The sequence below is a fragment of the Camellia sinensis genome, chromosome 6 (assembly GCF_055761805.1).
Source record: "Camellia sinensis isolate YWXY chromosome 6, ASM5576180v1, whole genome shotgun sequence".
NCBI classification, from domain to species: Eukaryota; Viridiplantae; Streptophyta; class Magnoliopsida; order Ericales; family Theaceae; genus Camellia; species Camellia sinensis.
In genome coordinates, this window is record NC_138966.1 from 126,926,322 (window position 1) to 127,070,500 (window position 144,179).

Consider the following 144,179-nt stretch of genomic DNA (forward strand, 5'->3'; position numbering starts at 1 on the left):
TGTGTATAGTGCCAGATTATTCTTGTACTTTGTACACATTTTTTGTGTGTTAAAATTGTACTCAAAAAAAAATTCATTTATAATGTAATTATTTTGTGACAGGCCGATTTATTTGAAATTGTAAACACAAGTAATGTGATCTAAATTGTTAAAATACTAGTGAAACTGATTAATATCTCCCTCTTGCTTCCACTATTTGTAACAAATGAATGGTCTATTTACCACATTGAGAGCTTAGAGCATCTTTAATGGTTGAGTCAAAAGGCTTACTAAAGCCCAAGGGCCAAAGGTTGTTGTGCCTTGGGGCACAATTTTTGCCAAGATTGTTTTTATAATTTGAATCGTTCATATTGTAAGATTTGTTAAGCATATCATTTATGGAAAAAAAATCAAGTTAATCGGATATATATAGTCTCATGATTAGGTCTTAAATGTTTTTAAAAAATTATTAAAATTGTATTAACCATTTATTTTTAAAAAAAATAAATATGCTCTTGTTACGAGGTTGCAAATGTCTAATTAACTTAATTTTTTACCTCAATAATCTTCTCAACAAATTTTACAATATGAACAATTCAAATTATTACAAAATACTTAGAACAAACCCTCATGAAGCCTCACAATAACCTGTTATAACTTATTACATAATCCCCATACCCAAAAGGTGGACATCAATTTCTGCTGCACGAATTCCTGTTTGAAAATCCTAAGTGATTCGTGATTAGATCAAGATTAAAATATTTCAATTCCCAATCATTCAAAACACACAATCTAAATCATCAAGTACTTACGAGAGTGATTTAGATTTTTTGTTTTCGAAATAAATAATAAATCGACACAAACGATTTTTACGTGGAAAAAACCACAATTGAAGAACCTTCAATTGTAATCAAAAATCATGGGCGATATGCCACTAATCAATCCACTACTGAAGAAAGAAAGATTACAAAGATATATACAAATTACCCAACTCAATCAATTTGTCTTCAAACCTTCTGTAACTCTTTCACCAAGCCTTCATCTCGGAACTTATTAATCTGAAGTTGAATCCACAACTCCACTTGTCGAATCAACGACTACGTACAGAATCAACTCCTTTGAAACTCTACGTTTAGATCTTCGGAATCCACCGAAGAATAACTCTCTTAATTATGAAGAACCAAACTCCTTGATATATGTATCTTAGATCATAGGTTACAAACCCTCTCGAAAATATCAAGGAAAACTCACCAAAAACTTCAGATAAACACCTCAAACAAAACCCTAAAAACCTTTAACAAATCTAGGAGAAGTAATCCTAAAATTGACCCAACACGCGAATATATAGCATGTGAGATCGCGTGGTCCGCTCGAGCATGGGAATTCCCGCTTGAGCAGAGACTGCATATTCCGTGATTCATACAAGGTTCACGCTCGAGCGGAAGTTTCCATGCTCGAGCGTAGAATCATAACATCCAGTATTTTTTCAAGCGTAGTAGAGATGTTGTGAGAGTGCACACCCCGCTCGAGTGTCACTTTCCCCGCTCGAGCGGGAAGACCAAAACTGGAAAACTATAAATTGTTGCAAACTTGGTTTTCTTCCATGGAATTTGACAACAAAGGGTCCTAACAATCTCCCTTTTTGTCAAATCCCGGACAAAACCATTCTAAAACAATTTTCCTAACAAAATCATTTAAACAATACTAACAACACCAACAACATACTAACAACACCAACAACTATGAGCCAACACTAACAACCATGAAAATCTTAAATCCATGCTTTTGAGCAATCACCCTGAAAGAAAAACAACCACACAAGCCAACCAAAATCTGTGGAACTGTATTAAACAACAAAATATATCCATAAAAAAAATACTATCCAAATATACTATCACCCTATACCATCATATCTACCAAACAGCTATGCAACTGAACCAAGGAAGGATATAAACAAAAGTACTGTACTACTATCATATCTACCAAACAGCTATCCAACTGTACCAAGGAAGGATATAAACAAAAGTACTGTACTGTACCATCAATGTAAACCAAAACAACTACCATCCACTCCCCCTTTTTGTCCGGGAGACAGCAAAAAACAAAAGAAAAAATTGAACATCAGGACGGGACAGTCAAGGAGCTGGTGGCTAAAACTGCATCTGAAGCATAGACAAAATCTGATCTAGCTAAGAAGACAACTGAGCCACAGACGCCTCAACGCGCTGTGAAGAAGCCTCCAATGCACTGAATCGAGCATCAGCCATGGTCTCCAGATCCGTGAGCCGGGCCTCAAATATATCCATCTGTCCCTCGAGTCGGTCAAACCAGGAGGTAACAGATCGCTCGAAAGACTGAATCTGACCACGAACCATACGAATCGGAGGAGGCTGCTCCCCCTCACCAATATCACCACCAGTAGCCGCGGCATCATACTCAACCTTTTCTACCATGGCTGCAACATCGCTAGTACCTACACCAGATCGACCTGAACCAGAAGAAACCCCCCGAATGTGAGACTGACTCTGGGAGACAGTCTTTTTGGTAAAAGGCCGGAAAGGGGAAGCAAACTCATCCTCATCAAAAACAGGGACCTCAAACTTGGCGAGAAGCCGGTTTATAAGGCACCCATAGGGTAAACCAAGATTGTTGTGCTCAAAAGCAGCAATCATTTCTTGAATGATCAATGTGGCAAGATCTATGGAACGATTTTGAGCGAGGCACTGAAGGACAAACCCTTGGTCCTGGTTAATTTCGGAGCTATAGGTGGTAACAATGACATTGGCACACACAATAAGATTGAGCAACCTAAACTGTAGGAGAAGTTCATTCTGTTTAATCAAGGAACTGGAAGGCCAAGAACGAGGAAAACCACAGAAGGCATGGGCTACCTCATTGAAGTCACAAGTAGGGCGCACTGGAAAAGGATAGAAGATGGGAAATCTTTTACTAATCCCTAACAACTCTCGAATAAGGTCGGTGGTAACAGTAATGGATTTAGACATAACCCAAGTCTTGAAGGATGGCCCAATATTGTCAAGACTATCCATGTTACAATAGAATTCTCGCACCCAAGATAGGTTTTAAGAACCAAAAAAGAGAAGAACATTATCCCCACCCAAGGGATCAAATAGTGAAAGGATAGGGATAGACTCGAATGCGGAGGGTTGAACATTACGTTCAAGATGAAAGGAGCGGGCTGGAAAAGACTCGCGATACAACTTGGCTTTTTCAGCCGAGGGAAAGCGGTCAGTGTTATAGGTAGGGTGAGGGGCAGTAGACTTGCATCTTTTGAAAGTGGACATGACTAAACCAAGACAAAAAGACAAAACAACACAGACAACCCCCAACCCAAGACCAACAAAAACCAAAAAGGACAACACAAAAAACATTAGTAGCACAGTTTTATATAGCAACACAAGGCAAATAAATAAAACTCTGATGAACCAATGTAGTCACAAAACAACCAAATAGGGCAAGTAAGAGTCATGGTAAACAAGGCAGCCATGAAAACATCAATAACCTAAGCATAAGATAAATGAAATGTGAACCAGAGCGAAGGAAACATAAAGCAAGCACACATTAAGCCAACATGATTAAGGACTTAATCAGCAAGGCAATGAAAATAGATCACATTATCACAGGGCAATATATGTAGACAAAAATTCCCAATTCAAACCAGAGAAAGAAATCTAGCAAAATGCCCAAATCACGAACCCTAGATACAAGAGAGAGATACAAAACCATTGTATAATAAGCAAAACCAACAATGGAGAACCCTAGACATGAGGAACAAAAACAAAATAGACCCATCTACACACTGTAACAAACGACTGACCCAAAAAAAAACAAATGCAACTACAAAAAAAACAAAGGAAAACAGAGTGGAATAAGAAAATGGGTATACCTGAGGTGGGAGAGAAGAACATATCACAACAATGCTCAGACCAAGGCAGTCACAGCAACGAATCGCCAAAACCCTAGAAGAGAAGGAGATGTGGGGCAAAATGAACTAAAGAGACGAGGGGGAAGAATTTAAACCAAACTAGTCCGCTCGAGCGTGAGCCAAAACACGTAGAGACTCGCTCGAGCGTGAAAAAGGACGCTCGAGCGCCAATTCACCTCTCGCAAAACTGTAAAGCGAAGTACAAAATGCTGCAAGGCTCAAAACCACGCTCGAGCGTGGGAATGTCCGCTCGAGCGAGGACAAAAAAATTTTTTTTTTTTTTTTTTTGGTAAAACAAAAAACATCTAAGATGACCTGTAACCAGCAGGGAGTCCAAGTGAACAACTATATCACTAGGATAAAAGAATCCATCAATCATGAGTCCTAAAAACTTGTAGAAAAAAAATGAAACACCAGATCATGAACAGAACAGATAGACTTTAATCAATGACATAAGCAACATACGAATGCATAACTCAAAAACACACATGAGAGCTCACAAATAGAATGTGTGTGTGTGCAATCCTTGAGAACCACAAGGCTAGAGTTAATCCTCGTAGTGATTAGATGGCTGGACCTCCGACAAGAGTAACTGAACATCACAGAGAAAAGTCAAACCACTAGAAATCATAGGGTATTTGTTGAGTAAATGCGGAGGCTCCCCTTGAATCAATGATTCCCCTTTTTTTTTTTTTTTTTTTTGAACTTTTCTTTCTTGTGGGCACTCACTGGTGGCATGCACGCACAAGAGTATGGACACCAAACCAGAGAAGAATGAAATCAAAAATGATGGCCTGGTTGGTGCCTCTGAGGTAGCCTTTTCCTAATGCCCGGATTTCAATGAATTGAGGGAGAAACCATGGAAGTGAAAAAAAGATGGTAGATGGTTAAGAGACTCAAAATCACCCATGATGTACTAGTATAGGTCAATTCCTCTGAAAAAGTACAAGAAACACTATTAGTGGTCCATAGAGAACTTTGATCACTTGTATGGAAACCCCTGCACCAGTTTATCTCAAGGATGTGTACAGAATGAGATCATGAAGTAAATGAGTATGGGCATTCAGAATGAGCTATGAACAAGGAAGAATGAGATCTTGTAAGCAACATGAGCAGTGTTCATATAAATTCTTTATGCAAAGATATCAGGCCTCAATGACAATGAGATTATCACATCCAAGTACAATAAGCCAACCACTCATACTCACTTTAAAAAGCAGGAAACAGCCTACTTACTAAGCACTACACCCAAGGTCTTTCTAAGAAACTCAAATCGAAGAAGATCAAGGGGTTTTGTAAAAATATCAGCTTTTTAATGCTCAGTAGGTACATGTTCCAGAACAACAAGGCCTTCTTCTACTAACTCTCAAATAAAATGATGACGGATGTCAATATGTTTGGTGCGAGAGTGTTGGACAGGATTTTTTGAAATGTTTATGGCACTTGTGTTATCACAGAAAAGAGTGAGAGTGTTCTGTTCTATCCCATAATCATGAAGCATTTGCTTCATCCACAGCATTTGTGGACAACAACTCCCTGCAGCAATGTACTCAGCCTCAGTAGTCGAAAGGGAGATGGCATTTTGCTTTTTACTATGCCAGGAAACCAAATTATTACCAAGGTAAAAACATCCCCCGGATGTACTCTTCCTATCATCAACACACCCTGCCCAGTCTGCATCAGAAAAATCAGTAATTTCAGCTGTAGTATCAGTAGAAAACCAAACCCCATACCCCAAAGTCCCATTAACATATTTAATTATGCGTTTGAAAGTAAGAAGATGAGACTCTTTAGGACTGGCTTGGTAACGGGCACAAACACCTACACTGAAGGCAATATCAGGACGACTAGCTGTGAGGTAAAGAAGACTCCCTATCATACTCCTATACAGGGTAAGATCAACATCAGTACCAGAGGAATCTTTGTAAATGTGAAGACTGGTGCTCATGGGAGCGCGTGCATATTTGGCAGACTCAAGAGCAAACTTTGACACAAGATTTTTGGCATACTTAGATTGAGAAACAAACATACCTGAAGGAGACTATTTAATTTGAAGACCCAAAAAATAAGACAATTCTCCCATCATGCTCATCTCAAACTCATGTGTCATGTAATTCGAAAAATATTTCACAAGATGATCAACAGTGGATCTAAACACAATATCATCAACATAAATCTGAGCAACAAGAATATGAGACTTAGTATGTTTCACAAATAAAGTCTTATCCATACTACCCCTTTGAAAATCATTATCAAGAAGAAAGGTAGTAAGTCTATCATACCAAGCCCGAGGGGCTTGTTTCAACCCATACAAAGCCTTATCTAACTTGTAGACATGATTTGGACATTTAGGGTCCTCAAACCCTTTTGGTTGCTCAACATATGCTTCTTCTTTCAAGTACCCATTCAGAAAGGCACCTTTCACATCCATTTGAAACAATTTGAAACCAAGATAACAGGCAACACTAAGTAAAATACGAATAGATTCGAGACGTGTAACTGGGGCAAACGTCTCATCATAGTCAACACCCTCTACTTGTGTGTACCCTTGAGCAACCAACCTGGCTTTATTCCTAATCACAGTACCATTCTCATCAGATTTATTTTTAAAGATCCACTTGGTACCTATCACATTCATGTCTCTAGGTCTGGGAACTAGAGTCCAAACATTGTTACGTTCAAATTGACCTAATTCTTCATGCATAGCATTGACCCAGCTATCATCTAGCAAGGCCTCTTTAAAATTCTTAGGTTCAATCAATGAAACATAACACATATGTGATACCTCATCCCGAATCTGTCTTCAGGTTTTCGTTCGATCCGATACACTTCCAATCACCTGTTGAGCTGGATGATTCAGTTTCACCCTTGCTGATGGTTTGAACTCAGGACTTGCGGTGACAGAAGCATCAGGAGTGATGTTTCTTTGTGCACTCTTTGGACTTAAACTTACTTGTGAGGATGGTGCTGTCACAACTTCTTGAGATTGGACCTCAATTTCTCTTTGACTTTGTGGTTCAGTATCCAAGATTGGAGACTCACCATTGTCATCCTGATTTGTTGCTGGAGTAGGTGAACTTGTGTCATCTATAACCACATTGATTGATTCCATTAATGAAGAAGCTCGCATGTTATAGACTCGAAAAGCCCTACTAGTGGTTGAATACCCTAGAAAAATACCTTCATCACTTCGGGAGTCAAATTTACCCAAAGACTCTCTATCTTTAAAAATGTGACACTTACTCCTAAAAGTTTTGAAGTATTTTACATTAGGTTTCAATCCCTTCCACAATTCATATGAAGTTTGTAAAGTGCCAGGCCTTAAATACAAGCGATTTATGACATAAACAGCAGTATTTAGGGCTTCAACCCAAAACTTTGGAGGAAGTTTCTTACTAAAGAGCATGACCCTGGCCATTTCTCGAACAACCCTGTTCTTCCACTCAGCCACTCGATTTTGTTGTGGAGTAATAGGTGAAGAAAATTCATGCTTAATTCCATGCAGATCACAAAAATCTGAAAATGAACTATTTTCAAACTCACGACCATGATCAATTCGGATTCTTATGATACGCCCAATGGAAACACCTTGTTCATTTTGGATTTTAAGGACTAAGGCCTGGAAAGCATCAAATGTATCAGATTTTTCCCTTAAAGAATTTACCTACGAAAAACGAGTAAAATCATCATCAGTTAAAAAATGTATCTTTTACCTCCGATGCTTTCAGTGCGAGTAGGTCCCATTAAGTCCATGTGAACCAATTCAAGAGGACGTTTGGTTGTAAAGTTGTTCACCTTTTTATGAGGGGCACGGGTTTGTTTCCCAAGTTGACATGGTCCACACACATGATTCAGATTCTTACCCAATTTAGGTGCTCCTCTCACAAGCTCTTTGTTGGCTATCTTAGTTAGGTCTTTGAAATTCATGTGACCTAATCTTTGATGCCACAAATCAATGTTACTTATAATGGCTGAGTGACAAGTGAGATCATTAGTAGTAACAATCCCATAGCAGTTATCAGATATGTGAACTCCATGCAAGACAGTATTTCCCTTTTTACCCAAAATTTCACATTTATTTTTTGAAAGCAATACTTCATGATGGGAATCACACATTTGACTAATGCTCAAAAAATTTACTTTAAGACCATCAACAAGTAAGGCATTATCAAGCTTGGGAAGACCAACAACACTTATAGAGCCCTTACCAATGACTCTAGAAGTGCCGCCATCTCCAAAGGTAACAATTCCTCCTTCATATTTTTCAAGGAAGGTGAAGTAGGATTTGTTACCGGACATATGACGAGAGCACCCACTATCAAGATACCACATGTGTGAGTCACGTGCTTTTAGGGCAGTGTGAACAACAAAATAAGTCAAATCATCTTTTCTCACCCAAATCTTTTTGGTCTTGGTAAATGTCTTGGCGTTGTGAACACCCTGATGAATCTTAGTATTCTGCTTAGACATGTAAGGTTGTCTCCTAACCCAAAAAGTATTCGAATTTCTACTCTTTTAAGACGCCTTACCAAACAGTTCAAAACAATAAGGACGAATGTGGCCATACCTACCACAGTGATGACAAATAAAAACAAGTTTTACCTCCCTTTTGTTGATCTTACCCCCTTTAGGTAGATGAAGAGAGGGATCACCCTGGTCTACCTTCAACTTTTCCTTTGCTTGAGTCTTCAGGTCATGTGAAGTAGAGGCATGTCCCTTGTGAGCTGTTGCACCATAGCCTAGCCCACTTTTGTCACAACCCATTTGTTGAGACCCGATGATGTCTTCTAAAGATTTGGAACCTTTGTTCCACATGGCAATTGTGGCTTTAGCAATACGGAGTTCTTCATCTTTCTGACAGACTATCTCTTCCAATGTAGCTTGTGACATCTCAAGACTTTCAAGCTTCTCTTCATATGTGGAATACACTTTCAGAAGTTCATTCCTATCAGTTTCACAGGATAGAAGTTTTCCACATAGGTCTTGCCTGTCACTTGAGATCTTGATGATATTCTGCTTTGCTGCTACAAGTACTCCTTTTAGTTTGACATTCTCACTTTCAGATGCTTTGAGCTTGAGAAAGAGTTTGTCATTGATTTTGGACAAATTCAGAGATTTCTCGTAAAGCTTTTCGTAAGCTTGTTGTAATTCAGCACCATTAATCTCATCATTGTCTTCTGATGTTTCATCATCCTCTTTTTGTTCTTCACTCTCCTTGTCCTCATCCAATCTAGCAACTAAGGTAGCAAAGTTGCTGGATGGTGGTAAAGGTGAATCTCCTCTTTTATGAAATTGGCTCAGAATTTCCCATGCATCTTTAGCCTTTGTACAGTGAGCAATCCGTTGCTGTTCTTCATCAGAAATTGCTCCACGAATAGTAATCAGGGCTCTCTGATTGCTCGGATTGTCTGCACTTTCTGTATCTTCTTCAATGGCTTGCCACCCTTCTGGGTCAAAAGCTCCAAGAAACGCCCTCATTCTGATTTTCCAATACAAGTAGTTACTCCCATCAAAGGTGGGAGCATGATGTAGGTTCTGACCACGAGCTAATTCTGCTGGCTTTGGAAGAGGTTGAGTCACTACAAGAAAAAACACTTTCCGTGACCAACATTTTGGTCGCGAAAAGTACCATATTTGGTCGCTAAAACCTTTTCGCGACCAAAATATGTTGGTCGCGAGTTAGTCGCTAAAGCCTCGTCACAGATAGTTTTCTGCGACCAAAAAAGCCTTTGGTCGCCAAAAATGACCATTCGCGACCAACTTTTTTGGTCGCAGAAAGTCCAATTCATATTAGCCAAAAGTAAACTTTTAGTGACCAAAGATAAGTTGGTCGCCAAAAGTCAGCAGCTTGACCCAAAAAAAAATAATTTTTTTGTGCTGCTTGGGATTTGAACTCCTGACCAAGGAGTCACCATGCACCCAATCCACTCTGCCAATAACATGCTTCTTGTTCATATTTGGCAAAAAAATATATATAACCCATAAAAATTGTGTTATATATTATTTTATAAAACTTTTAATGCCTAAACAGAAAAATAGCATGTAATTATAGTAGTAGCATATTTTTTTTAAATTTATCCCACCATAACTTTTCGCGACCAACTTTTTTTTTTGGTCGCCAAAGGGTAATCTTCCGCGACCAAAAAAGCCTTTGGTCGCCAATAGTATACTTTCCGCAACCAACTTTTTTTTTTTGTCGCCAAAAGGTGATCTTCTGGGACCAAAAAAGCCTTTGGTCGCCAATAGTATACTTTCCGTGACCAACTTTTTTTTTTGGCCGCCAAAGAGTAATCTTCCGCGACTAAAAAAGCCTTTGGTCGCCAATAGTATACTTTCCGCGACCAACTTTTTTTTTGGTCGCCAAAGGGTATACTTTCTGTGACCAACTTTTTTTTTGGTCGCCAAAAGGTGATCTTCCACGACCAAAAAAGCCTTTGGTCGCCAAAAGGTGATCTTCCACGACCAAAAATGCCTTTGGTCGCCAATAGGTATACTTTTCGCTACCAACTTTTTTTTTGGTCGCCAAAAGGTGATTTTCCGCGACCAAAAAATTGTGGTCACCAAAAGTTAAATTTTAGTCGCAGAAAATTGACTATTTGCGACAAAAAAAATAGGTGGTCGCCAAAAGGATTTTTTCTTGTAGTGAGTGAAAGTGGACCAAAATGCCATGAAAGCACTATCCCCATCATCACCAGATTCAGGTTCTTCGGGTTCTTGCTCCGACCCGCTGTCATCATCCCAAGTCACCGTATAGACTTTCTTTCGATTCTTTTTCGAAGGACATTCAAGGGCAATATGGCCAAACCCTTGACATTCATAGCACTTGACCCCTTGCCCCTTTACAATCTTCTTTTCAGTTTTTTGAGCAAGTTTTGGTGGAAAGGTTTTGGGTTTTTCATTACTCTTGTCTTTTGAAATAGGGTCTCTGAAATTAGGCTTCTTTTTCTTTAAAATTTTTTTAAGCTGTTTGGTAAACATAGCTGTCATCTCAGACTCTAAATCAAACTCAGTCTCCGGAGTTTTTGCAGTCTCGTGAGCACTAGTGAAAGCCACACTATCTTTTTGTTTTTTCTTAGAAATCTGGTGGGCTTCATAAGTCTGCAAATTTCCAACCACCTAATCAAGTTTAAGGGTATCAACATTCTGAGCCTCCTCAATGGCTGTCACTTTTGATTGGAATCTTTCCAGTAAAGACCTCAAAATTTTTCCAACAACTTTAGCTTCAGGGATTTTCTCACCGAGTGTAAAATAGGAATTCACAATATCCCTAAGTTTTGCATAGAAATCATCAAACGTCTCATCATCACGCATAAAAAGGGTTTCAAAGGCAGAGGTGAGACGTTGAAGTTTTGACCTTTGGACAGAAATAGTACCTTCGTGAATTGTTTCAAGAATGTCCCAGGCCTCTTTTGCTGCCTCACACGTGCAGATACGACGAAACTCTTCAGGTGTGACGGAGCAAAAAGGGGAATTGAGAGCCTTGTTGTTCCAACTCGAGTTTTGATAATCGGTTGTGTCCCATTTATCAAGGGGTTTGGGAAACTCCACACCATCAATGGTGATAGTAGGTTCACTCCACCCATAGATTACGCAGTGCCAAACTTTCTCATCGATGGATTTTAAAAACGCTCTCATACGAGCTTTCCAATAAGAATAGTTTGTACCATCGAGTAAGGGAGGTCTATGGGTCTAGTTACCTTCACGAATAGAATCCATATCACTAATCACACAAAATCACACTCTTATAGTTTTGATAAAAACAAAGAGTGACTTGCTCTGATACCAATTGAAAATCCTAAGTGATTCGTGATTAGATCAAGATTAAAATATTTCAATTCCCAATCATTCAAAACACACAATCTAAATCATCAAGCACTTACGAGAGTGATTTAGATTGTTTGTTTTTGAAATAAATAATAAATCGACACAAACGATTTTTACGTGGAAAAAATCACAATTAAAGAACCTTCAATTGTAATCAAAAACCACGGGCGAAACGCCACTAATCAATCCACTACTGAAAAAAGAAAGATTACAAAGATATATACAAATTACCCAACTCAGTCAATTTGTCTTCAAACCTTCTTTAACTCTTTCACCAAGCCTTCGTCTCAGAACTTATTAATCTGAAGTTGAATCCACAACTCTACTTGTCGAATCAATGACTACGTATAGAATCAACTCCTTTGAAACTCTACGTTTAGATCTTCGGAATCCACCGAAGAATAACTCTCTTAATTATGAAGAGCCAAACTCCTTGATATATGTATCTTAGATCATAGGTTACAAACCCTCTCGAAAATATCAAGGAAAACTCACCAAAAACTTCAGATAAACACCTCAAACAAAACCCTAAAAACCTTAAACAAGATCTAGGAGAAGTAATCCTAAAATTGACCCAACACGCGAATATATAGAATCTGAGATCGCATGGTCCACTCAAGCGTCCCGCTCGAGCGAAGACTGCATATTTCGTGATTCATACAAGGTTCACGCTCGAGCGGAAGTTTCCACGCTCAAGCGTAGAATCATAACATCCAATATTTTTTCAGGTGTAGCAGAGATGTTGTGAGAGTGCACACCCCGCTCGAGCGTCACTTTCCCCGCTCAAGTGGAAAGACCAAAATTGGAAAACTATAAATTGTTACAACCTTGGTTTTGTTCCATGGAATTTGACAACAAAGGGTCCTAACACTGTTAACTCACAAAAGATCAAATTTCAAAAAACAATCAAACATTTAAAAAAATAATAATAATAAAAAAAACTCAGTTATGTAAACCAATTTGTTTGTACAACAATTAACTGCTAATAGTTGACCTGCACACACATCTATCCAAAACAAAATTTCACATACCCACATGTGCCATCTACGCACCCTGGCACTGCCCTATGCATAGAAAATCTCATTTAGGTAGCAAATAGCTACAAAACCAAAGATTGCCTCCACATACAGACATAAAATACTTCACCATTTAAGGGATAAAAAAAAAAAAAGAAAAGTAATATCACCTCTGGCTCCGGATTCAATATAACTTAGCATTTTCCCCAAAAAAATTCAAAATTTTGAAAATAAAATAAGAATTAGAAGGACAAATCCTTAATTGGGTACAAATCCCCTGTCTTGGACCCAAATTTCACTTTGAAACTGTTTTCCAATTACGCGAGAGCCATGTTGAAACTTGAAGCCCTTTACCATAGATAATTCATGACTCGAAAGTAAAGTTTGGCCGGTCCATTTGCTAGATGTGTTTTCTAAGAGTATCTCTATTTATACATCATATTTGGTCTCAAGACACACTATTAATTAATTATTTTTTATTACAATAATGACCTTACTTAAAATAACCAAAATGACCACAACTGAATACACACCTTAGTTGAATGCACATCCAAACCCTAACCCTAGCCACCACTATTGGGGAAAACAGAGCAAATGCTATGAAGATTGACCCATATTAAAAAAATATTCACAACTATATATTTGATACACAAAATTTAATCTTTTAACTTTTTTTGTATGTGGAATAATCTAAATTTCAAACGCGGCGATACAATCAAAGACCTAATTCGAATCATGTGTGATTATACAACTTATATATATATATATATATAGTACTTCGAATATAAATTTGTCGAGAAAGAAACGAACATATGGGAAGAACAAAGCAAACAATGGAAGAACTACGAAATCTTCATATTCTGGGTATGATTCTTGTTGCCAATCAATGGATTGGATGAATTGAGACAAACCCATTAAAGTTTTCTGAGTAACCAAACAAATCTGTGTAGAAAAATCAAAGCTTATGGATCGAATATGGAAGCGACGACATCTGTTTTTCTCTTTCTCTAGTTTCTCTCTATAGTTTCAGGCCAGTGGTCAGTGAAGAAAAGAGTCTTCGTGGGCTCAGAGGGGGAGGAGGGCTGGGGCAAAAATTGTCTAATAGTTAAATTTTTTTTTTTTTTTAATTTGAGGTGTGTACTAAGTGATGTGGGACTAATGGCAAAAATGGAACGTTGTGATGTGTGTTGAGAAAAATTATGTTTTTTCAAATTATTAAAGGTGTGAACTGAGTAGTAGTATGCCTTCAGACCAAATGTAGTGTGTAAATAAAGGCACCTGTTTTCTGAGTTACAGTCTAACCACTATGAATGCAATTTCTCTTGTCCTATATATTTTTTAAAAATTATTAAAAACAAAATAAAATTATAAATATTTTTTTTAAAAAAAAAAACACCCAATTTTAGGAAATATGAAAAAATTATTTTGGCACCCAAAAAAAAACAAGCATAAACAACTAAACAAGGCAACATTTTCAAAACTTTTTTTTGCATTTTATTTTTCATATATATATTTGGGTTTAGGAACTAAACCCTTTTTTTTTTTCTATTTAACAATTCAAAGTTCTTAAAAACTCATTTAAAATCCCCTATATATAACAACAAAACAAGGCAATATAGCCCTTGGATTAAACACATACAACTCATCCAAATTGGAATAAACTCCGGCAGCTCCGGCCACCGAATCATACTCCTCTACCACCTCCCCACCACCACCACCACCACCACCGCCATCCTCCCCATTCTTCCTCACCGTTCCCGCAATCACCCTGCAAACCAACATCGCCCTCCTATCACCACCACCACCACCGTCCTCCTCTGCCGCTGCCGCTGCCGCTGCACTATCATGCGCCTTCCCGCTCGTGGCCGTCGTGAGAATCCCTTTTCCGGCGTCATTGGGAAGCTTGAACCCATTTGTGATGATGCTGCAGACACTGCAATTGGGGATGGAATTGCAGAGATTGGAAGAGGAGTTGAGGCCGAGAGAGCAGACGAAGGTGGTGGAGTGGAAGCGGAGGAGCTCGTTGCCGTCGGCGATGCAGCATGGGTGCTTTTTGGGGAGCTTGGTGGATTTTGATTTGATGGTGTCTCTGTATTGTTCGAAGTTCGATAGGGTTTTGGGGGTGTTTCGGACATTGAGAATTCGATCGATTTTGCAGATTGGGGATGATGATGATGAGAAGGATTGTTTTCGGAGCCAGCTTGATTGGAATCTTATCTCTACTATGTTCTTGCTTGTGTCTTCTGGACCCAATTCGGACACTGTCGTCATGTGAGTTTTGGTATATAATAAAAGAGGTGGAGAGAAAAATGGAATTAGAATGATAATGCATAAAAATGTTAAATATATTAACAAATTTCATAAAACTTAATTACGAAATAAAAAATGCTACCAATCCCACTCGAATTTACTTAAGAGTTGTGTAGTCAAAATTAAATTTGTGTAATATGAAACTCATGTGTAAAATAAATTTAAGTATGAGTTTGTAAAGACAGGACAGTTGACCTAATGATTCATATAACTGTCTCTTGAGACTTTGAGAAGGTCAGAGATTCAAGATTTGAGTCGATTTGTAGCCCTTTTGTTGTAATTTAATTTATTAATCCCTTAACATCTTATCATATGGTTAAAAAAAATAAAAAAAAATTGATTTTATAGTATTAGTGTTACAAAATTAGATACAATCCACTTATAGGGGTTGCGTCTGATAGAGAGCTTGTGTGAGAAAGTTGGGTTATATTTTGTTACTAAAAAAATTTTGAAATAAGAAATAAAATCCACTTTAATAATGTATTGTCACATAATGAGTAAATAAAGGGCATGGCTTCTCTCCAGTCCTTAATCGGACTGGATCGTGCTGTTGGCCCCGTAGGGGCCCATCACGGGTTCCGTTTTGATAATCTGAACCGTTGAATATATAGAACTCGTCACACTAATCGGATATCGATAACTATGTGATCAATTCAGTTTTGTATAAAAAAAAAATAGATGGTGAATAAATTAACGGTTGACAAAAATCTATTTTGATCACATAACTATCGATATCCGATCAACGTGATTTTTTACAGGCATATAGTACTCGACGGGTTCTACACATTGGACGGTTCAGATTATCAAAACGAGACCCGTGGTGGGCCTCCATGAGCCTAACAGCACGGTCCAGTCCGATTAAGGACTGGACAGAAGCCATTCCCTAAATAAATATATGTTACAAAAATATGTGAAAGTAGAAATTATCTAGCCTTTCTAAAATTGCATGTAACTATGTACTCGACTAATAATATTTTTTTGTAATTTTTCTAAATTATTCTTAATTTTTTAAGCCATATAAATAGATAATCTTTTGTATTGGGCAAGCACACCATAGAGGAAAGCCTCATTAATGGGTGTTGGGTGATGGCATTGAAATGAGATGGAGAGTTATACTTGGGCCAGGGGCACTGCAACCAGACACAGGTGGGGGAGAGTCCACTGTCCCATGGCCTAGATCTGTTTTCAAATTTTTATATAATTTTGTCTTTAAACATTTATAATTATCAAATATAAAAAAATTTAATGGTGAAAATCTCAATATGTAGTTTGATAATTGTTAATATTTTAGAATAAGAAAACAGAAATTTGGGATGGAGAATTAAATGCCTTAATACAATTTCTCCTTTAAAACCCCATTTCCTTATTAGCACTGGATCCTCAACTCTAATTTTCTCTATTTCTGTATTCCAATTTAATTTCATTTGTACATTTATGGTCAGTAGCATTTATGGTACATTTTAACATTATTCTATTTAATGAAATAAAAAGGCAGCTAGATTGAGAGTTTTGTTAATATATTAGTCAACCGAATGATGGGCAAGAGCTCGAGCACTGGTGGGCAGTATGTTTCCATCCACCTTCGATTATCTTCTGAGAACATTTTGATTAAAGTAGTGTTTGGTTGGTTAGGATTTACAATCTTATAAGAGTCAATTAGTTATTGATCTTCAACTTGTAGGACATGGTGGCCTTTCCATGCTGCAAGTATTATGGAGGGAAGAGAGAAAATTTTGAAATGGACTCAGTAAGGGAAAATGGTTGGGGAGAGAAGTTCAAACGTACCGACCGTGTCATTGCACCTGGCCTTAATCGAATCAACGGAAAATGCCCTATGACCCCTTTGGAGGTTGGTTTTTAGTACTCTAATATTGCTTTCCTTCTTGGTTTCAGTTTCTTCCTTATAGTAAAAGGTATTTGGAGATGATTATGTGAGGTTAGTCTTTGTAACCACGTTGCCTCATGTTCAGTTTGTTTTTTCTCTTTTAAATATGAAAATTAAATAGCTTATTGAAGGGGGTAACTATCAAATGGATCGGATTCAAGTCTTAGGCCAGTCCAATCTTCTTAGCCCAAATCCAAATGGGTAAACATGAGGGGAAGCCAACTAAGCCCAACTCCATTACGAATAGTACACCCAAGTCCTCAAGCACTTGGGCCCAACTCTTAGTGGAAAGGCTAGTCCAACCATGATACTGGGCTGGGCCGAGCTACAGGACTCAATCTATGAGCTGAACTGATGGGCCGAACCCATCACAGAACCGAAGTGGGCCAAATTCATACAAAAATATCCGAATGGGCCAGCCCATCTCTACAGTAGTCTCACAAAGAGCCGAGCCGAGCCGAGGCACAAGGGTGCCGAGCTGAGGGAACCTTTCAGAGAAACATGGAAGCTGTGAATACATGCATGTGCAAGTCGCCACCTCAGCTGGTCCCCTACGCCTAGAATCAAGGAAATAGTTAAACTAGAGGAATGTGGTTTGTTATCAGCATGACTACAATGAGTATATACACCCCTTGACAACTACCAGATGGTCCCCCACCTTGGGCAATGCTAAAAGGAAACTTGGCAGCACCAGAGCTCCATGAAACCATCTTGGGAAACAAGTAAGGAGTTCTATATAAACTACATGAACTTCACATTGAAGGTAACGAATCTAAGCTGAACCCTACTTACTAAAACTCAACCCTCTACACTTAAAGGGCACCTTACTTCTTCTCCAATCACTCATTCCCACACCGGAGGGGTTATCCGGCCAACCCCGGCCGGGCAACTCTTACGGTGTTTCTTGTTGCAGGACCTCAATTCCTGGATAGTCCAGTCGATTGCGGAGCTCCGATCCACTTTCATCTAGTGCGGTATCCAGTACGCACAATTGGTGCGGTGAGCATGGACGCTTCGTCTCTGAGCTCTGTACTCGATTCCGGTGATGGGGATTGAGGACGTCCCACCTTCGGCACATACTCCACAAACGGAGAAGACAAAGGACAAAGGCTTGGCACTCCCAATAGTCTTAGAAGAACAAACTAGAAACAATAACCGGACTCCCGAATCTGTTGAGCATCGATTGCCCTTCACTGGAGGTTTCTCTCATCACTTTCTTCTGGAAAAGGATTACAGAGATCGAATCATAGACTCTATGGGGATGGAGATATAGGAGCTGAAAGCGCAACTCAAAAGGGCGCTGGGCGATCCGACGGAGAAGAAGACTGACGCAGAGCCCTCGCTTGCGACAGAGAAGCTCGTCCAGAGAACCACCAGTGAAGAAGATCCCCAAAAACGAATCTGGGCAGCAAAGCCAACCAATCCCAGTACAAAGTGAGGCGGCGAGCAACCACACCCGTGGCTCACGCTGGAGAAGGGCTAAGAGGCAGAAGACGGTAAGCCAACAGACTGAGTACCCTCATCAGGACCTTCGTACTTGGCTGATTGGCAACAAGCAAAATGAGCAACGTCGGGATCATCTAGACCGTACCATCCACCAGAGAGAGCACCGAGCGTTGGATAGGCTTGTCTCTTCCCCATTCTCCCCGAAAATCGAGGCCATGAGACCTCCCGAGAAATTCACCCCGCCAAAGTTCATGTCATACGATGGGAAGTCAGACCCATTAACGCACATCAGCCATTATAGACAGATGATGTCCCTATGGAGCCCAGACAAAGCACTGATGTGCAAAGTCTTCCCGTCCAGCTTGGGACAATCCGGGCTTCGATGGTTCGATAGACTCCCCGCTGGATCAATTTACGACTGGAAACAGCTCTTCGAAGAGTTCCTAGCCAGGTTCGTCTCCAACACTAAGATCCCGAAATAGCTGGATACACTGTTCGGCCTCCGAAAGGAACAGGAAGAAACGATGTGCAATTATGCTAGGAGGTATTGGGAAGAGTACAATGACTTAGATGAAAATGTTTGCAGTGAGCAGATGGCTGTTATGTCCTTCAAACATGGTTTGCGCCCAGAAAGTAAGTTGAGACAATCACTTACCAAGCGCCCGGCCACAACACTAAAAGATTTGCATTCCAAGATTGGGCAATACGCTCGCCTCGAAGACGACCAGTTCTCCATCGAGGTAGCGTCAGCAGAACAAACAGCTCGGCACAAGAAGAGAACGGACCGAGGGGAACACCAGGGACTCACAGTGAATGAGGTGGATAAGTCCAAATCTCACGAAGCAGTCGTGACCGTATTCAAAGAACCAATCTATCGTATCTTGGAAAAGATCAAGAGGGAGCCCTTCTTTATTTGGCTGCTGAAAATGTTGGGAGATCCTGCTCGGCGTAATTAGAAGCTCAGATGCACTTATCACCAAGACAGGGGGCATATGACTCAGAATTGCAGAGCACTGAAGCAACACCTGGAAGATCTAGTAGTAGCTGGACACCTCCGAGACTACATTGATCAGGATAAAGCAGTGGCCGAACCGGGGAACCCACCACCAAAACCGAACATCGAGCACCCGCCTCGTCTGATAATAAATGTGATCCATGGAACAACAACCTGAGAGCGCGAAGAGGCACTAAAAGAAGAAATTTCTAAGGCTGTACAAATTCAGCAGGTCATGTTAGTAGAGCCCGCATCGAAAAAGGTACGTGTAGTACCCAAGTCCCCCTTGTGCACTATTTTGTTTACTAGAAAGGATTTAGAAGGCATACAACACCCACATACTGATGCACTCATTATAACTGTGGGAATTGCGAAACGATTTGACATAAAACGAGTCCTGGTAGATCAAGGCAGTGCAACAAACATATTGTATTATAACTTGTTCAGAAAGCTCGGTCTCTCTGAGCAGCACCTCACCCCAGCGGCAACTCCGTTAGTCGGTTTTAATTCATAGCCAGAATGGCCACTTGGCAAGATAGTGTTGCCGGTTGTGGCAGGAACGAAGACCCTCCAGATAGAGTTTTTAGTTATTAATACACCTTCTCCTTACAACGCCATACTCGGCCGTCCATGGATTCACCAAATGGAGGGGGTCCCTTCAACCTACCACCAGCTCATCCGTTTTCCAATGGAACACAGAGTAGAGTAGATCTCAGGGGACCAAGTTGCGTCCAAACATTGCTTCATGGTAACAATGAAAGCTAAACAACTTTACAACCGGGTACAGACAGTGGACGTGGCCGAACAGCCAGTCTTGGAAGATATAGGGGGAGCCCTAGAGGAAAAGATGGTAGGGGATTTGGAGAAAGTTCTGGTAAAAGAGGATGATCCAGAAAAGTACTTCCTTATCAATACCTCGCTAGGCGCTGATAAGAAACTTCAGATGCTGGAATTGCTGAGGGAAAATATAGAGGTATTCGCATGGTCAGCATATGATACACCAGGGTTAAACCCAAAATTTGCTTGCTACAAACTCAGCATTAACCCCTCCGCTCGGCCTGTCGTGCAGAAAAGTCGAAGATCCTCAGTTGAGCACACTGAAGCGGTAATTGCCGAAGTCGAAAAGCTTCTAGCATCAGGAGCGATCAAAGAAGTTCAGTACCCACAATGGTTGTCCAACACAGTTGTAGTAAAAAAGAAGAACGAAAAATGAAGAGTCTGTGTTGACTTCTCCTGCTTGAATAGAGCTTGTCCCAATGACAGTTTTCCTCTACCTCGCATCGATCAGCTAGTGGATTCAACAGCAGGGCATGAGCGTATGAGCTTTCTGGACGCTTATAGCAATTATCACCAGATACCACTGTTCGGCCCAGATCAAGAGAAAACAGCGTTTATCACCCCAAGGGGCACTTATTGCTATAAAGTAATGTCGTTCGGCCTCAAGAACACCGAGGTAACCTACCAGCGAATGATCACTCGAATGTTCAAGGACTAACTTGGAAAAACCATAGAAGCTTATATAGATGATATGGTAGTAAAAAGCAAGCTCGTTATAAACCACCTTGCAGACTTAAAAGAGGTTTTTGACATCATGAAAAACTATCAGCTTCGCCTTAATGCCTCGAAATGCGCTTTCGGGGTAGGAACAGGGAAGTTCTTGGGGTACATGGTCACTCACAGAGGAATCGAGGCAAATTCAGACCAAATCAAAGCAATACAAGAGCTTGAAGTACCAAGAACGGCTAAAGAGCTACAAAAGTTGGCCGGAATGGCGGCAGCCCTGAATCGGTTCATCAGCAAGTCTTCAAATTGGATGAAGTCCTTCTTCCAGCTATTGAAAAAGAGGGCAACGTTTGAATGGAGTCCTAAGTGTATCGAAGCATTGCAAAGTCTCAAAAGATACCTCAGTACACCACATCTTCTGTCCACTCCAAAACTAGGGAAGAAGTTGTACTTATATCTAGCCGTCTCAGATCACGCTGTAAGCATGGTATTGATTCGAGAAGTTAACAAAGAACAGAGGCCAGTATACTATGTTAGCAAGACTCTATTAAATGCCGAGACACGGTATCTACCCTTGGAAAAGTTAGCTTACGCATTGCTCATCGCCTCGAGAAAGTTGCAACATTATTTCCAGGGGCATACTATCAATGTCCTCACTGAATTCCCCCTCAGATCTGTCTTCAGCCGAGCTAATTTCTCTGGCCGAACAGCGAAATGGACGGTAGAACTTGGTGAGTTTGACATTCAATATCAACCCAGGACAGCAATCAAGGCCCAGGTCTTGGCAGATTTCGTCGCAGAGTTCGCTCCTACCCAGAGTACCGAGCCAGAGAACTCCAGTTCGGCACAGGCACCATACACTACCGAACTGGGAAAGCAATGCGCTTCAGAAGCATGGAAACTCTTTTTTGGAAACATTTGGCAGCTCTATGTCGACAGATCATCCAATAACCAAGGTTCGGGAGCAGGCGTAGTACTTATGTCACCAGAAGGGTTTATTTGGGAGCAAGCTCTTAGGCTCGGCTAGAAGGCTTCTAACAATGAGGCGGAATACGAAGCACTGTTGGTTGGTTTACGCAGTGCCGAACATTTCAGTGCAGAGTAACTTCTTGTTTTCAACGATTCACAATTGGTGGTAAACCAGCTTTCTGGGGTTTATGAAGCATGAGACGAAAGAATGGCTATGTATGCAGGCAAGGCCAAGGATCTACTAAAAAAATTTTGATCCATACGAGTAGAACGAATCAGTTGGGACATGTAGACGCGCCCGCGGAGGGGGGCCTTATGCTACTACAGTTCGGACTCGTGATTTTGTTGTCAAACATGGACTGCTTTTCCAGATACAGAGTCGCCACCTAAATATTTTTAATGGGGAAATTTAGGAAACCCTTACTCGGTGCCGAAGGCCACATGTCCGTCATCACCGGAGTTGTCTCGGCTCGGGAGCTTGGGTACGATCGAGGAAGGTCAGCTATGAGCACCCCCTTTCGCCCGGTCCGAAGACCGGCCTCTACTAACCATGATATCCGATTTTGAAAACATTACGTCTTCTTATTCCATTTATTAGTCTAGAATTACTATGTTATGCGCGCAGCAAACAAGTATAGACTAGATTGCCTAATTTGGAAATAAGCATTGCATATCCGTTCGGTTTTGAAAAAGTGCTTTGGAATTTGCTACTCGTAAGTAGGCTAAAATACGGATTTCAACGAGTTTTTCCAATCCAAACAATCCAACCTCCACCCACAGGTATTAAAACATTTTAACACATAAGCACTTAGCCGCATAGCAGGCATACTGTCATGGCAACACTCACACACATGCGGGATGCTAAAGCATAAATACTTACATCGTACTCCGTGCCAAAACAGTAAACTAGTCAGCAAACATGCATGTCCTAGTTCATGTTAAAAATGGCTAATGCATCACATGTAAAAATGCAATCTAGGCAGGCTTGGCTAACCCTAAACATGGCATGTGAAATGCGATCAACTACCACATATTCAATTTGTGAATTGAAGTACAGATGCAGTTACCGTGATGTACCGAGCCTAATGTATGCAATACAAATGTATGGATGCACGCATGCATAGCATAAGGTATGCTAATTTTAATGATGCCCTAATCTACCATCATAAGCAGGTAAATAAAAGGGAAGAAAGAAGTGGAGATTGGAAGACATACACACCACTCACACACACTTATTACAAATTTGCCCTCACTCGGAGGGACCAAATAAATATTACAAATTAATTAACTACGCAAGCTAATTAAATATTACAAATTGCCTAATCAACTAAGCAAATTTAATTAAACTAAGAAAACAGTAAATCGCCTCGGGAAATGCGCCGCCATGCGTGAGCTACCTCTGTTTTCCTTCCTTCACTCCTCTAGAGGTTGCCAAAACCTCAGGACTGCTTTTCTGGACAATGAGGAGTGCCACCGGCTGAATGGAATTGCCACTGGCAGTGTGGTATGGCCACCGGCACAAAACGAAGCTGTCGGCAGAGAAATGATTGCCGGTCGGCACTTTACACTGCCGGTCGGCAGAGTGTTCCTGCAGAATCTGCAAATGACAGCAACAGAGGGCAAGGCAAAGCATGGCACCACAATCCAAGGCATATATGCACCAACCATGTCCCTTATCATGGTAATGACTCAAAGGGGCATGTGTTTCGATTCTCGGACCACCAATCACGCATTTCCATGCATGATGGCCCAAAGAATCGAGTATGCAACTTTCATGTCAAATGAAATGCAAACCAATCAAACAAACCAAGGCCCAATTCCTATCATCAAGTCAAGGAACAAGGCATGCATGCAAGATACAATGCAACCTAAGCATGCAAGCTAAGGATGCAACATGACATGGCAACAAGCTTATGCAAGCATACAAGCAAACATGGGACCATGCAAATGGATATAAAGATGGACTTATACAGGACTTGGGCAGCTCTAATAAGGCAAAAAACAGTAGCCAAAATGCCCAAAAATGGAGGCTAAACACACATGCACACGTACACATGTTATGGTCCAAACCTCAAGCATTAAGCAAGCAACATTCAAGCACACTTGACAAGAGATTTCATGGACGATTAGCATGCAACATGAGCTCTAAACTCATGCTATAAAATGATGTCCAATAATGCTAAGCAAGATAAGCAAATGCATGCAAGCACGGTCCAAATACTTGAGGCAAGTCATGAAGCTTTGAAGCACATTTATCACAACAATCATGGCATGCATTAAACAACTAAAAACAGGTTTTTAGCATGTTAAAACAAGGCCAAAGGACTACTTAGATGGCATCTAAGTGGCTCAAATTTAGAGGCATGCACGATGGTCAAAACATGGAGCATACAACACATGCTTCCAAAGCATTAAAGAGGCATGCAAGGCAGTCACGCAAGCATGAAATTGGGACTGAAATAACATGTAGGGTGGCCCCAAATCACCAAATCAATGCAAAGATGTCATGCTATACATTCACACGCTTAAGGCCAACTAGCCGGAATGCAAAGGGGCTATACTAAGCATGCCAAATCCGACCCAAACAACCGTGGACAGACCTAAGACATGGAAAAATATGCACAAAATCTTCACAAGACTAAGCCTAAAACACGCTCGAAGAAAGGCTAACAACCTAAGGCATATTAAGGCAATAACATGGCATTACATGGTAGGTATGCTAAGCATGCATGGTGTACCAAAACCAACAAAAAACAGAGGTATAATATGACATATTAAGCATGGAAAGCAGCCAAGACATGGTCAATACACACTTTAACATGATGCTCTCTCAAGAGGCCAAAAATGGTCCATTTCAAGGACAACAAGGAGAAGGGGTGGCCCTCCCCTTTTGGAGACTTCAAGGCACCATCTTCACCACTGAAATCCCTCAAGATTTCAGTGGTGAAGAGGCCCAAACACCAAAGTCCCGAAACTAGCACAAAATAGCACAAAATGAGGCCTTTCAAGGCCTAAGAGGGGTCAAACACCCTCAAACCAAAAAACACTCTTAATAAACAATCAAGAGGGCCTAAAAACAGAACTTTTTTGTGTTATACAATAAGCACGAAAATAGCTCTAAGACAGGTAGAAAATCAATGCAAAAATGGGGAATAATGGGACTAGATTCTCACCCTTGAAGACCCCTTTACAAATGATGCTCCATTGGCTCTCCTTGGCTTGAATCCAACACCAAAACTTCAAAATCAGTCCCTTAGAACCTCAGTAGCTAAGTGAAGGTGAAACACTAGGTGTTTGTGTGGGGATGGCTCACAAGGCATTCCCTGCCCCTCCAAGGCAAAACACAAGTGTTTGGTGTAAAACCAGACACTAAACAGTCAAGTTCAGAGATCCTGAGGCAAGGCGCGCGAGCCGAGACCTCCGGGAACTCCAAACGAACACCAACATGGATAATCACCGAGTGTTCAAACGGTGACGTCCAAGTCTTGAGGACGGTCAAAAATGGGGTGTCTACAGTTGCCCCTCTTTGACAGAACTCGAAAGTCATAACAATGACGGGAGTGAATGTCAAAGCCCAGAGACGACCCATTTTTGACAAGGCCGAAGACTTAGACAAACATGCAAGACAAACAAGATATGCGCCCGAAGGCAGGGGCAAAATGCAAGATAATGCACGGAGCCGGACATAACTTATGATCATGCAAAGAAAACTGTAACGAAGCACACATGCGACGGTTTTAAGCTAGCATACACCAAACTAAACTACAATGCAGAAAGGATGTAAGAGAATTATGCAATTCTCAATACGTCTCACTCGGAGGATACAATACCTGTGCGGCTCGTCTGGTTGCACCAGCTTCAAATGAACCGTACATACAATATCGTGCCTGAAAAGAAAACAAACTTAACAGGTACAATATTGTTAGCAACATGCATGACAATGCAAGAATGGATGCAAAATGATATGCAATATATACAAAACAATGTATAAACAATGCAAATGAAGATGCAATGTAATTGAAACAATGCAAACTAAAATGCAAAGCAATTGAATCACAATCCAATCACGAGTGGTTCGAAACCACACCTATGTCAAATAGATTGATAGAGGTAACAAGTCTGTCTACCACAGAACGGTCAACTGAACTGTGAGCATTGTAGACAGACACAAGAACAAGTATTGGGTGGAATGACATAAGTGGGGAAACGACCCGCTAGAGAAATGGCAATGATCCTAATGCCGGATGCAAAAATTATACTACAATGTAATGGAAATGAATATGGCACGCGAGCCAAACCAAATCTTGCCTAGGTAGGGCATGTACGCATACAAGCCACGTCTAACATAGAACGGTCTACTGAACTATGCTTCGACACGAGAAGTATGGGCACATACCAGACCAAGCTCAACATGGAAAGGCGCAAGCCATAGATGGATGTGATGCAATGAATGCATGCAATCTAAAATGCAGTGGATATGGCACGCGGGCCAAACCAAATCTTGCCTAGGAAAGGCATGTACTCGTACAAGCCATGTCTAACACAGAAAAGGTGCCGCAACCCTCAAACCAACATACCAGCGTGGAATAGGCGCGCACACATGCAGAACTGTGTTTTAACGTGAAAAGTAAGGGCACATACCAGACCAAGCTCAACATGGAAAGGCGCAAGCCATAGATGGAAGGCGTGATGCAATGCATGCATGCAAACTACAATGCAATACTTACAGATATGCAATGGAATGGATATTTACAAAAATGCATGACAATGCAGTATGATGCGATCTACTGGGGAAAATGCAATGAATGCATGCAAGCTACAATGGAAATGCATGACAATGCACTATGATGCAACGACTATGATTGCAACTTTCCCTATCTTACCAACAAGGCGATATACTAGGTTGGTTCAGTATCCAGAACTGAGGCGTAGACACGCCGCCTCAATCTATGGGGCTTCCATACAGATTTCAAGCCGAGGATACACCCCTGGGTATTTAAACCAGACTTTAGTCTCGGAACTCCCGAACCTTTGCGTTCTGGGCATAAGCCGTTCGAACTCTAGTTTTCACCGTCCCCGTTGGTCTTCTAGGAACTCATCGCAAACATAGGCAGGTGGCTTTACCAGACCACCGAAAGTCGTTCGGGCACGACAAACACCAAAGGAATTGCACCTTCAGAGGATTTAGGGTCTCCTAGACCAGGATGCAAAATGCATGCAAACTGCACACGTCAATGTGCTGAAGGTTTCGCACCTTCCAAGAATTTAAGGTCTCCTAGACCGTGCGTGTTTAAGGTCTCGCCAGACCGTGGCAATGTGCGGAACAATGCAAGAATGAGGCACGCATGCCTATGCAAATGAAGCATGATACAAGATGATACAAGTGAGACACGCGTGCCTCATAAAATGCAAAATGATACAAGTGTGACACGCATGCCACACGGAATGCAAAATGAAACAAATGAGACACGCGTGCCTCATAAGATGCGAAATGATACAAGTGTGACACGTATGCCACACAGAATGCAAAATTAAACAAATGAGACACGCATGCCTCATAAGATGCAAAATGATGCAAGTGTGACACGTATGCCACACGGAATGCAAAATTTTGAAAATTGGACTTATACACTACGCGAAGCCGGTTCGTATTCAAAACAATGCAATGTACTAACAAGTACAAGTAAGGTGCGCAAGATAGCGCGATAGGATACATGCAAGATGCAAGTGAGGTGCACAAAACAGTGCGATGCGGTGCGCAAAATAGCGCGAGTGATTTTGAAATGCACAAGACAGTGCGATGAAGGTGCGCAAAACAGCGCGAATGAAATGTAATGCACAAAACAGTGCGATGCGCTAAACAGCGCAATTGATAAACTGCACAAAACAGTGCGATGGAGGTGCGCAAAATAGCGCGAGCAATAAACTGCACAAAACAGTGCGATGCGCAAAACAGCGCGAACAATAAACTGCACAAAACAGTGCGATGCGGTGCGCAAAATAGCGCGAGTGATTTTTGAAAGCACAAAACAGTGCGATGCGCTAAACAGCGCGATTGATTTGAAATGCACAAAACAGAGCGATGCGCTAAACAGCGCGAGTGATTTGAAATGCACAAAACAGTGCGATGGAGGTGCGCAAAATAGCGCGAGCAATAAACTGCACAAAACAGTACGATGCGCAAAACAGCGCGAACAATAAACTGCACAAAACAGTGCGATGCGGTGCGCAAAATAGCACGAGTGATTTTTGAAATGCACAAAACAGTGCGATGCGCTAAACAGCGCGATTGATTTGAAATGCACAAGACAGTGCGATACGCTAAACAGCGCGATCGAAATGCACTAAACAGTGCGATACGCTAAACAGCGCGATTGATTTGAAATGCACTAAACAGTGCGACACGCTAAACAGCGCGATTGAAATGCAATGCACAAAATAGTGCGAGTGAGATACAACCACAAGATGCACAAGACAGTGCTAGTGAGATACAAAGTGTAAGTGCACAAGATAGTGCGAGTGAATGCATGTTCTATGCAAATGAGGTGCATTTTCTATGCAAGGAACAGGAGCATATTCTATGCAATATTGAAAGCAAATTCTATGCAGAATCGAAAGCAAGCATATTCTATGCATAAATCATAACGATGTGCGGCACGCATGTCACAGAAGTGTATACGAAAGTGCGCATTCTATGCAATGGAAGGGTATCAAACACGTACTCTGGTGCCTCCGATTTAACTTTCGGAGGACTCGGCAATCGCTCAGCTCAAAAGGGGACACCCTGTTTATATTGACGAGAGATAACATCTGCTGCTGCTTTAATTGCCATTCTGTCTTGAAGCAGGCTTACACTTGGGGTCGAGATACACTCATACTCTAGAGAAATGGCGAGGTCTGGGAAGGTGCACCTGAAATGCAGTCTCGGATCTTGCCAAAGTCGGAACACCCTAAGATGCTCCAAATTTTCATTTTTTCTTTTTCTTTTGCTTTGCAGTCTGGAACCTATATAGCTTCAGATAGGTCCTTGTTCTACTGTTCACACTTATCGGGGTTGGACCCTGCAGTTTTATAAAAGAACAAATACTGTTTTGCACAAATGTGGAGAATGGCACAGCACTCTGAGCACAAGATGATTTTTTGGAAATTGAGAAATGAGTTCTTAATCGGGTATTGAGCCGACGACTGGCCACAGCCAAAACGACTCGACAAGGGAAAAACAAAGGTAAACAACCTAAACACATCGAGTAACACTCGAAGCGACTCAAAACAAGAATCGAGACAGACAAAATAAAATACAAGACTCAAATGTGCACATGGAGCCTGTTTCCCCGAGTATTGTTTCCCACCCTTTCTCATTTGTGATTCTCGCATCGCTCGGCCCTCAGGCTCTGTTTTTCTGAAAAAGCCCTTTTCTCACTTTTTCTCTCATCGCACATCTCTCTATTCTTCAATCTCTCATTTTTCAATCCCTCCCCTGGGTGGTTGATGGATAAACTAGAAATTGTGGGCCCTTGCCGCTGGTATTCTACTAGATTCTCAATCTTGTTCACAACAGTGAGCTTCTCCCATACAGGGGCTGCGCTACAACTGGGCGTGTAGCAAATTTGCAGCTGACATCGGTTGACGATGCTTTGTTGGGGAGTTTGGATGTGATCAGATTTGTCCAGATGAGGAAGTGGAATATCATGATCCATTCCAGCTCGTGCTTCGCACTTGGCTCGATACCTCGTTGCTTGGAGGATGAGAGAGCTTTTCGGCCCTTTTGCTGTTGACTTCAGTTGTGCCCTTCTTGGCAGGTAGGGTGCCGCGAGTAGTTGACGACGGGGGAAAGACAGAACACCTGACTCAACTGTGCCCCTAGTTCATCATTTTGGCCATTTTTTGTTTTTGCTTTCTACTAAAACAATTTTGACCAATATGAGAGTTTCATTAACATGCTTGTTCGATTTTTGATTTGAAAATCATGCAAGTCAGGCTATGAGCACTGAAAATTTTCCTTTTTGGGTCCAAGAAATGGTCCAGTTTTTTGAAAAGATGGAATAATTTTCGAGAGAATAGTCAACCTCAGTAAAAATTCTCAAAAAATATTTTTGCAAACGGCCAATGCTCAACAAGCACGGAACCTGCTCTTGAGATGCGCAACTTCAGATCCGAAGGAAAATTGCCCCTTGCTTGAAAAGAGCTGCACGGCAACGGAAAGTTGCCCCTTGTTTGAATGGCACCGCGGCACACCGTATGGCAATGGAAAGTTGCCCCTTGTTTGGATAGCATCGCAGCACATTGCAATCACTCTTCAGAGTAACGATGACAACCGAACTCTCGGATACAGAGAAGGCAAAGATGATCAAAACCATTACATGGACACAGTTGATTTTGAAGTGTTTTACGGCTGGACTTCGAAATGAAGTTGCCTACGTATCCCAAAGATGAGAATCAAGCCTTACGTAGTTCGGGGTTAAGGTACACTCGGGTATTTAACCTCTCCTTTTGTGCTCTAACTTTTGCCAAGGCCGCCCTTCCGGGTTTTCAACCTTGCGAGCTCTGTTTTTCTTTTCTTTTCAATTCTTTTCATTTTTTTTCTTTTTTTCTTTCTTTTTTTTATTTCTGTTTTCTTCTTCTTTTCTTCATTTCTTTTTTGTTCTTTGCATTTTTGTTCTTCTTCTTTTTTGTTCTTTTCCTTTTTTCCTTGCTCTAACTTTTGCCTGGGTCGCCCTTCCGGGTTTTCGACCCAGCGAGCCTCTCAAGGGTAAAAGTGTAGCTTTGTCCATGTCAAATGGTTCTGAGATCTCGAATCCGTCTGAATCCAGGAGAGTGACTATTGTTCGCTGACAATGCCGGAGTCCATCCCATGGGGGCCGGATTTGCCCCTAGTGTTGTGGATAGGAACTCAGTAGTTCTTCAGCAATACTTTCTCTTTCCTCCCTCTGGGATTTAGCGTTCTTGCCGATCTTCATTGATTTGTGGAATGATCCATCTTCGGCTCTTCGAGCACAATCTGGCATCTTTTGCCCCTAATTCGAGGGGTGCTTCTGATCTAGCTTTACAAGCTTCCTTTGATATGATCTTCTTGATCTGACTTTGGTGCCTCTTGTTCGAGGGCTGCTTCAAAATGGCCACACAGGCTTCCTTTGATGGTTGACCATTGACCATTCTGAATTTAAGTCCAAGGTTTGAAAATGAGGGGTTAAGTCTCGAGGCTGAGAGCGATCCTAGGCTGCACAATCTCAAGAGCGATTCCACACAGGTCTTCGCAGGATCGCGCAAAACATTTTTTTGAAATTTTTTAAGAAAGCGACTAGTCGCTCGCGCTGAAGACAGTGTGAGACCAATCTGGATCAAGCCAGGATCCTTCTCAGTACTCACATTAACAAGCATGATCTCAATCATTAAGGGCTTAGCATGCCTCTCTTTCTCTCAATTGATCAGGTTTTACAAAACCTGAGGAATTCCTTCCTCTTCGTTTTTATTACAATGTTTCGAAAAAAGTTTTGAAAAACTTAGGTCATTACAATGACTTCGAAGGCACAAAAAAGGCAGGCGAAGAGTACTGTCATTTCATTCAAACTTTTGGCACAACTGGCACACGGCAGAAGCAAACACAAGAGTGTGAAAATCACTGCTGTTCCATTCAAATTTGTTGGCATAACTGGCTCCAAGGCAGAAACAGACTCAAGAGAAAGCAAAAAGACAAACGCGAAACAAGATAGTGATGTCCAAGGTAACACCCTCGGGATCACCCGACTCTAACAAAACAGGACTGACTCGATACAACAAGACAGACCTAACTGACTCAGTATGAAAAGACTGACTCAACACAAAACGACAAGACTAACCCAATACCCAAGTCAGAAAGTACAAAACTAGCATTCGCAAATGCTCAAAACAATGCGTGCCAAACGCCACATCTGGAGTAAACTGAGTGCCGCCCGCAGGTCGTTCATCCCCCGATCACATAGTCACATTATCCCCCACAAGTTCACTGATCAAATGCCGATAGACTTTGCAGAGCTTGGTGCGACGATGACCTCATTGTCAATCAAATTTTGTATCTCATGGCGGAGACGGACGCAATTGTCGGTGTCATGACCGGTTTGTTGATGAAAAGCACAGTACTTAGTCGGGTCATGCTTTGGAGGGAGAGGATCGGGTAGAGGCCGTTGTTCTAACGGGTTCAGATGTCCTTTCCTGAGTAGGACCCCTAGAGCTTTAGACAAAGGCATAAAGAATGGGGTGAAGACCCTCTTGCCTCGGGGTAGATAGTCCGAAGTTCGGGGGTTTGAAGTGGATGAACCAACAAAGGGAGTAGCTGGTATAGGCTTGGCTTGTTGACTTTTCCTGGGTGCAGGGTTAGGGTTGGAGGAAACGGTTCTGGTATGACGGTTCCTATCCCGATTTTCTGCCTGGCTTGAACTACCCTCGGTCGGAGTGGGGAAAGTGTCATCCACAGTTTTAGTCACGACTGCGAATACGTGCTGCTTGTTCAACCCCCCGGCCTTCAAAGCCTCAACTGCCCACAGCAGTTGTTCATAGGGATCAGTGTCCACCTTGTTCTTTCCACTAGCCTCAGCTTGGTGGACGGTTTGGGTTGCTACTTCAGTGCGAAGCCCCGTTGTTGTCGACATGTCATTGCCGGAGCTTGAGACAGCTTCAGGTTGGCTGAGCTCAATCACAATCCGCCCCAGCAGCGGGGACTCCTGTGGTATGAAATTCCCGGCATACGGTGCCGCTGGGGGTGAAGCTGACATTCCGTAGGCGAGATCCGCCACAGACCTTTGGAGATCACCTATCATCCCCATTAGCTCAAATGTAGTAGGCTCGCGAGCCTGGTATAACTGGGGTGCCCAGACCGAGTGCACAACAGGCGACCTGGGTGGATGTGACACATCAGTGTTGGCCTCACTCTGCAGAGCGGTCCCCTGCTCCAATGCAGCCGCCATAACCACGATTTCTTCTGAATTCTGTGCCGCCATAAATCCTGCCTCAGCAAAGAGGAGACACTGGCTATTCTGTATCAACTCTGCGACTCTCTGAACTGAAAGGAAAAATAGACAGCCTTTCAGCCCAAACTGATCAAACACGGGTGTAGCCAAACAACTGTACCCTACTGCTGATCACTGTTCCCAGAAATCACTGTTCCCGAAAACTGAACCCTGATACCCGCGGATAACTGATTCTCATAACTGATACTGATACTGGTGTCCTCAGGTCTGATACTCAAACTTGCAAACTAACTTGTACTTTCCCTGTAGAAATACATTCTAGAAGCACATAGCAAGTAAAGAGAACCAAAACACCCCTATGTTGGGGTAGGGTTTCCCTGCCCTATCTTGTCAGGAGCTAGGGTTTCACTACGCACACAGCGGTTTCAAACAACCTAACATCGGGTAAGCAGCCTGTCCTAATTTGGAATGGTCACTATGGATCCGAAAATGTACTAGGTCGAATGGTCAAAAAGGGTGCCCCGGTAAAATCGGGGTTCGTGTTCCCATACTATCAGAGCCCATAGCCGGTCAGCCTTATGGTCATGCCTTGACAAGACAAGCCTCCGGCAAACCGTTCAGGAATGGCAGATGGCAAACACTGTGTTCCTAGGCGCACCAATGCACATGCAATGAAAAGAAACACATAAGCGAAATCAAAACAGGATATCACGAGTTCGAGTCAAGCTCTCTAAAATCCCCAGCAAAGTCGCCAGAAACTGTAGACGCGCCCGCGGAGGGGGGCCTTATGCTACTACAGTTCGGACTCGCGATTTTGTTGTCACGGTTCTTAATCTGAACCAAAGAGTCCAAATCTGGCAAATCGTTTTGAGAAACAGATTTTTGAAAAAGTAGTGCCAAACATGGACTGCTTTGCCAGATACAGAGTCGCCACCTAAATATTTTTTAATGGGGAAATTTAGGAAACCCTGACTCGGTGCCGAAGGCCACATGTCCGTTATCACCGGAGTTGTCTCGGCTCGGGAGCTTGGGTACGATCGGGGAAGGTCAGCTATGAGCACCCCCTTTCGCCCGGTACGAAGACCGGCCTCTACTAACCATGATATCCGATTTTGAAAACATTAAGTGTTCTTATTCCATTTATTAGTCTAGAATTACTATGTTATGCGCGCAGCAAACAAGTATAGACTAGATTGCCTAATTTGGAAATAAGCATTGCATATCCGTTCGGTTTTGAAAAAGTGCTTTGGAATTTGCTACTCATAAGTAGGCTAAAATACGGATTTCAACGAGTTTTTCCAATCCAAACAATCCAACCTCCACCCACAGGCATTAAAACATTTTAACACATAAGCACTTAGCCGCATGGCAGGCATACTGTCATGGCAACACTCACACACATGCGGGATGCTAAAGCATAAATACTTACATCGTACTCCGTGCCAAAACAGTAAACTAGTCAGCAAACATGCATGTCCTAGTTCATGTTAAAAATGGCTAATGCATCACATGTAAAAATGCAATCTAGGCAGGCTCGGCTAACCCTAAACATGGCATGTGAAATGCGATCAACTACCACATATTCAATTTGTGAATTGAAGTACAGATGCAGTTAGCGTGATGTACCGAGCCTAATGTATGTAATACAAATGTATGGATGCACGCATGCATAGCATAAGGTATGCTAATTTTAAAGATGCCCTAATCTACCATCATAAGCAGGTAAATAAAAGGGAAGAAAGAAGTGGAGATTGGAAGACATACACACCACCCACACACACTTATTACAAATTTGCCCTCACTCGGAGGGACCAAATAAATATTACAAATTAATTAACTACGCAAGCTAATTAAATATTACAAATTGCCTAATCAACTAAGCAAATTTAATTAAACTAAGAAAACAGTAAATCGCCTCGGGAAATGCGCCGCCATGCGTGAGCTACCTCTGTTTTCCTTCCTTCACTCCTCTAGAGGTTGCCAAAACCTCAGGACTGCTTTTCTGGACAATGAGGAGTGCCACCGGCTGAATGGAATTGCCACCGGCAGTGTGGTATGGCCACCGGCACAAAACGAAGCTGTCGGCAGAGAAATGATTGCCGGTCGGCACTTTACACTGCCGGTCGGCAGAGTGTTCCTGCAGAATCTGCAAATGACAGCAACAGAGGGCAAGGCAAAGCATGGCACCACAATTCAAGGCATATATGCACCAACCATGTCCCTTATCATGGTAATGACTCAAAGGGGCATGTGTTTCGATTCTCGGACCACCAATCACGCATTTCCATGCATGATGGCCCAAAGAATCGAGTATGCAACTTTCATGTCAAATGAAATGCAAACCAATCAAACAAACCAAGGCCCAATTCCTATCATCAAGTCAAGGAACAAGGCATGCATGCAAGATACAATGCAACCTAAGCATGCAAGCTAAGGATGCAACATGACATGGCAACAAGCTTATGCAAGCATACAAGCAAACATGGGACCATGCAAATGGATATAAAGATGGACTTATACAGGACTTAGGCAGCTCTAATAAGGCAAAAAACAGTAGCCAAAATGCCCAAAAATGGAGGCTAAACACACATGCACACATACACATGTTATGGTCCAAACCTCAAGCATTAAGCAAGCAACATTCAAGCACACTTGACAAGAGATTTCATGGACGATTAGCATGCAACATGAGCTCTAAAATCATGCTATAAAATGATGTCCAATAATGTTAAACAAGATAAGCAAATGCATGCAAGCACGGTCCAAATACTTGAGGCAAGTCATGAAGCTTTGAAGCACATTTATCACAATCATGGCATGCATTAAACAACTAAAAACAGGTTTTTAGCATGTTAAAACAAGGCCAAAGGACTACTTAGATGGCATCTAAGTGGCTCAAATTTAGAGGCATGCACGATGGTCAAAACATGGAGCATACAACACATGCTTCCAAAGCATTAAAGAGGCATGCAAGGCAGTCACGCAAGCATGAAATTGGGACTGAAATAACATGTAGGGTGGCCCCAAATCACCAAATCAATGCAAAGATGTCATGCTATACATTCACACGCTTAAGGCCAACTAGCCGGAATGCAAAGGGGCTATACTAAGCATGCCAAATCCGACCCAAACAACCGTGGACAGACCTAAGACATGGAAAAATATGCACAAAATCTTCACAAGACTAAGCCTAAAACACGCTCGAAGAAAGGCTAACAACCTAAGGCATATTAAGGCAATAACATGGCATTACATGGTAGGTATGCTAAGCATGCATGGTGTACCAAAACCAACAAAAAACAGAGATATAATATGACATATTAAGCATGGAAAGCAGCCAAGACATGGTCAATACACACTTTAACATGATGCTCTCTCAAGAGGCCAAAAATGGTCCATTTCAAGGACAACAAGGAGAAGGGGTGGCCCTCCCCTTTTGGAGACTTCAAGGCACCATCTTCACCACTGAAATCCCTCAAGATTTCAGTGGTGAAGAAGCCCAAACACCAAAGTCCCGAAACTAGCACAAAATAGCACAAAATGAGGCCTTTCAAGGCCTAAGAGGGGTCAAACACCCTCAAACCAAAAAACACTCTTAATAAACAATCAAGAGGGCCTAAAAACAGAACTTTTTTGTGTTATACAATAAGCACGAAAATAGCTCTAAGACAGGTAGAAAATCAATGCAAAAATGGGGAATAATGGGACTAGATTCTCACCCTTGAAGACCCCTTTACAAATGATGCTCCATTGGCTCTCCTTGGCTTGAATCCAACACCAAAACTTCAAAATCAGTCCCTTAGAACCTCAGTAGCTAAGTGAAGGTGAAACACTAGGTGTTTGTGTGCAATAGTATGGACTAAACACGCTAAAACACACACAAGAGGGAAAAAGAGAGAGATAAGGTGTATCAAACCCTAACCCTAGAACTCAAACCCTAACAATGGTTGTCTAAGCTCTCTCAAGTGTCTCAAGTGTCTAACCTTTTGCAACAAGAGAGAGTCCCTCTCTATATAGAAGCCTTTGTCTTGTAAAGCTTACAAGACAAGCTTCATAAGAGGGAGATCCCTCCATACACGTGTATGGAAGGGAGCAAAAGCAAGACAGCTGTCTTAAAATATCTGCAAAAGCAGATGCACAGTAGTCGACCGGCCAAAAATGCCATCTTGGCCAAAAGTAGTGCCGACCAGCACTAAATAGTGCTGACCGGCAACAAAAAGTGCCGGCCGGCAATAAAAAGTGCCGATGGAAGCAAAAACCAGCCAGTGGCCTCTAGCCACTGCCGGTGGTGGGTGGGGATGGCTCACAAGGCATTCCCTGCCCCTCCAAGGCAAAACACAAGTGTTTGGTGTAAAACCAGACACTAAACAGTCAAGTTCAGAGATCCTGAGGCAAGGCGCGCGAGCCGAGACCTCCGGGAACTCCAAACGAACACAAACATGGATAATCACCGAGTGTTCAAACGGTGACGTCCAAGTCTTGAGGACGGTCAAAAATGGGGTGTCTACAGTTGCCCCTCTTTGACAGAACTCGAAAGTCATAACAATGACGGGAGTGAATGTCAAATCCCAGAGACGACCCATTTTTGACAAGGCCGAAGACTTAGACAAACATGCAAGACAAACAAGATATGCGCCCGAAGGCAGGGGCAAAATGCAAGACAATGCACGGAGCCGGACATAACTTATGATCATGCAAAGAAAACTGTAACGAAGCACACATGCGACGGTTTTAAGCTAGCATACACCAAACTAAACTACAATGCAGAAAGGATGCAAGAGAATTATGCAATTCTCAATACGTCTCACTCGGAGGATACAATACCTGTGCGGCTCGTCTGGTTGCACCAGCTTCAAATGAACCGTACATACAATATCGTGCCTGAAAAGAAAACAAACTTAACAGGTACAATATTGTTAGCAACATGCATGACAATGCAAGAATGGATGCAAAATGATATGCAATATATACAAAACAATGTATAAACAATGCAAATGAAGATGCAATGTAATTGAAACAATGCAAACTAAAATTGAATCATAATCCAATCACGAGTGGTTCGAAACCACACCTATGTCAAATAGATTGATGGAGGTAACAAGTCTGTCTACCACAGAACGGTCAACTGAATTGTGAGCATTGTAGACAGACACAAGAACAAGTATTGGGTGGAATGACATAAGTGGGGAAACGACCCGCTGGAGAAATGACAATGATCCTAATGCCGGATGCAAAAATTATACTACAATGTAATGGAAATGAATATGGCACGTGGGCCAAACCAAATCTTGCCTAGGTAGGGCATGTACGCATACAAGCCACGTCTAACATAGAACGGTCTACTGAACTATGCTTCGACACGAGAAGTATGGGCACATACCAGACCAAGCTCAACATGGAAAGGCGCGAGCCATAGATGGATGTGATGCAATGAATGCATGCAATCTAAAATGCAGTGGATATGGCACGCGGGCCAAACCAAATCTTGCCTAGGAAAGGCATGTACTCGTACAAGCCATGTCTAACACAGAAAAGGTGCCGCAACCCTCAAACCAACATACCAGCGTGGAATAGGCGCGCACACATGCAGAACTGTGTTTAAACGTGAAAAGTAAGGGCACATACCAGACCAAGCTCAACATGGAAAGGCGCAAGCCATAGATGGAAAGCGTGATGCAATGCATACATGCAAACTACAATGTAATACTTACAGATATGCAATGGAATGGATATTTACAAAAATGCATGACAATGCAGTATGATGCGATCTACTGGGGAAAATGCAATGAATGCATGCAAGCTACAATGGAAATGCATGACAATGCACTATGATGCAACGACTATGATTGCAACTTTCCCTATCTTACCAACAAGGCGATATACTAGGTTGGTTCAGTATCTAGAACTGAGGCGTAGACACGCCGCCTCAATCTATGGGGCTTCCATACAGATTTCAAGCCGAGGATACACCCCTGGGTATTTAAACCAGACTTTAGTCTCGGAACTCCCGAACCTTTGCGTTCTGGGCATAAGCCGTTCGAACTCTAGTTTTCACCGTCCCCGTTGGTCTTCTAGGAACTCATCGCAAACATAGGCAGGTGGCTTTACCAGACCACCGAAAGTCGTTCGGGCACGACAAACACCAAAGGAATTGCACCTTCAGAGGATTTAGGGTCTCCTAGACCAGGATGCAAAATGCATGCAAATTGCACACGTCAATGTGCTGAAGGTTTCGCACCTTCCAAGAATTTAAGGTCTCCTAGACCGTGCGTGTTTAAGGTCTCGCCAGACCGTGGCAATGTGCGGAACAATGCAAGAATGAGGCACACATGCCTATGCAAATGAAGCATGATACAAGATGATACAAGTGAGACACGCGTGCCTCATAAAATGCAAAATGATACAAGTGTGACACGCATGCCACACGGAATGCAAAATGAAACAAATGAGACATGCGTGCCTCATAAGATGCGAAATGATACAAGTGTGACACGTATGCCACACAGAATGCAAAATTAAACAAATGAGACACGCATGCCTCATAAGATGCAAAATGATGCAAGTGTGACACGTATGCCACACGGAATGCAAAATTTTGAAAATTGGACTTATACGCTACGCGAAGCCGGTTCGTATTCAAAACAATGCAATGTACTAACAAGTACAAGTAAGGTGCGCAAGATAGCGCGATAGGATACATGCAAGATGCAAGTGAGGTGCACAAAACAGTGCGATGCGATGCGCAAAATAGCGCGAGTGATTTTGAAATGCACAAGACAGTGCGATGAAGGTGCGCAAAACAGCGCGAATGAAATGTAATGCACAAAACAGTGCGATGCGCTAAACAGCGCAATTGATAAACTGCACAAAACAGTGCGATGGAGGTGCGCAAAATAGCGCGAGCAATAAACTGCACAAAACAGTGCGATGCGCAAAACAGCGCAAACAATAAACTGCACAAAACAGTGCGATGCGGTGCGCAAAATAGCGCGAGTGATTTTTGAAATGCACAAAACAGTGCGATGCGCTAAACAGCGCGATTGATTTGAAATGCACAAAACAGTGCGATGCGCTAAACAGCGCGAGTGATTTGAAATGCACAAAACAGTGCGATGGAGGTGCGCAAAATAACGCGAGCAATAAACTGCACAAAACAGTGCGATGCGCAAAACAGCGCGAACAATAAACTGCACAAAACAGTGCGATGCGCAAAACAGCGCGAACAATAAACTGCACAAAACAGTGCGATGCGGTGCGCAAAATAGCACGAGTGATTTTTGAAATGCACAAAACAGTGCGATGCGCTAAACAGCGCGATTGATTTGAAATGCACAAGACAGTGCGATACGCTAAATAGCGCGATCGAAATGCACTAAACAGTGCGATACACTGAACAGCGCGATTGATTTGAAATGCACTAAACAGTGCGACACGCTAAACAACGCGATTGAAATGCAATGCACAAAATAGTGCGAGTGAGATACAACCACAAGATGCACAAGACAGTGCTAGTGAGATACAAAGTGTAAGTGCACAAGATAGTGCGAGTGAATGCATGTTCTATGCAAATGAGGTGCATTTTCTATGCAAGGAACAGGAGCATATTCTATGCAATATTGAAAGCAAATTCTATGCAGAATCGAAAGCAAGCATATTCTATGCATAAATCATAACGATGTGCGGCACGCATGTCACAGAAGTGTATACGAAAGTGCGCATTCTATGCAATGGAAGGGTATCAAACACGTACTCTGGTGCCTCCGATTTAACTTTCGGAGGACTCGGCAATCGCTCAGCTCAAAAGGGGACACCCTGTTTATATTGACGAGAGATAACATCTGCTGCTGCTTTAATTGCCATTCTGTCTTGAAGCAGGCTTACACTTGGGGTCGAGATACACTCATACTCTAGAGAAATGGCGAGGTCTGGGAAAGTGCACCTGAAATGCAGTCTCGGATCTTGCCAAAGTCGGAACACCCTAAGATGCTCCAAATTTTCATTTTTTCTTTTTCTTTTGCTTTGCAGTCTGGAACCTATATAGCTTCAGATAGGTCCTTGTTCTACTGTTCACACTTATCGGGGGTGCAGTTTTATGAAAGAACAAATACTGTTTTGCACAAATGTGGAGAATGGCACAGCACTCTGAGCACAAGATGATTTTTTGGAAATTGAGAAATGAGTTCTTAACCGGGTATTGAGCCGACGACTGGCCACAGCCAAAACGACTCGACAAGGGAAAAACAAAGGTAAACAACCTAAACACATCGAGTAACACTCGAAGCGACTCAAAACAAGAATCGAGACAGACAAAATAAAATACAAGACTCAAATGTGCACATGGAGCCTGTTTCCCCGAGTATTGTTTCCCACCCTTTCTCATTTGTGATTCTCGCATCGCTCGGCCCTCAGGCTCTGTTTTTCTGAAAAAGCCCTTTTCTCACTTTTTCTCTCATCGCACATCTCTCTATTCTTCAATCTCTCATTTTTCAATCCCTCCCCTGGGTGGTTGATGGATAAACTAGAAATTGTGGGCCCTTGCCGCTGGTATTCTACTAGATTCTCAATCTTGTTCACAACAGTGAGCTTCTCCCATACAGGGGCTGCGCTACAACTGGGCGTGTAGCAAATTTGCAGCTGACATCGGTTGACGATGCTTTGTTGGGGAGTTTGGATGTGATCAGATTTGTCCAGATGAGGAAGTGGAATATCATGATCCATTCCAGCTCGTGCTTCGCACTTGGCTCGATACCTCGTTGCTTGGAGGATGAGAGAGCTTTTCGGCCCTTTTGCTGTTGACTTCAGTTGTGCCCTTCTTGGCAGGTAGGGTGCCGCGAGTAGTTGACGACGGGGGAAAGACAGAACACCTGACTCAACTGTGCCCCTAGTTCATCATTTTGGCCATTTTTTGTTTTTGCTTTCTACTAAAACAATTTTGACCAATATGAGAGTTTCATTAACATGCTTGTTCGATTTTTGATTTGAAAATCATGCAAGTCAGGCTATGAGCACTGAAAATTTTCCTTTTTGGGTCCAAGAAATGGTCCAGTTTTTTGAAAAGATGGAATAATTTTCGAGAGAATAGTCAACCTCAGTAAAAATTCTCAAAAAATATTTTTGCAAACGGCCAATGCTCAACAAGCACGGAACCTGCTCTTGAGATGCGCAACTTCAGATCCGAAGGAAAATTGCCCCTTGCTTGAAAAGAGCTGCACGGCAACGGAAAGTTGCCCCTTGTTTGAATGGCACCGCGGCACACCGTATGGCAATGGAAAGTTGCCCCTTGTTTGGATAGCATCGCAGCACATTGCAATCACTCTTTAGAGTAACGATGACAACCGAACTCTCGGATACAGAGAAGGCAAAGATGATCAAAACCATTACATGGACACAGTTGATTTTGAAGTGTTTTACGGCTGGACTTCGAAATGAAGTTGCCTGCGTATCCCAAAGATGAGAATCAAGCCTTACGTAGTTCGGGGTTAAGGTACACTCGGGTATTTAACCTCTCCTTTTGTGCTCTAACTTTTGCCAAAGCCGCCCTTCCGGGTTTTCAACCTTGCGAGCTCTGTTTTTCTTTTCTTTTCAATTCTTTTCATTTTTTTTCTTTTTTTCTTTCTTTTTTTTATTTCTGTTTTCTTCTTCTTTTCTTCATTTCTTTTTTGTTCTTTGCATTTTTGTTCTTCTTCTTTTTTGTTCTTTTCCTTTTTTCCTTGCTCTAACTTTTGCCTGGGTCGCCCTTCCGGGTTTTCGACCCAGCGAGCCTCTCAAGGGTAAAAGTGTAGCTTTGTCCATGTCAAATGGTTCTGAGATCTCGAATCCGTCTGAATCCAGGAGAGTGACTATTGTTCGCTGACAATGCCGGAGTCCATCCCATGGGGGCCGGATTTGCCCCTAGTGTTGTGGATAGGAACTCAGTAGTTCTTCAGCAATACTTTCTCTTTCCTCCCTCTGGGATTTGGCGTTCTTGCCGATCTTCATTGATTTGTGGAATGATCCATCTTCGGCTCTTCGAGCACAATCTGGCATCTTTTGCCCCTAGTTCGAGGGGTGCTTCTGATCTAGCTTTACAAGTTTCCTTTGATATGATCTTCTTGATCTGACTTTGGTGCCTCTTGTTCGAGGGCTGCTTCAAAATGGCCACACAGGCTTCCTTTGATGGTTGACCATTGACCATTCTGAATTTAAGTCCAAGGTTTGAAAATGAGGGGTTAAGTCTCGAGGCTGAGAGCGATCCTAGGCTGCACAATCTCAAGAGCGATTCCACACAGGTCTTCGCAGGATCGCGCAAAATATTTTTTTGAAATTTTTTAAGAAAGCGACTAGTCACTCGCGCTGAAGACAGTGTGAGACCAATCTGGATCAAGCCAGGATCCTTCTCAGTACTCATATTAACAAGCATGATCTCAATCATTAAGGGCTTAGCATGCCTCTCTTTCTCTCAATTGATCAGGTTTTACAAAACCTGAGGAATTCCTTCCTCTTCGTTTTTATTACAATGTTTCGAAAAAAGTTTTGAAAAACTTAGGTCATTACAATGACATCGAAGGCACAGAAAAGGCAGGCGAAGAGTACTGTCATTTCATTCAAACTTTTGGCACAACTGGCACACGGCAGAAGCAAATGCAAGAGTGTGAAAATCACTGCTGTTCTATTCAAATTTGTTGGCATAACTGGCTCCAAGGCAGAAACAGACTCAAGAGAAAGCAAAAAGACAAACGCGAAACAAGATAGTGATGTCCAAGGTAACACCCTCGGGATCACCCGACTCTAACAAAACAGGACTGACTTGATACAACAAGACAGACCTAACTGACTCAGTATGAAAAGACTGACTCAACACAAAACGACAAGACTAACCCAATACCCAAGTCAGAAAGTACAAAACTAGCATTCGCAAATGCTCAAAACAATGCGTGCCAAACGCCACATCTGGAGTAAACTGAGTGCCGCCCGCAGGTCGTTCATCCCCCGATCACATAGTCACATTATCCCCCACAAGTTCACTGATCAAATGCCGATAGACTTTGCAGAGCTTGGTGCGATGATGACCTCATTGTCAATCAAATTTTGTATCTCATGGCGGAGACGGACGCAATTGTCGGTGTCATGACCGGTTTGTTGATGAAAAGCACAGTACTTAGTCGGGTCATGCTTTGGAGGGAGAGGATCGGGTAGAGGCCGTTGTTCTAACGGGTTCAGATGTCCTTTCCTGAGTAGGACCCCTAGAGCTTTAGACAAAGGCATAAAGAGTGGGGTGAAGACCCTCTTGCCTCGGGGTAGATAGTCCGAAGTTCGGGGGTTTGAAGTGGATGAACCAACAAAGGGAGTAGCTGGTATAGGCTTGGCTTGTTGACTTTTCCTGGGTGCAGGGTTAGGGTTGGAGGAAACGGTTCTGGTATGACGGTTCCTATCCCGATTTTCTGCCTGACTTGAACTACCCTCGGTCGGAGTGGGGAAAGTGTCATCCACAGTTTTAGTCACGACTGCGAATACTTGCTGCTTGTTCAACCCCCCGGCCTTCAAAGCCTCGACTGCCCACAACAGTTGTTCATAGGGATCAGTGTCCACCTTGTTCTATCCACTAGCCTCAGCTTGGTGGACGGTTTGGGTTGCTACTTCAGTGCGAAGCCCCGTTGTCGTCGACATGTCATTGCCGGAGCTTGAGACAGCTTCAGGTTGGCTGAGCTCAATCACAATCCGCCCCAGCAGCGGGGACTCCTGTGGTATGAAATTCCCGGCATACGGTGCCGCTGGGGGTGAAGCTGACATTCCGTAGGCGAGATCCGCCACAGACCTTTGGAGATCACCTATCATCCCCATTAGCTCAAATGTAGTAGTCTCGCGAGCCTGGTATAACTGGGGTGCCCAGACCTGGTGCACAACAGGCGACCTGGGTGGATGTGAGACATCAGTGTTGGCCTCACTCTGCAGAGCGGTCCCCTGCTCCAATGCAGCCGCCATAACCACGATTTCTTCTGAATTCTGTGCCGCCATAAATCCTGCCTCAGCAAAGGGGAGACACTGGCTATTCTGTATCAACTCTGCGACTCTCTGAACTGAAAGGAAAAACAGACAGCCTTTCAGCCCAAACTGATCAAACACGGGTGTAGCCAAACAACTGTACCCTACTGCTGATCACTGTTCCCAGAAATCACTGTTCCTGAAAACTGAACCCTGATACCCGCGGATAACTGATTCTCATAACTGATACTGATGCTGGTGTCCTCAGGTCTGATACTCAAACTTGCAAACTGACATGTACTTTCCCTGTAGAAATACATTCTAAAAGCACATAGCAAGTAAAGAGAACCAAAACACCCCTATGTTGGGGTAGGGTTTCCCTGCCCTATCTTGTCAGGAGCTAGGGTTTCACTACGCACACAGCGGTTTCAAACAACCTAACATCGGGTAAGCAGCCTGTCCTAATTTGGAATGGTCACTATGGATCCGAAAATGTACTAGGTCGAGTGGTCAAAAAGGGTGCCCCGGTAAAACCGGGGTTCGTGTTCCCATACTGTCAGAGCCCATAGCCGGTCAGCCTTATGGTCATGCCTTGACAAGACAAGCCTCCGGCAAACCGTTCAGGAATGGCAGATGGCAAACACTGTGTTCCTAGGCGCACCAATGCACATGCAATGCAAAGAAACACATAAGCGAAATCAAAACAGGATATCACGAGTTCGAGTCAAGCTCTCTAAAATCCCCAGCAGAGTCACCAGAAACTGTAAACGCGCCCGCGGAGGGGGGCCTTATGCTACTACAGTTCGGACTCGCGATTTTGTTGTCGCGGTTCTTAATCTGAACCAAAGAGTCCAAATCTGGCAAATCGTTTTGAGAAACAGATTTTTGAAAAAGTAGTGCCAAACATGGACTGCTTTGCCAGATACAGAGTCGCCACCTAAATATTTTTTAATGGGGAAATTTAGGAAACCCTGACTCGGTGCCGAAGGCCACATATCCGTTATCACCGGAGTTGTCTCGGCTCGGGAGCTTAGGTACGATCGGGGAAGGTCAGCTATGAGCACCCCCTTTCGCCCGGTGCGAAGACCGGCCTCTACTAACCATGATATCCGATTTTGAAAACATTAAGTGTTCTTATTCCATTTATTAGTCTAGAATTACTATGTTATGCGCGCAGCAAACAAGTATAGACTAGATTGCCTAATTTGGAAATAAGCATTGCATATCCGTTCGGTTTTGAAAAAGTGCTTTGAAATTTGCTACTCGTAAGTAGGCTAAAATACGGATTTCAACGAGTTTTTCCAATCCAAACAATCCAACCTCCACCCACAGGCATTAAAACATTTTAACACATAAGCACTTAGCCGCATGGCAGGCATACTGTCATGGCAACACTCACACACATGCGGGATGCTAAAGCATAAATACTTACATCGTACTCCGTGCCAAAACAGTAAACTAGTCAGCAAACATGCATGTCCTAGTTCATGTTAAAAATGGCTAATGCATCACATGCAAAAATGCAATCTAGGCAGGCTCGGCTAACCCTAAACATGGCATGTGAAATGCGATCAACTACCACATATTCAATTTGTGAATTGAAGTACAGATGCAGTTAGCGTGATGTACCGAGCCTAATGTATGTAATACAAATGTATGGATGCACGCATGCATAGCATAAGGTATGCTAATTTTAAAGATGCCCTAATCTACCATCATAAGCAGGTAAATAAAAGGGAAGAAAGAAGTGGAGATTGGAAGACATACACACCACCCACACACACTTATTACAAATTTGCCCTCACTCGGAGGGACCAAATAAATATTACAAATTAATTAACTACGCAAGCTAATTAAATATTACAAATTGCCTAATCAACTAAGCAAATTTAATTAAACTAAGAAAACAGTAAATCGCCTCGGGAAATGCGCCGCCATGCGTGAGCTACCTCTGTTTTCCTTCCTTCACTCCTCTAGAGGTTGCCAAAACCTCAGGACTGCTTTTCTGGACAATGAGGAGTGCCACCGGCTGAATGGAATTGCCACCGGCAGTGTGGTATGGCCACCGGCACAAAACGAAGCTGTCGGCAGAGAAATGATTGCCGGTCGGCACTTTACACTGCCGGTCGGCAGAGTGTTCCTGCAGAATCTGCAAATGACAGCAACAGAGGGCAAGGCAAAGCATGGCAACACAATTCAAGGCATATATGCACCAACCATGTCCCTTATCATGGTAATGACTCAAAGGGGCATGTGTTTCGATTCTCGGACCACCAATCACGCATTTCCATGCATGATGGCCCAAAGAATCGAGTATGCAACTTTCATGTCAAATGAAATGCAAACCAATCAAACAAACCAAGGCCCAATTCCTATCATCAAGTCAAGGAACAAGGCATGCATGCAAGATACAATGCAACCTAAGCATGCAAGCTAAGGATGCAACATGACATGGCAACAAGCTTATGCAAGCATACAAGCAAACATGGGACCATGCAAATGGATATAAAGATGGACTTATACAGGACTTGGGCAGCTCTAATAAGGCAAAAAACAGTAGCCAAAATGCCCAAAAATGGAGGCTAAACACACATGCACACATACACATGTTATGGTCCAAACCTCAAGCATTAAGCAAGCAACATTCAAGCACACTTGACAAGAGATTTCATGGACGATTAGCATGCAACATGAGCTCTAAAATCATGCTATAAAATGATGTCCAATAATGTTAAACAAGATAAGCAAATGCATGCAAGCACGGTCCAAATACTTGAGGCAAGTCATGAAGCTTTGAAGCACATTTATCACAACAATCATGGCATGCATTAAACAACTAAAAACAGGTTTTTAGCATGTTAAAACAAGGCCAAAGGACTACTTAGATGGCATCTAAGTGGCTCAAATTTAGAGGCATGCACGATGGTCAAAACATGGAGCATACAACACATGCTTCCAAAGCATTAAAGAGGCATGCAAGGCAGTCACGCAAGCATGAAATTGGAACTGAAATAACATGTAGGGTGGCCCCAAATCACCAAATCAATGCAAAGATGTCATGCTATACATTCACACGCTTAAGGCCAACTAGCCGGAATGCAAAGGGGCTATACTAACCATGCCAAATCCGACCCAAACAACCATGGACAGACCTAAGACATGGAAAAATATGCACAAAATCTTCACAAGACTAAGCCTAAAACACGCTCGAAGAAAGGCTAACAACCTAAGGCATATTAAGGCAATAACATGGCATTACATGGTAGGTATGCTAAGCATGCATGGTGTACCAAAACTAACAAAAAACAGAGGTATAATATGACATATTAAGCATGGAAAGCAGCCAAGACATGGTCAATACACACTTCAACATGATGCTCTCTCAAAAGGCCAAAAATGGTCCATTTCAAGGACAACAAGGAGAGGGGGTGGCCCTCCCCTTTTGGAGACTTCAAGGCACCATCTTCACCACTGAAATCCCTCAAGATTTCAGTGGTGAAGAGGCCCAAACACCAAAGTCCCGAAACTAGCACAAAATAGCACAAAATGAGGCCTTTCAAGGCCTAAGAGGGGTCAAACACCCTCAAACCACAAAAAACTCTTAATAAACAATCAAGAGGGCCTAAAAACAGAACTTTTTTGTATTATACAATAAGCACAAAAATAGCTCTAAGACAGGTAGAAAATCAATGCAAAAATGGGGAATAATGGGACTAGATTCTCACCCTTGAAGACCCCTTTACAAATGATGCTCCAATGGCTCTCCTTGGCTTGAATCCAACACCAAAACTTCAAAATCAGTCCCTTAGAACCTCAGTAGCTAAGTGAAGGTGAAACACTAGGTGTTTGTGTGCAATAGTATGGACTAAACACGCTAAAACACACACAAGAGGGGAAAAGAGAGAGATAAGGTGTATCAAACCCTAACCCTAGAACTCAAACCCTAACAATGGCTGTCTAAGCTCTCTCAAGTGTCTCAAGTGTCTAACCTTTTGCAACAAGAGAGAGTCTCTCTCTATATAGAAGCCTTTGTCTTGTAAAGCTTACAAGACAAGCTTCATAAGAGGGAGATCCCTCCATACACGTGTATGGAGAGGAGCAAAAGCAAGACAGCTGTCTTAAAATATCTGCAAAAGCAGATGCACAGTAGTCGGCCGGCCAAAAATGCCATCTTGGCCAAAAGTAGTGCCGACCGGCACTAAATAGTGCTGACCGGCAACAAAAAGTGCCGGCCGGCAATAAAAAGTGCCGATGGAAGCAAAAACCAGCCGATGGCCTCTAGCCACTGCCGGTGGTGGGTGGGGATGGCTCACAAGGCATTCCCTGCCCCTCCAAGGCAAAACACAAGTGTTTGGTGTAAAACCAGACACTAAACAGTCAAGTTCGGAGATCCTGAGGCAAGGCGCGCGAGCCGAGACCTCCGGGAACTCCAAACGAACACAAACATGGATAATCACCGAGTGTTCAAACGGTGACGTCCAAGTCTTGAGGACGGTCAAAAATGGGGTGTCTACAGGACAAAAACAGCCATGATGATGCTCTGGCCTGCCTTAGCTCATCAGTAGATACCAAAGACGCTAGAAAAGTTTGGGTTAAGTTCGTGCCAGAACCAAACATTGCATCTCCAGTCCTCTACAGTAACCTAGAGCCAAGCTGGATGGATCTGATACTTGCTTTTTCTGAAATCTGGCACTCTCTCCGAAGACAAAAAGGAAGCCAGCAAAATCTGACACAAGTCAGCTCGGTTCTGGGTCTCACGGTCTAGGAAGCTATACAGACGTTCTTATCTCGGTCCTTATCTTTTATGTGTGCATCCAAATCTGGTTGAGAATGTTCTCTACGAAATTCATGATGGGATTTGTGGATGCCACGTTAGTGGAAGGTCAATAGCGCACCGAGGGGTCTGGATATTGTCGGACCGTTGGCACGAGGCACTGGGAACAGGCGATTCTTCATCGCTGCAACCGACTATTTCACTAAGTGGGTTAAAGTCGAAGCAATGGCAAGTATCAAAGAAGCGGACACAAAGCGGTTTGTCATGAGGAACGTCGTGGTCTGTTTCGGCATCCCGCGAGTACTGATTGCAAATAATGGAACACAGCTTGATGGAAAGATTTTTAAAAAGTTTTGTGCCAACCTCAGAATCGAATATCGGAACTCTTCTCCAGGCTATCCACAAAGTAATGGTCAGGCAAAAGCATTGAACAAAACCATCATCAACAGAGTAAAGAAGCGGCTCGAACCTGCAAAAAGAAAGTGGGTCGAAGAGTTACCCCACGTACTATGGGCTTACCGAACCACAGCACAGCGCTCAACGGGAGAAACACCTTACTCCCTAACTTATGGAATGGAGGCCATTATCCCACTCGAAGTAGGTCTCCCAACCCTCCGGTCTGAACTGTTTGAGAGCACAGGTAATAAGGAAGCTATTGTACAAGCACTGGATATGGCAGAAGGCCGAAGAGAAGCAGCACTGATCAGACTTGTAGCATATCAGCAGCAACTCATCAAAAGTTTTAACCAAAAAGTTTTTCCAAGGCAATTCACACCTGGAGAATTGGTTTTCAGGAAAGTTATGCATTGCAAAAGGGTGCCTGGCGACGGAAAACTTGGGCCTAACTGGGAAGATCCGTACAAAGTCACAGTTGTTGCTGGAAATAGAGCTTATTACCTAGAGGATCTCAAAGGCAGAGCCATACCCTAGCCCTGGAATGTAGCAAATCTCAAGAAATACTATCAATAGAATTATACCTCAATTTCTCTATCAGAATGTAAAGATATTTATCTTTTGACCAATACCAATGCCTCCCCACTTCTCTCAAATTTATCAAATTTTTGTAATTAGCTTTGGTGTTCACTAAACGAAAATAGCTTTGATGTTTATCAAACAAAATTAACTTTGGTACTTACCAAACGGAAATAGCTTTGATATTTATCAAACGGAATTAGCTTTGGTGTTCACCTAAGGGAAATAGCTTTGATGCTTATCAAACGAAATTAGCTTTGATGTGTATCAAACGAACTCAGCTTTGGTCTTAACCCAAATGGACTTGGTTTCAGAATGACTAAACAGAATTAAATTTTAGTTAGCACTCAAACATGCCAAGTGGAATTGCTTGGTGGAATTATGTTTGGCAACTAAATTGGACTTTAGCCAAGTGGAATTGCTTGGTGGAAACTGCACTAACATATTTTAAGTAAACATCTCTGAGTCCACAAAATTTCTTAAGTATCATCGCATCAACACTTCAGTATTGCTGCGTGCAAACAGAGTTGGAACAAACTTGGCTAAACTCTATCAGGAGCAAACCTCTAGTACTAGTTTTACTCAACTCCAGGTGGGAGCAAACAATTATTTTTTTTTTCAAACCAACCTGGGCCCGAGTAAGACACCTCCTTCAAATACACTTATGCTATCAAAGTTGCAACAGATTTAAGCAGCTCTGCCTAAAATAACACAGTCTTCAGTACCAATCTTACTCAGCTCTAGGTGGGGCAAACAATTGTTTTTCAAAACTAACATGGACCTAAGTGAGACCCTCTTCTTTCATTAACCAAGCACAGCCATGCACCATATTCTTTAACCAGACCGAGCATCTATTCAGCCCTGAGGTCCTAGCAGTGTTCGGCTAGGGGCAAACAATACAGATAGCCTTCAGACATAGAAGCAAGAAAACATCAAATTGCAAAATCGAAAGGGAAATCCCATCATCCAATAAAGGCACAGCTGGCCTAACAAACAGTAACAAAAAAGAAGAAAACTGTCTTGGCAAATATAAGGAGACAACTCATCAGGAAGACCGAGCCACAATACATCAGAAACATGAAAACAAAAAAAAAATGAGAAAAAACAAAAACTTCAAATCATTTCATAGAAGACTTTAGCTTTCGTCAACAAAAGGAACCTCAGGAGCAGCGTCCACAATCTTGTCCAGGCCGTCTTGGGAAGGAAAAGTAGAGGCAGCTCCAACTTCCTGAGAAGTAGAAGCTTCTTTAACCACATCTCCCACGGCTTTAGTCTCCAGGGTTCCACCCCCTTCAACGTTCACTGTTTCATTGGCAACATCGCTCTCTTGAGTCTTGATCGCAGAATCAGTTGTCGGGGTAACCTTAGCCAGAAGAATTGCAGAGGCAACAGCAGTCTTTAGTCCCACAGACCTCGATGGAACAGGGACATCCTGAAACAAGGGAGACCCTTCAAGAACCTGAGCAGGAGACCCTTCAAGAACCTGAGCAGCAGTCAGAGCGCTTGACCAACCCTTCAGAAAGAGCTTGTCTCGCAGCACTAGCACCTCTTCTTTGTAAGTAGCCCCAGCCTCATCCCAACCTTGCTACTAATACATGGCCTCCAATGCAGAACGTTCAGCAGCCATCACCACAATAACAGCCTCCAGCTCTGCCATTTTTCCTTCGAGTTGGGCTTGTACCCCAATGGCAGCTTCCTTTGACTTTTCAGCCGAAGTAACAACCTTGCTCAGACAGAACGCCTCCCTCTCGATAGTTTTGTGTCCTTCTTTCTCGACCTCCAGGCTCACTGTCAGTCTCTCAGTACTCATGGCGGCCTCCAGTAAGGCCTTCTCCAGTTCCTCCGCTCTGGTGATGGACAAATACATCCTCTGAATACACTACGACGGATTGCAAAGCATTAAAGGAAAGAAAACAGTAGCATAACACCAAAAAAAAAAAAACAAACAGAACACACTTATAGCAATCATCATCTAAAGGGTCCCCTTCAGAACTAGAATATCGCGGGGCCCGTTATGATCAGCCATGTCCACCAGCATCAACAGGGTCTTGGTCAGGTCAAAAGCAAAATCTTTGGAAGCAACAACCGAATCAAAAGTAGAAATGGGTCTGCCTTGATGCAATATTGGCGGTTCCTACTTCTCAAACGGCTCATCCTCAATAGGATCTTCAGAAGCTTCTCCTACTACCGCCTTGTCAGTCTCCCTCCTCCTCTCCTTCTCTCTTGCAGCAACTGAAGTAGAGGGTTCGGTAGCAGTAGCACGAGTTCTAAAAGCTCCTACCTCCAATTTCACATCCATGAGGCTCTTCGTTTCGACCTTCACCAAAGGAGCCTCCAAAGCATCAGAGGAGCCAAAAACCTCAGCCTCCAAATCCACTAACACTCTTCTTTTCGACATAGACCCACCCCCTGCGAAATTAGGGACAGGAGAGGGCGTCCTCTCAGACGCTACACCCTGGCTTCGGCGGCGATTCGTAACTAGAAGGGTAAGGAAGGTATCAGTCTCAGTGTCAGAATCTACAAGGGATGCAGCCAGCCTCGCCTTCTTCGGAATGGTAGAGCGATAAGTCGCTTGGTAATCCAATAGCTCAGGCGCGAACCTTTTCTTGTACCTCAAAACAGCTTTGATGGCCTCAGTGTTCTCCATGTTCGGCCTACGCTAAAAACGGGAAGCCTCTGCAAAAAAGAAGGGCAACATTACAGCAACATTCAAAAACAAGGCAAGAAATACAAAAGACACTATGAAAAAGGAATCGAACCTGGGTAGCCATCCTTCTGGGGCATCCATTCAGACTGGAACTCAGTCCTAGCAGGGAATTCCCAGTTACCTCCAACTTGCAGAAAATCATCATTATGTTTGTCTGAATCAGGCAAACCAATTACTAGATGGCAATCGATCGAACGAACACAAAGGTAGTACGTGTTGTGATCCTTGTTGCGTGAAAGAGTGTAGCAACCTAAAATGTCCCAGATGTCAAGATTCAAACCCAACCGCTTGTTAAGAGCGAACACACCGCAAACAACACGGAACAGGTTAACAGACACCTGCATAGGGGTAAGTTGAACTTGGTGCAAAAATCAGCGCACCAAAGGGTCAAGGGGAAACCGAACCCCTCCCTCAACAATGGTCGCAATCGGAAAGGCGACAGTACTCCTAGTGCCTATGCGCTCGGTATCAACCTTTGCCAACAAAAGGGTCACGTCATCAGGGATATTATAGTCTTGGCGAAACATGGCCATGGCCTCAAGGGTATCAACTAATGAGCGGAACTTCTCCATTAAATAATAGACCTAGTGGGATAGAGACAAAACTCAGACAACAAGATTCTAGAGACAATGGTGCAAGGGCCAAATAAGACGATCAAAACAGAAAAAGATAGAAAAAGAAGAATCACAAGCGAACTTACAGAGATCAGAGCAGCAGTGGTGAGCAAGCAACGCTGAAATAAGAATAGTAACGGAACGTCTGAACAGAGCACCGACGAGACTGGCTTAGAGAAACAGAAAGGGTTTTTTGAACTCTCTAAAAGAATTGAAAGCAGATAAAGGGTTTTGGATTGATAACCCCAGAGCATTTATTGCACCAGCCGGCGTGAAGGTACATGAAGCACGACCATCGTTATGGAATCGGCGCACTATCTCTGCGCACTAATCCTATGCCGCCATGTATCACCATGAAAGGACACATGCAGGGGATGTGTGTCAGGATTGAACCGTCACCAAGGCCGAACTGGGGCAGATCCGAAACGGCGCGACGTTTCGAGTACAGAACAATAGCTCCCCCCAAGGAGAACCTTAGCGCGAGCTAGGGAGCAAATGAAGGGGCTAAAAATGAAATGGATCGAATTCAAGCCTTAGGCCGATCCGATCTTCTTAGCCCAAATCCAAATGGGTTAGATGAACATAAGGAGAAGCCAACTAAGCCCAACTCCATTACAAATAGTCCACCCAAGTCCTTAAGCATTTGGGCCCAACTCTCAGTGGAAAGGCCAGTCCAACCGCGATATGGGGCTGGGCCGAGCTACAGGACTCAATCTATGAGCTGAACTGATGGGCCGAACCCATCATCAGAACCGAAGTGGGCCGAATCCATACAAAGATATCCAAATGGGCCAGCCCATCTCTATAGTAGTTTCACAAAGGGCCGAGCCGAGGCGCAAGGGTGCCGAGCTGAGGGAACCTTTCAGAGAAACGTAGAAGCTGTGAGTACATGCATGTGCAAGTTGCCACCTCAGCTGGTCCCCTACACCTAGAATCACGGAAATAGTTAAATCACAGGAATGTGGTTTGTTATCAGCATGACTACAATGAGTATATACACCCCTTGACAACTACCAAATGGTCCCCCACCTTGGGTAATGCTAAAAGGAAACTTAGTAGCACCAGAGCTCTATGAAACCATCTTGGGAAACAAGCAAAGAGTTCTATATAAACTATATGAACTTCACATTGAAGGTAATGAATCTAAACTGAACCCTACTTACTAAAACTCAACCCTCTGCATTTAGAGGGCACCTGACTTCTTCTCTGATCACTCATTCCCACACCGGAGGGGTTATCCGGCCAACCCCGGCCGGGCAGCTCTTACGATGTTTCTTGTTGCAGGACCTCAATTCCTGAAGAGTCCAGTTGATTGTGGAGTTCTGATCCACTTTCATCTAGTGCGGTATCTGGTACGCACACTTATAGTGTTGATACTTTGACTTGCATGTAGTCCTCTATCTCGCCAAATAACCAATTCTTCTCTTTGCATATGTTTTTCTTTGTCTGCATAGGTTGGAATAATGCTTAGGGGTATGGCGTTTGCCAACAATACTCCAATTTATTTGGCCTCGGGGAAAATTTACAAGAGTGAGAGAAATTTAGCGCCTCTACTAAAGATGTTTCCCCTTCTACAGACTAAGAAGTCCCTTGCATCCCCAGAAGTGCTTGCTTCATTTGAGGTGAAATCTGTTACTGCCTCATATTTCAACTTATTATTTTCATAGTTTTTACAGCATTCTAATTCCTAAACCAAACTAAACCTTATGTCCCACTCAATTGTGGTCAACAGACTAATGTTTAGGCAATAGAGTTTTTCTGGTATTTTTTTTATGTTCTCCCTTTGGGTTTTTTGTGAAATAAAGAAAACAACCCGATTTTTTTTTTTTTTTTCATTATGCTCTTTTTGCTTAAAATATGCTGAAAAAGATGGCCTAATTGAGTTCATGTTGGAACAATCTTCTGTGTAAAATAAATAACTTGAAAAAAATCAAACAAAAATAAATAAATTACTTATAGAATTTATTTTACCGAACCGAATAAATATTTAAAAGATCAAGTCGAGTGTGTGACACTCTGTCCTTAAGACAGATTCGCCTCGCTACAATGCTTACAGATAAAAGGCGTCTATCTCTCAGTATACAATAATCTTCACAAATTGTAGTAGCACTCCAAATAATTTGTACGGCGAACAAACCTGTGCTCTATACTCTCTGAATTTTTCCTAAAATTATATGAAGAATATATATGCAATAAAGCAAAATCTGGACAGAAAAAATAAATTTTCCAGATTATTTTCGAATGCAAAAGAATGTTGAAATGGCTGGTATTTATAAACAAACCGAAATGTCCGAACAAATACAGTTTTGAACCAAACAGGTATGAAACTGTTTTGAACAGATAAAGTTTAAAATTCAAACAGGTTTGCAGCAGTTTCAGATTTGAATCTGTCTGGAAACCTATCCGGAACTGCTGGGAACTACTGGGCAATTTCTGGCAGTTATGAATCTGTTGTGGAATTTGGAAGAGGCAAAAATTTTGGACAAAATTTTGAATTCAATTTTGAATTAAAAACAATTTGAAATTTAAATAATTTTCTGCAAGAATTTGAAAAAATTCAAGATAAATTTTGTCCAAAAAATTAATATTAGAACCGACCCGACCCACAATCGCGCCCGGCTTGGTTGACCGGTGGAACTGACGGTGGCGGCAACGCGCATGGTGGTTTTAGCCAAGGTTTCATTTGCCCATAACTCCTTCCTTTTACAAACTTGGGGTGTCCCTTGGAGCCCAACCCAACTGTTGCTAGCTAGAACTTATATACACACATAAGTTTTCTTAAGTTTCCAATGTGGGACAAGCCTTACAAGGAAACCCACATTTAATTCTTGAATTTCCTATTCCATAAACTCGAAAACGACGTCAACTTCTCATTCACTCATAAATGATTTTGATGAACCGTCTTCACCGTGTGACTTACTATACGGCAAGGAACATGTCACATTTTTGGACCCACCCCAAAAGACGTGTGGGACCCACTCAATTTTGGACTCAAAGTTGGCCCATAATAAGCCTATAAAAACCAAATTTTCTAACGATCCCCCACATGAATAGAATTTGACGGAGAGAAAATGCAACAACATGATCTAATTTCAAAGAGTAAAAAAATTGGAAATATTCTGCAAATGATAGGTAGCTTTTGGCTTTAAACCTTCCCTTGTGAGACACTATTGGATTTACTAGCTAACTAGTGAACATGATGTCTTGAACTGTTCAGTCATTTGTGTAATCCAAGACAATAGAACTCACACAGTATGTCATCAGACACAGTTTAGTTCTCACTATTGTGTTTATTTTGGCCCTGAACAACCTAGTCTTTCATGAGTGCTCTATAGAATTGTAGCCCTTCACAAATCTCATAGAACCGGCCCAATTCATACTCATATAGGTGATTCTTATGAAAAGTATTCTGCCATACTCCACTAGATTTACCTAGATATAAGAATCATTAAAATTTTACCTGCAGACATCACTATTTCATCATGGAAATGGGTAGGAGTTTGACTTCCCAGTGATCCTTTTAAGTCATACACAACTCGGTTGTCCCTTTGAACCTAGATCTTGGGATCTCCAGTCAACTAGGTTGGGTTGCCGTTGTGGTAACTCTTACTTAATAAGCTTAAGGCTCATTCCCTTCGATGAATTCTCAACTAATTCTTTTGCTAACCCTTTGGTTAGTGGATCTGCTATGTTGTCTTTAAACTTCACATATTCAATGAAAATAATTCCATTAGAGAGTAGTTGTCTTACGGTGTTATGTTGACAACGAATGTGTCGTGACTTACCGTTATACATATGACTCTATGCTTTACCTATTGCTGATTGATTATCACAATGTATGCATATAGCAGGCACCGATTTTGGCCATATTGGAATATCTTCAAAGAAGTGGCAAAGCCATTCTGCTTCTTCCTCTACTTTATATAAAGCTATGAATTCTGATTCCATAGTAGACCTAGCAATGCAAGTCTATTTGGAAGATTTCCAAGATACAGCCGCACCACCAAGAGTAAAGACATACCCACTGGTAGATTTTGAGTCTCTAGTATCCGATATCCAGTTTGCATCACAGTATCCTTCAAGTACTGCTGGATATCTAGTATAATGAAGCCCAATGTTACGAATAAATCTGAGGTATCTTAGAACCCTTATAATTGTTTTCCAATGTTTTACTCATAGGTTGCTCGTATATCTACTTAATTTACTTACTGCATAAGCTATATCCGAGCGAGTGTAGTTCATCAAGTATATTAAGCTTTCAATAATTTGGGCATACTCTAATTGAGAAATACTTTCCTGTACATTCTTAGAAAAAAAACAAATTAACATCCACAGGTATTCTAGCAAGATGATCATTATTTTTTCTAAACTTATCAAGTATTTTCTCAATGTAATGAAATTGTGGCAAAGCATATCCTTCTAATGTTTTGGTAATTTTCATACCAAGAATTACATCAGCAATTCCCATGTCCTTTATGTCAAAATGTTTATACGACATTTTCTTGGTAGTTTTAATTATGTCATTATCACTACCTATGATGAGCATATTATCCACATAAAGACATATTGTAACATAACCATTGTTTGTGTTTTTAATATATACACATTTGTCACATTCATTAATTTTGAATCCATTTGACATCATTGCTTTGTCAAATTTCTCATGCCATTGCTTTGGCGCTTGTTTTAAACCATATAATGATTTAATCAATTTACACACTTTCTTTTCTTTTCCTGGAACAGAAAATCCTTCTGGTTGTTCCATGTAAATTTCTTCATCTAACTCACTATTTAAGAAAGCTGTTTTAACATCCATTTGATGAATTTCTAGATTGTACAAAGATGCAATAGCAATTAGCATTCTAATAGATGTTATTCTAGTAACTGGTGAGTATATGTCAAAGTATATGTCAAAGTAATCAATTGATCCATCCGCTTTCATTTTTCTCTTGAAAATCCACATGTACCCAAGAGGTTTACAACCTGGTGGCAAATCCACCAATTCCTAAGTGTGATTTTACAAGATGGATTCAATTTCGTTGTTCATAGCTTATTTCCATAAAAGAGTTTCAAGACTGGACATAGCTTTTTTAAAAGTTAAAGGCTCATTTTCTAACAAAAATGTTAGAAAACCTGAACTAAAAGATTTTGAGGTTCTAGTACGTTTACTACGCCTAGGTTTCTCTTCATCAATTTGATCTATCTCTTACTCTTGTTCTTGATCATGTTCTTGATCCTGACTAGTAATAGCATCATAAGATCTTTTATTATTACTAGTCTCTTGTCCAGTCTTATTTGGAAATACATGTTCAAAGAATGATAGATTCCGAGAGTCAATAATAGTATTTACATACATTTCAGAATGTTCTGATTTATAAATGAAAAATTGATATGCACTACTATTCTTGGCATAACCAATGAAAATGCAATCAACTGTTTTAGGACCTATTTTAGTCTTTTTAAGACTAAGAATAGCCGCTTTAGCCAAACACCCCCACACTTTTAAGTATTTGTAGGATGATACTCTTCCATGCCACATTTCATAAGGTGTTTGATTCACTTTCTTTCGAGGTACTTTATTAAGTATATAATTAGCAAAAAGTATTGCTTCCCTCCACAAATTCTGAGGTAATCCAGAACATATTAACATGGCATTCATCATTTCTTTTAAAGTCCTATTTTTCCTTTAAGCAATTCCATTTTGCTGAGGTGAGTAAGGAACTATGGTTTGATGAATTATTTCATATTTTTTACAAAATTCACCAAAAGGTGATTCATATTCACCATCTCTATCACTTCTAAGTTTTTTAATTTTCTTACCAAGTTGATTTTCAACTTCGTTCTTACATTGAATGAAAGTTTCCAAAGCTTCATCATTGGTTCGAATTAAATAAACATAACTATATCTAGTATAGTTATCTATGAAAGTGATAAAATATTTTTTCCCACCTCTAGTTTGAATTGATTTAAAATCACCAATGTCACTATGAATTAATTCAAGTGGTTCCGTATTTCTTTCAATCGAATGAAAATGAGTTTTGGATAATTTTGCCTCAACGCAAATTTCACATTTATGATTTGAATCAATGTCAAATTTAGGTAAACATTCCATATTAATTAATCTACGCAAAGATCCATAATTAACATGTCCTAGTCTACCATGCCACAAATTTGAAGACTCAAGCAAGTAAGAATAAGATGTATTTTTATTAATAACAGAGGGTACAACAGCCATTACATTCATTTTGAAAATGCCATCAGACATGTAACATTTTCCTACATACATCTCGTTTTTGGTAAGTACAAACTTGTCACTTTCAAAAACTAGCCTAAACCCATTTTTACTCAACAAAGATCCGAAAACAAGATTCTTGCGAATGTTCAATACATGCAGCACATTGTTGAGAGTGAGTTCCTTTCCAGATATCATCTTCAGAATAATTTTTCTTTGTCCTTCAACTTTGGAAGTTGAAGAGTTGCCCATAAAAAGTTATTCACCATTATCCACTATAGAATAAAATATGAATATCTTTTTGTCGGCACAGATATGGCGAGTAGCACCAGTGTTCTCCCACCATTCTTTAGAATTTCCGACAAGGTTTGCCTCAGAAACAACTGCAGAAATATTTATGTCATCAACACCATTGAAAATTTTGTCAACTTTGATCATATTGGCTTGAGCAGGCTTCTTGCTTGATCTTCCTTTGCCTTTGCATTTGCTACGGCAATCTTTAGCCCGATGTCCCTCTTTGTCACAGATGTAACACTTGTCATTGAACTTTTACTTTTTATTTTCCCCTCCTTTAGAGCCTTGTGCAGAACTTTCTCCAAAATATTTATGTTTCTTTGCTTTTAGAGCATGTTCCACCACATTTGCCTCAAACTCCATTGGATGCTTACCAGCCCACTTTTTAGAATTGCGGTTGTCTTCTTCAATCCTCAAATGCACAATCAATTCTTCTAAAGACATTTCTTTGCGCTTGTGTTTGAGATAATTCTTGAATTCCTTCCAGCCTTGTAGTAATTTTTCAATTAAGGCAGCAACTTGGAAGGATTCACTGAAAGACATGACTTCTACATGAATGTCATGCAGAATGAGTTGGAGATCTTAAACTTGGCTGATCACAGTCTTAGAATCAACCATCACAAAGTCTAGGAATTTGCCAACCACAAATTTCTTTGAGCCAGCATCTTTTGTTTTGTACTTTTTCTCCAAAGACTCCCAAAGTTCCTTTGCTGTCTTGATAGGACTGTAGACGTTGTGTAATGTGTTGTCAAGTCCTGTGACGACCGGCCTTCTTCCTCCCTTCCTTTTTCTTTCTTCGCTTCATTCTCTTTTTATTTTCGTTGGATTGAAATTTCCAGAAATGGTTTCCTAGTTCTTTTTTCTTTCGGTGTTAAATTTCGATTGTTCCGAAGGGTGCACGGGTGAGTCCGGGGTGCCCGAAGACGAAGTTGAAACTTTGAACTGCTGGGCTAGGGCCGCACGTACGGGGCCCTAGGCCGCACATGTGGAATTGGGCAGCTCGAGCGGTGGGAGGGGCCGCTCGAGCGGTGAAGCTTGACACCCAGAATTTTGCATACTGTCTAAGAGCGCACGAGCGGAGGAAAGTGGGCCGCACGAGCGGCGGAGGTGGGCGCTCGAGTGGTGGGGGGCCGCACGAGCGGCCAACTGGGCAGTCCGAGCCTTGTTTTTTTTACACTTTTTGGTCCGAATGTATAGCCCCTTTTGCTCATTTTTCTCTCATTCTAAACCTAATTTCTCTTTCCCTTCTCTCTAGAAAACACCTCAAACATCCAAAAAACTCTTTGATTCTTGGGTCAAGATCATCACCATTTCTCACAAATCTTGAAGGTCCAAGCTAGGGTTTCACTTGGTGTGGAAGAGGTTGAAAGATTCTCCATTTAAAAGCTAGGGTTTCTTGCTCTCCAACTTCTCAAGCCTTTGAGGTATGGTTTTCTTGAGTCATATATATAAGTTTTGCTAGATTGATATTGTTTTAAAAGGGTTCTTGAAGTTTTGTGTTGATTTCTTTGATTTTGATTCAAAATGAACAAGGTTTGAATGTGGGTTTGTATCTCAACCTTTTACTATTATTTTGAGGGTTTTCCTCTATTAAACTCTTGAAAAATGGTGTGATGGAGTTTCTCTTAGAAATTGATGAAAGTTTGTTATTGATGAAAACCCTAGAAATTGGGGATTTTTGGTAAAATAGAAAATGTCTTTGAAATTTCTTATTTTCTTGTGTTAAAAAGATGAATGAGAGGGGTTTCATCAATGTTTAACGAGATGGAAAATTTACTTGATGTATGAGAAGGAGGTGTTATTTAAATATTAGTGCTAATACTTGAATAAGCAAGCTTGTGTGTGATAAATTGTTGGATGTCATAAATGGTGGGAAAATTGTAAACATTGGGGATTTATATTTGAAATATGTCACTTGTAGCCATGGAGAGACTAATTTGTTATGACAAGTGAAATGAGAATTGTGGCAATATGTTGATGACACATGTTAATTTTGTGGATGAATATTGAAAGGGGAATATGAGAATGTGAATGTTGACATTGTTGTAGAGATATTCAAAATAAAAAATGTTATGAGATATGGAAAAGATCTTTGCATTGCATGTTACTCCATTTATCATTGTGCATTGTGAACTTAAATCAAAGAGATTTACATCATGAAGAAAAGTATTATTGTAATGAGAACTATGAAATTATGTAAGGGGTAAATATGTTGGTAAGTCCGGATAGGAGGTGTAGATGAATTTGTTAAGTTGGCCTGAGTGTCCTTAGTGAAAGACCAGAAACCGCGCGGATAGGTGTCGAGCCTTCCGGTTAATACAAGTAAAAATGACAATTTGGTAGTACTCGTATAGTCTACTTGCAGACACCCAACCTAGGGATTACCAGTGTCGTATTTACTACCCCAATTGATTTAAATACTGGAAGTTTGAAATTGATGAGATTGAAAATATTATGGAGAACGTGGTGATTTTTCAACTAGTGCATTGAAAAGAAATTCTCCTTTATCATTGGCATTTGCATGAGTTTACATATGCATTTTTTTTTTAAATGTTGAGGAAATATGCATAATTGTATATACTTTGTGAGAATTCTCTACTGGGCTTTGTGCTCACCCCTATGGGTTTTGGTGCAGGTAAAGATGTGATCCCGCCGAATTGAGGGCGTGGATGTGTTCTTGTGAAGAGTAGATTGCTCCTTATTTTGCTGTGAATTTTTGTAAAGCCAAGGGCTAATATGTATAGGTCCGAGAGACCATTTTGTATAACCGGGCTATTGCCTTGGAACTTGTTAGCCATTGAGGGCCTTGTTCGTTTTGTTTTAATGATCTTACATGCTATAGGTTCATGTACTATTTTGTCAATGAATGTATAATCGCATGTCAGATTACTATCATATAACACATGGAATTATGTAAAGGAACATGGTCCATTCAAGATGTAGTTCCGACAAGGGAAATCAGCATGTTTCCAAGCATCGACCGCAACAACTACTTGCCGGTCAGTTTCATCCTCATTCAGAGCAGAAGCATTCTCATGGAGAAAACAAGCCAGGTTCAGAGTTGTAAGATAGAACGGTATTTTATGTTGCCATCTTTTAAAATCAGTTACTGAGAACTTCTCTGACTTCTCACCGTAATTAACTGGCACAGTCACAATAGGAGGAGGGGTAGGCGTAATTGCAACCACCATACTAGTACTTGTTTGAGCATTAATTTCAGTAGCTATGAATTCTAAATTATAAAACAAAATTATAATTAGAATTGTATACTGCGCAGAAGATTTAAACCAAAATCACAGAATTAAATTCTGTAAGAATAAAAAAAACAAGAATTGTAATTTTTATTTTCAATTAATTTGAAAATAAAATAAAATTTTATTTAAATAAATTAATTTCTACACTGAAAAATATTTCTGTAACACTTCAAAAATTAAAATATTGAAAACAGAATTTTCATTAATGAACACTCAGAAATTATTACTCAGAAATTATATCTGAAAATCAAAATTAATTTCTGACAAATTTTACAAATAAATCTTCTAAATTGTTAAAGACACCAGTGTATTACTACTAGTCGTTAAAGAAAATAGACAGTATCTTACTACTATCTGTCAAACATTATATTACTACTATTTGCTTTCCAATCAGAATATTATTTTGTAAAACCATAAAAAATAATTTCTGTAAGAAGAAGAAAGAGAAAAGAAAACAAACGAAAAATTCTGTAAAAACAGAATTATTTGAATTTATCTTAAGATTATTGGAACAATCTTCTATGTAAAATAAATAACTTGAAACAAATCAAACAAAAATAAATAAATTACTTACAAAATTTATTTTACCGAACCGAATAAATATTTAAAAGATCAAGTCAAGTGTGTGGCACTCTGTCCTTAAGACAGATTCGCCCCGCTACGGTGCTTACGGATAAAATGCGTCTATCTCCCAGGATACAATGATCTTCACAAATTGCAGTAGCACTCCAAACAATTTGTACGGCAAACAAAACCTGTGTTCTATACTCTCTAAATTTTTCCTAAAATTATATGAAGAATATATATGCAACAGAGCAAAATCTGGACAGCAAAAATGAATTTTCCAAACTATTTTCAGATGCAAAAGACTACTGAAATGGCTGGTATTTAAGGGCAAACTGATCTGTCCGAACAGGTGCAATTTTGAACCGAAAAAGTATGAAACTGTTTTGAACAAATACAGTTCAAAATTCAAACAGATCTGTAACAGTTTCAGATTTGAATCTGTCTGGAAACCTGTCCGGAACTACTGGGCAGTTTCTGGCAGTTATGAATCTGTTGTGAAATTTGGAAGAGGCACAATTTTTGGACAAAAATTTGAATTCAATTTTGAATTAAAAACATTTTGAAATTCAAATAATTTTCTGCAAGAATTTGAGTTTTGTCCAAAAATTAATACTAGAACCGACCCGACCCACACTTGGCATGGCTCGGCCGGACGACGGCAGCGCGCGCATGTGGTGGTTTTAGTCAAGGTTTCATTTGTCCATAACTTCTCCATTCAATAAACTTGGGGTGCCCCTTGGAGCCCAACTCAAGTGTTGTCACCTAGAACTTATATACACACATTAGTTCTTTTAAGTTTCCAATGTGAGACGAGCCGTACAAGGAAACTCACATTTAATTCTTGAATTTCCTATTCCACGAATTCAACAATGACGTCAACTTTTCATTCACTCATAAATGATTTTGACAAACCGTCTTCACCGTGTAACTTACTATGCGGCAAGGAACACGTCACATTTTTGGACCCACCCCAAAATATGTGTAGGACCCACTCAATTTTGGGCTCAAAATTAACACAAAATAAGCCTATAAAAACCAAATTTTCCAACAGTTCAAGCCACTTGATTGACTTCCAAGTTCCGTGGCTGAGATTGCACTATAATCATTGAGTTTTACAAATTTGGTTTGGCTCAAATTTGTGTTTTAATTAATAGGGCTATTCATCGGGATTGGCCGCTTTAGACTACATGGTTTGCCTGTTGAGTGAGGTATTTGTCACCACTCAAGGTGGAAACTTCCCGCATTTTCTGATGGACCACCGAAGATTCCTGTATGATGGACATGCTAAAACTGTCAAGCCGGATAAAAGTCAGCTTGCTGTTTGTTGCAGGACACAAGCATCAGGTAATCTTCCATATACCTTATGTTACAGCCCTGCTGTAGAAGATTGAGACTCTCTGTTGAAAATCAAGCCACGTTTTCATCAGATGCCATATGCATCAAGCCCTTTTCTTTATTTCATATGCTTTCGGTGATTAATTTATTTCATATGCTTTCGGTGGTTAATCAAGCTAGTTATTATAATAATAAACAGAGTGTATGCTGATATATATGTAATATATATTAATGTATAGTTAAATATGTAGTGGCCTCGTGGCCTGCTTGTTTGTGTTTTTGGCCTCGTGGTCTCGTGGCCTCCATCTGATCATATTGTATAAACCTCCTATATAATGGAGTAGCATTGTAAGGCTTAAGAGATTGAAATAAAAGAGTCTATGTTTAGTCTTTCAATCACTCTCTCTCTCTCTCAATATTAATATTTTCATGGTATCAGAGCAGGTGTAATCCTGTCTCGTCATTTTCGCCTCTTCAGTCAATTTTTCTCTTCTACTCAAATATATCCTTCTATTGCATGACTAAATACGGTCCAGCTTTCGGAATGACTATCAACTCATCCTCCTCTTCTTCTGATATTATCATCTCATCATCTTCATCCTCTCATCAAATGGAAACCTCTCATCTTCCGATCACTGCCCATAAACTGAATGGGCAAAATTATTTGCAATGGTCTCAATCCATGTTAATGTTTATACGGGGAAAGGAGAAAGATGACTACATCACCGGAGCCTCGGCGCTACCAGAAACCACCGCATCAACCTACAAAAGGTGGATAGCTGAAAATAATATGGTCATGTCGTGGCTCGTCAACTCTATGACCACTGACATTGGCGAAAATTTTCTGTCATTTGATACTGCCAAAGAGATCTGGGACATGGCAAAAGAAACGTTTTCAGACAAGGAAAACACATCTGAAATCATCCAGCTTATTCGTCACATCAGAAAGGGTATAAGTGTTACTCTCCGGTCACTAGGAAATTCTACACTTCCATGGATGTCACATTTTTTGAAACCCAGTCTTACTACCCTAAAATTGATATTCAGGGGGAGACTCCAACCCAGGAATATCAATTTTGGACCCCTGAGTCATTTAGTGAGCCATCCATCACCACCAAAAATCCCACACCTCCTGAGTCATTGAATCCATCTGTACCTGCCGAAAATTCCGAGTTCATTGTTGCCTTGCGGGATAATGAACACATCCAAGAGGAAATGGAGGAAGGAGCACTTTCTCAACAATCCCATGAGGCTGAACCGGGTTCTAATCCAAGCAACATTCCAGGTAACAATCTTCTTACCACAGATAGTACTGTTGATTCTGAGTTCGAAAACAGTATTCTTAATATGCCCATAGCTTGGAGAAAAGGAGTTAGATCATGTACTCAGCATCCCATTGGGAACTTTATTTCTTATGATAATCTATCACCTTCGTTCCGTGCCTTCACTTCTAGCATCACGGAGATACACATTCCTCGGAATATTCAGGAAGCCTTCAAGTCTCCTCAGTGGAAGGCAGCAGTCATTGAGGAAGTTCGGGCTCTGGAAACGAATGGTACTTGGGAAATTACTGATCTTCCAAGAGGTAAGAAACCCGTTGGATGTAAATGGATTTTCACAGTAAAGCACAAGGCAGATGGTAATGTGGAACGTTATAAAGCTCGGTTGGTTGCCAAAGGATTCTCCCAATCCTATGGCATTGACTATCAAGAAACCTTTGCTCCGGTTGCCAAGCTCAACACTGTTCGTGTACTTTTATCCTTGGCAGCTAATCTCGATTGGTCACTTCACCAACTTGATGTAAAAAATGCCTTCCTCAATGGTGACTTAGCGGAAGAAGTTTACATGGACATTCCGGCTGGACTTGAGACGACATCAAATTTCAACAAAGTTTGCAGACTCCGAAAATCCTTGTATGGTCTCAAACAATCTCCCAGGGCCTGGTTTAAACGGTTCACTAAGGCAGTAAAAGGGTACGGTTTTGTTCAATGTCAATCCGATCATACATTATTTGTGAAGCACTCCCTAGGAGGGAAATTGGCAATTATCATTGTTTATGTGGATGACATAATTCTAACAGGTGATCATGAAGAGGAAATTGGCTTACTTAAAACATTCCTAACAAAGGAATTTGAGATTAAAGATCTTGGAAATCTTAAGTACTTTCTTGGAATGGAAATTGCTAGGTCAAAGAAAGGTATAGTCGTCTCACAACGTAAATACGTTCTAGACTTACTGAATGAAACAGGGATGCTAGGATGCAAGCCGGCAGAAACTCCTATGGACACAACTATCAAATTGGAAGAAAGTGACGGTAGTGCACCAAGTGATAAAGGGAGATATCAACGTCTTGTGGGAAAACTCATTTATCTTTCTCATACAAGGCCAGACATCGGCTTCTCTGTTAGTGTGGTCAGTCAATTCATGAACAATCCTACCGACAAACACATGACTGCTGTGACCAGAATATTGAGGTACCTAAAAAAGACACCGGGAAAGGGTCTCTTCTTCCAAAGAACAACAAATAGAAAAATTGAGATTTTTTCAGACGCAGATTGGGCAGGTTCAGTAACTGATCGAAGATCAACCTCTGGCTATTGTTCATTTGTTTGGGGGAACGCGGTTACATGGCGAAGCAAGAAACAGTCAGTGGTCGCCCGTAGTAGTGCTGAGGCAGAATTTCGTGCTATGGCCCTAGGTATCTGTGAGGGAATCTGGTTGAACAGACTGTTAGAAGAATTACGAGTTCCATCTGAGCATCCCATGGTTTTATACTGCGACAACCAAGTCGCCATCAGTATCGCTAAGAATCCGGTTCATCATGATCGCACTAAGCACGTGGAGATAGATCGACACTTTATCAAGGAAAAGATTGAAGAGGGAGTTTTTCAAGTCAGCTACACTCCAACAAACTGTCAAAAAGCTGACATTCTCACCAAAGCTCTTGCTCGAGTTAACTTCGAAGATCTGACGGACAAATTGGGCATGATTAACATCTACAACGTTGCTTGAGGGGGAGTGTTGAAAATCAAGCCACGTTTTCATCAGATGCCATATGCATCAAGCCCTTTTCTTTATTTCATATGCTTTCGGTGATTAATTTATTTCATATGCTTTCGGTGGTTAATCAAGCTAGTTATTATAATAATAAACAGAGTGTATGCTGATATATATGTAATATATATTAATGTATAGTTAAATATGTAGTGGCCTCGTGGCCTGCTTGTTTGTGTTTTTGGCCTCGTGGTCTCGTGGCCTCCATCTGATCATATTGTATAAACCTCCTATATAATGGAGTAGCATTGTAAGGCTTAAGAGATTGAAATAAAAGAGTCTATGTTTAGTCTTTCAATCTCTCTCTCTCTCTCAATATTAATATTTTCACTCTCTTTGGTTTTGGCTAAAAAAGCACTCTTGGCTATTTAAGCCAAAAACAAATATCATAAAGCTGTTTGGTTTCAGCTACAGAAGGGGGAAAAAACACCACTTTTTTTTAGCATAACTCCCCCTGCCTGGCCAATGCCAAAAATTTACGTTTTTTTTCCGAACTTTTTGTATTTAGTAAATTTTTTATTAATTTTTTTACTTTTCAGGTCCTATCAAAAGAGTAAAATCCTTTTGATAAAATTTTTTTTTTTTTTAAAAAAGCGCTCAGTAAAGACAAAAAATAAAAAAATTTCCATACCCAACCTGAGTTCTCAATAACAGAAAACAAATCGTTCAGCATTTGTCAAACATATCAGATTTTTTTGGAACAAGTTTATTTTCAAAAAGTAAAAAAAAAAAAAAAAAAAAAAAAAAAAGCTATTAAAAATGCATTTGCCAAACCAGTTCTAAGTTTGGTGCATCTACGGTACTCGAGAATAAAAGTTGATCAGCCTTCGGTGTGTCTGTTTGTTGGTGATCAGAAGCATTTGTTCAGTCTGATTAAAACCAATAATTGAGTTAAAACTACTGCAACATCACATAAATTTGTTGTACTTCAATTTCTAGCATTTTGAAATATTCCCTGATAATCAGCCAAATGAATTTTTTTTTTTTTTTTTTTTTTCCTTGGTTCACTTTTGGAAGGTTTTTAAAGATCAAATGGAGGCAATGCTAGCAGAAAGCGATCGCAAGGGGATAATGGTACCTAGAGTTAGAAAAAGAAACCGAAAGTCTTCTGTTTTCACGAACCCTATGCCAGAATGCCGGTGTCTTTGGGAATCAAAAAACTCAACACTCAAAGCATGGGCCCGTACTTCTCATACGCCTGATCGATAACAGTACCCCATTATGTGAAAAAAGAGGCTCGCTCTGCAGCTACTTCCGACTCCCAGACTCTCTCCATTCATATGGTTTGAAGTACATTTTTCCTGATGCTTTAGTGGCCCTTGGCAAATTGTACAGGTGATTTGGGTTTTTCGAAATTTTGACCACTGGTGGCTGATTCATTGTTCAACAAATTTTCATTTTGACATTCAACATGGAGGTTCTCAAAACTCTGAATTTGCTTCATAAAAAATCCAGGCGTGCCAAAAGTACAGGACATTAATGTAAGGCACAGCATCTCATTTTGTGAAATTCTTCTGGATTCCTAGCACAGTTTGCTTCGGCTCTCATTGTTTGGCTGTGAAGACATTTGTCATCCTTTCGATTTGTGTGCATTGCTTTCACATTTGATCGGGAGGATGGTCATATCCGATGTGGTGGTGTTTTGGAGAAGAAGATATTGAGTTTGACCTTGCAGCTAATGCTCTTGACATTCAATGGCTGTTCATTACTTGTTTGCAAGTTCTACAGTCTGTAAGCTTCTGATTCTGATTATAGTTTTTGTGTTTTCTGTTTTTACAAACAGTTTTGTATTTTCTATTCTGGTTTTGGTTTTTTGTTACAAACGATGTTGCTACCGTTTCTGTTTCAAAACGTTCTGTATACATTCACAGTGGCATAAATAGTGTAATGTTTTTCCAACTAAACAGGCTATCATTGGGTAAGAAAAGTGATATACCTATCTGTAAGTTCAATTTTAATTTATACCACTTTCAAATGAATTAACCAAAAATCATAATATTCTTCAATTCGAAGTAGTCTCGTGAATCTCAATAATGATTATCAAGTGTTTTTAAGGACATTTATTAACAAAATTTTATATAATAATTGCAAGACAACGATGTAATTTGCCGTTTTCACCTCCAAAAGAGTGGGACGAACAAATGATTTTGACTTTACGTACAAGTCCCTCGTCAGCTTTTCAAAAGCTCAAAATTAATAATCCCAAAGTGGTAGTTAAGAATAAACTTTTGGCGGGTGTTTAATAATGTGATTTAGCATTTAAAATTGAATTGATTAACTGATAATCACTTAAATTCGTTTGCTAGTTATAATTGATATTATTTAAAAATTTAAATGCTTCTTAAAATGTAAGTTAAAACTTAAAAAAAAATTAAGTCATATAAAATTTAATTAATTTTGACTGAATTTATAAATATTAAATATAAATATCGATATATACTATTATAAATTCACTACACTAGCTTGTCACAGCCACTACTACCACCATGTCATTGCCACCGCCATCGCCACTGCCATCGTTACCACTATCACCACCATCACTACTGCTATTATTACCACCACTACTATGCCACCACTACAAGAAAAAGCATTTTTGCCGACCACTTTTAGCTACCAAAATTAATTTAGTCGCCAAAAGTCACGGAATTGGCTACCAAAAATAATATTAGTCGGCAAAAGTCAACTTTTTAGCTACTAATTTTTTTTAGTAGGGAAATGTTGATTATTGGCTACTAAAAAAAATTTAGTAGCTAAAGATATTACAATTGGCGACTAAAACAATTTTTAGTAGCTAAACATATGACAATTGGCGACTAAATAAAAATTTAGTAGCCGTAGAGGTACCTTTAGCTACTAAACTGTTTGGTAGCCAAATGAAAATAAAAAAATTAATTTTTAATCTTTCCCAACCAAACTTTTGGTCGCCAAATATCAAGTTTCGGCGACAAAATTTCTTTTAGTCGTTGTATACCTACTTTCGGCTACTAAATTATTTGGTAGCCGAATGAAAATAAAAAAATTAATTTTTAATCTTTGCCGACCAAAATTTTGGTCGCCAAATGTTAACTTTCGGCGACAAAATTCCTTTTAGTCGCCAAAGACCTACCTTTAGCTACTAAATTATTTGGTAGCCGAATGAAAATAAAAAAATTAATTTTTAATCTTTTGCCGACCAAAATTTTGGTCGCCAAATGTGAACTTTCGGCGACAAAATTCCTTTTAGTCGCCAATGACCTACCTTTAGCTACTAAATTATTTGGTAGCCGAATGAAAATAAAAAAATTAATTTTTAATCTTTTGCCGACCAAAATTTTGGTCGCCAAATGTTAACTTTCGGCGACAAAATTCCTTTTAGTCGCCAATGACCTACCTTTAGCTACTACATTTTTTGGTAGCCGAATGAAAATAAAAAAATTAACAAAATAGTTATTTTATTTTATTAATAACAATACCATTAGTCTCCACTTGAAAATTTGACTAAACAAAATAGTTATTTTTATTTTTATTTTTATTTTTAGGTTGTACACCCACCATCCAAAATTATTAATATCTTATTTTATTTTTTATTATCTCAAAATATTAATTTTAAAAAAAAATAATTATTAAAATAATATGAATTTCTTATTTTGTCCTTTTTTTAAATCCATTAATAATACAAAAAGTACAATTATGACAATTGATATTTCTACAAAAATATACTATCAAAAGGTAATTTTGAAAAATTAATATTTTTAAAATGTAATAATTGTATTATAAAAAGAAATTAAATTCTGAAAATAGACTATTATTTTTAGATGGAAGAAGTTGTCGGCTTTCATTTGATGGATTGAACACATCTTTTAATAATTGGGCCCTCACGCGAAAGGTATGCTAAAATGGGCAACTTGTTATTGGCTGTTTGTCGATAGTTTTACATTGCAAAAATTTAAAGACATAGTTACAGGTCAGTCTGATGAATTTAATTTTTAATAATAAATTTATTATTTTTAAAAAGTACAATTAAACTATTTATACTTTTTACATCATCATATTTCAATAACACTAATAAATTAAGAATAAATCAAAATTCACAAATAAAAGACAAAATATCCCAATTATTTATCATTTTAATAAATTTTTGCGACGGAACTATTTGCGACGGCACACTTTGTCGCTCATTACTCTGTCTCTTTCTCTGTCTCTCTATCTCTTTTCTCTATTCGTCTCTCACTCATCTCTCTCTCTCACTACCCATCTTATCTACCACATTTACCACTACTGCAAATGCCATTCAACTACCACCACTCTTCTCTTTCTCTCTTTTACTCATCACTCTTCTTTCTCTGTCTGTTTGTCTATCTGTCTGTGTGTCTTTCGTTCATCTTTCTTCTCTCTATCTCTCTCATTTGTCTTCTTTCTATGTCTCTCTCGCTCATCTCTCTTCTCTCTATCTCGCTCATCTCTTTTCTCTCTCTGTCTCTCTCATTCACCTCTGTTCTCTCTATCTCTCTATTTTTCTATTCTCTCTCTCGTTCATCTCTTTTCGCTCTCTTTCTATATATCTCTCTCATCTCTTGTTTCTCTCTATTTTTCTATATGTCTCTCCCTATCTCTTTCTCTCTCTGTCTCTGTCTCTCTCTATATCTCTTTATCTCTTTATCTCTCTCTCTCACTTATCACTCTTCTTTTTTTCTTTCTCTCTCTGTGTCTGTTTGTCTGTCTCTTACTCTTCTCTCTCTCTCTCTCTCTTTCTTTCTATGTGTCTATCTATCTGTTTATCTCTCTCCCCCATTGTGTTCACATTGCTCACTCTCTCCCTCATCTCTGTGTCTCTCTGTGTCTCTCACTCATCACTCTTCTTTGTCTGTCTGTCTCTTTCTTTCTCTCTATGTCTTTGTCTCTCTTCTCTTTCTCTCTCTCACTCATCACTCTTCTCTGTCTGTCTGTCTCTATCTCTGTCTCTCTCTCTCTCTCTCTGTGTCTCTCGTCCATCTTTCTTCTCTTTATCTCTCTCATCTCTCATCTCTCTCTGTCTGTCTTCTCTTTATCTCTCTCGCTCATCTCTCTCTGTGTCTCGCTCATCTCTCGTCTATCTCTTTTCGCTCTCTCTCTCTCTTTGTCTATATCTTTTCATTCATTTTTTCATCTTTCTTTCTCTCTTCTCTTTCTCTTTCTCACTCATCACTCTTCTCTTTCTGCCTGTCTATTTATCTGTCTCTCTCTCTCACTCATCTATCTCTTCTCTCATCTCTTTTCTCTCTCTGTCCCTTTCGCTCATCTCTCTTCTCTTTATCTCTCTCGCTCATCTCTCATCTTTCTCTGTCTCTCTCGTTCATCTCTCTTTTCTCTATCTTTCTTTTTGTCTCTCTCGTTCATCTCTCTTCTCTTTATGTGTCTCTCGCTCATCTCTCTTCTCTCTATCTCTCTGTCTCTCTCGTCCATCTCTCTTCTCTCTATGTCTCTTTTCTGTCTCTCACTCTCACTCTCTATCTCTTTCTTTCTCTCTCTCTCTCTCTCCCACTGTGTTTGAGTTGCTCACTCTCTCACTCTCATCCTCTCTATTTATTGAGCTCCCTCTTGATTTATCGATCCACTACAAGAAAATGCACTTTTAGCGACCACTTTGTCTCTCTCTCGCTCATCACTCTCTCTCTCTCTCTCTCCTCTATCTGTCTCTCACTCATTTCTCTCTCTCACCATCCATCTCCAGTACCACCTTCACCACTACTACAAATGCCATTCCACCCCCATCACTACTTCCACTATCGCAACTTCACCTCTACGACTACTATTACTACTATCATCACCACCACTCCACTACCACCACTACCACTACTACTACCATTACCTCTCTTTCACCCCTGCCACTCCATTTACACTACCACTACCACAACTTCACCACTAATCTCTTTCGCGAGGGCTAAGTGTGTAAAAAAAATTCACTCATCATGACTTATGAGTAAATAATACATATTTGTAAGACTTATTGATATTATTTCAGATTTTAAATAATACATCTATGAGAAAATATACATATTGCATGTTCTAAAATTCTAAAAAATTGATTAGTGCCTAGTTAGTCATGCAGGAGTCCCAAAAAAAAAAAAAAAAAAACACGGGTTGAGTTGGCTCATAATTTTTTTTTAAAAAAATTCTCCTTCTTTTTTTTTAATTTTCTTTCTTTCTATAATATAAGAATATAAGAAAATATAAGGATATAAAATTTTAAAATATATTATTATATTTTTCAATACATAAAATATTAGGACAAATATTTAAGATAATTTAATTTTTGCCTTTTTTTAATTTATAATTTTATTACTTATATTTTTATTTAAATATAATTTTAATATATTTGTTACTTTTATTTTAATTTTTTAGACTGTTGTTATTTTACTTTTACCGACTAAATATTAGTCGGCGATTATAATTACAAAATTTAAAAATTGTGCTTCATATCTGAGGAAAACTTCAGAGGGAAACTTTATTACTTCTTTATTTTCTCTCTCTCTTTCTCACTCTCTCACGCCTCTGCCCTCATAGATTAACAACAATGACATTTTATGTCTCCACTTGAAATTTGACTTTCTTTTTTTTTAAATGAGAAAAATAAAATTGAAAGAAGCTTATTTTTTAAAAATAAAAATGAAAATGAAACATGCTTATTAATTAAATAAAAATGAATTCCCATTAGTAGTAGGTATATGAATAAAACAATCAGATTTATTGAATTAAGTGGTAAAAGCCAGTTGGCTTTGTTAATATTTTAAATTTTTTTTTTTTTGTATCACATGAACCATTGGGCAACATCTAAAAAAATCACCTATTTTTTCAAAAAATTTTGTCCTTTCGTAATTTTATTTTAATTTTTTTTTTCAATTCATTTTATTGAGCCGAATCTAAGAAATATATATATTTTTAAAATTTTTAAAAAATTCAAAATTCAAAATAAGCAACAAATATTTACTATTTTTTTGTTTATTTTTTATCTTTATTGAATTTTTTTTGAAATTTTAGAAAAAAATTATAATTTTTCGATTCGTTTTGTTGAATGAAAACGAAAAATAAAAAAATTATTTTTTACCTTTGGCGACCAAAATTTTGGTAGCCAAAAGTTTGTTTTCAGCGACAAAATTGAATTTTAGTCGCCAAAGAACTAAAATGTTTTGGAGGGAGACATTTCAAATATTTAGAGGGATTTACAAAATAACTTTAGCGACAAAAAGGTTTAGTCGCCAATAACCATTTATATAAAATATCTCACGCTCTCACCAAACCAAACCCAACAAAACCAGCGCCTTTCTCTCTCTCTCTCTCTCTTCAGCATCCTTCTCCCTCTCCCTCTCCCTCACCGCTGCTCCTCTCCCCTCCACTCTCACCGCCGCTCCTCCTCACGTTGGCCGGCAACCGGAGCACCGATTCACCCCCTTGTTGGTCACCGTCGCCTGAGATCCTCTCTCTCCCTCTCGGCTCTGTTTTTCTGTCTCTCATTCTTTCACCATTCACTCACAAAAACCCATAGAGCTTCACATACACGCACACACATGGGTTCTTCAAATAGTCAGAAGGTATGATTTGTAATGCAAAATACTCTATTGGGTCATTCACTTTTTGCTCTAATTCTAGCTTTCCATTAATGAGTTCCATCAATTTTTTTGAAGGACCACTTTGAAGTTGTAAAACAGTTTTTGTTTGATTCATATTAAAAATGATAATGACCTAACATTTTGTTTGGCTCAAAACATTGGTCATGGTGTTTTGTGTTTTTTTGGGGGAGTGTTGGTGAAATTGAATCACTTTGTCTATGTAGCCATTGTTGGTTTTTAATCTATGTAGCTACTTCCCTTTCTGCTATCAACTTGAACATATGATTTCACTATCTCGCCCGTTAACTGTTTGATAAATTGCATGAACTATCAAAGCTTCAATTTCTTCTTATATTCTTGGAAGTGTTTAATCTAGGGGATATTGACCCAAAAATCAGGTATTGTAGGTTTCATTTATGGATCCTTCGTTTGAGTCTGATGGACTATATACTCCTAAGCAGTTGATAAGATGGTCATGTGAATTGTGTGTTTTAAAATTGAAGTATTGTCCTTGCTGTGAGTGGACAATTAACAATTAGTATAGTCATCTTGACCTCTTTGACCTCTTTTTTCTTTGTTGTCCTAATGATCAGTCCTTTTAAATAGTTTTTAATGCTCTTCTTGAATTCAATAAATTTTCTGGCCTCCCGCCAAAAAAGAGCAAAAACAGGATTTACATTGTTGGCACTGATAATCTATCTAAGATAGATCTTCGCAATTTACTTCGGGTTCAACTTGGTTCCCTTCCTGTCAAATACTTAGGAGTGCCCCTTATTTCTAGTTAGCTCTCAATTGATGACTGTAAAGGCCTCATTGACAAAATTAGTTGTATATTTGCTAAGAATTAGGCTACAAAATACTAAGAATTTAAAGTTTTACTTGATGTAATTCACTGGTTCACAATCTTTTATTCTTCTTCATTTTTTATTTTTTATTTATAAATTTTTTGTCTTGTTTGCTATAGTTGTATATTTGCTTCTCATTTTACAATAGTCTTTAATTTGTGTTTTGAGTTTGTCCTTCAAGAACATTATGTCTTTACCTTTGACCTTTCAGTCAAAAACATTACATATCTTTTGAAACATTAATATGGAGTAACGTGTATATATATATATATATATATATATTTGGCCTGTGATATAAGTGTTTCAAGCTAATATGTACAATAGCTGAAGCAATCCCTCTTATGTTAGGCCATTTAACAATATTTTTCATTTATGGGTGCTTAGTAATTTATTGTGCAGAGACCACTATACATCAGGATATGTAGTGAGATTATATTTTAAGTCAGGTTTTCTAATAGGTCATCTCACCATTAGTTTTGATTTATGACTGGCTCGCTATAATATCAGTTGGAGTGAGATTATTCAGGATATGTAGCCCTAGTACAAAAATACTATTCTCGTGTCTGGCAAGGCAACACCACAACCAAAGAAGTGAATTTTTTCAAATTTATGTAGAAGACATCCAACATATTTAGAAATTTTATTGTCTCTTTTTGAAGAAACTTGATTGACTTATATTTTGAAAATAGGCTGCAGGGCAAAAACAACAAAAGAAAAGAAAGGTTAGTGGTATATATTTTTTCTTATTTAGACAATTTAGGAGAAAACATAAAAGATAAATTGATAAATTTAAGTCGTCCACCTTGCATTGGAAAATGGTGAATATATTATCTATTTTTTCTTTAACAAATAAAATTATGGGATTATTTGTTGAATATATTTAATGCTAGAGGAAGTAGCAAAAGAAGCAACTAAACATATAGATCATGCAAAATTAGTTGGAAGTTTTCTGCTAAAAAAATTCCCAACTTTCTTAAGAACATGAAAGGTATTCTCTGGAGAATGTTTAGCCAATGACCTTTAGACTGTGTGTGTCGAGTGTAACTTTCTATGAACCAATTGAATGGCTTTTTTGGACTAACTGACGAGAGTTCTCTATAGCATGTAAAGCTATAGTCTTTAGAGTTCCAAGAGTAACTTGTTTTGAAGTTGAAATGGAAGAAAGTGAGAACAAGAGATAACTTTTATTCACCCAAAAAAAGATCTATAACTTGCTTTCCTATATAGTTTGATTTAGAAGAATATTTCCATGTTTAGTTGTAAGGAATTGCATTTGTTGATAATTAACTTTTGGAAGATCTTTTGTGGTGTATTGTATTATATTTTGATTTTCAATTTGGTAAAAGAAATGGAGCTGTATCATTTTCTATGGGTTGATTTACTTGGAAATACTTGTAATTTGTAAAATTTATTATTTTTTCTTTAGATAATATTTGTGAAATGATTTTCACACTTTTCTTTTAACCTTTCACAACGGGAGTGTGAGAGGCTAACGGGAGAGAGTGAATATAATTTCTCTAATATTATTATTCAATAGAATTTAGATCCATTGCAATATTTTGAATTTTATCAAGGTCAGTTTTGTGGTAATTGGCATTTGAGGCCACCTTTATTATCAATTCTAACTTGCTCTGGAATTTTCTGTTTCTATTTACAGCATTCATGGGCAATGTGCAGTAACTATGAAATCTCTGTTAAGAGTAACTATAACTTTGAAAAACCTTTCTTGCACCTTGCCAGGAAGCTTGCAGGGTAATGGAATAGTACATTGTTTGTTATTTTATTTTTTGTTTATTTATACTGGTGGAATTGTAGACTATTAGATAAAGATAAGCAATTAGTTGCAGGGGACTATTAGATAAAGATAAGCAAGAAAACATCACAAATAATTATCTTTATCTTTGCAGGGGAACTCTCCAAAGGAACCTTTTGAATTAATATCATTAGAAAAATGAAAAAATGGTGTGATAAAAAATCCATCAAAGATAGTGTGATAATATCATTAGTTGCATTATGATGTAATGAAAAAATAGTGTGATAATATCATTAGTTGCATCTAGATTAGGTGCATTTAAACATATAAGAAAATTTTGATTAAAATATGAAAAAAAAATCCACCAAAGATTAAAAAATACGAAAAACAAAATTTCGTAAACAAATTTCAAATTTTATTTCTTGGTGGTGGTGGTGGTGGTTCAGAGTTCTTAAATTTTTAACTTGTGGGGAACATTAGAGTCCAGGAATGAAAATTTATGAGTTGCTGTTAATGATCAATTTGTGGTGTTTCTTATCCCTTTGGTATTCTTTACAGGCACGAAGCTGAGCTTGCTGCAGCGGCTAGCCTGCCCCTTCCTGATGATGATGACGATGCATTTGACTAATGTGCCCTAGTCCATCAACACTTCTTTCACGAAGTATCATTGAGCCTTCGTTCATCCTCCACCGGTGTATCGACGACGTCAAGCTACACACCAATGTGATTTTAAGGTCAGTCTACTCTCTCTGTTTCTCTTTCTCTACCTCTCTCGTTCTTCTGGTCTCTCAGTTTCTCTCTTTGCCCCTCTCTTCTTCTTCTAGTCTCTCAGTTTCTCTTTTTCTGCTTTCACTGTCTTCGGACAAGTTTGGGTACTTGCCATTCCATTCACATTGCTTCTAATATCTCCAAAATTTCTCTATTTTGAAGGATTTCACGAACATCTTGAATGATTTTGATTTGGGAAAATAATTTAAAAAGTAGATTGATTAACCTGTTCTGTATTTTGATTATGATATTCACACACACACACACAAATATATTTGATCATCTATGACATTCATATTTTAACCAATATAATTAGTGAAGTGAAATCTCATGCCTCTAATTGTGAATGGCAATGAGGAATCATTATGTATGCTAGGTATTTGACAAAATGCCATAATGGAGTAATAGTGCCTACCCTTTTCTTTATAGGTTTGTTCTGTTTTTCTATTTTTGTTTTTGTTGAGAAAATTGTTATCCATGAATTTAATGCAGTTTGTAATGTTCTATTGCCTTAATAATGTGATTAGAGGAAATTCAACATTTATGTACACCCTTTTTTTTTGTTGAATCTAAGAACACAATTCTTGAAGGAACCAGCCATTCCCATATCACTAAAGGCCTCTAGTGCTTCCAATATATGGATTCTCTGCATTACACAAAAAATGTATCAGTATTTACTTGAAACTAACATGAACATGCATACGTCTACCTTCTTAAGCTTTAATAACCAAACTGAAACAACAAAAAGGAAGAGACATTTTCACAATATAGCATTCAAAAATCAAATTATGACATCTTTTTTCTACTGTCTAGGACCTCCATACAAACATTGCGAGTCAAAACATTTTAGAATCCAAGATCCTTTAATAAGAATATGATTACCTTTTCCTAAAAGGAAAGTTACTGACCTTTATTTACAATGTAATAAAGAGACTTAAATGTTGCAGTAATCCTTTTTTTTTCCCAAGCCAACAGCCAGGTAATGGTGACTTGGCTTTGGCTATTATTATCCACAACCATCTTCAACCCTCAAGAAGGAAAAACCAAGAAAAAGATTGCTTTCCGAGACAAAGGCCTTCCATCCATTTACTTCAAATATTTTTATCAAAGATGTCACAACAGGGAGACAGAGACAGTCCTAACACAGTGACAAAAGCTGGAATCAACAAGTGAAAAAAAAATCAAATTTTCCAACCAATCCCAAGAGTACCAGGAAAAGTTGGGAAGGTAAGAGTTGCCAACAAAATTTAGGAAGAAGTTTTGTAAAGAACTTAGAAATTAAAGATTAATTACAATAAACAAAAGTGATGGATGTTAAAAAGACATATTTATCACTATGCTAAACATACATATTTATCACTATGCTAAACTTCTTTGATATACTGTAATTCTCAAATGAAGGACAAGGTGGAGATTGTCTTCATGTAAGGGGTCTATAAACTAAATAATAAAAGAAAAAATGTTGTAATTTACAAAAAACTGTTTCAAGTATTACAATGTTAAAGACACATGAACTAGCAGAAAATTCAGTGATAAGAGTAAGAATGCAGTCCAGTACTTAAACAATAAGATTCTTAAAAGGATACAGAACCATTCCATTTGCTAGCATGATAAAAATATAATATAAAATCAAAGTAAATAATTAGCTCTTATTTAGATTGACTCATGGTATACGAATCATACTATTAGACAAAACAAAATGTTAATCGCAACTAGAACAAGTTGTGGGCAAACAAAAGAGAACTTAGAATTAGACAACAAACACCCTAATCCAAACCTGCTATAGTATTCCGAGTGTTTGCTTTAATCCTATATCTCAATCAACATATGCATCTTTTATAATCAACAAAGAAGGAGATAGAGTAAAAAGCTTAGATGCATGAATGAGAAAAATTAGAGATACATCTTCCTTCAAGAGATTGTGAAGTTCGAATTTGCAGTCATCTAGTCTTCTCAGATCAGAACTATCAACAACCCATACCAAGCCATCAGTTTGCTCAAAGTAGTTCCTCCAGTAAGACCTGATTGTCCTTTGGCCCCCAACATCCCATATATTAAGGGTATACTTGCCGTTATCGTAACAAGTTTAATTCCTTTGTATCACAATAAATCACTTTAAAACTTCAAATAATTTTCAATGTTGTGTTGCAAATTAAGTAAAGGAAATAGAATAAGTAAACTTCCAAGGCTCTTTCTAGAGAGGAGGGAAAAGGAAAAGAAAGAGGAAAGAAATTCAAAGCATTGAATTTTACCCAAATAAAAGGAATAGAGCATATCTCCAATCATTCATACCTCAATATTGAGGTAAAAAAGAACTTTATTGACAAGAAAATCATATATAACATATGTTAATACATCATTAAAAGGGGAGGAGTGTAAAGAGCATCAATGTAAGCCAACATTATCCTAACTAGTTTGATACCACGAGGCTTACCCAATCATTTGTTAGCACCCCTCAATGTTTGTAAGACACCAACAGCAGCCACCAAGAAATAGGGAAATAAAACAGAGCTGCCACAGTCAATGGAGCATGCACAGCTGGTACTAACTTATCTGTCTATATATGCATTATAGCTTGTTGATGCTATCTGTTACTATATAAAGTTTGGTTCTTGGTAGTGTTGAATCAATTATTATGTAGTTATGAAGGGTATTTGTGTGCATGCTTATTTAAAGAAGTAATACTAAAAATATTTTTTGTTTTGGTATTTGAAGAAATAAAGAAGAAAGATGAAATAACAAGAAAGATATCACTTGATATAATCACTTGATTAGTTACAAATTTTGATATCACTTGATATAATCACTTGATATAATGAGTTACAAAAAATTTTGATATCACTGTTGTCCTTGATATCACTTGATATGATTACAAATTTTTAAAATTTAAGGATGATTAGTTATTATAAAATTTAATCCACAAATTATATCATCAAAATAAATTACCACTGTATTTTAATCTTAATATTATTTACATCGTGCCTTTAGGCACGGGCATACGCTAGTATATATATATATTATCATTTTTAACTATACAAAACAAGAGGTGAGGTTGGGTTGGTGTCCATATTGCCAGTGAAGTCAAAAAGGAGACAAAACTACAAGCATGAGAGTTAGCTATCATTTACATCATTATCAGTCCCAATGTGACGTAAATCCAAATACACTTGGTTTCAATTACAAAATTTCTTGAAGCTTGTTCAATGCTTTTAATGTGATTCTGTCTTACCTTAGGAAGCAAACTGCAAATGCTAAATTGTTTGCCTTCTGAATAGAATATTTCTGGCCTTTACTATGTTCATCATTACCAGCTTGAATATTATGGGAGTGCAAATGTCGCTTGTTTCTCCATTTTTATTTATGATTTTTGTGGGTTGTTGTTGTTGTAATGCTCTTCATTCATTAAACCCCTCAAACTGGGGTAAGTTGACTTTATCAGACTAATTTAGTGGAACTAGCTTCACTTTATCAGACTAATTTAGTGGATGTTGAACCTGTTTACTATTTTTATGCATAGAGATAGGCTTTGTTAATTTCATTATCCTCTGCTGCAATCTAGGCTTTCAGAACAAAGGAGAAAGAAACTCCAAGCAAAGGAGGCTGAATTGAGGAGGAGGGAGCAGGTACTTGTTTATACTAATTAAAATTGTAGCTTCCAAATATGTTTTACCTAGAATTGAATGGCTATTTTTTTAATTTTATTTTCATGGACACTTGGTATTAATCTTATTAGTTTTTCATTTTATTTATATTATGCAGGATGTTTACATGTACTTCCGTGGCAGTGGCAAAGCAGCAGAGATGAAGCGTGAGGCTGCAAAACGGACAATGATGGTTGCGCTGCCATGATTCAGAAAGATTCTTTGGTTTGATAATGCTGAGAGAAATCGAAACATTCACTATTTTTTGGCACTTGTGCCTAGTCTAGTATTTATAAGCCTTCATATAATCTTCTTAAAATATGTATGTAAAGACAGATTCTAACAAACAAGTTTAAGTTAGGACATGTTGTGATACATATGTCCTTTTTGGAAATTAATTTGGTTAGTCCTGTATTATGTATGAAATGAAATTATTGACGTTGGATTAGACTTGGTTCGTATGGAATTTGTATTATATATAGAATTGGACGTTTCTTTTTAATGTTTTGGATGGTTGGAACTAGAATGTGTTGTTGAATGCTTGATAATATATTTAGCGTTGATGGGTTATATTGGGTTATATTGAATCCTGTGTTATGTACGTACAGGTTGTATTAAACACGGATGTAGGTTGTTTAGAATTTTTTTGGAAAAAAAAAAAAAAAAAAAAAAAAAAAAAACAGAAAATATTTGGCCACCAAATATTTTGGTAGCCAAATACATAGTTGGAATTATTTGGCTACTAATAATTTAGTAGCAAAAACATTTGGCGACTAAAACATTTGGTAGCAAAAAGTAATGAATAGTTGGTTAAAATTTTCATGTACAACTTTTAGTGACTAAAAAATTAGTAGCCAAAATGTCACTATTGCCGACTAAGTATGGATTCGTAGCCAAATGTTAACTTTCGGTGACTAATTCTTTCGTAGCAAAAAGTAACACATTCGCCGACCAAATGAATGTTAGTAGCCAAAAGTCACATTCAGCGACTAATACTTTAGTGGCAGAAACATACCTTTTCCCGACTAAACTAAGATTAGTAGCCAAATGTGTACACTTTCGGCGACCAAATAAATTTTAGTCGCCAATACTATCGCCGACAGGGTAAAGGCGACGAGCTTAGCGACAAAAAATTTTGGTCGCTAAATGGTTTCGGCGACCAAATTTGGGACTTTTGGCGACCAATATTTTGGTAGCTAAAAGTGACATTTCTTGTAGTGCACTGTTACCGCTACCACTACCACTACCACCACCACTACCGTTGCCACTATCATGTTGTTGCTGCCGCTGCCACTAGCACCACCACTACCATCACCTTCATCACTATTGTCATTATTGCCACGAATATCACCATCATTTTATTACTACTATCATCGCTACCACCAGCACTACTACCACCATGCCACTCCACCACCACCACCACCACCACTACAATCATTACAATATAAAAATTAAAACACACAATTTAAAAATAATAAATTTCAAATTTTATCTTACGCATATCAAACTACTTATTTTTAATTTAGCACTTAAATTTTTATCAAACAACTTTTCAACTTACAAGATTCAGCATTCACTTTTCAATATTTAATTTTCAATATTCAATTTTTAGTTTTCAGTTTTATCAAACACCACCTTCCTCACTTTCTTAATACTTAAGTTTTTAAAATTTATTTAAACTATATTTTCTCATAAATGATATGCAAAAATTGCTTTGACACAAAATTTGACTACGTTTGGAGTGTCTCCAATCCTTATTTAAATTTGATAAAAAAGGCTCACTTTTTTGGTTCCAACATTGACATTAAATCCATATCAAATGGGGGAAAATCCAAAATTTTTATCAAATTGAGAGAAGTTTCAGTGTTCATTAAATTTTTACAGATAGCCATTGAGGCTTCATTTACACCGGATAACTGGCCAATTGTCCGGAGTTACTTGCAAAGTTGGCTATTGTCGATTATTCTCTCGGTTGTCCTGCCTGTTGTCCTCATGATCAACCGGTTGTTTGATGAAATTTAAAAAATTAGCATTAAAACGTGTGGTATTAGATGAAACTTTTTATCAAATTTTTACTCAAATTTGATAAAAAAAAAATTAGAGTAAATATTGGAGATACTCTTAGTTATTGATTGATTTAAATTTAATCACCTAAAATCTAAACCAAAAAAAAAATAAAAATTTGATACAATGGAAAAAATTAAATGTCATATTCAATATAGTGTCAAATATTAAAGGTCAAAATTGATACAGTTGAAATAATAGGGATCAAATTGATTGAAAAAACAAATTACAGGGATCATAAATATTACTTTTTCATCCTCCAACTTTCTTTCCAATTTCACTTTAGTCCCTTCATATTCTAATTGCAACAATTAAGTCATTACATTTCAACTCTTATTTTAATGTAATATTCACATCCCTCGTTAAAACAATGATAGAAAATATTGATATGATGTTGGCCACGCAAAGGCATTTTAAGGTCATTAAACCTGAAAATTATTTAATAGAGTTACATTTTCACCCTCTAATTTTCACTTAAGTTTTACTTGAGTTATATATGTTTTAATTTTGTTAAAAAAAAATGATAGAAAATGTTGATATGATGATGGCCACTTAAAGGAATTTTAAGGTCATTAAACGTGAAAATTATTGGAAAGAGTACATTTTCACTCTTTAATTTTCACTTAAGTTTTACTTTAGTCATATATGTTTTAATTTTTTCTTAAATTTTAAACAATGGGGTGGCAGGAGGAGTATATTGAAAGATAAAAATCTAATGACTTGTTGAAGTAAAAACAAAATGACTAAAGTGAAATTTAAGTAAAAATTAAAGGATGCAAAATGTAATTTTCTCAAAGAACCATTAGTGCATCATGGGAAAGAGAAGACTACTGTCGGTAGGTTCTCCAACCAAAGCTTTGCAATTTTTATTTTTTTTTCTTCCACTTTTTTAAGTTCTCTTCATTTTCAAAATTTTGGTATTACCAATTATGAGTGGGAAAGTTTCAGAATATTTTTATAGTTTTAAGAAAATAAAATAAAAAAATGAAAAGTGGGTGATCAAAGCCCATGCTGGATTGCTCATAACTTTGATCAAACCAACAAACCTCATAATTTCGAAATCATAAGCTAATGAGTAGTACAAAACAAGAGTCAAAAAAAGAAAAAAAGAAAACGAACAATACATAAATATATATATATATATAGGATTGAGACCTCACAAAGATCAAGAGCTCATGCGCGACCACCACTAGTTTCAGAGTACAGGCTAAAAAACAAAGCCAGAGAACAAAGCATAATTATATGATGCAAGCACCAGCAGAACCAGAAGCAGCATAAGAAGGCTGCACGTGTACGGTATATGCATCTGATTCCATTTGATTGTGAGTCTCCACTGGGATCATTCCACCATTCTTTATGTACTACTTGCCACAGCATGTTCCACCATTCCCATTCTTCAATTTTTTTGGATTTCTCCATACCTTTTAATGGCTACAACCTACATTAGTATTTTTTTAATTAAATTTTAAATAAAAAATTATAAAATTATTATTCAGAATAACATGTAAATGACAATTTTTAAAACATAATCCATTTTCACTCAATTATTCATTTCCCTTGAAATTTTATTCAATTATGGGTGTTGATTTCCGACACACAACTAAATAGGGAACTTAACTAGAAAGCACGCAGCAGAATAGATTGAGCCTTACCTGTCAACAAGAAAATGAGAATATCGCTGTGTTTCGTCCATCCGAGAGCACTCCGACGATCAAGTCAATCAAACAATCTCTCAAAAATCTCACACAACTACTCAATGCATAAATTAAAACGTACCTTAGACCCACAGGAGTGCCTCACTTTTATAGCCAGAAGTGACCTAATCCTCTAGAAGTCTCACTTCATAGGACTGAAGCTCAGTGTTCATCTCGAACTCTCAACGAGATAGGAATAAACTCCTCAAGAACCTTATCCTTATCCAGACTAAGAGCCTCATCTTATCTAGGACTCTTGTCCTCTATCCAGATATCTCGTGATCCCGGTATTATCGCACCGAACTTCGGTGATACCGTGATCATCTTAGCAACTATGACATCCACGTGGCATTTTAGCCAACATCTCAGAACTACCTCGGCCACGTGGTGTCATTCACAAAATACTTCCCCCCAACTGCCCCGCAACTGCCCCCTAGGTTCTATTACCTTGGCAAACTGAAGTGATGGAACCTATATATGTACTTCTCCGATCGAAATCATGACTCGTTGGCACTAAGAAGCAAGGATTCAAGTGTCCACTTCATCAAGAACCAAGAACCAAGTTATTTCAACATCTCAATCGAGATCGCACCTCCTCTGAGCCAAGGTCATTACCCCACTAGCCTAAGAATTCCAAGAATCTCAATTGCACATGAGCTGTCACGTACCATTATCCCAACCGTTTTTTTCCACGTGTCACCACCTTACTGGTTCGTACCTGTCACTCGTCATCAAGTCATATCAATCCTGCCCACGCTGCCTGTCAAGCACGTCGTCCAAGGCAATTTCATCATGTTTTGCCGCCTTTTCAGTTTTTGACAAAACCTTCTTCCCCCGCTCTCCGTCTCTTCACTTTTCGAACACAAACCCTATCTCTTGCCTCAGATTTTCTCTCTCTAAAATGTCTCTCATTCCGCCATTTCCAAATCTCTTGAAGCTCTACGACTACTCCGCTCGTCCCCTCCGGCTAAGGGTGTGCGCGGTGCGGGTCGGTGCGGTTTGAGAGAAAAATAGAAACCGTATGGCGGTTAGCGGATTGATAAAAGTGTCACTAGAATTTGCCATTTTCCTTATCAAAAACCGGCAGTCCGGTTGGCAAATAATGACGGATTTGCCTTGGCGGTTCGGGCGGATTGGCGGTTTATAAAAAATATAATTCAAATTACAAAACTTAAATCAAAGAGTAAAAAAAAGACGAGAGATACCGTGATGTTAAGCATCTTGCGAAGCTTTCTTCTGATGCAGCAAGTGTAGCAACAACATGATAATATCAACGACTATGTCATCAGTTTATTACAAGTATCTGTGGAAGCTACAATGATCAAATACAATACATAAAATTCTCCTCGAGCAGTAATGTAATACTATATTCTAAGGTATAGAACAACAAGCAAACTTAAGTAAAAAAGAATTTTTAGAATATTATAAAACATGATTTAATAGCGGTACGGGTCGGTGCGGTTTGGAAGAAAAATAGAAACCGGCAGATTGATAAAAGTGTCACTAGAATTTGTCATTTTTCTTACCAAAAACCGGCGGTTCGATTGACAAATAATAACGAATTTGCCTTGGCGGTGCGGTTCGGTGCGGTTTTGGCGGTTTCGATGGTTTCGGCGGTATTATGCACACCCCTACCTCTGGCAAACCTTCCACCGTTCCGTTCCAATCAGGATTAACATTTGACTTCAGCGAACGCGACTCTAAAGTCAATTTCTCCGGTCCTACTCTGTAAGTCCCTAATTCACTTTCAGTTTCGCCTTAGTTTCTTTTACTATTCTCAACTGTTTTCGAATATATTCCTTCTTTGGATTATTACAGATCACACGCTGTATTTGTACTTGTACCTACATCTGCATCTGCATCTGCATCTGCATTGCCATCTTGTATTTATAAGTGAATCCCATTGTTCTATTTGCCTTTGCTTGCATTGATTTTGTTTCTTTATGTTCTTGATTTTATTCAATGTTACTGGTAATTTTGCTTTAATAGTATTTGAAACTACAAATCTAGATGAGTTTTGAGTTACAAAGTATTGGCAATTGTATTCACCCAAAAAAGTATTAACAATTGTTTCCATACAAATGTGACCTAAAATGTTAAAATACCAGCAAAACTAACAAATTTCTCTCACTCCTTTCCTCTTACTTCCAATATCTGTACCAAATAATCTTACCCTAGACATTGGACCAACCCAAACCACCATGACCAAAATAGAGTTTCATATAATACTATGAATCCAAAAAAATTACTTATAATTTTTAATTTGTGGTTCAAATTCATTTTATGCATAGACCTTACGATACAACAGATATCTTAATTGAGCCCAAACATACCTGAAGGTCTTTTTTTGAGAAGGGGACAATAACCTCCAAAAATGGCCAAAACATGGTCAAGTAAGCAATTTGTTTTCCATGAATTATTGTTAACTCACAAAATAACAAATTTCAAAAAAAAACAAAAAAACCTCATATGAAATATGTAAACCAATTTGTTTGTACAACATAAGTGCTGATAGTTGACCTGCACACATACCTATCCAAAACAAAAATTTCGCATCCCCACATGTGCCATGTGCCTGGCACTGCCCCATCTCATTTAGGTGGCAAATAGCTACAAAACCAAAGACTTGCCTCCACATACAGACCTAAAATACGTTACCATATGAGCGATTAAAAACAAAAAGTCCTAAAAATTTTACTAAAAATTTTATCAAATATTTTATATGAGTGTGAGATTCACATAGGATTCACATTGTGTAGATCTCACACCCATGTGGGACATTTGATAAAATTTTTAATAAAATATTTAAAATTTCTAACATTACTTAATTAAAAAATGTATTATTAACTCTGGCTCCCGATTCAATATAATTTACGATTTTCTCTCAAAAAAATTCAAACTTTTGAAAATAAAATAAGAATTAGAAGGACAAATCCTAATTGGCTACAAATCCCCAGTCTTGGACCCAAATCTTCGCTTTGAAACTATTTTTTAATCGATTGTTTAGAATGTTTTAAATAAGTATATTTTTTAATTTTTTATGAAATATGAGTTAGATATGAATTGAGTTTGAAATGATGTGGTAAAGAAGTGATGTGACTTAAATAAGATGATGTGATTTAAATAGAATAATAACTTTTTGACTTTTTAACTTTTTTAAAATACCCCAAACAAAGCCATGTTGAAGCCATTTACTATCGATAACCTGTGCATTTTAAGACTAGAAAGTAAAGTTGGTCGGGTTAATAAAAGGAAAATGAGTGAGAGCACTAATTAGTGCTACCACTAATGATGTGGCAGTGGACCCCACCATGAATGATTTGATATTTTGACCTTGGTATTATATTTTATTTTTTTTTATTAAATGTTATATCATTAATAATCTTTTTAGAATTTCAAAATTAATGATCTCTATTATTATTATTAATAAAATACTCATTTGCTAGATGTGTTTTCTAGTTACCGTCTAACCACTACGAATGTAATTTCTCGTCCTATTTATTTTTAAAAAATTATTAAAAAACAAAATAAAATTGTGAATACTTTTTTGAAAACTATTTTGATTTTTCTTTTTAGGTTAAATTACAAATACCCCTCTCGAGATTTGGTGAAAATATAGATTCCGCCCTGAGATTTGAGAAATTACATCCCGCCCCCTGAGGTTTATATTTCCATAACAAATTGTCTCCTGAAATTTTTATTTTCATACAGATTCCTCCCTAATTTTTTATGTAAATTTAACCTTTATAAGGCAATTTGTAATTTTTCAAACCTCATGCAGAAATCTGTATTTTTACCAAATCTCAAGGGAGTGTTTGTAATTTACCCTTGTTTTTAAAAACACCCACTTTTAGGAAATATGTAAAAGATTTTTTAAAATTTTTGAAAATAATTTTAGATCCAAAAATAAATAAATAAATAAAACAACCAAACAAGGCAACATTTTCAAAACTTTTTTTTGCATTTTATTACTCTTAATTTTATTTTTATTTTTTTTATTTTTTTTTTTTGGATTTAGGAATTAAACTCCTTTTTTTTTATTTTAACAATTTAAAGGTGTTCAATTAAAATCCCCGATATATAACAACAAAACAAGGCAATATAGCCCTAGGATTAAACACATACAACTCATCCAAATTGGAATAAACTCCGGCAGCTCCAGCCACCGAATCATACTCCTCCACCACCTCCCCACCACCACCACCACCACCACCACCACCACCCTCCCCATTCTTCCTCACTCTTCCCGCAATCACCCTGCAAACCAACATCGCCCTCCTATCACCACCACCGTCCTCCTCCGCCGCCGCCGCACTATCATGCGCCTTCCCGCTCGTGGCCGTCGTGAGAATCCCTTTTCCGGCGTCATTGGGAAGCTTGAACCCATTTTTGATGATGCTGCAGACACTGCAATTGGGGATGGAATTGCAGAGATTGGAAGATGAGTTGAGGCCGAGAGAACAGACGAAGGTGGTGGAGTGGAAGCGGAGGAGCTCGTTGCCGTCGGCGATGCAGCGTGGGTATTTTTTGGGGAGCTTGGTGGATTTGGATTTGATGGTGTCTCTGTATTGTTCAAAGTTCGATAGGGTTTTGGGGGTGTTTCGGACTTTGAGAATTCGATCGATTTTGCAGATTGGGGATGATGAGAAGGAGGATTGTTTTCGGAGCCAGCTTGATTGGAATATGATCTCTACTATGTTCTTGCTTGTGTCTTCTGGACCCAATTCGGACACTGTTGTCATGTGAGTTTTGGTGTATAATACAAGAGGTGGAGACAAAAATGGAGTTAGAATGATAATGCATACAAATATTATATACATTAACAAATTTCATAAAATTTAATTACGAAATGAAAAATGCTACCAACCCCATTTGATTTTACTTAAGATTTGTATAATATGAAATCCATATGCAATAAAGTCAAATCATAACATGACAATTGTTAGTAATTTTTGAGTAGTTAAATATGAGTTTGTAAAGACAAGACAATTGACTCAGTGATCCATATAACTGTCTCTTCTTAAGATTCTGAGAAGGTCAGATATTTAAGATTCGAGTCGATTCGTAACCTTTTCGTTGTAATTTAATTTATTAATCTTTTATCATCTTATCGTATGGCAAAAAAATAAATAAATGATAATTTGATTTTATAGTATTAGTGTTACAAAATTAGATGCAATCCATTTATAGGGGTTGGGTGTGATAGAGAGCTTGTGTGAGAGAGTTGGGTCGGGTTTTGTATTCTTATATATATATATATATATATATATATATTGTTACTACCTATGTATTATGTAATAAAAGAATTTTGAAATCTGAAATAAAATCTACTTTAATAATGTATTGTCACATTAATGAGTAAATAAATATATATTAAAAAAATATGTGAAAGTAGAAATTATCTAGCCTTTCTAAAATTGCATGTAACTGTGTACTCGATTAATAATATTTTTTGTGATTTTTCTAAATTATTCTTAATTTTTTAAGCTATATAAATAGATAACCTTTTGTATTGGGCAAGCACACCATACAGGGAAGCCTCATTAATGGGTGTTGGGTGATGATGGCATTGAAATGGGATGGAGAGTTATACTTGGGCCAGGGGTATTGAAACCAGACAGAGGTGGGGGAGAGTCCACTGTCCCATGGCCTAGATCTGTTTTCAAATTTTTATATAATTTTGTCTTTAAATATTTATAATTATTAAATTATATAAAAAATTTAAATGTTGAAAATCTCAACATGTAGTTTAATAATTGTTAATATTTTAGAATAAGAAAACAGAAATTTGGGATAGAGGATTTGATGCCTTTAATACAATTTCTCCTTTAAAACCCCATTTAGCATTGGATCCTCAACTCTAATTTTCTCTATTTCTGTATTCCAATTTAATTTCATTTGAACATTTATGGTCAGTAGCAGTACCCTACACATTTATGGTACATTTCAACATTATTGTATTTAATGAAATAAAAAGACAGCTAGATTGAGAGTTTTGTTAATATATTAGTAAAAGGTGTTGTCATTGAAATAAGTGAGAGACAGTGTGATCAGATCAAGCAATGGGTTATGGGTAATGAACTAGGAAGAGTCACACTGAGACATGGATCAGAAACAAACAGCTATTGAAACCCAAAAAATGGAACACTTCAAATTAGAGAAAACAGAGTAGTAGATGACTGAGAAGGACATAGTTTATTACCTGCATGTCTAACGCCCTGATGAAGCTCCAAACTCTCAGGTTTCATGAAGATCTCACCACAGTCAGGACAAGAACAAATAGAGGCTCTGAGAGAAGGGTCTCTAGTGAACCCAAGAACAGGGTCAACCACCATTCTACATTCATAGCAACCAGAGAGTCTCCTAAAAGGAATGCCTCTAAATGACCCAACAACAGTGGAAGCAGAAGAAGAAGAGTTAGAAGACGCTGAAAATGAAGCCCCATTTAGTTCACTCAGAGGAGCTTTCATGGATCTGCTAGAAGAACCAGTATGGTTGTTAATTGAATTTGAACCACCCATTGATGCTCTGTTTTTGTTGTTGTCTTCTGAGGTTGATGATGATGGTGGTTCAGGCCTGTGCATCACCTTTGTGTTGCTGCAGAGTGAGCCTGAACACTTCATTTTCTTGCATTTCTTGCTGCTTTCCTCTGTGGGTCGTTCTTGTTTTTGCTGCTTCTGTTGTTTTTCTTGCTTTTCTTTTTGCTGTGGTTGGGTCTGGAGGTGTTTGCAGGTGAGGAGGCTTCTCACAACTGACCAAGATGGTGGTTTCTGTGATTTTGGGGCATTGTGGGGCTGGTTTTTCTTGATGGGTTTTGCTAGGGTTTTGGTTTTGGCCATTGGGGAGAGAGAGAGAGAGAGAGATCTGAGAGTGGTTTTTGAGCTGAAAAATGGTTGTAGATTTCTGGTTTTAGCTCAGATGGGTTGCTCAATGATACATGAAGAGAGAGTATGAGAAGAGCGAGGTAGGGGGGTAGACGGTCAAATGTGGAGTTAAGGAGGGGGTCCTCTTCTCTATGTAAACTGATGATGGATTTGGAAATTTGTGGGCCCCATGTATTTATACCTATTGACTTCTATATAAAAATTGAAAATTGTTATTTTTGGATAGGAGGGATGGATATTACTTGAAAACAAAATTTAAGTATTATGGAATACGAAAAATAATTCCAAGAATCAGGGTTATAAAGAGTTGAATACTTTGTTTTGGTTCCTTGCTACTTTCTTATAATTTTGTTTTAATTAAAATCAATGATTTGTTTTAACACTTATCATTTATCTAAATCTTATAAAATTGTGTTTTTAATTACTATTTTATCTATAAAATAGCAACAGTAATGATTCAGATCACTAATTTTTATGCTTTAATAGAGCACTAATGACATGACAATGAACCAAAAAAATAAAATAAAAACAAACCAAGATCAAAACATCACATCAGTATGGGTGGAGTCCACTGCCAACTCATTAGAGCTACCTTTAGGGTTCAAAAATTAGAGTTCCAAAGCGTTTTTCAAATCAACAATGATTTAGACTACTAAAAAATGTTTCACTAATAGCACTAATATATTGGGAATGGCAAAAAAAATAATAAAAAAATAAAAACAAGACATAGAAAGTGAGCGGGGCCCATTGCCACATCATTAATATTCCCTCTAGTGATCCCTTTTTAGTGCTCCCAAGCATTTTTCTTTTTCAAATTGCAATTCAACTCTTGTCAAGTAACTGGCAATTACATGCTATTGACGATAGAAACATAATGACTATCACCAATGTTTATCGTAGAATCCAGCCTTGAATGACTAATTCACAATCAGTCACACACAACTTCAGAGAACAAAGCCACTTTAAATAGTCCTAGTGAATAAGAATTGATGGGGCGGGTTTATTACACTTCCTGTCCTTGATACTTGAAGGTGCTAAATTCTTTGTCCCCGTCCTCGATCTCTTGCGGGAACCCATCACCCCCTGCCCCCGCCCTCCAACGGAAATTGGGCTTCCCTGACCTCTAAAAATCCCCGAACAGATCAAGCACATCCTTAACAAAATATAATCAACAATTCAATCCAATCCAACAAACTTTATAAACACACATACAAATTTATGTGTGTGTGTATATATATATATATCAAATAGAGAGAGACCTGGAAACGAAAAATACCTAGAAGATCGGAGATCACACAATGAGAAACAAAGCAAAACTCAGAGGAGAATCAAGCGACAGAGCACATACATATAGATATATACACACATACAGAGCACATACAGAGCAAATATCCTCTATTTAAAATAAGATTTGTACACCAAAAAAAAAAAAATCAAGAGCTAGGGTTTTACCAAATAGAGATGAAAGATTTAGAAAATAACAAAAATCGATGAGCTGAAAATGGTGAAAATGAGGGGCAAATCGAAGAGCTGACAGAGGAGAGAGGCAAATCATACCAGAGAGAGAGTCAATTGGGGAGTGAAAATAAGAACGAACTTTGGTTCGTCTTCGTACTCATACAACGGTTTGAGAAATGGAGAGCCGGTGAGGGAGAAGGAAGACGTCGATGAGGGAGAAAGGAGATGCCGGTGAGGGAGGAGCAACGTCGACGGTGAGGAAGGAGCGAGCGAGCGATGAGGGAACAACAACCAGAGCAAAGAGAAGCGATGTGTTTGTATGAGTGCGAACCTAACCCTAAATTGAGTAAAAAAATAGACACACACGTATATATAGAGAAGGGTATAATAGTAATTTTCTTCAGGATCGGGATTGGAAAACGTATCACCGTCTTTGACTTGAAAATTATCAAAAATTCATTTTTAAATACCATTCTCAACCCATCAAGAGTATTTTTGAAAAAAAAATCGCTCTAATCTACATCGAAAGACTCTCCATCAAGTCAGGTTCGAATTACCATCCTTCTCGTGAATGACCGCCTACCCACCCATGTAACGTAGATTTGACCCACTAAGGCCTAGTTTGGGAAGACTAAATAAGTGCACTTTTTGACTTTTTATGAAATATGGATTGGGTTTAAAGTGATGTGTTAGAGAGATGATGTGACTTAAATAAGATGATGTGACTTAAATAGGATAATGACTTTTTAACTTTTTATCTTTTTTCAATTATGCCAAACTTGACCTAAGTATATAATCCAAAGCCTCAACGCAATTCTCAAAGTATTGTCATTTTCCGATTTGAATCTGACCCAACTCGATCAACTTTATTCCTTTGACACCTAGTTATTTTTTTAAAACAAAATTATGTCTCTCCAATTCACAGCAAAAAAAGATACTTATTTTATTTTATAATTTTATTCAGTTAGATTTATCACGTGGCTAATTTATGATCTAATGAATGGCATACAAAATAGGGAAAATTGAAGTCGGTTGTCTTTGAAGGTACAATTGAACCTTTTTTGTCTTCATTTTTGTTTGGATTTTTATTTTTTTTTGCTAATAATATGAATGAATTACACTAATCGTCTCTATAATTTGAGACTCGTGTCATTTTAGTTATTAATTTTTTAATTGTGACATATTTAATTTTAAATTTTAAATATTGTTTCAAATAAGAACAATTAAAGAAATTATTGCGCAATTTCAAGAGTAAAATTGTTAATTTGATAAAATATAAACTAATTTGATAAAAATAAATGTTAAAAAAATATTTTTGAATTGTTAAAAATAATTCCTACCCACCATAGATAAAATTATGTAAAATTAATAAATTTTTTAGACATTTATTTATTTTTTTTTTTACCAAATTAATTTTTGTTATGTGTTTAAATGATAATCATGTAATGGGTTGTTGGACTTTTAATGTGTAATAGATATATTTAATATATAAAATGTTTTTAATTTTAGATTTTTTGATTTAATGAATTGGTTTAATAATTATATCAAAATTGTCGCCATATTTGACTTTTAGAAAAATATAAACTAATTTAATGAAAATAAAAACAACCATCCATTCCATGATTATCATCCAAACATATAATAAAAATTAATTTGGTTAAAAAAAATAAATAAATGTCTAAATTAATTTTACATAATTTTATCTTTAGTGGGTAGAAATAATTTTGAGAAATTCAAAAATATTTTTTTTGACATTTATTTTTGTTAAATTAGTTTATATTTTATCAAATTGACGATTTTTTCCTTAAAATTAAGCAATGGTATCTTTAATTGTCCTTATTTAGAATAAGATTCAAAATTCTGAGTCAAATGTGTCACAATTGAAAAATCAAGAACCAAAAGAACATAAGACCCAAACTATAAGAATTCACCTTAGTAATATAGTTGCTTGTAGGGCTGCAAATAAATAGAGTCATTCGTAAACAGACTCGAACTCGGTTCGGTAAGAGCTTATTCGAAGTCAGTTCGTTAATTTTTTTTTGCGTTCAAGTTTGAGCTCAAACTTGTTAAATTTTTAATAAATAAGCCCAAACATTTAAAGCTCGGCTCGTTAGCTGTCTCGTTTAATATTTATTATTTATATATTAAATAATGTAAAAATATGTATAAAAAAATAAGAAAAATATGTTATTTATATATTTAAAAAATATAAATGTAAATCATAATTAACTATAGACTAGATAGTACATTTTATATAATAATGGTAGTAGATATTATTACTTTGATAAAATATTGACTTTTTTTTAGAATGTTTATATATATATATATATATATATATATATATATATATATATATATATATATATTTTATAATTAAAGTTTTAATTATAACTTTAATCTCATACGAAAATATGAATTTATAAATTTTTTAGCTCGTTAAGGCTCGTAAACGAGCTCGAGCTCGAGTCAAGCCTAAGCCAACTCGGATCGAGTTCAGTTCGTTAAATTTTTATTAAATTCAAATTTGAGCTCAAATTCGTTAAAATCTTAATAAACAAGTTCAAACATACTAAAACTTAATTCAACTCGACTTATTTGTAATCTTAATTGCTTGATCCCTTTTTGAACTCATGATTTATGATTTTCCAATGAACTTCTTGCCCTTGACATCCCAGCCCAAAAACAAAAACAAAACAAAAAACAGAAAAATAAATAAATAAATAAAATTGGGAAATGGGATTGCTTGAGATAAGGATTCATATCGTGGTCAACCAGTTTGATCAAGCTTTCTTAATCAAATGTAAATTTCAATGATAATATTAATCAAATTTGATATGGTCCACATCTGTCAAATATGAATAATCAACAAATACTATTAAAGCTATCACTTTCTCATTAATCATTCGTGTCCAATTATTAAGGGAAAATCCTCATTAATTGGCCAGAGCCACTTTTGAGAGTCTTCTGACTAAAAAAACTGTCAAAATGAATAGGTAGCAACTTCTTGTACTAATTCTCACATGATTTTAAAGATAAATGCTAATAAGTAATTTTAATATCGAAATTGAGGTAAAAAAAATATTTTAAAAAATAAGTCAAATTTTTTTAACTTACTAAAAAAAACTTTTTTGATTTCAATAAAAATGTCTTGTATATTTTGCTATTTATGTCTAGTTTTTTGAGTGATCTAAAAGCACTTGTTAGCAAAACTCAATTTTAATTAAGAAAATTTACCCATAAGTCCTAGTTTTTGAAACGTTGAACCATTTAGTCCTAAAAGTTTTCTTATGCTCCATTTAGTCCCATTTTTACATCAACATGATGTGAATGATGTAAATGATCTGATGTTTCATTCTATAATTTCAAAATTTATTGAAATCTGATGAACATTAGATGTTTTTCATCCTATATTTTCAAACATTATTGAAATTTGATGAACATTAGATGTTTGAAATCCAATGTTTGCACTACAAGAAAATACACCTTTGGCGACTAAATTTTTAGTCGCCAAAGGTCGAATTTTCACTTTTCCCGACAAAAACTTTTAGTCGCCACTGTTGTCGCGAATTCATGGTCGCCCATTCCTTTGGCGACTAAAAACCTGTTAGTCGCCAATTCACAGGTCTTCAGCGACGAATTTTTTTGTCGCCAAATGCAATTCCATTTTTTGAAATCATACATTTAGCGACTAAATTTTTAGTCGCCAATAGTGATTTTTTTTATTTATTATTTAAACATTTCCCGACTAAGATTTTCGTCGCCAAAAGGTATACCTTTTGGCGACCAACGCCTTTAGTCGCCAAAACCATATTTCAAAAAAAAAAAATATTGCCACTGCTGGATGTCCCAAGGTTCGAACCTGTGTTCCCAACTTGCACCCCACTACGCCTTCCCAAGGCTTGCTCCCCCACTACGCCACTCCCAATTCATATGAATATTATTGCAACAAATATTATTTATATACTATATTCACTGGCATTAATACAAAATTGTATATATGAAAATAATTTTTTTTATTTAATATATTTTATGTAAAAAATAAAATATTTACAAAAAAAATAGGGTAAGCACTTTTGGCGACTAAAGTCAGTTTTAGTCGGCAAAACCTCTACTTTTAGCTACTAATTTTTTTTTAGTAGCCAAAAACAGCCACTTTTGGCGACTAAAGTCAGGTTTAGTAGCCAAAACTCCTCCTTTTAGCTACTAATTTTTTTTTAGTAGCCAAAAACAGCACTTTTGGCGACTAAAGTCGGGTTTAGTAGCCAAAACTCCTCCTTTTAGCTACTAATTTTTTTTTAGTAGCCAAAAACAGCCACTTTTGGCGACTAAAGTCAGGTTTAGTAGCCAAAACTCCTCCTTTTAGCTACTAATTTTTTTTAGTAGCCAAAAACAGCACTTTTGGCGACTAAAGTCGGGTTTAGTCGGCAAAACCCCTCCTTTTAGCTACTAATTTTTTTTAGTAGCAAAAAATCTGCACTTTTGGCGACTAAACTGAATTTTTGTCGCCAAAACCCTTACTTTTGGCTACGAAATTGATTTTAGTCGCCAATAACTATGCATTTGGCTACTAAATTGTCTTAGTCGCCAAAAGTGAACACTTTTGGCGACTAATTCCATTTTAGTCGCCGATTGTCCTACTTTCAGCGACGAAAATTCATTTTTTAGTCGCCAAAGCTGGATTTTCTTGTAGTGTTGTAACATGACTCTGATGTTATTAACATTGTATATGATGTTATTAACATTGTAATGGGACCATTCAGTCTATAAGAAAATTTTTAGGACTAAACAGTGCATAAGTTATTAATTTGGGATTTATTGGTGCATCCCCCTTATAATTATCGTTTAATAACTATCCCCACGTACTCCTATTACAAAATTAATTTTACAAGTTAGTGGGTTAGTTAGAATTCTTGTATCAAAGATTAAGAATTTAACTCTCTAATTGCATCTTATTCCCCTTATATTTATTTTATTTATTATTTGGTATTCCTTCCACTTTGAAAGTTTACAAGCAATTCTGTTCATAAATGATTTCATTACAAAAAAAACTCATTCAAAATTATGAGTAGTGTTTTTTAAATTATGACTTAGGGTTATTTTGGGAAGATGATTAAAAGTTATTTTTAAGCTTTTAACTCATTTTGGCACCGTTTGGGAAGGTGGGTTGGAGGCTTTTTTGGCTATTTTAGCCACAAAAAATAAAATAGGCTATTTTAGCCATAACAAACAAAACATCACATCCAACCCATAATCATTACATTCTTCTCTCACAAAAAAACTCAAAAAAGTCAAAAAGCCAAAAAGCCCTTCCCAAACCAAGCTTTTAAGCCCAGGCTAAAATAGCCAAAAAAGCCAAAAAGCCAAAAAGCCAACCCACTTCCCAAACGGAGGCTTTGAGTCACAGCATCTCTTACATTTTTTACATATTTTTTCAAAAATAAAAAATAAAAATAAAAAAGCCAAAAAGATAATTTTTAATCATTTTCCCAAAACAACTCTGCATTTTAATTTAAAATGAAACAGCCACTTATAAAAAAAAAAGTTTATACAAAATTTATGTTTATATATCATTATTACTTAATTTCTTTTTATGGAGTAATTATTGATTACTTTTTGTGTTGAGATACATTGTAATAAAATGATTATCATCTTCTTCTTTTTTCACATTCTTGGTTTGAGAATAGGCTATTTTGTAATTTGTTGACTTTTGGATTAAAATAGGAGATGAAAAAAATTAGTATTTTTAAAGGATTTTTTAACTTTTTATAGCAAAAAAAAAAATACAAAAAGTATGAAGGAAAAGAAATCTTTGAACATCACGTGACAATGCTCTTACCAATTATCAAATCTTATGTCCGATGTTGTTTCCTCATCGCCTACCACCAAATCATGAGTCTCCCCTCCACCAATCACAATATTTTTGGGGCACCACCTAGCCATGCCCCTAGGACAACCAAATAATTTTTCATCACTAAAATTGTGTTTGATTCATGAATTTGAATAAAAATTTGAAAAGAAAAAGAAAAATATAAGTAAAATATGAATGAATTCAATTATTTATGTTGTTCAAATTTTGAAATTAAATAAATAGATTTATGAAGAAATCAAATTATATATATACTAAGAACACATACTAATAATTGCAACTAAATTTTAACAGAAATACACAAAACAATAAAAGGGTAAAGAGACGAAACCGAAGCCTGCACGGAAGCAGTTTCCTTAAAACAGATTTCGCCGCCTCACTGGTCGAGTGCTTGAGGAATCCCGACGTCTGCCTCCCAAGATACGACGGTCAAAACCAGCTACGGCAGAAGCACTCTCTGTCTAGCTTAGCGAACAAAACAGTGGCAGCACTCTCTCACTGTAGGAACTTTCAGGCAAACTGACTTGTGAAATGGAAGTAAAAATTTCTGTATTTGAGACTTGACAGGAGGGTCTCAATTTATACATGTATAGGAGAGAGAGGAAGAGCCTCCAGCCTTTATGGCTGTTCATAATACACCATTAACCTCTGCAATAAAAGCAGGAGTTACAAACCCCATTAATGCAGGAGTTACAAACTTCATTACCTTTTTTCCATGAAACTAACTTCATGAGGTAATTTCTCATTCAAATCTCAATAGTTTTTTGCCATTCTATCTGTGGTGTAAAGATCTCAATGCAAAGTATCTAGACCCACTTGGACCCAACACAATAGATGGTTGGGACCCACTTTAATCTTTAATTAAAGTCACCACATTTTAATATTAAATTAAAGTCTCCAAAAATCATTTTTTCCAACAATTTATGAGTTTTATTTCTCATATATTTATTTTGTATCTTTCCAACTTCAATTTTTTTTTTTTTTTTTTTTTGGTAATTGTGTTTTATGCAAATAATTGTTGAGTTATTTTACTTCGTTATATTGCCAGCCATTGTTATAATAAATTGAAAGAAGGAGAGAAAAAAAACTCATTACAAAACTAATGTGGATATTTGGGGCTAAGAGCTTGGCACCAACAACAATGTACACAGTAATTACACTTTAATGGGTGGCACTTATGGAGGGAAAAAGCGGATTCATTTGATTCCTTTTGCCTCAAAATCACAAGTGGCCCATATGTTTATGGAATTGGAATAAAGTTTTGTGCTTTAAACACCACATAAATAAATAAAATTCATACTCATCTCATCCCGAGTTAAAAGTAAACTTAATTTTATGTTAACGGTTGGTTTTCAAATTTCTAATTTCTAAAACAACCAAACAGCAAAAGAAACATTGTTCTAGTGATCGTTGAAAAGAATGTTACTACAAAATTTTGAATTAAGGCTAAAGAGAGATCAAAAGTAATTATAAACAGTTAAAATTCTAAGCCTATAAAACTATGTCACAATACTTATATAATACATTTTTTTACTAGTTCATGTTAGGAGCATGAAAAATTATTAAATCTAACGCTTTTTTCTCTTTGAAAAATTAAAGATTTAAACACAGCCTTCGCTGATAAATTTTTTCAAAAATAATTTTCCATCATTCTAAGTTATTTCATTACAAATTCACACACAAGGTTTTGAAATGTCTTCACCATTTGATGTTTCAAAGTTTATATTACATGTGTTGTATTTTTGTTTTTAAATTTTTTTTTTTTCCATTGAACTTTGTCTTTGATATATTAAATTGAACCGAACAATGCACTTTGAATCTGTACACTTACCACGAATTCTATTCTCGTGATTCAAATTATTCATTTTATAGGCCATTTGTTGATGGTTCACTTTAGCCATAGGGTTTGGTCCATGGTCAATCCAAGAGCCACCATTGCTCCTTTGGTTGGGCCATAATCAACAATTTGTACAATAAGTCATAATGGGCCATGTGGAGTGGAGGGCCCACCGATAATCTCGTAAGTCTCATCCGCATTGGCATAAGAGGCCTTAAGACTTTCAGGTCCGACACCCATTGCTTTATCCTAGACCACTTCAAAACAATGGGAAAAGCATCGACAAATGGCCCATAACAAGTTTTGTTGATCTAAGAGCCATGTACAACTTTAAACATAGCTTTTATCAACTTTGCTGATAAATGATCTTTATTTGTGAGGCTTTTTAAAAATAAAAATAAAAATTATCAGGGGAGGTGGAGGGAGGAGATAGGGGAAGAGGATCTTGAAACTCAAACTCCGGTGTTGAGATCGGCCTTCTTCAAATATTTGATATTTGTGGATTTCGTTTAATGGCTTGAGTAGTTAAGGTTTTGTTTGTTAACGTTTTTATTTTATATTTTCAGTTTTTGTTTTCATTTTTTTAGAAAATTGAAAATGAAAACTTGTTTGGTATATTATATTTGTTTTAAAAAAATAAAATTGATTTCAAAGTTTTCAAAACACAAAAAAGTTGTTTTCACTTATTTTTTAAATAAGTTTCACTTTCTCCTCTCACCCATCACCTTGGGCCACCATCTACTACCGAGGCGAAAGGACATGGGGGCTAAGGGGATTACGTGCCCTCTTCACATTTCAATTTTTTTTTTTTTGAGAATTGTTTGTGGCTTACACACAATGCCTATATACACAGCAGCCCAATTTGACCCAAAAACACTAACACACGCACCCAAACACACTGACACAACTCCAATCCAATTACTTTTTTTTTTTTTGATTCAAGGGAACATGACAGCAAGGCTGAAATCCTAAAACCCTAAAGTTGTATAGAATTTTTTATTTTTTTATTTATTTAGAGTATTCGTTAAGTGTCGCTATATATATATTTTTTTCTTTATCTCTCTTTGTTGCTTTGCAATTTACCAACTTGCGATTCACCGGATTAGGATCACACAACACAAATTTGATATCACACTACAACCTTGGTATCTTCTCTTCATTGTTTACAAGTAACTTTATTTATGATTTTTTTATTTTTAAATAAAAGTTATGAGTATTAATTTATAGTTATTTGTTAAGTTTTGATTTGTAAAAAAAAATTATTTGTTATTATTTATGTTAAATAAAAGATTTTGATATGCTAAAATTATGAATCTTTATTGGTGATGATTTATATTAAAATTAGGGATTTTGGTTTGTTGTTGTTTGTGCTAAAATTAGAAATTTGATTTGTGCTACAATTAAAAATATTAATTTGTAGTATTTGTTATTTAAATTAGGGACTTTTATTTGTTATAATATAGGTATATTAGAAATTTTATTTGTTGTGATTTGTGCTAAATTACAATTTTTGATTTGTATTAAAATTGGAGATTTTGATTTGTGGGGGGTCTGTGATTTTGATTATGAATTTTTATTTTGATTTTTATTTTTTAAAATAGTCATGGAGAAATATTTCAAAAGAAAATCAAAGTTGGAATCATCTCTTTCTCAAGAAGAAGATTATAATTATTCTTCCGCAAAAAAAGGTCGCATAGAAATCAATTTTGTAGACCTTCCTGCAGATCTAAGACTATGGCCTCAGATTATGGACTATAATGCTAATGATCGAGACCAAATTTGTAGGGCATATCTACAAAAAAGTCTTTATCAACCTCGTGATCATAATTTTTCACAAAAATTATTTGGACAAAAACTTCGGTGATTTAATCAGGCTTGGTTTAGTGAATTTCCAAATTGGTTGGAGTATATTGTAGTAAAAGATGCAGCATATGTTGTTATCTATTCAAACTCGATATTGGAAATCAAGCTGGTAGTGATTCTTTTGTTGGTGAGGGTTTCTCAAATAGGAAGAAAAAAGAAAAAATTCAGGCTCATGTTGGAGGTCTCAATAGTGCTCATAATCAAGCTTCAAGTAAATGTCAAGACTTGTTAAACCAAAATCAACATATTCAAACAATTTTTTTCAAGCAATCTGATCAAGCTCGAATTGAGTATCGAACTCGTTTGAATGCATCGGTTAATTGTGTCAAATTTCTTCTAAGACAAGGACTTACGTTTCGTGGGTATGATGAATTTGAAAATTCAAGTAACCAAGGAAATTTTCTTGAACTTATCAATTTTCTTGCTAATCATAATGAAGATGTCATAGTGGTTGCATTTAGCAATGCTCCACAAAATCTCAAGTTGACATCTCCTGATATTCAAAAAGATATTGTAAATGTAGCCGCATTTGAAGCTATCAATGTGATTATTAGAGATCTTGGTAATGCACTTTTTTCTATTTTGATTGATGAAGCCCCGTAACATATCAATCAAGGAGCAAATGGCAATTGTAATACGATATGTTGACAAAAAAGGCCAAGTGATTAAGTGCTTTTTGGGTATTGAGCATGTTGTTAATACGAATGCTCTCTCACTCAAACAAGCTGTGGAAAATTTGTTCTCCAGACTTTGATTGAGTATTTCCAGATTTTGGGGTCAAGGATATGATGGGACTAGTAATATGCAAGGTGAGTTTAATGGTCTTAAAACACTTATATTGAAAGAGAATTCTTGTGCATATTATGTTCATTGTTTTGCTCATCAATTGCAATTAGCACTTGTAGCCGTGGCAAAGAATCATGGTCAAATTGCTTTACTTTTCACTTTGGTTTCTAATGTGATGAATATTGTTAGAGCATCATGCAAACACTGAGATATTGTTAGGGAGAAGCAAGCTGCAAAAGTTGCTGAGGCACTTAATACTAGAGAGCTATCTAATGGGCAAGGCTTAAATCAAGAAATTAATCTTAAACGTGTTGGTGATACACATTAGGGTTCACACTATGGTACTTTAGTCAACTTAACTGGTATGTTTTGAACAGTGTGATTAATGTGCTTGAAATGATTTTGGAGAATGGTTCAAATTCAGAACAACGAGTAGAAGCAAATGTATTGTTGGACTCAATTCAATCATTTGAGTTTGTATTCAACCTTCATTTGGTGAAAACAATATTAGCTATTACAAGTGAGTTATCGCAAGCACTACAAAGGAAAGATCAAAATATTGTTAATGCCATGAATTTAGTTCAAATTTCTAAAGTACGGCTCCAAAAGATGAGGAAGAGTGGGTGGACATCTTTACTTGATGATATTTTGTGTTTTTGTGAAAAGCATGAAATTGATGTTCCCCAAATGGATGATATGTTTATAGCTCGAGGGAGAAAAAGGCACAATGCTCAAGAAATTACAAACTTACATCACTATCGCGCTGAGTTATTCTACATTGCTTTAGATATGCAAATTCAAGAACTAAATGCTCGTTTCACTTAGTCGAACACTAAGTTGTTACTTTGTGTGCCATGTTTAAATCCATCTAATCCTTTCTCTAGGTTTTACAAGAAAAAGTTAATTCATCTTGCCGAATTTTATCGCAAAGAATTTTCTTCAGTGGAGCTCAAAGTACTTAATGATCAACTTGATATATATATTATCGACATGCTACCTAGTAGTGAGTTATCAAGGTTGAATGAAATTGCTGATCTTGCTAAGAAAATGGTGGAGACTGGAAGAGACAAAATATATCCATTAGCGTATTTGCTCTTGACTTTAGCATTAATCTTGCATGTTGCAACTGCTATTGTAGAGAGAGTATTTTTAGCTATGAATATTGTGAAGAATCAGTTGCAGAACCGAATAGGTGATGAGTGGATAAATGGTAGCCTTGGTTGTCTACATTGAGAGAGAGATTTTTGATGGCATTGACAATGATACTATCATGGAAAGATTTCAAAAGATGAAAACTCGTCAGGGTCAATTGTAAAAGTTTAAAATTAAAACTTTTTGCAATGAATATTAATTTTAAATGTTTAATATTAGCTTGAAAAATTATTATTATGTTATTGTTATTGATTGAGGAAGAAAAATTTTGAGATTATAATTAATAGGTACCCTCCTATATTAAATTTATGACTCCGTCATTGGCTGTTGCCACCCTTGCTGCTAGTGGATGGCGAGCTCCTATCATCTCCGACAACTCCGACCGATGGGCAGTCATTGCGGACCTTCAGTCTATTGGGAATAAATCCCACCCAAGCAATAGAAGCAAATAAAAATAAAATAAATAAATAAAACGATCACAAGAAAAATAGAAAACACAAGATTTTACGTGGTACAACTCAAATGCCTACGTTCACGCTGGGTGAGAAGCAATTCACTCTCAAATAGAAAAATTACAATAGTGAGATAAATAGAATTCCTTGATATTTTTTCCACACCCTCACAATATTATTGTTCTCAACGTCACATCCCCACAAAGAAATATACACAGATACACTCACAAATCCACGTTGTTTTGTGATTTCCTTTTGTATCGTATCACACTCACTGTGTATATCATAAAAAATTATTGGATATTTTTGAAGCGTCACGTGTTCATATTTTTCACTAATCATCACACACTATACCCTTTTCATGATCTCCAATCACTTAACACAAAATTATATTATTTACCAATGAAAACACTTCTAAAACATCACGTAGCCATGTTTCAAAAATACCCACTAATTACTGGGATATCACACTTACTGTGTATCTAATTTATACCTGTCGGATACACAATGTAGGTGTTTGGGAAGTTGCTATTTCAGTAGGCTATTTTAGTATTTGGCTATTTTAGTAGGCTAAAATTTTTATGTTTGGAAAGAGGATTTGATTTTTTTTGTAGTTGGATATGATGTTTATGAGAGAAAAAAGTGAAATGATTATAGATTTAATGTGACATTTTATCTTATTAATTATTTTAGTCTTTTTTTTTTGTGTGTGGTTTTAACCAAAAAAATAGCCCAGAACTCACTTGTCAAACAGGGTCAATATATGAGATAGCCCACAACGAGTTGAGATCCTTCCCAGCCCTCCCTCTGGTGGATGGCTAAGATTGGGCCACGTCACTCCTAACAAAATCTACGACTTAGATTAGCTATAAAAAAAATTAAATTTCATTCAGCACAGCAAAACAGAGGTTTCCATGTGAAAAAGACAACAACAAAAAGAGAGAGAGAGAGAAAGAGAGAGGAGGGGAGAGAGAGAGAGGAAGAGGAGATGCATATATTGGGTCACCATCGTCATTCTCCATCGACGACTACCGTCCACCATTCTTCACCAGCGACCACCATCCACCATTCTTCACTAGCGACTACTGTCCATCAACCATTGTTGTTCGCCGGAGCGAAGAAATCCATTTTTTTAGATTGTCGGTCTTCATTCATCGTTATCAAATCAGGTTCCTCCTCCAAACTCTAAAATCTAGATAGGTTCCTCTTCCAAATTTTGAAATCTAATTTTAAATCTAGATTATAAAGTTAGGGTTTTGATTGAGAAAGTAAACTAGATTTGAAATTAAAAAAATTAGGGCTTTGATTTGGGGCTTTAAAAAATTAAGGTTCATAATAATGGTTTTGCATTGAATATATAAATGGTGTTCATAGTTCCATATTGTTCATGAATTTATAATTTCAAGTTAGATTTGTGTTGTAGTTTCAGGAAAGTATATATATTGTTGTTGTTGGTGTATTGTTGATGAATACAGTGACTCATCCTTGTTAGTAATCTAGTTAATTTGATTTTCTAGATGAGAAGTTCAACTCATATTGCATTAAAAAATGTATTCAAGTCTTAATCTCATCTCACCAACCCTGCTTACATGCAAGACTATGGGTAGGCAACAAATTGGAGATTGTTGAATAAATTAGAGATTGTACATAAATTAGAGATTGCTGAATGCTTTTTGCTCTCTTAATCCATTGGATGAAGATAAATTGGAGATTGTGGATTTATTAATTGAGAGGGGGTGGAGAGTGAGTAATAAGGACATTGCTAAATTTGAGATGTAAGGACATCTCAAATTTCAAGCATAAGAGATAATTGTATGTAAACTTGCTGCTGAATTTTGCTGATGCTTTTTGCTTCTCTTTACTTTTTGTTGAATCTTGGAGGTTGGTTGATATTATAATGAGTTTTGCTATTTGATATTTCTTTTGTAGGTCAATGTCAATGTCAACGTCAACGTCAAATGCAAGTATGGGCAGCATTAATGAAGTTAGATTCGACAACTGCAACTGTCGATGTGGCAGCAAAGCTATGGTTAAGATTTCTCAGTCAATAGATAACCCAAATTGCTTATATTTTGTATGCCTCTATTCACCAAATGGTTGTAAGTTCTTTGAGTGGTGGATCCTTTTACATATGCAGCTTAATTTGAAGGTGGTCGAGAATGATATTCTTAAAGAATGAATGGATGTCTTGTTTACTCTTAGAGAAGTAATTATCTTGAATAGGGAGCTCAAAGACATGACTGTGAAGATTAAGAAACAATATAGAGACTTGGCAATGGTGATTGAAAGAGTTGGTGATAAATTGAATTACGCCTTTACTTTTATTGTTCTGTTGTTGGTGGAAGTTGTCATTCTAGTGTATTGAAACAGTGTATGTAATGTAGGATAGAATGAGTATGACTTGTATTGTAGGTTGAATGTGTATGTAATGTATAGCGGACCACTACCATTTTGTTGAAGTGGTAATGAATGTAATGCATTTTTTTTCTGTTTTTTTTTTCTTTTTTTAAATGAAATGGTAATGATTTATTTGTTTAAGGGTTGAATGTAATGGCTTGTAACACTCCAAAAATAAAACGATAACTCATGACGTATAATCAAATAAGATGGCGCGTTTCCAAAATGAATATTCTTTCCCTTCATATATGATTTGAATTATACAAAAGATAACACATGCATTTACTCATTCACAAGCTCTAAACCTAAATCTGTAGCATGTGTTACATAATAAAGAAATATGATGGAAGTTAAACAAATAAGAAATGCCCTAAGGGCTTACAACTTTCTAAGTCAATACTTGGTTACAACAAAAATGGATTTGAATCCAATACAGTTAAAGTCCTTGGCTTGTACAAAATTAAATACAATAAATACACAAAATGAAATAGTGCAAAGCCCAGTAGAAATAATCCAACATAGTATATGAATTTTAACAAAGATATAAAGTGAATGCACATGCAATGCTCGTGCCAAAACATTTTTATATCTCCTTCCAAAAACTATGCAATGCTAGGTTAATACCAAAATTCATAAATAATTTCCTTTACAATAGAAAACAGGGCAGTGAATCACATTCTGGAAATCTCAACACAAATACAACCTTTCACGAAAATTTCATCAGTGGAAAATTGTAAACCGACACCTAAGTAAACGTAGGCTACACAAGCACTACTATTGTCATTTCACAGAAACCTCATCCGCGGGATAAGCACCCATGTATACGAGCGGTTTTTAGGACTATCACCATGGATACTCAGGCCAACTTAATTCAATAAGGCAATACATACTTCCCAAATTCACTCAACTTTCTCAAAACGATAAACATTTTCAATGTATAAATATGAAATAATACTCGATGCAAATGGATGAGACAATAGTTTCAATTCTTCTAATTCTCATACAATTTCTACAACAATCATAGTTATATTCCATCGATAGCCCAAAATAGATAAACAATTTCCAATAAAAATAAGCTTTCCAAGTTTCAAGATATGAGTGATAATACATATCCAACTCCACCATCTTCATCAATATCAACCCAATTCCATATTTCTAACATCAATTCATTATTTATATAAAATCAACATTTGAGACATTTAGGTAGAATTCCTTTTTCTTCCAAAATCAATCCCAACCACTTCATCACAACTCAACTTTATTTTCAACACCACAATCATTTCCAAGAATCTATTTAAAAACCCCTCTTTAGATTTTTAACCCAAAACCCTAGATTTGTTTCAAAAATTTCCAAAATCACTGTGTTGTTTAGAAATAGTAAATAACTAAGTTAAAACTTATAGAAAGTATGAAGAATCCTTACCTCAAGCTTAGAAGACGAGAGAAAGAGAAAGAGAGAGAGAGAGAGTGAAGAAAACTCAAGGATGCCGACAATCAACTTTGCTCTAATTAGAATGAAGCCCTCGTCGAGCTCTAGTTTTTTAACAAAAGGACACGGGTAAAAAAATCGACGGATCTAGGTGTATTTTGGTGAAATAACTGAGTTTAAGAGAGAGAGAGAGAGAGAGAGAGAGAAAATAAGGTTTTGAAATGTTTAGAGAAAGAGAGAGGTGAAAAAGTGACTAAGAAAAATGACTTTACAAACTGATATAAACGTAGACCGCTTGAGCACAAAAAGTGTTGCTCGAGTGACCAGACACAATAAGTTGCACCGCTCGAGTGCAAGAAGCTTAGCTCAAGCGAAATATACCAACTCCCATAAGTTTTACAAACAAAGAACCACCGCTCCAGCATAAGAAGGCTTGCTTGAGCGCAAGAAATACCACTTAAGCAAAAAATGCCAACTCCTAGTATCTCTGCATACCTGCAATATTACTGGAAATCCACAGTGGCCACTCGAGCACAATAAGTGTCACTCGAACAAAGAAGCAAAATTCTGGGCAGCAACAGTTTGAGAAACAAGCTACCAACATGTTCCAAATGCAACCAACACATCCCAATAGCCAAACTCAGGAGAAGTAAAGGGAAACAAGAAATGAATAACTATATAAGATAATGAAACCCGGATCCAAAACATAAAAAGGGTCGGATCTAAACCAGAATCGCTATATGGCTTGTCATATATTGTTTGCTACTTTTATAACTGTGACAGCATCATCATATATGAGTGTTTCTAACTATTTGCTAATGTGTAGGTTACAAGGAGCTGATATAAGTGTTATACCAAATCATAGAGGAGTGTTGTAAGGAATTTATACTACACACCTTTCACTAGCCATATTGAGAGTGTATCATTGCTTAACTGTTTACATATATATGTATATATACTCTGTTTTGCAGGTTGCAAGATGATGTTGTTTCTTGAGTGTTGTGAGGTCTTGTTGGTCGAGTGATGAGAGGTTATATTTTGTATATGTTTTGTTTGAGCTGGTATATATTATTGTTTTGTTGTATTTGGGTGGACACTGTAATGGGGCTCCTGAACATGTTTATTGAATCAAAATTTGTATTAAAGTATGTCTGTGGGCTGCTTATCTGTGTTTGGATCCTCTGTTAATAGCTATTGGAACAAATTTGACTTTGGCTTAAATAAGAGCAATTGCCTCTTAATAGGCATGCATTGTACACACAAAAAATTAAGTACATATTATTATTTTGTCCTGATTTGTTTAATAACCCAAATTTTATAACAAATGCTACTCAAATTTTACAACAACCCCAATGCACTTATCTTCACATGTTGACTCCAAGAGCTCCAGTAGCAGCAACAAACAGCAGCATCAATAACAAATTGAGCAATTAGATACAAAATTTAAAAGCAAGTCCAAAAACAATTCATCTCCTATGCTTGAAATTTGAAGTGCCTTCTATCTCTTGGTGGCCATCTAAACCCTGGAAAAAAAATTTAAATAAAATAGCAGCATCAACAGCAATAATATCTCCACAAAACAATAGCAAAATAGCACCAAAACAGTAGCATTTTCAGCAGCAACAAACAATGGTAATTTTAGCACAAAATAATAGTAAAACAGCAGCAATTTCAGCAGTAATGCAGCACCAAAATAGTAGCAAATTCAGCAAAAACAAGACCAAAACAGCAGCAAAAGTACCTGACTACACATTATAGTATTTGTTGGTCGAAAATCTGAATTTGAGGCTTAAGAATCTTGAAACCCAATGTCATACCCACCTTGAACTAGTGTCATAAATGTTAGTTGAGCACAATATGCCAAATTGTTTGCCTACAATGAATTGATATTATATTAAGCTTCATAACAAGATACAAATGATCATATTATACCTGTTGGAAATATTTTTCGATAATATTAATTTAACAGAATAATTAAATACAGTAAATAATTAAACACTGAACTTAAGTTAACTTACAATTTTTCTTTGTAGAATCAAATGTAGAACAAATTTGTGGTTGAGGCCAGTGTTTGAACATTGTGTCCTTAAGACAGAAATTCGTCCTCTCCTAAGGTACTCGAGAATAATGGACGTCCTGCCTTCAGGATTCAACAATCACCCCAAACAGATGCAACACAGCGTATTGTTTGTACAGTGAACCAGGTTGTGTTTTAAAACTCTCACAGAATGCAAGATGAACGCAGGAAGCAGCAAAGAGAGAAGATGGAAGGAAAGAAAAAACTCACTAATTTTGGAATGGAGGGTTGCTATATATATAGGCAGTGAAGTGCCTTTTCTGGAATGGAAGAGAGTTGTGATGAACAGTCACCGAACTAGAGACACGACTGGTCGAAGATGAAGAAGAGTTGCAATCGAAAATTTTGGAATTTGAATTTTTCCCGCAAAAAATTATTCGAAATATTCAAATAATTTTAGAGAAAAAAATAAGGACGGGTTTGACCCACACCCACACCCACACCCACACCCGTGCCTGTCCCGACCCGATCGACCGGCCGGACGGATAACGGCGCGCGTGTGTGTGATGGCTTTGGGTTTGTCCATAACTCCTCCTATAAAACTTAGGTACCCCTTGGGACCCAACTCAAGGTCTCCAACTTAGAGTTTATATACTTATAGAAACTCTTCCATGTTTCTATGTGGGACAAGGTTTAGAGACCAACTCATGGGAACCACACCAAACATGTTCATGTTCATGAGGCTCACTTCAGTATCAATTTCTCATTCACTTGAAAATGGTTTTGACCACCTGAATATATATTCTTATTCACCACATGGCAAGGAACGCGTTACCACTCGGACCCACCAAACCCGAGGTGTGGGTCCTACATAAATTATAGCTCAAAATATTAACTATTAAATAAGTCAGCTAACGAGCCGAGTTTACAAATCAAATTTTAACGAGATCAAATTCGAATGCCAAAAAAAAATAAAAATAAATAAATAACAAACCGAATTCAAGCTAACTCTTACTAAACCGAGAACCTATTCATCAATGGCTCTACTCGGGACTAATCAATAATTTTTCATGGGTGAGGTGGTGTAACGGGTAGACTCGGCCCATTAATAATGGAGAGAGCGTAAAAACGGGCGTCAGGATCCTCTAAATTGAAAAGCCTAGAGTGATCTCCTAAAGTTACTAATCCAACGGTTGAAATTAAAACTAACCAAAACGACGTTGTTTTGGTTAGTAAGTTGAAAAAAAAAAAAATCATTTCAAATTCCCTCCGTATACGCAGGTATAGCAGAAGGTGGAATGAAGAAAAGGAAAATAGAGTGTGAGAGAGAGAGAGAGAAGAAGAGAGAGAGAGGCTGCTCCTCCCTGCCTTCCAGTCGCCCCGTCGTCCTGCCTTCATATAACTGTTACATTATTTTAGTCTTACAGTTATATGCAATTTACAAATTCAGGCCTAGTTTGGGAAGACTAAATAAGTGCACTTTTTGACTTTTTATGAAATATGGGTTGGGTTTGAAGTGATGTGTTAGAGAGGTAATGTGACTTAAATAAGATGATGTGACTTAAATAGGATAGTGACTTTTTGACTTTTTGTCTTTTTTCAATCATGCCAAACTTGGCCTCAGTTATATGCAATTTACAAATTCACAAAATAGAAAACAATCTCCCAAAATATATACAGTTAAGCTAAGCTAAGGTTCAAAACTGATATATTAAGCTACATATAACTGTGTATATCTATGTATATATACAATTGACTGATAACTGTGCATATAACTATGTATATAAGCTAAGCTAAAGTTCAAAAACAAAACAAATTCAAAACCCCAAAAATAGATTTCAAAAAAATCATGCAACTGTGTATTATCATTAACATTAAAAAAAAAAATCAGAATTTTTCCACAGCATGACTTTCATAAAAATACATAAAATGAGAGTATATAATAGGCAACCAACTAACTAAATGAAGCATTGAATAGAAAAACATAAAGCTTACACAGACAAGCAAGTTAACAAGGATCTGGAATGAGCAGCGGTCTCTCTCTCTTCTTCTCTTTCTCGCACTTTGTTTTCCTTTCCCTTCTTCTGCTATACCTGTGCATATATAGAGAGAATTTGAAATGATTTTTTTTTTTCTTTTTTAACTTACTAATTAAAACGACGTCATTTTAATTAATTTTAATTTCAACCGTTGAATTGGTAACGGTAGGTGAACACTCTAGGTGATCACTTCAAAGGATCCTGACGCTAAAAACGGACCTTTTGAGCGCCAAAGAAGTCTTTTTAAATTCTCTCTCTTTTCTGTCAGCTCTTTACTCTCTCTCTCTCACTTCCCCATTTGAAGCTTCCTCTCTCTCTCTCTCTCCACAATTTTGTCTCTGAATCAGAGAGATGCCTCTGAGCTCCGTCGATGGACGGGGAGGCTAATCTTCCGCCCCCACCACCACCATCAGGACCCACCAGAACCAATCTCCTCCGTCCGACCAACCCTGACTCCAATCTCTCCCGTTCTTTCACTTCTACCTCTTCTTCTTCTTCCTCCTCCTCCTCCTCCTCCTCCTCCTCCTTCTATTCGTCTTCTCCACCACAGGGCTTTCTCTGCCATGTTCAAGCTGCCTTCAAGCGCCACCGTCCTCTCGGTATCTCTCTCTCTCTCTCTCTCTCTCTGCATATATATGTATATATGTTTTGAAGTGTAAATAGAGAAATTAACGACGTTCTTGCGCGGGGTCTTAACTGAATTAACATCTCAATTTTAGGGTTTTGTTTAAATTTTAGATTTTTTGCTGTTTTGTTCGCATTGTTTGTCAATGGATGTGAAATTAGGGTTTCTTTTGGTTCTTCGTTGATAAATTGAGAAATTCACAATGTACTTGCAGGGGTTCTTAATTGAATTAGCGTCTCAATTTTAGGGTTTTATTTAAATTTTAGTTTTTTGTTCCATTGTATGTCAATGGAAGTAAAGTTAGGGTTTAGGGTTTCTTTTGGTTGTTTGTTGCACTGAACTTTGCGATGTTTGCTTCCATATCTCTTTGGCCCCGTTTGTTTTTAGAGGTCGCATGGAGGAGATTCATAGTAAGGGGATTGTTAGTGAGTGAATTAAATAAAATTGTGTTTGTTTTGACGATAGTTGTTAGTGTAGGAATTGTTAAATTATTTTTATATAAAATAATAAAACAAATAAAAAAATATAAAAAATTAAACATTAATATTTAAAAAAAATCCGAATATATAAAAAATAAAAAAAATTTCTAATTCCTTCACTATTTTTCTAATATCATCTCTACCTCTTCCAACTCAATCCCCCTTCCAACCTCCATCTATATCACCTCCTCCATTCTAATTCCCTCCCTAACTCTACAAACAAACACAACACTAAATAACTCCACCTCCATTCTAATTCCCTCCCATCTATTTAACTCCAAAACAAACGGGGCCTTTGCCCCTTGATGTGGGGTTTCAATTTTCTTCGCTGGAAGTAAAACTAGGACTTCTGACTATCAGAATTAGGATTTCATTAATCTGCTTCCTTTGCTTCTAGGTCTTTCTGTGCACATTCCACTGCTTTATATTCAGATTAGAATTAAGAGTTTTTTTTAATAACTACAATGTAGGTGTTTTGGATTTTTCCATTTCTGTTTCTGTATCACACTTCACTGAGGGAGGGTTTTCACCTGGTTTGACTAATCACTTAATAAAATTTTAACCCAAATTTAGGGCTTCTTGCAAGAATTTTTAATGTCTGCTGTAAGGATTTTGCAGGTATGACACAGTCGAATAACATAAGGCCAAGGCGTATTTTGGTTGCACAAAGAGGTACATCGAAACAATCGGCATCAAATCTGGGTCCTACAGTGGACCAAAAGGAGACCCAAGATAAGGATCGAGTTGCACAGACAGTGAATACAGGTCCTGTTGTAAACGAATATAACGTAGATGCATCAATCACACCGCCTTCCATGCCTGTCACCATTACAAATACATATGAAGAGTGTGCTGCTGATCCATTTGACATTCAGCAAGATCAACCTAAATCCTTTGCTGATAACAAACACAACGACATCATTCCTTCATCTCTTGTAGAATCTCAACATGTTCCGTTGGTTGATGGTCAGAACAAAGTCCACTTTTCAGTGGGAAACAATGCTGGATCGCTGGGTAATAAATTGCTGACTTGTTAGTTTAGGAATTTGGTTGCTAGACTGAATAAATCCTTAATAGCTATTTATGTGACCTTGTGACAAATATATGAATGCTTGAAAGTTAATATTTTTGCACATATCTTAATAATTGGCAAATTTGTACACAAATTTATATCAAATGTCGGTATGCTTTTCCATATTTTTGCTTTCTCTTTCAATGGGTTTGTCTATGCAGGGGCCGACGACCAAATGGCCACTGGAACAGACAACTTATTGTCTCATATGGGTTCACTTTCATTGACAGAAATGGAATGGGATGATCAACCCGGTGCTGCAACTGCTATAAGTCATGACTTGAAGCAGCAGAATCTTCACAACATAGAAGCAGATGTAAGTTTGAGGTCTGATGGACCAAATTGTTCTTTGTTGGCAAAGACAACAATTGAACACCAGGATCAGCTGCATCAATTCAGAAACACTTCGCACGGTGACTTGAGCCACCCTATGACTCAATCTTCAGTTGCTGGGTTATCTTGTGCTACCACAACATTAGTCAATTCAGTTTCCGCTCCCATGCTTAATTCAACGGTGTATTATTTGCATCCTCATCAAAATAGTAGGTCTAATGTGGATGTAGAATCTTTGAGAGATCGCAATGTCAGTTCCCAACCCATTAAGGAATTTGACCTGCCTAAGGAGCTGCAAGGCAGTGAGCCAAAGGAAAGTGACAATCCAAAGGATCCTTCCCCTCTTGATGACAAGTCAAACAAAGGGAAAGGACTTGCAGGTGATGCTACTGACTTACCATCTCAGGCTTCCTTGTCCAAAAATTTGTCTTTAGATGTGAAGTTGGAACCTTCTAAATCAGGAAAACAGGAAAAAATTGCTAGTGGCAAAGCGGCACCCCATAAAAGAAATTATGATCCTGCCTTGTTTCTTAAAGTTAATGGGAAGCTCTATCAAAGGCTTGGGAAAATAGGTAGTGGCGGAAGCAGTGAGGTTCACAAAGTCATTTCATCAGATTGCACAATTTATGCCCTGAAAAAAATCAAGCTTAAAGGTCGTGATTATGCTACTGCATATGGATTTTGTCAGGAGATTGAGTATCTAAACAAGCTGAAGGGAATGAACAACATTATACAACTCATCGACTCTGAGGTATGCATACGCCCTTCAGAACCGAACCAACCAATAAGTATAGAAAAACCAACTGAAATTTTGTTCCCTTTTTTTAAGTAAATTAAATAATTCAAACCTTGTTGTCTGGAAGGTTATTTCATATCATGTTTTCTAGTGTATAGTATTCTTTTTCGTCTTTATCTAGTTTAATAATTTGCAAAACTACCTCTCATATTTATTTCCTTCTTAGGTGACAGATAAGACTTTGCTCCAGGAAGTCATGAGCAACAAGGATGGTAGAGTTAAAGAAGATGGGTATATATACATGGTGCTTGAATATGGAGAAATTGATTTGGCTCACATGCTTTCCCAGAAGTGGAAGGAAATGGAGGGCACTAATTTGACTATTGATGAGAATTGGCTTCGGTTTTATTGGCAGGTACTCTAGCAATTCCTTGTTTACTATTGTCTTTAATTATGGCTGAGCAAAAGTAATTTTTTGATGATGATTGCCTAAATGTTGTTTCTGGAAATGGTCCTCATCTTGGTTTTATTATTTAGTCTTGTCTCATCACCCTTAATATATGTCTTGAGCCTAAAACATCAATAATGGCAAGATTGATTCTTGTATTGTTCTTAATTGTTCGTAAGCCCTATCTAGTAAATTTGCTTTGTGCCTTCTCTAAATGTACTGGGTTCCTGTGTGTTATGTATGGATTAAGGTTTCCGCAAGATGGAAAAAGATATAGAGGCACTCAGGTGATGCTGGGTTATCCTTCTGCTTCATTTAGCCTGATAGGAAGGGAACTTGTTACTGCTCCAAGTTCTAGAGAAGAGAAAAAGAAGAAAACAAACAAGAAGCTCAACTCATTGAAGTTGGCTCAATATAAGAACAATTCAAAATTTTCTATCCAATCGAGAAAGTCAAGCCAAAACTTTCCAAGCATAGATGAAAGATTCCTAGGATTGAGCATGGTGGAGGTGACAAAGTCTCTTAGCGTTAGCACTGTCTAGTCTTTTGGGTTTGGGGGAGGTTTTTGTTTATTAGTTGAGGCCTTTATTCTAGGTCCAGGTCTTGATTTTGTTTCCACTTTGAGCTAGAGAATGTGTGCTTTCGTGTTGTGCTGCCCCACTTGGGCTGTGTATTGAGCTACATTGTAATATCTTCTTCTTCTTCTTCTTCTTCTTCTTCTTCTTGATAATAAACCACTTGTCCAAAAAAAAGTTAATCCTCTAGCTTTTTCTGAAGCAGGAAATCTGATATTTACCTTGTTTAAACATTTTGCAGCAAATACTTCTTGCTGTTAACACCATACACGAGGAACGTATTGTGCACTCAGACTTGAAGCCGGCTAATTTTCTTCTCGTCAGAGGTTCATTGAAGCTAATTGACTTCGGTATTGCCAAAGCTATAATGAGTGACACGACTAACATTCAAAGGGATTCACAGGTTAGTCAACATCCATTCTTCCTTTCTTTTGTTGGGTATTACCCAACTATAATGCATCTCATTCCCTGTTCCTCTTTGCTTGTCAAATGACCAATCCCATGGTGCCACATCAAGATGCTAGGATGTTTCTGTTCATTACATGAAAAAAACATAGAAATTGTAATTGCTAATATGGCAAGTTGTGATTGGTCACCTGATGGACAAGGGGTCTAGTTTTATTGTTACATGAAATTTGTGATATAGTTTGCTTAATTTTTGATAACTAACTAGTGCAGGTGGGTACATTGAGTTACATGTCTCCTGAAGCTTTTATGTGCAACGAAACAGATGCAAATGGAAACACCATAAAATGTGGTCGTGCATCGGATATCTGGTCACTTGGTTGCATCTTGTACCAAATGGTATATGGAAGAACACCATTTTCAGAGTACAAGACTTTCTGGGCCAAGTTCAAAGTCATAACAGACCCGAACCATGAAATTACGTACGAACCCGTATCCAATCCATGGCTTGTTGATCTGATGAAGAAGTGCCTTGCTTGGGACAGGAATGAAAGGTGGAGGATTCCTCAACTCCTTCAACACCCTTTTCTTGTCCCCCCAATCCCACCCCAATTGTCTTGGCGTCGGGACCAAAACTGTAAATTGCTTCAGTTGATTGTTGAATCTTGTGCTAATAACCAGAAAGCCCTGATGCTATATGGTCAGCTTGAGGAATCACTAATGGACCCCAGACCGGCATTGGTATCTCAGTTATCCACATCACTAGACCAACAACGCAAGTTGCTCTGTGAAATTTCACAGATTTGCTTCCAACTCCGGGAACAATTAGCAGACCAAGTAAAAGAATAGATGATTTAAGTCAAGAAATTTTGGCAACACACCGAGTGAACATTCACTCTGATGTCTTGGATTTAACATTCGCTTTGTATTCCTTCAATGTGCATACTGACTAAGTTCCTTTTTTTTTTTTTTTTTTTTTTCAGATTAACCATGTAAATGGGAAGTATGTGCATTGTATGTGTTAGGTTTTTGCACAGCCTTCTGGAGCTATTATTGGGATCGGTTTTGTATGGAAAAATCAGTTTTGAATTATATGGGTTTTTGGCTTATAATTAATGTTTTGCGTTTCTAGGGAAGTCAATGTATAGTGTATTGCTTTGAACGAATCATTGTGTTAAGAGTAGTATTCTACTTGGCATTTGAAATAAATTTGTTTTGGTCGTCACTAGAGGATCTCAAGGAATAATGTAATTTTTTACCTATTTTTACGGTTGACTGTTTTGTTTAAAAATCAAGATATAATAACCTAATACTCATTTTCATAAATTTATATGCACTATAAAAAGACAGTCAAATTATTTAAGTTCAATTTGATAAAAAAATTCAACTGTTCAAAAGATAAACAGACAAATCTTTTAAAACATTTTAAAGTTAGTTATGTTCTCAAATCAAACGTTATCAATCTATTATTCAATTCAACTTGACTCGCATGAGATACTGTCCACTTGGTGCATCCATACTCTTTTCATCCATTGTTTAACAGAATGGTACATGAGTTGCAGGAAGAAAATTGAGTCTGTTACTGTGTGTGGATTATAAAAGTAGGAATTTGAAATGGGAATGGAAAGAGTGAAATACATTTAACCTGCCTTTTTTTTTTGTTGTTCCTTTTCAAATCCCTACTTAAATTTATAATCCAAACATAGCCTACGAGTTTGGTAAATTTGCTAGCTGAGTTCAATTAACCCATTGATATAAAGATGAGTAAAAGAAGTTGAGGATAACATACTTCTAAAAGTTTACCAATCCCCTACTCAAAATTTTCTATTACAAGGGCAAATTGTACAATAGGTGGTCTCAAAACCTGAAATTTATAAACCTGTTCTTAATACAACTCCTACCGAACAATTCTAGGCAATCAATCCATCAACAAGCCGAACACAAAGACAGAGTGAAATAATTTTAAGGGCCAAAAATTGGTTACTTGGGCAGTCAGTATAGGAACCGAGTCACTAGCCCAAGAAGACGTATATCTGCTCTGAACTGAAAGAAGCCAAACTAGACATTGTTGTGACTGACTAAAATCTCAACTGATCACAATGAGATGCACAAGTTGTCGCTTCCTCTGCGTAGCTCACAGCAGAAAAATGTATACTACCGTTGATGTCAAATTCATCTTACAGAAGCAAATGAAGGTAAGTTTTGCTAGTCATCCATAGGCGAGTTGTTCTTGGATGAGAGCTTGTAAGACGCTTCAACGTGTGCTTCCTCCAACTTGATAAAGAGTTCCTTCATGAACTGAGTATTTGTTCCATGAGTTATCCGCAATATATCCACTGCCTCGGTCAGTGATTTAATTGCATCCTTTGTGGCCCCGAGTAACCTGTAGAATGCAGAATTTATCATTCCACTTATAAAGAAATTCTTGCAGTAAAGCAGCGCATTGAGAAATTCTAATTTCATTTTATTGGTCATAATTTCCTAATCAAAATGGGGAGGAGGAACTGGTTAAGGAGTATAAAGAGGGGGACGTAATCAAATTGGGGACACTAAAACCTCAGCTCCTGCTTAAATCTCAAATATAGGTTAAAAGGAAATTTTATTTTTAAGCTAGCACTATAGACTCCATAATTAATTTTATGCTATATAGACTTGTTTCAATTTACAGGTTTTAACTTCTGTGAAGCTTTTCGGCAGTCTCTCGTACTATTTTATGAGCAAATATACCATAGAATATGAGTTTGATTTGATATAATGTATGCTTGTATAACATAATAAAATAAATAAACCTAACTATTTTTGCACTCAATTTGCAAAATTGGAGAAAATAAGCTGTCATTTGGATCTTCATCATTAATTTTCAATGCAGAACATACAAGCCAACTTGGGAATTTCATATGGGGCCTACTTGACACCTCATAATTATATCTGTTAGAATTTCCCATCTTTACCTTCACCTACTCCACTACACACTCCACTTCACCTATCTCCACTTCACCACACACTCCACTTCACCTAACCCACTATCACCTCCAGTACACCTACTACCACATTTTATCTTTACCTTCACCTACTCCACTACACACTCCACTTCACCACACACTCCACTTCACCTAACCCACTATCACCTCCACTACACCTACTACCACATTTTCTTCTATATATAGATTGTATAGGAATTGTAATTAATCAATCTTGTAATACATCAACATATCAATCAATAATACATCAATTCTTACATGGTATCAGAGCTATAGGTTAAGCTCTTGGTGCTCTTCGCCTTCTGGCGGGCGGCAACTTTGCCTTAACCGCCCGCCAGACCTCAACCAATTGAAACCTCCAACACATACCTCCTCTCCAATCACCGCCAATAACCACCAATATTGCTATTGCCGCAGCCTTCACGTGATGGACAGAAGGATTTACAGGTTAAATCTTCTGCACCTGTTCAGGCCTTCACTCCCTCAGTTGCACCAGCAAACTTTGCTTAGGCCACCACCTGGGCTATCAATGCCTCCTTCCATGCAGCAGCCGATGCAGTATTCTGGATTCAATGCCCCATTTCCAACTGGAGCATCTAACTTGCCTGGTTCAAACTTACCAGAATATCCTTCTCCTCTGCTTCCTGTTACTACCAATTCCCTCAACTTGGCACCTACATCTTTTCCGGCATCAACTTTGCCATCAATGCTTCCTCCTGCACCTTCTATCACACTAGCTCCTGAAGCATTACCTAGTTCAATCACAAACAAGGCTCCTAGTGCTGCCCTCCCTACAGCAACTCTAAATGCTAACTTGCCTTCTCTTTCTCCTTTGGTTACATCAAATCCAGATACAAATGCTGTTATACCACCAATCTCCAACAAGACTAATGCAATCTCTGGTCCAACTTTGCCATATCAAACCATATCTCAACCCATATCCTCTATTGTTGGGAGTCTTGGGACATCCAGTTCAAGTCAGACTGAAACACCAACACCTTTACTTGTAACCCCAGGTCAGTTGTTGCAATCTGTACCGGCTGCAGTTTCTTCATCTCAGTCTTCACAAACAGCTCATAAGGATGTGGAGGTTGTTCAAGTATCATCATCAGAACCGTCAGTTCCAGTTCCAGTTCCAACAGAAACTCAACACACAACCCAGGGAGGTGTTTGAGGGGTTGTTTGGTGTTATTCGCAGTCCCCCGTTTGATTTCAAAATCCATTATTTTTATTTATTTTCTCCAAACCACTTTCCTTATTTCCCCATCTTTCATTTTGATTTCAAATATATTTTTATTATTTCTTTCTTTAGTTTTCTTTCACATTATTTTTAATCTTTTTCAAATTCCATTCATACCATATAGCTTTGCACACCAAACCATAATTTATTCATCTCAGGGATCAACCCCGATCACAATTTTACACACACACACACACACACAAAAAAAAAAAAAAAAAAAAAAAAACAACACCAAAAGATTTGTTTTTCTTTTCTGCACCGACCTCACTTCTCTACTCTGCCGCCGGTCTTTTCTTCTTACCTCCGTCCTGGGCGACCCTTGACGGTGTTGCCTCCGTGCTTCCTAGACCACCAAGCAAGTTGCCTCCTCCCTGCTCCTCCACTACAGCGTATGGTGGACCTCCAAATCGGAACATCACGGTGGCCTTCCGCTTCAGCTCCTTGTTTTCCGTCTTTAGCACGCTTATCTCTGCTCGCGCATCCTTATACATGCGTTGGAGCAGAGCCAGCTGGGAATTTAAATGCTGCACCTCATTTGTCCTACTCTGTAGCCGGTTCGACAAATTTGTGACCGCCGTCATGCTTTCCACACATGCCTTCAGAGTATACTGATTAGCCTCAATATCAGTTTGCACCGCCATTTTTTGCTCCACCGATCGCATCGGAAAGTTCAATGGAGCAAAACCAGAGGTGTTTGGTTGAGGTTCACTGGCCACCGCACCAGTTATTTCTCTTGTGGGCTCGTTCAGTTCTGGAAAGAGCGTGAGCAGGTTCTGGGTAGCTGGACGGGAAGAAGAGGCCATGTTTTTGGGTTGCTAAGTGTTTCAGAGAAAGGTTGGTTACCGGGTGTTTCAAGATTTGCAGAGACAAGCTCTCCGAGCGTTCAGAGGTTTCAGACTAGTATGCACAGCCTTCGCCTCAACCTTGTTTTAAATAGCCAGGGCCAGCCACGCGCATCGCGCGCCTCTTGCCGCCCGACACACTGGCACGCCTTTTCAGGGCACATCTTTTGATAAAATGGACACGCCTTTTGATGGCACACCTTTTGATGAATTGGGCACGCCTTTTGATGGCACGCCTTTTTGACAACTTTGGGCACACCTTTTGAGGGTGCGACTTTTTAAGGGGTCCGACAAGACTCTGTAAACTGTCCCGACATTGATTCCGGTTAGCTCCTTTATGGGTCCAACAAGACTCTATAAACTGTCCCGACATAGATTCCGGTTAGTTTCTACAAGGGTCCGACAAGACTCTGTAAACTGTCCCGACATTGATTCCGGTTAGCTCCTTTATGGGTCCGACAAGACTCTGTAAACTGTCCCGACATAGATTCCGGTTAGTTTCTACAAGGGTCCGACAAGACTCTGTAAACTGTCCCGACATTGATTCCGGTTAGTTTCTACAAGGGTCCGACAAGACTTTGTAAACTGTCCCGACATTGATTCCGGTTAGTTTCTACAAGGGTCCAGCAAGACTCCGTAAACTGTCACAACAACTGTCACAACATTGTCTGCTACAACGGTCCGACATGACCCCATAAACTGTCTTCTACAACGGTCCGACATGACCCCATAAACTGTCTTCTACAACGTTATGACACCACCATCCAGTGTCTTCACCAATGGTCTGACACGACCATACAGTGTCTCCTATCCTTTTTTATTTTTATGTATTTTCTTGTTTTGTTACTCTCTCCAAACTCAAGTTGGTTAGTTTCTCTCCTCCTTGAGTTTGCGGGGGGCTGTTAGAATTTCCCATCTTTACCTTCACCTACTCCACTACACACTTCACTTCACCTATCTCCACTTCACCACACACTCCACTTCACCTAACCCACTATCACCTCCACTACACCTACTACCACATTTTATCTTTACCTTCACCTACTCCACTACACACTCCACTTCACCTATCTCCACTTCACCACACACTCCACTTCACCTAACCCACTATCACCTCCACTACACCTACTACCACATTTTCTTCTATATATAGATTGTATAGGAATTGTAATTAATCAATCTTGTAATACATCAACATATCAATCAATAATACATCAATTCTTACATCATGGAAGTCTAAACATAGAGGCAGCGTGCTAATAGACAAAATAAAGCATTTTAAAAAGTTACTGTGGAAATAAACGAAACAAAGATGGAATTCTAACCACTCGAGTTTTCCACAAGTATAATATTGCAGTCCAAGCAAAGGATGGAACCCTGGATATGCTCCTGTAATGAAGCAGAAAGGTCAAATTGATGGGTAGTACATAATAGCATTTCAAAACCTTAAAAAGAACATATACAGTCCACTGTAAGAATATGATATCCAATATGGGGATTTTTTTGTCTCAAAATTGTAATTTTTTTTTTTTTTTTTTTTGAGAAGCATCTCAAAATTGTATTTTAAATAGCTATATAAAAATATTTCAATTTCAAAACTATTTGAGAAAATATAACACTTTTTGAAATCACGGGGTTGAAAGTCGCAATTTTAAGTGATTTCAGGCTGAGTTGGCCAGACACGAGTTTGGCGAAAGAATTTGAAAAAAAAAACAAGTGTGGCAACCATGAAATTGCTGGTTGAACCCACCGGATGAAATTGCAACTTCTGAGTTTGTTATACTGCTCAGTTTATTGGTTCCTTCTTTATACTATGATTCCAGTTCCCTACAAGCATTGCTGGGATTTCAGTTCCCTACAGGCAAGATGCCCTATCCCTGATGTTGGCAGACATGCCTATGCATGCCATTGAGTCTTATCTTTGCATGGAAGTTTATGTTTCATTTTTTTTTTGCCATTTGCCTATTTACTTAAAGTTCTACACCTCTTTGTATTGCATTTTTCAAAATAAAAAAAATATATATATATATATATTCATATTTGTAACCAACCAAATGACATCCTGGAAAGTGGAATTTTAAACCACAATAACGAATAATCTAAAATGGACATTAATATTCTATGTCAAATAGCAGAAGAAAAAGTGCTTCCATAGGCATAATATCATACCTTTTAACCCTGAACACACTGATCAAACTAGCAGCTGGTCAAAATAGTAACAAAACTTTGATAGATCTCCTACCCAAAGGTTAAGGTGAAAAATAACATACTCTGATAAACTGGAATAGTCAATCTGCAATATGCAAGAGCTTCCTTCCAATCTTGAAGCTCCATCAATATCTAAAAGAGATGTATAGATTTCATTCATCAAAGTCATAAAAGAACCTCCATATGTAATTATAAGCCAGAACTGGAAGCAGAAACCCTACGGGTGTCTAAAGAGGACTTTCCAATTCTACTGAAAAAGATCTTCCACTAGACAGGGAACTCACTAATTGCATGTTATGGCAAGAAAAAGATGGACTTTTCCAAGCAATCATAAGTCTAACGTAAAATTTTCCTTATAATGGGGACATACGCCCATCAACAAGGTGGTATACCCCCCAAGCCTAGAGGAAACTAGTTAAAAAAATAAGCATTCTTTTATGATAATCAGGACCCCAAAAAGAACAGGTTTAGCACCCAGAAGTATTTGGTGAAATAAAATCTTTTACACTATTTAAAGAAAGGGAAATATGTTGGCAAGATTCAGTAAGATATATCTCAACGTAGAAATGAATTGCTTCAATTACACCTAGGCTTCTATCAGATTTTCCACGAAACTGCAGGGAGGGGAAGAAATGAAGTAAAGAAGAAACTCGTGATAGACCTTCAGAAGAGTTTCCCGAGTTTGCATCAGATCAATCGAAAATGGATGGCATAGCTTCACTTGTAGTTTCTCAATCATCTTGTATGTAGCACTGGCTTCTGTATTATCTGAACACCGTCAAAGACAACTTTCAGAGAAAAATTATTGACTTACTCCTTACAATCTGAAACCTTTTTCCGAAAGAACAATATTCATTTTGATCAATGTGATTGATAGAAATATAGTTTCTAGGGGTAAATTTTGTAATTACTAATCAAAATATCAAGTTGCCATTAGAAATTACTAGATTTCAGTAAAATCATCAGAGGATACACCCAGAGGAAAGCAATTTGGAAGCTTTCTCTGACAAAAACTTTATTTCACTGGCAATTTCCTCCATTTCTTCTCCGTCCCTAACAAGTCCACACTGATGGCATATGAATCCTTTATCACCTGCATATTCAAACAGAAATCATTGAAGAGACACGCAATCTCACTGACTCAAAACAGTCAAATGCACGAACTGACATACCAGAATCACGAAGCAAGAAACCATCACATCCATTATCCTTGCATCTATAACCTTCCAAAATTGCACTTTCTTGAATATCATCAGGTTGGCCCTTCGATATAGAACTGGCTAGGTTTAGTGGAAGTAGTCCAGAGAGAAGTTTCGATGTTAAATAATAGAATGATATAGGATCAAAAAAATTTAAACCGATGTAAAAGTACCACTTTTATGCAGCGGAGACAAGCGCAACAGAAAAAGTACTGTTCTTTGAGAGCCTTTTGTCGAGTCATGGTGCTTCCAGCTGTTTCTATGTAGCTTATCGATACCTTCAAGTACAAAGAGTAAGTAACAAAAGAGTATGAAATAAAACCAATCCTTATGCTAGACACACACACTCACAGAGCGGTTGAAGTTAAGAAGAACCGGTTGGGTACATTCAGAATAAGAGAAGATTCAGATCCACAGGAAATGTATATTCTTATTTAGATTAGCTATTTTCTTCCTTACGCAGAAAGCAACCAACATAGCTGAAATGGAAATATTACCTCAGTACCTTTGGGTATATGTTGCACAGCACGAATCACTGCAACCCTTCCCTCAAATACCAGGACAGAATTTGGCAAGCAGCTACAGTACCAAAACCATTTATCAGAGTAAACAGGAAGGAGAGGAAAAGCAAAGAAAAATAAAGTCTAAAAGGAATTACCTGTGGTTGATGATAGAAATAATGGGATACAGTCCTGTTCCCAGTGGTCTCAGTTCACTGTCACAAATGGTATGCGCATTGCACGCAAGCTGCATGTAGTTGAGGAGGTCAGACGAGAATCATCAGATTGACAATCTCTGGATAGAGACCATTTGAGATGAGACATCATGCTTATGTGTGACAAAAATGGGTTTCCATGAAAAGGAACAACAAAATATCAAACAGGAAATCATAAGTGTGATAAACACTTGACAGATAGATGTAGTTTCTTATGATTGGAGCTCCCTGGATTTCCAACACAACTGAGATACTTTAAAGTCTACCGCATAACTGCAAGCCCTAAAACTGAGTTTTAACTTCAAACAGGGTTTGTTTATGCTTTCTCTGAAACTGAGCACTCTAACTATATACCCAGATACTAAAGGGACGATAAAGTAATTTGGCTCATTATCTAATAAAATACCTTGGAAAAATTTTCTGCAATCTCTTTTATATTGATGTCAGGCAACTGAAGTATCAAGCTGACAAGGTTAGCCATCTGTGCGTACAACACCAATTGCTTTTCATCGATATCAGACATATCTTCATGAAAACATTGTTAACAAAACATTCAAATGTGTAGAAATGTAATGACGGAAGAAAAAGACCATGGAAAGCACATTGTAAACTCAAAGACAAAAACCTGTAGAGAAAGTTTGTGAACAGAAAGCCTCAAAGACTGAAATAGATAAGGATACGAGATACTAAAGCTTCCACCAGATTGTAGTTGTCAGTCGCAGTAGTTAGGATAATCTGGCAGTGATAAAAAAACAATAATTAAGAGCCATCTGATTGCTCGAGTGAGAGAAATTCTATACATCTAGTTGAAGACATAACTGTGCATTTAGCCAACATCTATAAATACAATAAGCATTCAAAGATATCACAAAAATGAAATATTGAAAGAAAGGAGAATCATTCCATTAGGTAGACACATAATATGAATTTCTGACTTTATTAGCAAATTTGAAATTTCAGAAATTTTTTTTGGATGAATTTGACCAGATTTTTTAGTAATTTGAAAGATTTCTCAACTGAATTAAGCAAAAGGTTAAAAAAAATCCGCTTTCTCTAAATTCCAAATACAAAATTTTCCGAAATTTGCAGAATATTTCAATTTTTCAGTTAAACTTCTCCTACCGAATTCAACGAAATACTCCAAATCCGGCTTTTTGTGAATTTTAAAGCCATGTAATGGACTAAAAATGAGAATATGATGTTATTTACATACCACAGCAAGTCTTAGCTGCTAAGAACTCACTGGAATCCAGGTTGCACCTAACAACATGTAGTATCTGTATTAGATACTACAATCATATCCTTTTATGTTGCTGATTAAGAATTTAGTATGGTAAAGCAGATTGATTTGGGTGTTGAGACACTACTCCTGCCATATTATTCAAGTCAATTGATAGTATCATAGGTGAAAATAAGGTTTATGTGCTGATAAAACTAAGATACGCAAATCTTGTCCTAAAGTAAATTGCTTTTAAGTGGCAGTCTGGAGAAGGAGAATTGCTTTGTATCTATTATAAACCACAAAACTATACTTCATCTCTGAAGCACTTGCAAAACTGATCACCGAATTGCACTGGAGCTGAAACCGATGAATTTATAGTCAAGGCTTTATATAATCTAATGGCAAGTTATTACCCTATACATACAGAGATATATGTTCTGACAAATACATAGTCAGAACAGCAATGTTGTTAATAATAATTTGAGGGGAAGGAGTCAACAGTAAGATTTCAACAGAGAGAATATGATGTTCTCTTGCAATCTAATGGCCAAGTTAATGGCCTACACATATAAAGATATATGATCTAACAAATACGTCAGTTTATAGCTCGTTCCACGTCAACCCCTTACAATGGCCCACCCATGCGGATTGAAATGGAGAATATATGCAAAGTTGCAAACAGAATAACATTAATATTATAAACGCCACACCCTGGTTCAATAGGAAAGGTAGGATTCGGCAAGCAGTAAGCTTTTAGTTTGGGTGGACTTAGCGGTGAGCTAATGCATCGATTAACGCATCATAAAGTCATATAGCCATTTGTGGTTTTCAAGCCGCTGACAAGGAATCTTTTCTCATGATTCACAGATCTGGCAGCAATTTCATCCCACAGATACCAACTCAACAGCACTACATTTCTTCCTAGTCATGAAGTTTGAAATCCGTGTAAGTAGGCTGTAGTACCAAAGCAAAGCCCTTGATTACAAATTTTCTTTCTGCCCCTATGATAAGAAGGAAAATAAAAGGCAAAAGATTTTTAAATCAAAAGGGCTAAACTGTAAACGAAGAAGAAATTTTGGATATTTACTTTCTCACTTTTTAAATAAGTGAAACTTACCTTCTCACTTTGCAATTTCCTTCGTAGGTAAAGTTTCACCATCAACCGTATAGAAGATGTAAGAGATTTTTTCCTATCCTTGTCGAGTTTTGAGAGAGCACCGCATTCAAGACGATGCAGCTTCCAATCTGACTTCTGAAAATGATAACAAATTGCAATCAATATATAAAATAAGGCAAAAATCACTCCTTTTTTAAAAAAAAATTATTTTATTTTTGGTGCCGCTGAAAACCTCTTAAGCTATTGTCTTGTAGAAGATCCCGTCCGCCAAATGGTGACAAAGTTTAAGAACTTCCTTTCTTTATGCATTAGGGAAATGGATTATTTAGCTTCCTATAAAAGGAAAATTTAGTCTTTTTGCGTGGTCTGGGTGATGTTGTGTTCATTATGTATGCTTCATGCATGATGGAGCTATTGTTGCCCTAAAAAGTTGGATAGGAAAAGTGGCAGACTGTTGCTTTGTCTATTTCGTGGACAGTTTGAAGGAGAATAGACCTTTGAGAATGTATAATTGTTGTGTGTAGTTTGAAAGGATGTTTACTTTTTTTTCTCTATTTTTTTGGCTCAGAGAGGATTGTCCTTTCTCTTTATTGTCATTTCTGCAATTTATTGGCAACTTGTAAATGGATTGTGGCCTCTTTGACTGCACAGGGTTGTTTTTGCCCCCTCAAGACATTTTTGCTAATAGAATTTTGTGCTTATCAAACAATTAAAAGACAATTTAGATACTATTTAGAGATGAGCAACCAGACATCTAGTTTTGGCACAAAAGACATCCTGTTTAAGAATTAAAAAGTACAAGGAACATTGAGAAAAATAATATATAACCTTTGCACCTAAAAAATTGGTTCTTAAAGGACAATGAACATTGAGAAAAATAATATACCAATGCTTTGATGGAATTTTGTCTGTTTATGATGATATAATATATATAACCTTTGTATACCTGGCATGTGCTCCCACAGTACCAAACAACTTGACAAGATGAGCACCTTTTAAGGTTACTTGTCGTTAAACACCAATCACATCTTGAGTCAACTGAAACTCTGTTTGGTACAGAGACGTAAGGTTCTTCACTTAAAATCACATCTCCTGTAATGTAGAACTTGTATTAGTGTGGGAAGGGGGGAGTGGGGGTGGGGGGGAGTTAACGAATCAATACTGCAATGTAATGTCACTCAGAGATACATAGATGTTGCTTAGGCTTTCAAGAAATGTAGCCACATATTGTTGGATTGCGGAAGCCCAACGCTACTGACAGTATGATGATAAATTGATCAACTTTCAGATAGGCAGTGTTTCATGCAGATTTTAATCTAATAGAATTTCTATGCTGCTGATCAATATATATATATATATAGGATTATCAAAGTTTTTAAAGGTGAATGCGTAATGTGAGGTGTTTTACCCCTCATGAGGCGAGGCGTGGCCTAAGCCTTAAGGTGTTGAGGCGTAAGCCTTGAGGTGTTGAGGCATTAAGCATTTCAAATTCAGAATTTTTATATTTAGGAAATAATTTATATATTTTAAAACAATAAATAAATCCATCAAAATTAAATACAAAGGTGTAAATATTTTTCTACTCAAAGCTCCCTGCAGAGAAGGAAGCTTTGATCTTTTGAAAGTGAAATTAGTATTCTTAACTTTAGCGATTGATTTTCTCACTAAGCATTAACTTCATGTTTTTTCTTGATCGGTCATTTACTTAATTTTTCTTATAGAATATAGTTGCAAAAGGGAGTTTTTTTTTTTTTTAAACCATCTATTAGACAATTTAACAAGAACCGAAGACAAACTCTCCATATGCATACTCCTCACATACTTATGCGTAAAAGGTGTACAAGACGTACCTAAGGCGCATGTCTCAGACTGTGTACACAAGTCTTTGGAGAATAAAGCCTAAAAATCAAAGCCTTGAGGCGTTTTGTCTTAGCCTTGCCTCGAGACGAGCATCAGTAAGGCCTTTTAAAACGTTGAGGATTATTGCATGCAAATGAATGGGATAGGCATGGACATAAGAGACAAATAAACAGAAATTTAAGCAAAACACATGGAATCGATAATAATACAAATATATATAGTGTTAAAAAATTTTCTTCAATTTCTTATAAAGTTCCAATGGCTAACAAAGATTACAATTGGATTAATATCAGTAGATTGTTTGTCAATCATTCATTGAATTATTTTTTCTTATATTGGTGCATTTCATGGTTTGGAGTAAAATAACTGTACAACTAAAGGGATTTTTGGGCCATAGTTGTCTTGCCATGGTGGTAAATTTGCCAGCACCATGCGCTACATGACTTCTGATAACAAACAAAATAAAACTTCTAATAACCATGTGAATATTCTTCATTGCAGCATATATCAATAAAAAAAAATTCTTTTACTCATCATATCATACCTATTAACACCAGCAATGCAATGAAAGAGGGCAAAAATAAAATCCAAATATAGGATTATTGCACCACACTTGTAAAAATTCATAAAATAAAATTATTGATTAATTCATTCCCCTTTCATTTCAGTAAACCAAACAATGCCTTAAGAGTCATCTGATCTGATTATCCCCATTTAAACAATATCATATCAAACAGTAAAATAGAGAGAGAGAGAGAGAGAGAGAGAGAGAGAGACCGGGAGAGAAATCTCTGGTGGAGAAGAGGCAGCGACCTTTTTCGGGGAGAATTGAAAGTGCTAAACCTCGTACTGAGAGTGCTCTCTGCAAATCATCCATCGGGAAAGTGAAACAAGAAGCAGAGAAACCAGTCAGAGTCACAGAGCACCCTCTACAACTCTGGCTGCTGATACACAAAGGGGTGGCCTAGTGCCAGGCTAAATATTGCTATTGCCAGTAAGATGTATACCTATGCTTAGGAGTCACTATTTTGGGGAACACAAAAATAAGTCACTTTTTTGTTTTTTAATTTTTTGAATTTAATATTTTTTTTAAAATTAATATTAAAATTTATTATTATTTTTATCCATATTAAGTAGACGAATTTAAAAAATAAAGATTTTAAAAAAAAAAAAATTAAAAAGCCAAAATAAGCACACAGAAAAATCAACTATTTTTTATTTATTTTTACCTTTTTAAAAAAATTATAATTTTTATTTTTTGAAATTTTTATGATTTGTCTCGTCAAATATAATTTAAAAACTTAAAGTTTTTTTTAAAAAAAAATTACTAAAAACAAAAACCAAAAAAAAAAAAATTGAACAAAAAAGTCATCAAAAAGACAAACTCCAAACTCCCTATCAAACTATTACCCTCTTATCTTCGTTTTACTTCATCAATTATTAATTTTAGTAATTATTTTTTAAAATTATTAACCTATTTGTATGTGTGATTTAGAATTGTTTTAGTAACTAAGCTATTTAGTTAGGGGGATTTTTTTTAAGGTCCCTAGCATTAAAATTTTATAATATAAAGGATATTTAATATTTTCATAATATCTAAGGTCCCTCAATATCGATCTAGAGAAAATTGTCAAATCCAGAGCAAATTCAAGGGTAATCCAGAGAAAATTGCCAAATCCAAAGAAAATTTAAGAGTAATTTAAAGAAAATTTCAAAATCTAAAGAAAATTCACAAAGTTTCATTATTATTCAGATCTCTTCACTATTTTCTCTAGTTTACAAATCTCCTCAAGCTTTTAGTGCTCTTTTCCCACAATTCATCTTTGATATCTCTACAACTGCCTTTGATGAATGCAGTGGTGGTTTGAGTAGTGGTTTCAAACCAGAGAAAATTGAGAAACTCTAGAATTCTGAAACCTAGAGAAAATTGAAATTTCTCTAAGTTCAAATCTTTGCAACCTACAACTCGAAAACTAGTACCAATTCTAGAGGTAAATACCAACATTATAACAATCTAATTCACAATCTTTTAAAAATGACTCACAACTAATATTGATCCTACTTCAATAACAGGATTCTAACTTCTATCACTCAACAAACTGCACTTGAAAATTTCTCTTTTGTCCCATTTTGTCACAGGATTCTAATATTACAGAGAAAATTATTCAAGGCAGAGAAAATTGTATTTTGACTCAACCAGAGAAAATTAAACATCACAGAGAAAATTATGTTTTAACTCAATTAGAGAAAATTGGTCAAATAAGAGAAAATTGCAATTCTCTCTTCTCTTCCAACTTCATTCCTCATCTTTCAAACTAGAGAACATTGAAATTTCTCTGAGTACTAAAGAAATTCAGAGAAAATTGTGTAGAGAAAATTTGTATGGCTTTGTGTAGCTCTATCCAGAGAAAATTTGTGTGGCTTTGTGTGGCTCTATCCAGAGAAAATTTGCGTGGCTTCTTTTCAATTTTTTTTGGTTTTTTGTTGTTTAATTTTTTCTAGACTGTAAGACATTCACTTAATAGCAAACTAGAGAAAATTGAACAACTACCATTTTGACCAATTTTCTCTAGACTGTAAGACATTCATACAACAGCAAATCAGAAAAAATTGAACAACAACAAACCAAAGAAAATTGAACAACTACCATTTATCCAACAATAGAATAAATATATAACCAACAACAGGCAAGAAAATTGTCAATTGATTTCTGAAACTTGGAATTTGCTTCAAAAAGCTAGATAATTTATAATCAGCTTTACAAAATCTCGTAGAATAACTTGCTGATTCATAAATGACTCTCTCAATTTTGATAGAAACCAAACAGGACATCAACCAACAGAAAGGTGGAATTTTTTTTTCCAAGAAATCAAATCAAACTCGTAATACAAATCAAAGCTAGATAATTTTTTTCTTCAAACTTCAATGGCATAAGAGAGTTAGATCCAGGCCTCTACGAAGGAGAGCAAGATATATAACAGATACTACTATTAAACGAAGAAAGTTAAAAATGTTGAATTGAAAATGAAAGAACTTCTAGATTAGAGATTTATATAATAGATACAAACATAATATGCATATGTATATATACATATATATATATATATATTAGAAAATTGAAAAACCCTGGATAAGAAAAAAGGTGACACAAATTTGTAGGTTTTAGGAACAGTACCATGGTGACGACGTCTCTTTTGAGATGAGAGTTGGAGTAGGGGTTGAAAGAGGCGAGGCGAAGCTTCTAGCCGAAGAAATCGCCAGAGATGCTACCAGCGACGGAGGGAGAGAGGAAATTGGAGGAGAGAGACGCTTTGGGAGATGACCAACTTAGGGTTCGGTTGGTGGATAAAGATAGCAGGCGAGTCGCGGTGGCGGTGGTGGGGAAGAAGAGTAAGGCCATTGTGGCGATCTCCATGCTGACGGCAGGACTGTAATGTTGGAGCGATGGTGGTGCTGTCGGAGATGAAGGCCAAGAGAGAAGAAAGGAGTAGAGAGAAAGAGGAATGTGCAGAGAGAGAGAGAGGGTTTGGTTTGGAGAGAGAGAGAGTCAAATTTCTCTGTGATATCTGGGTATGGGGTTGAGGGACTTTAGATATTATAAAATAATATCGTAGATCTTTTCCATTACTAAAAATAGGATAAGGATCTTAGACTAATTTTCCCTTTTTAGTTACTAGTTTTTTTAAAAAAAATAAAGAGAATAGTTGACTTCTTGATAATAATTTTTTAACTTTTAATTATTTTAGTAAGTTGCCAAAACAACCCTAATTTAATTATATCTGGATGCAATAATTTATTATAATTGATTATAATTTATCTTTTATTGAATATTTTTAACATAATTAATTATATCTTTTATTGAATATTTTTAACATAATTAATTATGTTTTATTATATGGTATCCAAATATACATATATGTTTTGGTTAAATTACAGGTATCCAAATATTTGTAGTGTTTATATAGTTGGGTGATTCTACTTACATCACTATTTTACCTCTTTACACCCTTCATATGATATTTCTTTTTTTCTTCCAATTTTATCCATGGTGAAATTACTTTTAAGGACAAAACACAAAAAGTAAATATATTTTATTATCTCCTTACACCTTTGGTCTTCAATCCCTACTCCTCTTTTTCCTTTCTCAACATTTCTTTTCTCTTACACATCTCTTTTCAAAAAGTGAGAATCATAGTATTTTGATCAGCAAATAAAGCAATGAATGAAGAAATTGTGGTGAAAAACCATCAAAAAAGTAAAATGGTGAGTTTTATTTATTTGTTTGTCTAGTAGGTTTTTGTTTCAATTTTCTGGGCTTGTCTTCGACTTTTGTTCGATGCTTCGAAATTGAACAAAATAACATAGTCCGGCGTCACAATGCCGAACAAAAAATATGAGTCTGGTAGCCAACTACCGAATAAAAGATACATTTACTGTAATATAAGGACGAATTTTTTAAATTTGTTCGGCCACTTATTACCATGTATTTTCAGTTTTATTTTTTTATATTTTTTATTTTTTGCTTGGAAAGATTATACTTATACTCATTGCAACAATGCAAGTACTGCATTATTAATGGACTGCAGCCATGAATTCATTACAGACGAGGTTTGTTAAGTTTTTTGTGAATACGATTTTTTCTTATTTTTTATTTGTATTGAGTTTTATTAATAATTTGATGTATAAATGTATGTATTATGTTTAGATTTTTAGTAGTCGTTAAGCATTAATTAAATGGACTTTTGACGTTGGGAAGAAGACTGGATTTGTCATTGTTACAAAGACATCGGATGCGGGAGGTAATGGCAGAAAACCAAGACTTACCGTTGCTTGTGAAAGAAGTGGTTACTATAGAGACAACAGAAAGATCAAGGGAGAACGATTGAGGTTGATAGGTTCTAAAAAGTGTGGATGTCCATTTCTATTAAGGGGAAAAAAATTACCTACAAATGATGAGTGGATGTTGCATGTCTTATGCGGAGTGCACAATTATCCGTTTGCTAAACATCTTGAAGGGCACTCATTTGTTGGCAGATTATCTAAGGAGGAAACATCCTTATTAGTTGACATGTCAAAGAGTATGGTGCGACCAAAAGAGATATTGATTACACTGAAACGAAGGGATGCCTTTAATGCGACAACAATAAAGACAATCTACAACGCACGTTATTGACATCGAGTAATACAGAGGGCGGGAAGATCACAGATGCAACAACTATTGGGGCTGTTAGACTTATTTATTTTGATGATTTATTTAATTATGTTTTAATTTATTTGAAAGAGAAAAATAGAATTCAAAATTTATTTTGATGATTTATTTAATTATATTTTAATTTATTTGAAAAAGAAAAATAGAATCAAAATTTATTTTGATGATTTATTTGAAAGAGAAAAATAGAATCAAAATTTATTTTGTCCCATTATTTCTCACATAAACCTTTATCCTAAATGTTGTTAGAATGTATTTAATATTTAATTAAATCAGGAGTTCAAACAACCCAAAACAAAGGTTCAAACAGCTCAACACAGCAACAGGATAAAAGGTTCAAGTGGAAGATATTCAAATTTGTAATGATGGAGTAAAAGATATTCAAATTAGTAATGATGGAAGTACAACGGCTATAAACGGCTATAAATTTAAATGAATACAACGGCTATAAACGGCTATAAATTCAAATGAATACAACGGTTATAAACAGCTATAAGTTTCATTATATATATCAAAGCCTCTAATGTAAACAAGTTACAAAAAAATCATAAAATATTCTTTGATCTATAATCACTCACATCTATTCTCTGAAAAACTCTCTGAGAAGTGTTCTTTAATTTTTGTTTGCATCCTCTCTCAGAAATTATACACTGAGCCTTATAGCATTAAGTTCATCTTTCCTGTGTGAGGTTAACAGAAAATCCAAAGCTTCATTTTTATATCTATCTTTGAGAGATAATTCTTGTAACTTTCTGTGAAAGCAAAAACACCTTCTTTTCAACCTTGTAAGAGTGTAGTACACTCAGTGTTCTTGACTTAGAAAGTCTGTGTAAAATCCGTGGAGGATTGCTCAATTTGTAAAGAGGTTGCTAACACCCCCGTAAAGCTAGAGCATAGTGAAAAATCTCAAGTGAAGCTTGAGGAGTGGACGTAGGCTGAGTTGAAGCCGAACCACTATAAATTTGTTTGTCTCTCTCTCCTTTATCTCTTTATTTTATTTAAATTGCTGCAGCTATATTTCACATTTTCACTGTGCTAAAATCATTAACTGACATAGTTGTTAGAACACTTGTTTTAATTATTTTTATTAACTATATTTATCTATTGTGCTAGTCATAATTTTTATTAGGGTATTATTAATTTTTAATTATAAAAATCTAATTCACCCCCTCTTAAGTTGTCTTTTGGGTGTCAATTGGTATCAGAGCCTATACTCTTGTTTTAGATTTAACCATCTAGGAGTTTTGATCCATGGCAACCTTAGCTGAAGGACAAGCCACAAATAGGCCACCATTGTTTGACGGAAATAGCTATAGTCATTGAAAGGATAAGATGACCCTATACCTACAAGCCACTGATTATGCCATGTGAATTATTGTCACCAAAGGTCCAAAAATTCCTACCAAATTAGTAGACAATATTAGTGTACCTAAAACTAAAGATGAATGTGATGAAAGAGATCATAAATTATTGCAAGCCAATGCTAAAGCCAAACTCACCCTTGTTTGTAGATTAGACTCTAAGGAGTATAATAGAATTTCAAGTTATGATTCGGCAAAAGAAATTTGGGACAAACTTGAGGTAACGTATGAAGGTACAAACCAAGTGAAGGATTCTCGTATTGATATGCTTGTTCATAGTTATAAATTGTTTAAAATGAACTCTGATGAATCTATATGTTTACTAGATTTACTGAAATTGTACACTCTTTGAAATCTCTTCACAAAACTTATACTAACAGTGAGTTAGTAAGAAAAATTCTTAGGTGTTTACCAAAGAATTGGGAAGCAAAGGTCACGGCCATTATAGAAGTCAAAAATCTCTCCACACTTGGATTGGATGAGCTTATGGATTCTCTTATGACTCATGAGATCACCATGAAATGACATGAGGATGTTGAAAACAAAAAGAAAAGTGGAATTGCATTCAAAGCCTCATCAAATGAAGAAGAACATGAAAACTCCAATGAGGATGAAAGCTATGTCATGTTTAGTAGAAATCTCAAAAAACACTTCAAGAAAAACAATTATGGAGGAAGAAGACCTTTCAAGAAAGAGTACAACAAAGATAACAAGAAAGAGCCTATAATTTGCTATGAGTGCAAAAATCTTGGACATATGAAGATGGATTGTCTAAAATTGAAGAATCATGGAAAAGACTACAAAAGAAACAAAAAAGGCCATGGTAACAGTTTGGGGAGAAAGTGAAAATGAAAACTCAAGTGATGAAATTGAAAATGAAGTAGCCAACTTTTATCTCATGGTTCTTGAAGATGAAGATTCTACTCAAGATGAGGCATCTACTCTTTATGAAAAACTTGAAAGTGCATTCCATGAACTACAAGATGAATTTAAAAAAGTTTGTGCCAAAAATAATGTGTTGAAGAAATCTGTTACGTCTTTATCTATTAATGTAGAAGAATTAAAGAAAGAAAAAATTGTTTTGAAAAATGATTTTGACACCATCTCTGATAAGAAAACTGCTTTACAAAGCAATGTTGATGATTTAATAAAAACACTTGAAAATTTTGTAAAAGGTAGAGATAATCTTAACATGCTTCTTGGAAATCAAAGATGTGTTTTCGATAAGGCGGGCATTGGATATGACCCTATTAAAAAACAAAAGAATCTCAATACAATTTTTGAAAAGGCACCTCTCATAACTCACCCTCATATTACTTGTCATTATTGTAGAAAGAAAGGTCATTATATATCTTCTTGTCCATTCAAAAATAATATAAAAACATGGGAATTAAAAAGATTTAGATTGTTATGAGATCTAACACAACTAACCAACAAGGACCCAAGAAACTATGGGTACCAAAAACCAGCACTTGATTGTTATCTTGTAGGTTTGTTTTAAGTCTAAAGCTAAAGAAGGGAAGTGGTACCTTGACAGTGGATGTTCCAGACACATGACCGGAGATAAATCATTCTTTACTAAACTATCATCGAAAGATGGAGGATTTGTTACTTTTAGAGACAACAAGAAAGGAAAAATCATCGATATTGGTAGCATCGGTATTTCTCCGAGCCCTTCTATTGAAAATGTTTTACTTGTTGATGGACTTAAGCATAACCTACTTTGTATTAGTCAATTATGTGATAAAGGTAATCGAGTTATTTTTGATAAATCACATTGCACAAATGAAAGCACAAATGATTAAAGCTTTATTCGTTGGTGATCGCCATGATAATGTTTATATTTTTCATCTTAATGATCTCTATGCTAGTGATGTTAAATGTTTATATGTTAATAATGAAAATAGTTGGTTATGGCATAGAAAACTTGGTCATGCTCATATGGATTTAATTACTAAACTTTTGAGAAAGGATTTGGTCATTGGACTTCCAAAAATTAAATTTGAAAAATATCATTTAAATCAAAATCTCATATTTCCACAACTAGACCTTTACAACTATTGCATATGGATTTATTTGGTCCCTCAAGGACATCTAGTCTAGGTGGTAAACGTTATTGTCTTGTTATTGTTGATGATTATTCAAAATTTACATGAGTTATGTTTTTAGCACACAAAGATGAAACATTTTCTTCTTTCACAAAACTCTGTCGTAGAATTCAAAATGAAAAAGGCTTTCTTATTACTAATATTCGAACCGACTGTGGTAGAGAACTTGAAAATGAGAAATTTGAATTGTTTTGTGATGAGCATGGTATTGGACATAATTTTTCAGCACCTAAAACCCCTTAACAAAATGGTGTAGTAGAAAAGAAGAATAGAACTTTAGAAGAGATGAGTAGAACAATACTTTGTGAAAATAATCTTCCTAAATATTTTTGGGCCGAAGCCGTTCACACCGCATGCTATATTTTAAATCGTGCATTAATTAAACTTATTCTCAAAAAGACTCCTTATGAACTTTGGCATGATAGAAAGCCCAACATTAGTCACTTGCATGTTTTTAGTTGTAAATGTTTTGTGCATAATAATGGTAAAGATAACTTAGGTAAATTTGATTCAAAATCTGATGAAGCAATTTTTCTTGGCTATTCCTTAACTAGTAAAGCTTATCGTGTTTTTAATAAAAGAACTCTTGTTGTGGAAGAATCTATACATGTGGCATTTGATGAAACTAACATCTCTGCTCAAAAGCAAATTGTTAGTGATAATATAGATTTGGAACCAAATGTGAAAGGTTCAAATATTTACAAAGAAGAGAACCAACCATGTAAGTTGAACAAAGAGATTGAACAACCTATTCTCCCACATCAAGAAGAAGGAGGAAACAATGATGATTTGCCAAGAGAATGGAAGTTTGTTCATAATCACCCTAAGGATTTAATCCTAGGTAACCCTACAAAAGGTATCGAAACTCGCTCTTCACTTAAAAACATTTGTAGTAACCTGGCTTTTCTCTCACAGATTGAGCCTAAAAACTTTCAAGAAGCCGAATTCGATGAACATTGGATGATAGCTATGCATGAAGAGCTTAACCAATTTGAGAGAAACAAAGTGTTGGAGCTTGTGCCAAAACTTAAAAATCATACCATTATTGGTACCAAATGGATCTTTCGAAACAAGCTTGATGAATCTGGTACAATTATAAGAAACAAGGCTAGACTTGTTGCACAAGGATACAATCAAGAAAAAGGTATTGATTTCGATGAAACCTTTGCTCCGGTTGCTAGATTAGAAGCCATTCACATGTTACTTGCATTTGCATGTTTTAGAGATTTCAAACTTTATCAAATGAATGTAAAAATTACTTTTCTTAATGGTTTTATAAATGAGGAAGTTTATGTTAAACAACCCTCAGGTTTTGAAGATCATGCTTTTCCAAATCATGTTTTTAAACTATCAAAAGTTTTATATGGTTTGAAACAAGCACCTCGTGCATGGTATGAATGATTAAGTAAATTGTTGATTGAAAATAATTTTTCTAGAGGAACGATTAACACAACACTTTTTGTTAAAACTAAGAATGATGATTTACTTATTGTGCAAATATATGTGGATGACATTATATTTGGTGCTACTAATGAAACCTTGTATAAGGAATTTGCTAAGTATATGCAAGGTGACTTTGAGATGAGTATGATGGGGGAGCTAAACTATTTCCTTGGGCTTCAAATCAAACTATATGAGGAAGGAATTTTTATCAACCAAGCTAAATATACAAAAGAACTACTCAAAAAATTTGATATGTTTGACTCAAAAATAGCTGGAACTCCTATTAGCACATCCATTAAGCTAGACAAGGATGAAAAAGGTTAGTCCATTGATCAAACAAAATATCGAGGTATGATCGGCTCACTTCTTTATTTAACCGCAAGTAGACCCGATATTATGTTTAGTGTTTGTATGTGTGCTAGATATCAATCAAATCCTAAGGAATCACATATGAGTGCTGTTAAAAGAATTTTTAAATATCTTGTTGGCACTCAAAATTTGGGACTATTTTAACCTAGAGGTGTTGCATTTGATTTAATTAGTTACTCGGATGCCGACTTTGCCGGATACAAACTTGATAGAAAAAGCACCAATGGCACTTGTCACTTTCCTGGTAACTCATTAGTATCTTGGTTTAGCAAAAAGCAAAATTTTGTTGCTTTATCAACAGCCGAAGCTGAATATATAGCTTCCGGAAGTTGTTGTACCCAAATATTTTGGACGAAACAACAATTGGAGGACTTTGATTTGCATTATGATCATATCCCTATTAAATGTGATAATACTAGTGCCATCAACTTAAGCAAAATCCGGTTCAACACTCACGAACAAAACATATTGAAATTCGACATCATTTTTTAAGAGATCATGTTCAAAAAAAGGATATTGTACTTGAATTTGTAAACACCGACA

At 37.4% G+C, this 144,179-nt stretch overlaps 6 protein-coding genes and 2 long non-coding RNA genes across 10 annotated transcripts; 4 read left to right on the forward strand and 4 right to left on the reverse strand.

Annotated features, from left to right (window-relative positions):
- Positions 1-14,236: 14,236 nt before the first annotated feature.
- Positions 14,237-15,265, reverse strand: LOC145792873 (uncharacterized). Its single transcript, XM_082874718.1, has one exon. The coding sequence runs from the start codon at positions 15,034-15,036 to the stop codon at positions 14,344-14,346; it is 693 nt and encodes a 230-aa protein (XP_082730844.1). The 5' UTR covers positions 15,037-15,265; the 3' UTR covers positions 14,237-14,343.
- A 1,244-nt stretch (positions 15,266-16,509) lies between these two features.
- Positions 16,510-65,581, forward strand: LOC114289149 (O-fucosyltransferase 10-like). The gene is made up of 5 exons (XM_082876424.1): positions 16,510-16,528; positions 16,600-16,688; positions 16,757-16,924; positions 55,298-55,465; positions 65,345-65,581. Exons 1-5 carry the CDS (start codon positions 16,510-16,512, stop codon positions 65,579-65,581), a joined length of 681 nt encoding a protein of 226 aa, XP_082732550.1.
- A 4,627-nt stretch (positions 65,582-70,208) lies between these two features.
- LOC145793568 (GTP-binding nuclear protein Ran1B-like) lies at positions 70,209-79,370 on the forward strand. Its single transcript, XM_082876425.1, has 3 exons — positions 70,209-70,310; positions 78,647-78,741; positions 79,301-79,370. The coding sequence occupies exons 1-3, from the start codon at positions 70,209-70,211 to the stop codon at positions 79,368-79,370; spliced, it is 267 nt and encodes an 88-aa protein (XP_082732551.1).
- A 1,373-nt stretch (positions 79,371-80,743) lies between these two features.
- On the forward strand, positions 80,744-83,653 carry LOC145792874 (uncharacterized). The gene is made up of 2 exons (XR_014333030.1): positions 80,744-83,133; positions 83,270-83,653. It is a non-coding gene; the product is annotated as an uncharacterized LOC145792874 (long non-coding RNA).
- Positions 83,654-90,887: 7,234 nt separating this feature from the next.
- On the reverse strand, positions 90,888-93,939 carry LOC114289152 (uncharacterized). Its single transcript, XM_028232815.2, has 2 exons — positions 93,112-93,939; positions 90,888-91,641 (listed from the first exon to the last, which is right to left on the reverse strand). Exons 1-2 carry the CDS (start codon positions 93,746-93,748, stop codon positions 90,974-90,976), a joined length of 1,305 nt encoding a protein of 434 aa, XP_028088616.2. The 5' UTR covers positions 93,749-93,939; the 3' UTR covers positions 90,888-90,973.
- Positions 93,940-115,258: 21,319 nt separating this feature from the next.
- LOC114289151 (serine/threonine-protein kinase MPS1) lies at positions 115,259-120,898 on the forward strand. 2 transcript variants are annotated; one of them, XM_082874719.1, is made up of 6 exons: positions 115,259-115,688; positions 116,812-117,207; positions 117,496-118,349; positions 118,561-118,749; positions 119,599-119,760; positions 120,036-120,898. In XM_082874719.1, exons 1-6 carry the CDS (start codon positions 115,460-115,462, stop codon positions 120,609-120,611), a joined length of 2,406 nt encoding a protein of 801 aa, XP_082730845.1. In that variant the 5' UTR covers positions 115,259-115,459; the 3' UTR covers positions 120,612-120,898. The 2 variants fall into 2 exon arrangements, with proteins under 2 accessions (XP_082730845.1, XP_028088615.2); XM_028232814.2 differs by having other exon boundaries at positions 115,314-115,688; positions 117,427-118,349.
- Positions 120,899-121,527: 629 nt separating this feature from the next.
- Positions 121,528-134,149, reverse strand: SDG37 (SET domain group 37). Of its 2 annotated transcripts, XM_028232812.2 has the most exons (14): positions 133,924-134,149; positions 132,233-132,378; positions 131,287-131,421; positions 129,628-129,682; positions 129,354-129,472; positions 128,891-128,979; positions 128,730-128,811; positions 128,406-128,510; positions 128,206-128,296; positions 128,007-128,126; positions 127,695-127,801; positions 127,096-127,165; positions 126,151-126,214; positions 121,528-122,145 (listed from the first exon to the last, which is right to left on the reverse strand). In XM_028232812.2, exons 1-14 carry the CDS (start codon positions 134,021-134,023, stop codon positions 121,968-121,970), a joined length of 1,461 nt encoding a protein of 486 aa, XP_028088613.2. In that variant the 5' UTR covers positions 134,024-134,149; the 3' UTR covers positions 121,528-121,967. The 2 variants fall into 2 exon arrangements, with proteins under 2 accessions (XP_028088613.2, XP_028088614.2); XM_028232813.2 differs by lacking the exon at positions 127,096-127,165 and having other exon boundaries at positions 133,924-134,126.
- Positions 125,618-126,048, reverse strand: LOC145792876 (uncharacterized). The gene is made up of 3 exons (XR_014333031.1): positions 125,925-126,048; positions 125,833-125,892; positions 125,618-125,747 (listed from the first exon to the last, which is right to left on the reverse strand). It is a non-coding gene; the product is annotated as an uncharacterized LOC145792876 (long non-coding RNA).
- Positions 134,150-144,179: the final 10,030 nt, after the last annotated feature.

Coding starts and splice junctions, on each gene's coding strand:
- SDG37 (XM_028232812.2), bottom strand. CDS start 134,023: ATGGATGATTTGCAGAGAGCACTCTCAGTACGAGGTTTAGCACTTTCA. Junction 129,683..131,286: donor GGAAATTGCAAAGTGAGAAG/GTAAGTTTCACT, acceptor TATCACTGCCAG/ATTATCCTAACTACTGCGAC. Junction 128,980..129,353: donor TTGCAGAAAATTTTTCCAAG/GTATTTTATTAG, acceptor AACTACATGCAG/CTTGCGTGCAATGCGCATAC.
- LOC145793568 (XM_082876425.1), top strand. CDS start 70,209: ATGTGGTGGTGTTTTGGAGAAGAAGATATTGAGTTTGACCTTGCAGCT. Junction 70,311..78,646: donor GTTTGCAAGTTCTACAGTCT/GTAAGCTTCTGA, acceptor TTCTATTTACAG/CATTCATGGGCAATGTGCAG. Junction 78,742..79,300: donor CTTGCCAGGAAGCTTGCAGG/GTAATGGAATAG, acceptor TATTCTTTACAG/GCACGAAGCTGAGCTTGCTG.
- LOC114289152 (XM_028232815.2), bottom strand. CDS start 93,748: ATGGCCAAAACCAAAACCCTAGCAAAACCCATCAAGAAAAACCAGCCC. Junction 91,642..93,111: donor TCAGGGCGTTAGACATGCAG/GTAATAAACTAT, acceptor ACATGACAACAG/TGTCCGAATTGGGTCCAGAA.
- LOC114289149 (XM_082876424.1), top strand. Junction 16,925..55,297: donor GCCCTATGACCCCTTTGGAG/GTTGGTTTTTAG, acceptor TTGTCTGCATAG/GTTGGAATAATGCTTAGGGG. Junction 55,466..65,344: donor AAGTGCTTGCTTCATTTGAG/GTGAAATCTGTT, acceptor TTTAATTAATAG/GGCTATTCATCGGGATTGGC.
- LOC145792873 (XM_082874718.1), bottom strand. CDS start 15,036: ATGACGACAGTGTCCGAATTGGGTCCAGAAGACACAAGCAAGAACATA.
- LOC114289151 (XM_028232814.2), top strand. CDS start 115,460: ATGGACGGGGAGGCTAATCTTCCGCCCCCACCACCACCATCAGGACCC. Junction 115,689..116,811: donor CAAGCGCCACCGTCCTCTCG/GTATCTCTCTCT, acceptor AGGATTTTGCAG/GTATGACACAGTCGAATAAC. Junction 119,761..120,035: donor ACATTCAAAGGGATTCACAG/GTTAGTCAACAT, acceptor TAACTAGTGCAG/GTGGGTACATTGAGTTACAT.